The 144,179-nt window shown below is 39.4% G+C and overlaps 4 protein-coding genes across 7 annotated transcripts; 1 reads left to right on the forward strand and 3 right to left on the reverse strand.

Annotated features, from left to right (window-relative positions):
- Positions 1-391: 391 nt before the first annotated feature.
- eng (endoglin) lies at positions 392-42,956 on the reverse strand. Of its 2 annotated transcripts, none has more exons than XM_085463846.1 (14): positions 42,874-42,956; positions 41,736-41,887; positions 24,627-24,769; positions 17,063-17,176; positions 11,752-11,941; positions 9,371-9,539; positions 9,184-9,289; positions 8,820-9,021; positions 8,255-8,406; positions 7,726-7,956; positions 7,505-7,571; positions 2,602-2,709; positions 2,458-2,505; positions 392-2,382 (listed from the first exon to the last, which is right to left on the reverse strand). In XM_085463846.1, exons 2-14 carry the CDS (start codon positions 41,794-41,796, stop codon positions 2,261-2,263), a joined length of 1,713 nt encoding a protein of 570 aa, XP_085319972.1. In that variant the 5' UTR covers positions 41,797-41,887; positions 42,874-42,956; the 3' UTR covers positions 392-2,260. The 2 variants fall into 2 exon arrangements, with proteins under 2 accessions (XP_085319972.1, XP_085319971.1); XM_085463845.1 differs by having other exon boundaries at positions 41,736-41,909.
- Positions 42,957-50,729: 7,773 nt separating this feature from the next.
- On the reverse strand, positions 50,730-56,506 carry ak1 (adenylate kinase 1). 2 transcript variants are annotated; one of them, XM_085463851.1, is made up of 7 exons: positions 56,393-56,506; positions 53,144-53,178; positions 52,490-52,525; positions 52,220-52,383; positions 51,911-52,027; positions 51,629-51,820; positions 50,730-51,528 (listed from the first exon to the last, which is right to left on the reverse strand). In XM_085463851.1, the coding sequence occupies exons 2-7, from the start codon at positions 53,148-53,150 to the stop codon at positions 51,463-51,465; spliced, it is 582 nt and encodes a 193-aa protein (XP_085319977.1). In that variant the 5' UTR covers positions 53,151-53,178; positions 56,393-56,506; the 3' UTR covers positions 50,730-51,462. The 2 variants fall into 2 exon arrangements, with proteins under 2 accessions (XP_085319977.1, XP_085319976.1); XM_085463850.1 differs by lacking the exons at positions 53,144-53,178; positions 56,393-56,506 and adding an exon at positions 52,627-52,739.
- Positions 56,507-57,180: 674 nt separating this feature from the next.
- On the reverse strand, positions 57,181-83,802 carry gpsm1b (G protein signaling modulator 1b). Of its 2 annotated transcripts, none has more exons than XM_085463847.1 (14): positions 83,580-83,802; positions 72,313-72,534; positions 70,708-70,843; positions 70,454-70,596; positions 69,225-69,348; positions 67,124-67,239; positions 66,742-66,897; positions 66,545-66,653; positions 66,338-66,452; positions 64,894-64,964; positions 64,630-64,800; positions 59,629-59,791; positions 59,256-59,461; positions 57,181-59,132 (listed from the first exon to the last, which is right to left on the reverse strand). In XM_085463847.1, the coding sequence occupies exons 1-14, from the start codon at positions 83,639-83,641 to the stop codon at positions 58,932-58,934; spliced, it is 1,995 nt and encodes a 664-aa protein (XP_085319973.1). In that variant the 5' UTR covers positions 83,642-83,802; the 3' UTR covers positions 57,181-58,931. The 2 variants fall into 2 exon arrangements, with proteins under 2 accessions (XP_085319973.1, XP_085319974.1); XM_085463848.1 differs by lacking the exon at positions 83,580-83,802 and adding an exon at positions 73,701-74,307.
- A 20,901-nt stretch (positions 83,803-104,703) lies between these two features.
- On the forward strand, positions 104,704-112,603 carry lhx3 (LIM homeobox 3). Its single transcript, XM_085465234.1, has 6 exons — positions 104,704-104,800; positions 106,840-107,011; positions 107,138-107,340; positions 108,796-108,947; positions 110,069-110,240; positions 111,331-112,603. Exons 1-6 carry the CDS (start codon positions 104,704-104,706, stop codon positions 111,753-111,755), a joined length of 1,221 nt encoding a protein of 406 aa, XP_085321360.1. The 3' UTR covers positions 111,756-112,603.
- Positions 112,604-144,179: the final 31,576 nt, after the last annotated feature.

Genomic DNA, 144,179 nt, shown 5'->3' on the forward strand with positions numbered 1-144,179 from the left:
TACTACTTGTGTTGATGCAATGTACTGTAAATGCTAAATTACCGGTATTTATTTGCTTACCTACCCCAGAGTTGATGTGCGATGGCAATATTTTAGAGGTAAAAGAGTGGCAATAAAATACTAAACTCATTTACATTTGTACATTCAAATAAAAAAGTGGGTTCACGGATCAACCGTCACTTTACAGTTGTAGACACCCCCCCCCCCCCCCCCCCTTAACATCCCCATCATGCAAATATGCAGCATAAGTCTAACATTAGCCAGGCAGTGGCTGATGCAGCCTATTAAATGTGGAAAGCAGAAGTTAATATTGATAACCACAAACTAATTTCTTGCAAATGACAGCTTCCATATCTTCACACAGGTCATGTGACAAATGAAAAAAAAAATAAAGATTTGAATTTTTATAATAGTATGCATGGAGCTGAATTCAAATTTTGATACATAAACATACATTCAGAATATGGTCGTACAGTACAGTTGCAATTGCAACTGCAGAGTCACAATGGGCTGTGTTCAGAGCTGATTTAAGTAGGCCGTTAAAGTTAAAAAGTTAAAGGTCAAAGGATAAGTGGGGGGAGCTGTTTTCAGGGGCAAATTTACATACACGTAGGCACATTCGAGCACAGCCATCTCATTTAAAGCAAACATTTGCCTTAGACTGGATTCTTTTTTTTTTCACATTAAAAAAACAAAACATTTAATGTATTACATTAGCACTTATATTTATTATTTTAAAAAATGATCACCTTTTCATTGAGCCTGTACTTCCCACCTAAAGCAAGGTCATGGCATGGGTAACAATAGCTGTTTTTTTTCTTTAATGCAAAATCTCTGATGCATTCGTGATCCACAGCATCAGTTTAATGACAAAAGCCCTTTCACACCCTGTGCACTCATCTCCAATCAAAAAATAGTGCAGAAAATTACTGCCTACATTTTGAATCAAATGACACTGAATATAAGAAGGTCAGCTGGTCTTCATGTCAAGTATTCAAATGTAAGTACAATATACTGTTAACACTATAAACAGTGCGCTTAATTCTACTGGGTGATGATTACACCACCCTGAAAACACCAAAATGTAATTTAAAAATGTTGTTGTGAAAAAAGTACAGCAAATTGTCAGGCCGTGGTGATAGACGTGGTGATTGATGACTCTCATTAGAACGGATATTGTAGTGTTTTAGAACTAACGCCTAATTACAGCCATACTATTCAGTTCTGAATACAGCCATACGTCTCTACATGTGACACTTTGGACAACTAAAGGTACTGACGTCTTAATGATTCAGTATTAATTGCAACCTGTGAGCCATAAATGATAACTTTGATTGTACTTCTTGAGCAATTAGTAAATATATCTTCCAAAACACATTAGTACAGCAGCTTTGATTCATCTATTAATAGCAGGAAAATGGCACCATAACTTTGTTTCATAGGCTACATATGACCGAAACAGTCATTTTAAGATTCACCTAAAGTGACACAGAATTTATAAAAAAAGAAAGAAAGAAAGAAAATGAAATTCACTACAGATATCTAAGTTTAAACTTAGGTCTAGACTAAATAATAAGAGGTAGCTGTTAATCATTAACCTTAAACTTTATTTAAGAAAAATAGCCACTGAAATAAGCATTTTGTTGACTTGTCTGAGATCCAAACACGTTGATCTTTTCAGTCCGCAAAATGCTGCTGACTAGACTGACCTAGCAAACAGCCCCTCATATTTTTGTAGCTTGATGTGAGCGCACAACAGCTTTTCATCTGTTTAAAGTATGTCTTTTGACTGGTTTTGTCTCCTGTCTGACTATTATTGTGCTGCCATCACACAAGCACATATTCATTGGAAGGAATGCAGTGAATTTCCTGTTAGCTCTTGTGGGGATATGGTTTGTTTTTCCTGTTGCTGCAAGCCAATTTATTTTTTTTCTTTTGCCCTCTTTAACTTCCTGTCTTAGAGCTTGACTTTACAGAGAAGTAGCAGAGGTGAACGTCAGAAGCCATTGATTAAACTTTGGTTACCATCGCTTAGCCCTCCCCACCGCCAATTACAAGCTCCCAGATCACATCCGTTTCAGAGGTGTTATGCCAAAGATATGTGTTGTGCTTTTTAAAGGAGAATCTAAAGAAGTAGGAATGTAACAAATGCTTTTGAGGCACCGATTTAAAAAAAAAAGAAGAAGAAGAAGAAGCACAAAACCCGTATAGGTAAATTTGAAGGAGGATGGTGGCCCTGCTGGGTGAAAATACCACATTCTCAAGCCATGCTGCTGGTAGGTGTGCTCTGGGTGCTTCCAATGCTAGCATTGGCACTGCTGTTCTCAGAGGGGGATGGGTTGGTAGAAACAGGTTGTCGCTTTGCTCCTGAGCAAGGACATCCTGTGGAAAGGAAAAACAAGCCAATAAGAACCTGCTAAAAATAAAAAAGAATTATTAAAAAATAAGAGTCCTTACCAGGAATATTGACTACAGTTGAATTCATCTCCAGTCCAGTTGGGTACCCTGAATTAAGGAGAATAGGACAATTTCAAATTCAGACATACGTCAATTCAGATCTATTCTGGAGTCCAAACATTCTGTCCTCACTCATCAATTTACCTGTTTTGATTTTGATAAACCACAGCGCTCCAACAAGTAACACCCCAATCAGGAACCCTCCAAAGGCAATACCCAGAACTCCAGACAGGCCGTTAATGCATGGTCGGGCTGAAAAGCAGACATGCAAAAACAATGTATGCAAGCTTAAATTTAAAAAAAAAAAAGAAAGAAAAAGATTTACTACAACTGCTACAACTACAATTACGTTCAATCGAACACGATTTAAAAAAATTTTGGAAACCCAAAATCCTCCTTTTATATTGTAATGCAGCTTGAATATAATATATAATATAATAATAAAATATAATAATTTCTCCAAAGAACCACTGAAAAGTCCTATTTGTTGTGCTCCAGCAGGATTACACTGGACAATCAATCAAAAGCATGTGATATACAACAATTTATATGGTGGCATAAAATACATGTTCTTCTTACAAGCTATGGTGTGTCCTTTTAATAACATTGCATCTTCACATTGTAAAGGTTTGGTAGTACACAGACAGAATTGTTTCCTCTATACCAAATAAAATCAGTCATGCAATAGGTTCATTATATAATGCACACAAGTAGAATATGTAGATTAGATTATCTCTATTACAACACAAACACAGATTCTATCTATTCACTCTAACCAAAACCAAAATCACATAGCCACATAGCAAGTGTTTTCTTTTCAGGAAGACCAATGTACTTGGTATTTTTTATGTAACTGAACTTAACTCTGCACACAGAGATTTTTTGACCACTTTAACTGATTTTCCATCTGAAAATATGTTCTTAATTTGGGTTTGTCCTAAATCTGCACTGTGAATCACGATGACTACAATGTAATCTTCTTAGTTCAATAAAGAATTCACCCCAACTAACCCATGTGTGTCCTTAGAGAGCATCTCTATTATATGTTCTAGTGAGCTGCTGTTCGTACATTTATGTGTGATGCTTAAAAGTTACTATTCCATATCCTCTGTAATAGAAAAAAACTAGTTAAAGTTTATGAACTCCCTGAAATGAGAGGCTAGTTCTGTAAAGTACACAGTTATAATTTACATCTCTATGAAACCATCAAATTTCAAACCCATAATCTGACAGACATTCAATACACTGGACATTTTTCCATGACTTGCCAATAGTTCATGCCTCAACATAAAGTACTATATTAACAATAATAATCGTGCCATCTATATCCAAAACAGCCTCTGTGTTTCAAAATTAAGTGCTACTTAACCTTAATGCACGCCAGAGTCGCTCCACATTGGACTTAATGATAATTGCCATAATTCTTTCCATCCACTCCTGAAGCTGGCAGACTATCTATGCATCTACTAAAACACCTTCTGGAAATCAATAGAGCTTACATACAGTGCTGTTTATCACCTCCCAAAACTACAGCCAATGTTTTGGGTGAGTCAGAATTTTTTTTAAAGAAAATTGAATTTGTCCTGTTCCAATGTAGCCATACGAACTTTGATTAATAACCAACTTTGCAATTTCTAAAGTTTTCTGAGCATGCCATGAGCTGGCTTCCACTGCACAAGAGACTTTTTGGCTAACAAAATATATTAAATAACCTATAACCCAATACTTTCCCTCAAAGCAGCTCTGAATGAATATGTACCGGGGCACATCAGACGTCCAGCATACTTGGAAAATGAAAATCTTTCTGTACACTACCACAATGGATTTTTAAACTTAAAAAAAAATCAATTAAATTTAAATGTGATTGAAGAGAAGATTTTCTGCTTTCATTCAAAGGGGTTTAACAAAAGTATTGCATTGACTGTGTGAATCCATCCATTCTCTTATGCTTATCAGGGTTGCACAAGCCTATCCCTGCAACCAGAAGGCGAAAGGCACACAGAAAGACCCCAGCCAGATGGTGAAGTCCAGCTCGGGACATTCTTGTGGTGAGGCAAAAAGTGCTAACCTCGTATTAAAGCCATTCTGTACATTTTTGCTCACTCTCTGGTCTCACCTGGCCTGCTTGTCAGTTAATTGTCCAATGAATTAAAAATGAATGAATTACAATACAGACGGTTTACAATAAGGTGCAAAGTACTGGTTGCACTCAAGGTTAGACTTTGCCAGAAAACATCAAAAAGACCCTGCAGAGTTCTGGGGGGGGGGGGGGGGGGATTCGTTGGACAGATGAAGCTAAGATTAACTTGTACAAAACTGATGGGAAGAGAAATTTATGGAGAAGGCGAGAGAGAGAGCTCATGATCTGAACCGCATCATCTGTCAAAAACTGTGGAGGCCGTGCTATTGCATCTACAGCCGTCAGTGAAACTGGGTCTGCTGATAGCAGTTCTAAATTCTGAATTGTGTCGTGCTGTACTCAGATTCACTCAAGCCCCGCAAAACTGATCAGATGGCACTTCACAGTGCAAATGGATGATGACCTAAAACACAAAGTGAAAGCAAGAGTTTCTCCGAGCAAAGAAACGGAATATTCTTCAACCCAGCAGAGCGTGGTCTTTAGTTATTAAATACCAAACTGAAGGCAGACCGACAAACACGGAGCAACTGAAGGTGGCTGCAGTAAAGCCTAATGGATCATCTCAAGGGTGGAAATATCTTGAGTGTTTGATTTAAAATCCACTGTGGTAGTTTATAGAGGCAAAATGACAAAAAATATCATTACCCACAAATCAACCAGACTGTACATATTGTAACAGCCTAGCAATTTTTTTCTCTAGTTTTAGTGGGCTGGCAAAGCTAGAAATTAACAGCCTTGAGAAAGACATCTTTTCAAAAAGGCTGCACAGCAGATCACTGACAGTTCTTCCCTTCTCTCAAACATCACAGTAAACTCTAACTCTCATTTGAAGATGGGAAAATAAACAGATGTTCTTAAATGTATTAAAATTTCCAATGACAAACAATGTTAAAAACTTATTGCTTAGATCTAAACTTTGATTTGTTCAGTATCCATCTGACTGGCCTGAATTAACTGTCAAATTGTTTACAGAATTTGCACCAAAATCAATATCTGGGAATGTAGTGAAGCTTTTCAAGGCTGCAAATAAACAACCTTGTCCCAAACCATGTGAGCTGTTAGAAGTCCCCACAAGAGCAGAGGCAGTATGTTATGTGTTATCTATCAAGAAAACCACTGCGTAAATACCGGCTTTCCCTCCTTCCCCTCTACTGCTGCCTGTGGAGATTTTCCCACAAGTATCCAGAGCAGTAGGAGGAAACTAATCATCACCTTTCCATGAGTTTCTCACCTGCCTTCTGCTGCCTTCTGCCTCTGGGTTGAACATGCTAAGCACTAATGCACAAAACATAAAACCTCATCAGAACATAACCAGAAAGCAGGAGCTTGCTTTGCAAAAACGTAATCCTACTTAACACAGTATGGTCATTTGACTAATATCTGTGTGAAGCTGAATCGTGTCTGCATAAAGTCGTCATAAGGCCAAGACACATTTAACTCTAAATTAATGCAGAAATTCTCAGTGGGTGTGTGTGTGTTTATGTGTGTCATTTCACATATAATGTGAACCAGAGCACTGACACAGTGACATCTTGTGGGCATTTGGGCTGACTGCATTCCAGGCAGTCAACCCAGTTTGTTGATTTCACAGCGAAGGACATTCCTAAATGAGTGAAAAACATCACAGCAACCTAAGTAGGTTTTCCCTGGAGACGTTTTTTTCTATTATCAATTGGTGTGCTAGTTTGTATAAGTGAGACTTTGACAGCAAAGCTGAATAAACAAGAGGAGGAAGCAGAAGCTTCAGCGCAGGTGGAGAGGAGGAGAGAGACAGCATGCCTGCGCTCAGACTCCCTGTAGCCCTCTGTATGAAAACTACCAAACAGGAAAGATTGCTGAATGGAGTTCATAGTCCTGCCCAGTGAAGGCTTGCAGCAGACTGCAGTCTGCTAGTGCAGCTAGTATACAATAACCCTTGTATGTCTGACACTGGCTAATGAAGTGAACAGACGTACCAAACAAGTGTGTTACTTTCAAGTTAGATCTCTCAATTTACCCTGGTCTCCAAAAAAAATAGACATTTCTTTAAACCATATAAGTCAAAGAAATGCAGAGAGAATCAAGGAAGAGGACAACCAGGACACAGGGAAGCATGGATGAGTAGTTTAGGCAGCTTCCCCTGCAATACTGACATAAAAACCTTTATCTTTCTTCTCTAAAAGGACAGGAAGCATAAAGGCAGCTTAAGGCATGAACAAACAAATTACAAGTTTTACAAAGACACTTCATGTGTCCTTCCATTTAATCAGCTTCTGCTTCCTTGTGTCTTCTTGTTTAGAAATTGATTCATCTGAAATTTCCTAGAAATTAATCATAACGTGTGGTGACGGTACTTTCTTTCAAGAAAGACATCTTTTCTTGTTTGAGTCAACTGTGTTGATTGATCTGACAATAGCACAAAGCTCAGTGCCTATGTTAGGACAGCAGCGCAGTCAAACCCCTTGGAAACACAAAGGACTTCACCCCCCTCCCCCGAGGGTCATTATTTTTGATTGTGGCCACAAGGTCAGTCTGCAGACCTTCCTAAAGGACGAGGGCCTGCCCCACAACCCCTTACGTGCCTCACTGCATATCCACTGTTATGACAACAGCCTGTGCAGCATTTGTTTTGCACTGAAAGCAATAATAGGAATGAAAATTATTGCAGCAAGCAACAACACTCTGACCAAGCACCAGACTAGCAATTAAGTCCTGAAGGCATAAAAGGTAATTTAAAAGTTTTGGTATTTCTGCTTAGAGTTTGGAGAGTTTATTCTTAGAGAGTTAAATATAAAACATTCATCTGTCAAAAATTAATTTTAAACTCAAGGGGACATTGGGACTTTTTTTTGCAACTTTATTTTTTATTCATTTAATGAAATAAAAAAAAATAATTCATCCACATGTTGGAGTTTAAACTGAACTCACTTGGGGTTTCTGGGCATGGTTGGGTAAATTCCAAATTCCTGCTGGCTTTTCCTCCATATGCACATTGCTAGGGAAGAAGCAGAAACACAGCTCACCCAAAAGTGTCCATAGGTTTGTCATACAGGCAGATTTTCTGAATTCAGAGCGACTGAGTTAAACACATTAAAACTGTAAAGTGTTGTGTTGATGTGAAACATTAAAAGTGGTTGATAAATCCTTACCTCAGTATAACAAAAGCTGACATCACATTCCATGTCCCATGTGGTGGATGAAAGCTCCTGAAGCTGCTCTATGGAGAAGGCGAATCGAGCTCTGTTAGGACAAGAATTTGAGGGGCAGTCCACTGGAAAGAAGGGCAAGTTTTTCTCTGCAAGGCACGAGCCTTTGGATCGCAAAATACATTTGGTCACCTTCCAAGTCAAGACTAGACTCCCTAAAGTGTTTCCAGAAATCTGCAGAGAACAGAAAAGAATTCAAAACAAAGATGATAAGTTCAATGTGCATTAGAGGATGAAGGACAATCTGATATGTTAAACAGTAAGCCTTTTTGTTGCATCGTAAAATATTTATATTTAGATAGAAAAAAATCCTATTTAATTCAGTTTGCGGACTGCAGTTAACTAAAAGCAGTAACTGTGTGATGGGTGTCATCCCTGTAATAATTAAAAAAAGACCACAAAGACAAAAACATTGCCTATCACTTATTTAAGCAGTGAATAAATGCAGTTAAAAAGGTAAAGAGAGTTTTACCTCTGCAAAAATTCTCTTGTCGGTCTGGATTTTGGTGTTAAAGTCTATGGGCGTCTGATAGTCTGCAGAGGTGTACAGCATTATCACCATGGGGATTTGAGTGGGGGAATTTGTCGCAACAGGATTGCCTGGCGCCGGAACGCTTGGTGCAACTGAGCGAGAAATTAAATTAAAATAGGTCAACAAATTTTTTTTGCATGAAACAACTGTATCACTGTTGATGTTCTTGGATTCTTTCTGAAAAACAAGAGTAGCTCTGTTACTGAGAACTTAAATGACCATTCAAATTACAGCATAGTAAAATATATATATATATATATATATATATATATATATATATATATATATATATATATATATATACATATATATACACACCAAATGCAAGAATGTTAATATTTAATTTGTTATTGCTGTCATTATCCTACTGATACAGTACAGTCTCTGGGTTTGGTAACATGTATTTTTTGGGGAGGTTATTGTATTTTGCAATACTCAGTCTATTCTATTTTTGCTAAAGCTTCCAACATAAAACAAGAAGAATGCTTTCATTTTATTGTCTTACCTGTTGGGCTCTCGTTTTTCTTTAGAACCAGTGAAATCCTCGATTCTTTTAATTTCAATTCAGTATAGCTGGCAAAAGTAGGGACTTTAAAATGGTACAAAGCCATCCTTTGCACATCTGATGCAGTATCACTAGTCAGTGTCAACGCAGGGGGTATTTTGTGCGAGGCTGAGGCATGATTCAGCGTTATTTCATTGTTAGACTGAAGAAAATGAGGACAGGTTAAGATAAATCAGTAACAATGTAGAGGTAGACATGATAACTTAAATACCTGAAGTCTTTTTGATCTTAATAAATAATATCTCACACATGGTGCATGCCATAAATACTTCTTGAAGTTTGAGACTTTAATATGTATGCTTACAGCAAACGAAGTGTGTTGTGGATTGATGAAGGTCCACATGGTGCCCTGAGGACCCCTCATGAACACGCGGGTCTGCTTCTTTGCACGCACGTGCAGGGATACATTGCTGCAATAAAAAATGAAATGTCACAAGAAAGATTTTACCAGTAAATATAGCTAAAAAAAAGCATTTTATATTAAGGTTTACCGAATGCTGGAATTCTCTGCGATGTTTATAATATGAAGCTCAGTTTCAGGACTTGAGGCCTGCTGCTGTGGGAAGCAAAATGTGATTGGATTTGATTGAATCTTCATGAAATGCTTCTCCAGGAGATCTTCAATTTCAAGTGTACAGATTGGAGAGCCTGGCTTGGTTCCTGTAAAACCATAAAACAATTACTTTCTATCATCGGTCGTCCAATGGTTCAAGAAAGACACTGATGAGCTAATCTCTAACCAAGGACTAACCTGCTTTGGGAGGAACATTAACACCTATCATTTACTGCTGTTAAACATACTCCAGCAGCAGTTTTGAAGATACACACAGGTGGTTCAAAGGTGTAACTTGCTACAGTGCTCCAAAAGTTTTAGAACACTATGGCTGAATTGTGGGTTGAAATACATTTCACGTTTCCCACAGCTCCTGACACCGCATCATCACACTAATGGGCAAGCGGTGTGTGCCAAGAATACTTAATGTGTGTTTGGAACCAAAACACATGGGGAAAAATGGCTCATTCTATAGGACAGGGTTGCTTTTCCCCACACTTTTATTAAATGCTACAAATTATTGCAATCTGTGACCAAGTCAAATTCAAGCTGGCTGCCATTGCTCCATTTGCACAGAGGATTGGAGCAGTCTTCTTCTAATTACTTAAAATCTTGTCTGTAGCTCTTCTAACTATAATTCAAAAGTAGCTTCATTATCATTGCTTAACACTTGTCTTCTGCAAAAGCAATAGCATGACATGAATTTGAAATCACATTTCAAATTTGACATTGACGAATCCCGAAGGACATGCACACATTTTCTACTCTTGCTACTCGGCGAGCCCGCGTCTCAGCAACATATTGTTGTGTGTCATTGCACAGACTTTTCAAACACCTACAACAAGGCCTACGCAAATGCACCTAACACCCCAATGCAGGCAAGGCCAAATGATACAACAAAATAGAAATGTAAAATGTTCCACTGCTTGAGTAATTATCATGCCCTTGTGAAGCATGACTCAGTTACAACATTAGCTAAAACTAAGCAGGCTGAAAACATCCTTTTGCTTACAATTTAAATACGGCATTTTCAATGAGAGAAAGCACTGCTTGAAAGGGAAGCTGAGCTCCCTCGTACTGTAACACATTACATGTTGGAAATCACAGAGAAGGACATTGAATCATGAAGACAGATTCAAACATAAATCCTTAAAAATACTCAAAATTATAATAGGAATGGAGCACAAGCAGCCGTCGCTATTTCAGCCCCACCACTGTTCACTTCTTTTTAAATCCATCTAAGAGCTCTGTGTTGGCTCAGACTGCCTTAAGGAGGCTTTGCTAGGAAATAATTGTGCTTGCACTGAGCATCCTGCTGCTATTGCTGATGGCAGTAACATCCCATAATATTCCTAATGTCCAGCTTTTAGTCATCCGTGAATGTTCACTTTGAATCTGTGTTGTTTTGTGCTTCCATCTTCAGCATCAATGGTCACTTCTCAATTGCTTCTCTTTCCAAATGTTCTGCCATATGTAATGACATCTTGTCAGCACTAAAAAAATATGTTGATTAGTCCTCAACACTTTAGCCAAGCTCAAGATTTTCTCAGACTACTTAAGATTTTAACATGTTGTGCTTGTTGCATACAGCTTTATAGAAAAAAAACAAAATAAAATGTTTTTAAAAAATCTGTCGCAGCTGTTTGTTTTGCTTTTAATTCCTCTGGCTTGTCCACCTACAAATGTGTATGAAAAGCATTGGAAATCAGTGCACAGATGACATTCAGTAATAGAAAACTTGCCTATGAAAATGTTCGACTCAAAACAGCTTTTTGGTGCACACATTGCTTTTTGCAGTTATTTCATCAGAAAGTGTTTTTATGCATACTTCAGATAAAAGAAGGTTAGTGATGAATGCTCTCTATAGAGCACCAGAAACAGCACCGCATCCAGCCTTGATTACTATAATGCAGACTCTCTCCTGAGTTATGTAAGCTGGAGCTGCATGATGTGCTGACTGTAATTACTTTGTTCTCTTCAGCATCCAAACATGCTGTTTTAGACCAAACACAGATGCAGATAGCATATCCTAAATACAAAAAACCCACACAGTTTCAAAGTTCATTCAAAACACAATTTTAGAGACAGATAAGAAACCTTTTTGCTGTTCTTCTGTGATCTGATGTATCTATATCTCTATATATATATCTATATATCTATATATAGATATATATATATATGGGAGAGAGAGAGAGATCTTCATCTTTATTTCATAATGTGTGTATGGCACATTTCCATGCCTTACAAGTAAATGGATGGTTTAGAAGATGATTGTAATAAAAATTAACCCAAAATCACCTTTACACAAATGTCTCTCACCTTGTGTTCCTGTTGATGTGATATGATCCACATTACTAAGAGTAGTGAATGAAGTCACACCCCCAAACGTCTCTGTTGCCCATTTGATCAGCTCCTCCTCTTCGGAGGGTAAACCTTGTATCAAATGGAAATTTCTCTGAAAACTTGGTTCCTTGGCATTGTGTAGTGTAATTGTGGAGTTTTGGTTTGTCTGGAGAGAAAAGGCAAAAAACAAATTCATTACCTTCATTTAATGCAATTTTCAGAAAGCACAGAGCAAAATCAGGTCCTAAAAGGCATGTCCACTACCCGTTGCTATGATTACACAGAACTGTATGAGTCAGCTTTGCCTGTATTTTTATTTACCTCTTGTCTGCTTAGAATTAGTTAGATCAAACATATTTGGCCATCAATCTCATTATACTTTTTCTTACCCTCCACACCCAACTTTCCCCCTATTCTCCTAGCAGGGCCCTGTTAAAAAGAAATGTTTATTATGGTTAAGTGTCCACGAGGCCAGTTGCACAACCCTGTTGGAGCCAAGGTCTTTCCTTTGCTTCCTGTGTGGGGCCAGGAAATGGGACCTTTTTTAGCTTTGTGCGTCACCACGGTCGGCTGGAATCTGGCTCCATACAAGGTATAAATATATACATCCATCCCAACGACTAGACACTGCTGTTTCCTCGTCTGGGCCAATGGGAAATAATGGAGTTTATATTATGTTTTGCATGAATAAGAAAGTAGGGGAAGGCTTTAGGAATAGGGATTGCTAAGATTGTTAAGAGTAGGCTTTCATAACCTTGATATGTAAAAATGTGCTCAATAAATAACAATTAAAAAAAGAAACCATGGGCTCCAGGTTTATTTTGGGCTCAATCTTTAATGAATTTCTATCTAGGCTGAATTGTTCTTCTCTACTTGAGAGCTCCAAGAGCTGAAGAAGAAAAAAAGCACTGCACCTCTTCAGTGCATTCAGTGCCACACAATGAATGGAGAACAGCTAATTTTGAAGAAATAGGTTATAATCAGATTTTTTTGCATCCAAGTCTGTGATTGGCTGGCTTTGTGGCACAAATATAACGGTGCACAGAAAGAGTTGAAAATTTCGAGAGCGCAAGCAGCACATTGCAAGCAAGCGCTAATGCAAAAACTGAGCGACAGGGGCTGCTATTGTGTGTGTGTGTGGATAATAGCAAACACTGAAATACATTTTTGCACGCAGCAATGAATTTTGTTCACTCAAATTTAGCTTTTCTTTGCTCGAAATAAATTTCTCCTCAAAATGCAACACTTGCACCTGCAAACTTTTTTTTACGTGCGCTCAAATTGTTTTTACTTGCGCTCAGAATAGTGGCACAAAAATAACGCCATACACATGATTCACATTATACCGTGATATGGATTTTAGGCCATATCGCCCAGCCCTAATTGAAATAACATTTTCTTTTATTTGGCCAGTGATGTCATTGGATTGGTATAACCTATTTCTTCAAAATTAGCTGTTCTCCATTCATTGTGTGGCACTGAATGCACTGAAGAGGTGCAGTGCTTTTTTTCTTCTTTAGCTCTTGGAGCTCTCAAGTAGAGAAGAACAACTCAGCCTAGATAGAAATTCATTAAAGATTGAGCCCAAAATAAACCTGGAGCCCATGGTTTCTTTTTTTAATTGTTATTTATTGAGCACATTTTTACATATCAAGGTTATAAAACTTTTTTTACATGCGCTCAGAATAGTGGCACAAAAATAACGCCATACATGTGCAGTAACGATATATACCACGATATATTATTTTCTTCTGTATAACGTATTTTACACAATATAAGGCACACTTAAAATCCTTTAATTTTCTCAAAAATCGACAGTGTCCCTTATCTATGAATTCTGGTTGTGCTTATTGACCTCGAACCAATTTTACGTAGCACACAGCGCGCAGTAATCTGTCAAAAAATGTTTTAGTACGACTTTGGTAAGCTATGAAGGCGCACTGCTTGATGGATTGTTGGAGCATTACGGCTAATGTAGTCAGGAGCCTCGCGGAGTAATCTGGGTCTAAAACGTCAGCTTCAGGTCCCAAAGTCAAACGAACACTATGGCATCACTGAGAGTTAAAAACTGTCTAAATTCTTTCATCTTTAATAAAATGATCAGCGTTGCTGCTTTACCAGGTGTAACAATTAAGTTTAACATCCAGGGATCCATGAAAACAGAATTTATTAAATTCAACAGAGTTAAAAGTTAGCAGGAAGTTAGCTCACTAGTTTCTACCTAAACATGGTATAGCATGTTCTGACTGAGAGATTTCTGACAAAATTTTAATGTACAGCTCTGCTATCGCTTCCAACATAAATGAAGACAGCAGTGACTTTTGTAGGGTTACTGAAGTTGGACTAGGTGGTATATAATGATGTCCTACGTGATCGCTAGTGACACAGCTATATTAGCATAACATTAGCACAGTGAAGCTGAATGACGAACTTTTTTCCACTCGATAAAAGTTAAGGTGAGGGTTTCTGGTGGTTAGGGACAAATGCAATTGCATGGAAGGGTGTTGTAAACGGACCAAACTTCAGTCAGGAGAACAACTGAGATAATCCATCCACAATACGAGGTTAGTCATTAATATACTGCAACAACATGGTAATAGAGCATCTGTGAGAGAATTCGGCATTAATGAATTAATGGTACAGATGTGGAGGAAGCGCAGTTTTTGGCTTTCCCCATATTCCAAAAGTGCTTAATCTCTTTGCTATTACTGTGGCACGGCATAATTTGCAGATGATGTTGTTTGCAGCCGCTGCAATGTTTTCGACCAAAACAGGCACAGCTTGATGACACCATCAATATGCGCTATCGCGGTAGAGCGGTGTAGTCAAAATCTCTACCTTTGGCCAAATTTATATCATTTCTACCGTATACCGTTTATACCGCCCACCCCTAATTTCAATTTCAGATTAACTTTTTGCCTTGCTCTGAATATTTCAGTTAGCTGTATCTGAAGTTTTACATTGAAGTTTTAAATGAACACTCTAAAATTAACAGCTCTTATGCGTTTTGGGCGGTCATCAGTGTTTCTTTAACTGTTCAGCACATTACTACAACTACCATGCCAATTGGTCCTTCAACTAGAGGTGAACACATTCAACAGATGTTTGGCATAACATAGCATCTGACCAAAATAAGCTTTTGCGTCACAAGGAAAGGGGGGGGTGGTTGGTGAAAGCCGAGGAAGCCTGAGGGAGTCATCAGTCTTTCTACATAAATATTTGATTGACGTGCGATCAAAAATAGCGTGAAGGGAAACGACAGAAATAAAAGGAGGCAAGTTAGTCACGACAGACAGGGAAGGCCTCAAAGGCAGGATGGAAAGAAAAAAGGAAATAACAATGGCAATAATTTTAATGACCACAGCGGAATTTAACTCACATTAGTATCAGTAATATCAGTTTGTTATTGCGAATTCTTCCAGTAATGATCAAGGAACCTTCCTTTTGAAATAAATGAGCCTTTCTGTTTGCTGAGGATTACAGGAATTTCTTCTTCTACTACCCATCAGTTACTCCATGCAATAATTGTATAGTGTCATGTCAGAAGCTGGGCATTCCTCCATAAAATGTTATCAGTTTGTATAAGTATTTTAATTATGTTAAGTTTGTTACAAATTGTTTGAAATCTGGTGGAGAGAGAAAAAAAGAAGCTTTTTCAACTAACAAGCTGTCACGTAAGATCGTTAAAAAATGCTGCAAGACGTTACAGATAAAACGCTGCTGTCGCCACATGTTTTCGGGTCAGCTATGGGAGGTCAACAAGAGCTGTGACACTGAGCCAAGCTGTCAAGCTGGTGACGTACTTTCTCAGATGCTGACCAGATGCTGATTCTCTTACAATGCAATCTGCAGTAAAGCGCTATTATCCCCCAGTGATATGGCTCATCCCACAAAAACATCCTGCAGTCACAGGCAATGTTGTCTAGGCTCTCGACAGGACATGATACAGGATGTGCTATCACACTGCTGTCAGCATATCAGTAATTGGTGACATTCCTCCAAACATTTCATTGTTTTTCAAGCGTATCATGGCTTCTTAAATCCGACAAATACAAAACACTAACTTCACGAAAAGGACAGTGAGATTTAGCTTTTTTCTTTCTTCCTTTTTTTTGTTTGTTTTTAAAATCCAATGTTAATTGTTCTCAAGACAAAAACAGTGACACAATCCAGGCGAAAAAATGTTTTAAACTAGATTGGCAAAGTTTGTGGAAAGAAATAAAGACGATTAAATGTTCAGTGTAATTCTATCTCCCGAGGATGTTTCAAATCTAAATTCAGTTTACTCTAAGGTAGGAAAAACACCTCCATCCTTCCTTTGGGAGCACAAAGTGTTACAATCATTGTGTAGTTGTACAGTGCTGCACTGTGACTTTAAAAACCAAATACTTTCTATAGCCCTCAACAGCATCAGATGCCTAATGGTTTTAATATTGATTTAATCACAGTTATTACAATTTCTCATGAGGATAAGGGTCCTTATGTACAGATACTGCAACATTTTTCATTTAGCAATGAGGAGCTTCATCAATAACATATTTAGAAATAATAGCCTAGTTAGAGGCAATCTCATTTATTTGCCCATCTCAGTGCTATTTAAATCCTGGTTTATGTTTTTAATTACCACTGTAGCATTTTTCCCTGACATTATCACTTAAGCACACAATGGAATAAAAGTTTCAAGTTCTTCCTGGGTTCAGTCCACAAACATAATCTAAGAACAGTGTATAAAAGTCAGAATCTCCGGTTTCATTGGAACATTAATTTTATGGCCAGTGCCATCAGCATCAGCCTTCCTCGATACTCTCTAAAACTTCTCTTACGATTTTATAGTGTGGAGGGTAAAAGACACAAAATACAAAACTGCTTGCTCTTTTGTAACATTTCACTACAGAGGGGCCACTGGGGAATCAACACTGCAAAATCAACATAGTTTACTGTCTCTCCAAACAGACTCACAGAGCTGCACAGCTGTGTCAGCTTGACTGTGTGTGAAAACAGCTGGCGATAGACAAGCACATCTGGAGACATGTGAAAATCATGCATTACGGATAAAACTAACTACTTGTAGTGGCATCCCCACAACCTGATCTTTTTTTATGATTAGTTAGTGACTCTTTAACAACCTTATGTTACAGCTGAGGCAGTATGTGTAATCAGGGTTAAATAAAAGTGGGCCAAAGGTGGCATTTTATTTCCAGGTTCAGTCCCAAATGTGCATTCAAAAGAAAAGCAAAAAACTGCATGTGCGCACGGTAGTACAGAAAAACAAAGATGCATTACTTACATACAAGTGAACCTCGCTGTTGAGATAGCATAAACCATAAGCTGTTTCTGCAGATGTGAGGATAAGGTGCATTGGCTTTGCATCAGTCAAGTTAATTTGAAATATGACATTTTCCTGAAAGGAAAAAAAACACAAATTATTACAAGAATAAAAATAGAAAATCACACAATGCAGCTGTTATATCTACTCATATAAGTTCAGACTGAAGTTTTAAACGCAGCGTCTATTTTTACAGTGGAAAGTCTGCTTTACATATGAAAGCTAACAACTTTCCAAATAGTTTGCAGGTTCAGAAAGTGTTGCAGGCAAATGATGTCTGAAGGTGGTATACATCTCCAGGTGGAAGATTGGGACTGATACGAAAGACAAAGCAATCAAGTGTTATAAATATTCAGTCCCAATGTTTAGCCATATGGGAACTACTGCACTGTCTATTAGAAGTTTTCTGGAAAGCCTTCCACGTTGTGTATGTGCCACGTAATACAGAAATAAAATCAAAACATTAAAATGTTTGAGAAGCACTTCAAGCAATGCTTCTGGCTCGCATTGTATAATTTTTGATTGTGTTATCATAGAGCAGAATGAAAAAAGAAAGGAAAACAGAATACATAGCAGCTATGCTACATCATTTTTGGGGGGATGAATTAATGTAGACAATGAAAAATATCCTGTAATGAAATGACAAGAATTAACCTTTAGCACAGGCAAAATTGAAACGTAGCATTTTCCTGAAATTCAAACATTATTACACTGGCTTAAGATGAAAAACATCACAAATGCGATTTAAGCATTTTCTAACCTGTGACATGAAGAATGAAAAGTTCTGAAACTTCAGAGAGCAAATAAAAAGACCAACATTATTATGGTCATTTTGCACTGAATCACAATTCAACACTGCTCAAACTTTGAAGGTCTTGGGTAGAGCTGCTCACCAATTTGCAACCTTCCCTATCTGTCATTAAATTAATAGGCCTCAAGTTGACAGAGGAGGGAGATATTTTACTTGCAGCACACAAAAATAGTTCCAACCCCAATTTAATACCGCACAACTTTGATTTAATTTCCATGCTGGAGGAAATCTCAGCAGGGGGGACGTGACTATTCCTTATTTTCGCAACCATGAGATGTCAACACGTGGATCGCTCCAGACACACGTGCAACCACTCATTTGAAGAGAGTCAAAAACAGGCAAGAAGAAAACAGTCTTCAAATGCCTGCTTTTGAGCTGACGCTGATATTTATGAGGTAATGTAGCTTGGTTCTATTATTACATTTCTATGCAATGCAAGGGAGGAGACATAAAAAACATGTAAAGCTATAAAATTAATTATTTACCAGATGTGCAATTAGATGCATTTGTGTAATGTATACTCTGTGTCTTGGTTGCATTAAAACTATCCCTAAAGGTGTAGTCAGAATTACTTATGTACAGTCTTATTATTAATTTATCTACTTCGTTTCATTCACAACCTGCTGCCTTAACAATGGCTAACCTTGATGGTTGTTATGAGGCATATTACATATAAAACACCATTAACATAATTCAACACATAATGTAATATCCAATTAACTATATTTTAACCACAGTAACATAATGGTGATGTGATTTGCTAATCACCACCCCAGTCACACTATGAATCAGCCTTAATTACTATGCTTCGCATATGCGTTTGGCAAAGCTGGTGCTGCAGAGATTTATGGATGTAAGTGGTGGTGAGTAAACCTTTTGAATGTGGAATAATAAGTCTGGGTTTAAAGACTTTTTATTTTTTCGACAGACTTAATTCCAATGAATCCCAGGTCTTTTTACTTCCGCAAGAGACCCAAGATAATTAGGTTTAGAAAAGTGAAAGAGTCATGGATTTGTAATCAGCTCAATTTTATGACTCAGTGCATTAGAAATGAACAACAGCTTTAAAAAAGAAGAAGAAGAAGGGGGGAAAAACTTGGAAGTATTGCTCCAATGTGAGGCTTTTATGGGAGGTTAACATTCACAACTTTTTCTTGACACCAAATGCTTTATTCTGTTATATTGTGTGTATTTGAAGGCAGATTGTTTTCAGACAGAACCTGTTAGTGAGACAATGAGCTTGCTGGGGAAACAGTAAGACGCCCTCATATCAAATTCATTTACTTGATACCTGATGTTGCCAGAGTGTGATCCAAGAGAATTGTGATGAGCTCAGGTTGAAGCTATGGAAATTTTCAGGCGCATACAGAGCAGAGCAAATTAAGTCTAAGGAGACCATGGACAAATTGCCTATAAACCAAACACAGATGAATTTCAAAGACAGCCTTGCACGCTGAGTGCTATGGACAGAAGGATCACTGATATACACACACAGTGAGACACAAGCTTTAACCGGTGTCTAGTACATGCAGGCTTGTGCTTAATGACTTCTGCATCTTATAAATGGTTTCAGTCCCCAGTTTGAAAGGAAAAATGTCTAAAAGGGGTGACTGCAGTCCCAGGTGAAGATACAGTGGAATTTATCTGAATAGATCACTGGTTAGGACTACTTATAAAAGAAACATGTTCGCTACAGGCAGAGGGTTTGGCATGAAAATAATAACTTACCACAAGAACCTGGAACACAGTGTCTAAAGCTGTTAGATATCCAAGTACTCAAATGCTGCTCTGCCCATCATAATAGCATCACACTCACTTTGAATGTAAAGATAGACCCAGTTCTACAAGTTGGGGAATTTAAAATTCCTGTGATAGCCCACAGGAAACTCAGATATCAGTGAATAAGACAGGGGCTATAAGATCAAATCACAGGCCGAAAAAAAATCCTGCAAAGGGTGTTGAAAAATAATTGGCTAACATATTAGCATACCGTATAATGCTAGTTGTCTGCAACAGTGCAGAAGGTGGCCATAAAATATGAGCTACTGCTGTATATGATTTCCATGTGTCAGTCTCTATAAATGCATAACATGTGCAATACTGTGTGAATGTGGCAAGGTGAGCCACAGGAAATCACATTTTTGATTCCATCTTCTGTGCACGGTATATATTATTAAATTTTAAAAAAAAGAAAAAGAATACAGCTAGATTGCCCTGAAGACAGACTAACCTTGGAGAGGTCTGAGGTTCTTTTGTAACATTTAGTTTGTGCCTCACTTGTTGTGTTGCATGTGCGTAGAGCAAATGAATGAACGGCATTTCCTCCTGACTTCATTGTGCTTCATACAGAGATAACTCTCGGCGGTGTTTTCCTTAAATACCCCTTTCTAATGAGCTTTCTGTCTAACTTCCCTTCATCCTTTTGTGACTTTCTTTCTTTCCTTTTGAACTCTGACCCTGATCACTCACCTTTGCTGCTTTTGTTCCTGTGCTTTCAAGATACAATTGTTTTCCTTTTCAGGTTTTTTTTCTTTTCTTCAGAGCATTTTTTGAAGGGCCTTTGCTGATGCAGTTTCCAGTTATTCTTTTGACTCTCTCCCTTGGCTTGAATTGGCTCTCTTGGTCTCGTCTCGGCCTTGTGCCAAGAGCCTGACTATCCAAGCCTCTGTGTGACATCAATGAGTCCTGTACAAGCGGCTCCTCCCAGTGAATTCTCTCTGACTGTGTACCCCCTTGATGCTCCCTCTATAATTCTCTGTGGGGTCAAACTGTGACAGTCAACTGTTCCTGGCAGGTTGTAAATCAGTATGAAAATAAAGGAATGGGGAAGAAGGTGATAAGACAATTTGGAGGACAAAGAAAAGAGGATCCAAGAGCAAACCTCCCTTTTGACTGGACAGTCTGGCATAAGATGAATATGTTCCCCTTTCTTTTTGTTTACAAGAACAGTTTTTTTTATATAAACAGACAGCCAAAAGCAGATAAGGGGTATGTGTTAAGAGGTCACATGTCCACTTTTTTCTGGCTTTTTGATATGATAAAACGTCCACTCGTGGTCCCATCAAGAGACCAGGATATGCCAATTATGCACAGTGTTGAGTGGATCACACAGATCGCAGACCAAATTCCTTTTGTGAACTCTCACCAGTCTCAAACAGAGTTCACCTTTTTTTAAAATCAGAGAGCTTGCGCCATTCTTTCCACAAACTACACTTAGAACTTTTCGCAATTAACTTTTCTTCCTCTCCCACAGAACATAATGTGCCTAATTTTACTCTTCGGGCCTAATAAAAAGACCGAGAACCATTTCCTTTCTAATATGCTTTAAATCTGTTTTGTCATCAAACTGCATTTTCTTCTGATTTACAGTGATTTACATTAAATGAGACTAAAGACCTGACGACATTTGCAGCAGTAACTGTGTCTTTGAGACAAAGACAATGATGTGCTTGCACAATGTTAGCAGCATTACTCGAAGCAAAGAAAGGCACAAAACCATATGTGAGGTAACCAAGCTTCATTCTTAAGGACGCTTGTGTTAATGATTCTTTGTATATCATAACATTTTCCAGTGGAAATCAAATTGAATCAGTTTAGCTTGCTGGTAAACGTTTCTGCTAAAGGATGACAGGATTCTCAATGGCTTTCCTGGGAGAGGTTAAAGGAAAGGACCTTGAGGCTTTTATTAATTCTGGAGCTGATGGATGGGCAGGCAGGGATTGTATTTCACCATCCTGTGACAATGTCTTAGCGAGGCTGCACACATCTGCTTTTCCATTCTCATAATCTCTGCCAGATGACGGCGAAAAACCAATACAGTGAAAAATAAAACGGGATGATCAATAAATAGCATTTGCTTAACAGAAGTTGTGCAAAAATACTACATAGTCTAAGTGAAAACAAACAGCAGAAGCAAGCAAACAAACAAAGGACACTGATAAAGAAATGACTAATGCGAGCTGACCGACAATGTTGGACAGTGAAAAATGGAGTCTGGCCGAACAATAACAACATATAGATTAGAACTTTTCTAGAATTACTTTTCACTGACATTCCCTGAAGCAAAAAGTTTGAAAATCAAAACATCCCAATACCCTATCAGCAATTACTGCATATGTTTGTTTAGCTGGAAAATGAATTCTTTAAACACAGACCAAAATTGAACAATGTGGCTTTTAAAAGGGGTTGAAAAAAGCTGCGTTTCTGTCACATCTGGCATCTGTTAATGGTTAGCTAGTTATCAGGCTGATAAAGTTGGGAAAGGAGTGTGTTTATGTTTTGTAATCTGGGAAGATGTTTAAAAGCTTATTTATTCAGAGTCAGGGAAAGTCTGCGCACAATGATGACCAAATACGGTAAAATGTGCATTTTTTTAAAAACATACCAGATACACTATTATCTTTAGCCTTAAGTGTCTCTCATAAAATGCCAGGTTCCACACATTGATCCCCCATAGGACCTTTTTAGCCTACAGTTTTGTTTTCATGCCTGACACACATCAGCAGTAAGATCCCAGATCACATGACAGATTTTCCAACCTACAAAAGCTGTTCCTTATCAAGACTTTACATAAGACAGGTAGCAGTGCATCTTTGCTAACTCAAGGTGTATAGGATAAAGGTCTAATCATCTCTTAGTTTACTCAGAAATGGATCACTGTATTTCAAACTGTGGAAATAAACGTTTGCCTGTTTGTTTTTCGACTACAAGCGGACTTTGTGGATTATGTTCAACTGCACTAAGACACGCGTACGGCCCGACTACCAGCTAGTGCTTCCGCGGTAATACAAGGTCTTTACATCTCTGCGTTACAACGACATTATGAGTTGTCACAGAAGGAAAGCCGCAGGTTTGACAACTAAACAATAACATCCATCCATTTTAAGGCAAGGCACTGTGAACACGTATGCACATTACCCAAGTTCTAAAGGAGCTCAGCCATCATTAATTCATACAATTACACCTGTTCTTTTTCTAATTTGAATACTAAAATATATCCTTTCCCATCCAGCTGAAAATGTGCCTTTAAAAGGAATAAAACTCTTTTGAAGCTGCACTTATTTACCTCACCACAGCATAATGTCTGATACAGTAAAGCACACAGACTGTTTTACATTTTTTTTAAAAAGGAATACTTTAACATATTTCCTTCATAATTAAGTCATTATGTATTTTCTTTTTATTCACAGGTCATTAATATACATAAAGAAGAGGAGTGTTTAATGGTCTATGCAGTGCTTTTAACACTGTTATTCATTAATTTGAACACATTAAACTGAATAAAATCATATCTGTCAAACTATATCAAGTGTGTAAATTATATGCTCCATCCTATGCCAGTTTTATTTCTTGCGAAATTAATGACCTCACTCTGTGTGGGACGGTGTCAAACGATATGTTCGAACACTGAGGTGTTTTTTTGGATGCTTCACTTGGTTAGAAGAACATGCTCAAATGTAGCATTGATATTTTTAGAAATGAATAAGGAACATTCATCGTTCGCGCTGGTCTCTGAAAGCCCCCGTCACAACATCGAAAAGCCCAAAAAGTTATAGACAAGAAGTAAAAACTGCATAATTACTGTGACATAATCAGTAAAGTGCTGAACTCTGAGAATTAATTTTTGTCAAGGTACTGAGAAATAACTGCACTGCCATCATTATAAGCTTTGTAAATCTTGCTGAAGCCTATTGATTAGAAACTAAAGGTCAACTGCTAACAATGAGGGCTTCGTCCCTAAAACAAGCTCTGCCGTTACACAATCTTCCATTTACTTCAAGGCCAAAAATTGCAACAAGCTGTCTGATATTTTGCCAGTTACACCAAGGTTTAGAGATGGCGCAAGAAAGGGAAAGGAGGGTGTTTGCTGGTGCTTTTGATGAGTGTAGTTCTGCATATTGTGGAGATTGGTTGAACTGGTGATTACTCACATACTGTATAAAAGGGGTTTTGATTTTGTGCAAGTTTTAGTTGAAGTATTTATTTTGAATTTTGGACTGTTGATTGCAAAAGTTCTTGTGGTGTTTTGTTTCTATCTACGATTGAATTTAGCTGTTAGCTCTAATACAGCTGAAATCATACGTCATAGAAAATATCATGCAAAAAAAAATGATATATTTAAAGTTAAATGTGCATAATCACAGTGCATGCTTCTTTTTACTGGGTATGGTCAGTTTTTAAAACTGACTCAGCTTTAATACTGTCCCACATTGCATAACATCTGATAACTCTATAAATAAGTAAATGAGCATCATTAAACTCAGTGTAATGATAGTTCAGTGGAATGAAACATTTCATTTTAGGAATGCTGTGAACTGTGAGGTGAACATAGGTGCAGAGCTTTCTCCTTTTCAGCATGACAGCACCTGACATACTGTTCCATCAGCTAAGAAGTATGATGAATGAGCAGACGATAACGTATCCCTGTCGCACAGGGGAATTTGGGATTAAATGACAACTAAACCGTGCTTGACAGATGGCAGCAGTTTAATTGTGAAACATTTGAACTTTCTACATTGTGATGTTTACCTAAAGTTTTATTTGAATTTTACCACTACTTTTCAGGTTATTACTTCTTTCCATAAAAATAATAAAGTTCAGACGAGCTCGGTGTACAACACTCTCAGTCAAACTGGATTTTTTTTAACTTGATGACAATTTTTACAGATTATTATATCTAACTTAGATAGACTCAAATAACTTTGACATGCTTACCGGGTTATTAAAGTTCAGCTTAAAGATGTGGACCTCTGCCTTGTCCTCTCCGACAAAACTGGTCCAACAGCCAATCTCATTCACGATCCACGGACTGCCTTTCTCACCTTTTGAAGTCACCGGGGTGCATGTCTGACTTGTGGCTGAAAGAAATGAAGTAAGAATAGTTAAATATGAACAGCAGCATGTTTTTAAGTTGCAGTAAATAATTTATTGCTTACAACCAGAGATGGGCAGCAACGCGTTACTTGTAACTATTGCAAAAACGGTAATTAGATTACCGTTACTTCCCGTAGGACCGCTGCGTTACTAAAACCGTGATTTTTTGCGAGAATGTCTCATGACAGTGACATAAGCAAGTGCGACGTTTGTGACAACAGCTGTGTGCAGATCAACAATGGATCATATATCGAGGGGAGAGAGTATGAGTGTGCAGCGTTTAAAGCGTGGAAGTACTGACCTTCCCATATGGAAAAGATATATATAAATCTTATAAAGTTTGTATCTGTCTTGTGTGAAACTTGTATGAAAAGCATATAAGAGTGAAAACAGATATAAGATCCCTTGAAAAATTATATAATGAAACTTGTATGTTTTGGATACTTACTAAAACAATGTATGAAAGTAATGAGAAAGTGGCCACTTTCATGAGTAAATCATGTAAGCCTTATATGATTTACTCATGAAAGTGGCCACTTTCATGAGTAATCACATATAAGTTTTTACTATTTCTTTTCCATATGGGTTACTTTAAGTTTGATTCCATAAAAAGTGACAAAAACATTAGCGTCCATTGTGCGTGGGAAGAAAACTTCTTGTTACAGCGGAAAAAAAAACCCCTAAACTTCCAAGCAAGCACCGAGTGCGCTACGACATAACGGGAAATTCACAGAGAAACTCGCGGATTCTTCAACTGACCGCGGCACACCTGCACCAGGGTAAACCTCCGCCTACCCCACTCCTGCTTTACAGGTCAAAATAGAGCAAAAGGACCGCTAGTCTTTGATTTTATTTATTTTCTGCTGTGTTTTACTTGCATCTATTTGAAAGAGTGAGTGTAAACACAAAAAAAATTTTGCTTGATGCATGAAGTTAAAAGATTAAAACTAATAAAACCAGTTTTAAAAAGAGATTTTTCCATTTGATTACATTTTGTATGATGGATTATGTAGAAAAAGTAGAATTGGGCTGAAAGATCTATCGCTTTATCACCTCTTCAGGTTGTAAATCGTGTTTTTAAAAAGAAACTAAGTAACTAAGTAATTAATTACTTTTGAAAATAAGTAATCAGTAAAGTAACGGGATTACTTTTTGGGGGAAGTAATCAGTAATTAGTTACTGATTACTTTTTTCAAGTAACTTGACCAACACTGCTCACAACCTTAATATGAAACTCCCTGTATTCTCTAGTCTCATATCTTATTGCAAGAATTTGAATCCATCTGTAACAATCCTGTCATATTTTGACATAACAGGAGAAAAGCCAAAAGAAAACCTTCATGTGTGAAAGCCAAAACGCTATTATTTAAAAGAAAGATAAACCCAGCAATGTTACAGATTTCTTGTCAGAACAGGGCTAAATTTGTTATTAATCATTTTGAAAGCTTTCCCCTGGTCGCAGAGAATGGATGTTAAATGTGTGGGTAGGACTACATTGTTTAAAAACAGATCCGCTGGTTCACGTTTATCAGACGTGTCAGGACACGGGGCTGCAGTCATTCATCACCGTGCTCACTTTGCTCCCTGCTAGAAGACTGCTGTTTAACCTGAGGATCCAAGTCTTGGGAGGCTGAATTAATCCAGCCAAGGGTGTATGATCACTGGTGAGGGTGGGTATAAATGCCTGGTATTTGACCTGGACTGTGTATGCGTGTCTGTGTGCCAGAGATCTATTGTGCTAGACTAGAATGAATATGTGTGCACGCATGCTTATTCTAACCTGTATAAAGTTGCCAGGGACAAAATATTCTCCAACAAACTTCCTCTTTCCTCAAGAAAAAAGGTCAGAGGCTTTTTCCAGCTCAATTAGAGATCGCTTTCCTTGCCCATCGCTCACCGTTCGCTGACTATAGATGATAGAGTTTAAGTGGGTTATTCTAGAAGTTTTCTGGCACTAGTCACAGCCACATCATGGCTGACACAGTCACTAGTTTGGATTTACTCCTTACAGAGTCTTCCTTAGCCCACCTGCACATGGAATGAGCTTTCATTAAATCAGTCAGAACTGATCTACACTCAAAAATAAGATAAGCATATCCATTGTGTGATGAATATACGCAACATATGCCGAAACATCCACTATTCATGCCTCAATCACCCTCAAAGCAGCTGGCACCGAAGCACATAAGTAAGCGAGCGTGGTATCATGACAGAAGCGACGAATTTACTAAGCAAATGCTGCATAACACTGCGCTCCACTGGCTTTTATGATGCATTTGGTCTGTTTACCTAGCAGGCCACAATTCATCACAGAGGAGCTCTGGAGTGAGGCAAGCGAGACAGAGACAGGAGAATAGGGTGGAAGGGGTTAATGGATACATTACGAGGATTGGAAAGCTAACCGGATGTGCCTTATTTAGAAGTGGCACTAATCAGCGGCCTTGTTTGAGGCAATGTCATCACTGCTGGTGGGCGAGAGTGGCCAGAGATTGTGATAAAAATGGGACAGAAATGGATGAATGCAACAAACAACGGCAAGATAGTGGGAGCAAGAGCATGTTACATAATCAGCTCTTTGTCTCCTTTAATGGGCTGGTTTTTTGTGTTTTTTCTTTCTTTTTTTTTGGGGGGGGGGGGGGGGGGGTATTCAATTGGTAAATTCACATGTTTTTTTTCTCCTCACATTACCTGTGACCTAAGATATCCCTGATGAAAATAGGCTGCTTTTAATTTAAACTCAGTTACATCATTGTTATCGCATCACTTTTGTGCACTGTGGAGGTGATGCATCTTTTTATGTTCCACGTGGTGTTTTTTTCCCTCTTAGATTGTGGAACAAGTCGTCTTATTATTCCATGAAGTTAGGAACATATTTGGCACAAATTGAGGGACTTGGAAGGCCTGTATCATTTGTAAATCGTCATCTTCGCTGTTCCTCAGTCTGCTCAGCATCAAACTAAAAGTTTTCCTGAAAATCCAGATGGGGAACCATCCATACTTTGCGTTCTCTTTTTTTCCCCTCTGCCTCTCACCCCAGAGGTCAAGGCTGGCTTCCTGTTATTCTGCTCTTCTGTGGTAATGTTTGTTGCTCAATAACCACAACCCTAAAGTTATTTCTCTCTTGTTCTGCTGTCATAGAGTCAACGGCCCATGACTGTTGCCCAAGAGCTCTGGGTATAAATCACACTGACCACACAAGAATGTGCGTGTATGTTTGCGTGCTTGTGCATGCTTGTGTCACCAGCCTCCTTTTTTTATGAGTCACCATCGGATATGAAGAACAGTCATTTTGCCCTCTTGCCCCCGGAAATGCCAATGGCCTCGCTAAGCGGTCTGCTGGTAAATGAGGTATAGAAGAACTATTTCATTCGCTGTCCTCTTTATCTACTTATATCAGTCGCCTCCATTTTCCATTCCATGAGAAGACGTGTTTATGGATGCTGCTGATTTTCTATTTAGATGTTAGGTATCAGGGGTAGATATAAATAGAAAACATAATTGAAGACAGAAAATACCCCCGATTCATGAAATAAGATTTGATCTTAAAGCCTTCTTTAATCTTTATTCCTTTCCTTTTCAGTAGTTGTATATGTCATGTCTGTTATTTTATAGACCTAAACAGGCTACTTAGAAATCCATCTCTTATGAAAACAGACGTGAAGACAGTTTTATTCAACGGGAGACCGATGAAACCCAATCGTAGCAAACCGATCGAAAGCTTATAAAATAAAACCAAGTCTGTAGTCAAAATCAATAATTGTCAATTTGCTGTTTGTAAAAGAGACTTTGGACAAGGTTCATATTTGCGGATTAAGCCGATATCTGTGACTGATGAAAACCATACTGCATGACACACTTGTCTGAGGGGGGGGTCCATCTGGTCCCTTTGCGTGTCCAGGTTCTATCTGCTCTTGCTTTCTTAACCTTCAGGGCATTCTACCAGAGGATGGGAGACGGACTCAGAAAATGACAGACATCCGTTTTCCACATGTTCAATTGTGCATGGGACCATTAATCCAGCATCAACACTGTGCCCATTTTAGGAAATCTGAGGATCAGCTTGACATCAACTATGTTCTGCTTCATAGCTCTACTTTATTTATTTATTTGTTAGCAATTATGCATACAAATATTGAACTCAATGAGTAGAGTGCAGTCTATCAGATTTGAAGTACTGTGTGAAAGTCCTGACCCACCCCTCATTTACTTAACACCCATCTATGAATTGTTCAAACTTCAAAAAGGGACAATCTTGAGGGATGAACCAGCGTTGTGGTCACACATAACAGACAACTTATCAAAGAACCAACTTTAAATTGTATTTTTAGGCCCTTTGTTAGTATCAGCGTGTTGCAAAAACACTTCTTTAGTTACAAAAATTGACAGAGACAACACAACTTTACACAGGACCTGCATCTGGGCCCTTAGTTGATCCATTTACTGTTCACTGGAGCCTCATCAGAAATGGTGTCAGTGGAAGGCTGACTGTCAAGCAGCCATTCTTAAAGAAGTGAAATGGTCAGAAAAGGCTGATGAATGCCAAATTACACAAGAACTGGACTGAAAATCAGTGGCAACAGTTCTTATAGAGTGATGAATTGATATTTTAAAATTCTGGTTCAAATCATCATCCATATGTATGGAGGAGGTCAGGAAAGAGGTACAACAGTGAGTGTCTCTGAAACACAGTGAAGGTGCTGTCATTGTTTGGCGCTTCATTCTGCCAGTGGTGTTGGGCATCTTGTTAAAACTGACTGAATTACAAACACAGAAAAATGACGCTAGATTGACCATGCAATGCCAGCTGGAAACCACACGACTGACAATGTATGCATTTTTCATCATGGCCTGAAAAACACACTAGCAATGCAGCAAAATGATACCTGAATAGAACAGCACACAATGGAACAGTATCAGTCGTGCACTGATCTCCCCAGAGCCCTGACCTCAACATTATTTAAGCAGTGTGGGATCATCTTGACGGAGAACAGAATAAAAGGCAGCCAACATTCAAAGAAGACCTCTGAGTGTCCTTCAAGAAGCCTGCAGAAGTACCCTTGAAGACAGAAGAAATGGCAATAAAGCTTGACTTTATTCAGTTCAGATTTTCTTGAAAAATAAAAGCTGTCTTAGAAAATATAGATTTCCAAGCTTATTAGGATTGTACTAACTATGTTTTTGCCATATATACTGTATTCCCATTTAAGTCTGCACAAGTTTCAATACATTGCTGCACCTATTTCCCATGTTCCTGTAAAAATATAAAGTAATGAAGTGTGGCTCAAGACCTTTGCACAGCGCTGTAGCTACTAGCTAATCCCTAAGCAGGTAACAATATCAAATGCACATGTTTTGACAAAACCCACCTTCTCATCTCACCACAAACACATACACACCATAAAACACATATACAAATAGTTCCCTATTCCATCCCCAGGCTACCCCTGCAGTGTAAAACACTGCATAGATATCAAGACGAGATAATACAGGGATAAAAATATCTGATTAATGTGAACAACACTGGTACTCAAGTGCTCATTCAATAAATGGCCATACTTTATTATGCTTAGCTCAGCAAGCTACATTTTATTTTGTCACGCTTGTTTTACACTTAGTTTCAGTTAGCAGTGAGGTCAGGTCGGGTTCTTTATGTAAAAATGTTATCATGCTAATGCTAGCATTTTACGAAAGTATCACCTGACTGAGTCAGAAAGTAAGCCTCGCAAAACAGAGCACAGATTTGTCTGGTCTAGACCTCAGGATGAGAAATGTGTGACATCTTATTTTTTTATGTATTAATTACATTATGCTAATTTTAATATTTTTAGACTGCAGCTTGACTGACCAGCAACACCCCACTAAACACATTATCCACGTGTGCACCAAAGTGTTCTTCCACATTGTTTCCAGATTTAAATTAAAACACTTTGGAAAAATGTAATTAATACGAGATGCCAACCTGAACCTCTCAAATGAAGTATCACTGTCCAGGAGGGAGCCACATAATTATGAAGAGTGCAGTGTAGCTGAACTGAGGCCAGAGGCTGTGCTTGGAGACTTGGAGGTGATTTATCATTATTAAGATCAAAGGTACCCTACACATTGCTGATATCCTAACTTGATCTGTGTTCAAACTCAAATCTGTTCCTTTTACATTTGTGTAAAATTTGTTGTAACACGTTCATGGGAAGCAAATCTTCTCTACAAAAATTTAAAACATATACTGTCTAGTCAACACACAATATGCTACCAGCGTCAAGTAAGTGTTTGTGAATCCACAAAAGAACAAGCTGAGTGTTCCCAAGGTTATCAAGTTATTACAAATGCTAGGAAATAGTATAATACGGGCACCTGTGCACTGGCGCTAGCATTTGATAGGCTGAATGGGGATATGTGGAACTCTGTGCTTTCGGTACTACCAGTACTATAACGTAACACCTCTCTATAATGTATTTGACCTTTTTTTTATAAGAATATGTTAGGTAATCATTACTTATGTGCACACAGTGCATTTCAGTATACCTCTCTTGCTCACATCACAAATCCTAGAAATTATTCACTATGGCTCCAGACTGTCTATAACTGCCAGGAGAAGCACATATATGCAAAAAGTAAAGTTCACTTTTCAGTCAGCTTCTCATTTTGAATATATTCTAGGGTGTCAGCATGTCATTGGTCAGCAAAAATAAAAAGGACTAAAGCTGACTCCGGTAATGGGAGCAATAACATTAAAGAAGACTAGAAGCCTGTGAACAGCAAATACAACATCTCTTTTATGGGAAAGCACCCTTGATGTAATGAACCCCAGAGAAATCGTGCTTGGTATATTCAAACAGTTTTGGTTTTGCAGAGACTGATGTTGCACATAGTCAGCACACACAAATAATTATTTAGTTGCATTATTCGCCACAAACATGCGCGATTTGGGTAGTTTTACGTGATGTTTTAAGGCGTTCTTAAAGATCTCAAAAGCCCAGGACTGTTTGTGCGTTTCGTTAACTTGAAGCAACCCCACCGTGCAGAATGCTGACAGCCACCAGCGAGTCCTTGAATTTAAAAAGTTCCATCACACCCTAACTAAATGCTGATTTTGATTCAAAGCACTGAGTACTTGCTGTTCAATAACTTGCTGCCTTTTCATTCACCTCAGGAAAGCAAGCAGGCAGGCTTGATTTCATGCCCGATCTTTCACGCACACCCTCATTGTGAGTCTCTGTGGAAAAATGGAGCTACTTGCCTGGAGTGTATGCAAAACGAAGGCTTGCAAAACTTGCAGTAGGATGGTTTAAAAGCGAGAGAGAAAGAGAAAGAGAGGAAGGAGAGAGGAAAGGGAGAAAAAAAACAGGAGGGGGAAACCCTGACAGCAAACAACATCAAGACCAGCTGTCTCCCATGGTCCCTTGGGGTCAAGTAAACTGTTTGTGTCCAGGGTCGGGCGACAGAGTCGTGACGGGGAATGTGGAGGGAGGGTCAGCAGTCCTACCCTAGTTAGTCAGAGAGGGAAAGGGGAGCTTCAAGGCTAGCTCAAGTTTCTCTCTTGATTCCACACACACACACACACACACACACACCTATTGTCCTGGCGCTTCCGCGACTGCAGATTGAGGCCTGACCATCCACAGGAAGGTAAACAAGCTCTTATCAGTGCTCTGCAGGGGCCTGCACTGTCCCCTGGCCTCTCACCCCTGCGTACTACACAGTACACACTCCGTGCAACACACAAGCTTCCTGACCATCTCACCTCCCTCTTCTAAGTCTGATATTTTATCCAAAAAAGAAAAAAAAAAATGCTGATTAGTCTTGTTAGCTGGATAGCAAGTCCTCGAAGTCCTGCTTCCACTATTTGCTGGGGCAGGAATTACGGATGTGATAGCGGGTCTGGAGACAGCCTGTCTTCACACTAGCTCTGTTTACACCTCTGGGAGCCATTCGTCCATCGTCTCATCATTGTCGTAAACCAGTGGCGATGTTCACCACACACACACACGCAACCTTATACCCTGTCTGTTGCTAATATTTAGCCACTACTGCTGATTAGCTCAGTGACACACGTAAAAAGCATAATTTTTATGTCGATGCTCGCATTTTCTCTCGGTAATGTATTATACTGCAGATGGTTAACGGGTAAAGTGTTTCTTTTCTATCCACTTGTTTCCTTAGATTTCTCTCCTCTACACCAAAAGAGCACTGGCAAAACACAATTAATCATCTAAGTGTTAATTGGTGGATAGACAGACTAATTTAGCAAGTTTCATGCTAACTGCGTGCAACCAAAACAGGCTGAAGCGTTGAGAGATTCATTGCACAGTAGCTGCTCCTAATCATTCAAGATTGATGTAGCTTTGCACAACATATGCTTCGTGTAGAACCAATAGAGATTAGCCTGTTTTTCTTGACTGAGTTTTGCCAGTAAATATTAATACTTTCCAACATGAAGACTGCATATTAATGAAGGCTCTGATATTTTCTTAAGATATTCTAAGTGAGGGAGGGTCAAGGGTACGATTCATGATCTATGGATTGAGAGCCACCATAGTGCACTATACGGGACCGGAGAGGCTCTCAAACTGGAAGTGATATTCTGCAAACACAAAATGAATAGTGTCTTTTTATTTCCATGAAGAGATATTTAAATATATGTGGTCACACAAACGACTTCAGTGGGCCTCAAAGGGTTTTGAATCATCTCAAAAAGAGATCTATGAGACAGCTTCAAGTTTTGTGATTTCATTTCACTGTTTAACTAATGGAAGTGTCTGGACTCCGGCACTTGTTATTTGACAAGTGTAACTTTATTCCCTGCAGCAGGAAAAAGATTATTAAGTACCCCAAGTTTGACTGTTGGATTTGTTGTAGTAACACTGTATGAGCAGATTAAAATAATCTGTCAGATGTCTCAAAGCTTTCTCTTCGAGTCACATATTCTGCTTTCTGACATATCACAGAAATACAAGCAAATGAAATATCGAGCGTCCAAATCCAGCGAGGGCTCTCTCATCACATCAAACACACACACGCTAGGAAAAAACACACGCACAGCCAGACATCACAGAGAAATTTCAGCTCTTTAAATACAGATTGACTGGTTTGGCACCTGAATCAACAGGAAAACTACCCACCCAGTGCTTGAATCAAGAGGCCCTGCCATTTTAAAGCACTCGACTGCACATTGTGCACCATTAGAAATCAGTATATCGTGTACTGAGAAAGCCCATATTTCCTGTTTAGGAAAGCACCGTGTACAAGTAAATTGTACGCTAACATCTAAAATACATGTGAGCTAAAGATTCCACAGTTTATGTTTGCTGAAAGTTAATTCAAACCAAAAGGTTTCCGAGCAACAGCTCTATACTCGCGCTGTAACGTGACACAAAATATTTGAAAGCTTTTCAACTGAGCATATTTTTGTCAAGCTGTTCTGTCAAGAAATTTTGAACTCTGACCTGCAAAAGCATTAATTAAAGATACCCGTCTAAGATTTTGCTAAGCAAGGACAGACCACATAACCCTACTGTGAGTTGGCACCTCTGACTTGAAGTCATAGGGTGAGTCAGATGACCCGCCAGTAGTTCATCCACTAAATCAGGGGTGCCCAATCCCGGTCCTCGAGAGCTACCGTCCTGCAGCTTTTAGATGCATCCTTGTTCCCACACACCTGAATCAAATGAATGGCTTGTTATCAGGCCTTTGCCAAACATGATGGCATGCTGAAGAGATCAAACCATTTGATTCAGCTGTGTTGGAGTAGGGATGCATCTAAAAGCTGCAGGATAGTAGCTCTCGAGGACCGGGATTGGGCACCCCTGCACTAAATCAAGTAATACTATGCAGGTGCATTTCCTGCATTTGTGCAGACCAAGGGTGACTGTGGCAGACAGACCACAAGATAAGAATACATAACACCATGCCTTATCTTCACAGACAGCAGGCATGTTGACATGGGTACAAGTGGTCGCCATGCTGACTGGGCATTTATCTCGCCCAGCACTAATGAGGCATTCAGTGCTCATACAGCTCCATAATGAAAAACATTGGACCAGAGGGCATGAGACCTTGCAGTCACATAATAATGATGTTCAGGACACGGCTAAGTGCCGGTATCTTAAATATATATGATGATGCTGCACTCAGGTTTCAGTAGTGAAGGAAACTTGCAGAGCCATTAAGAAGAAGATGGTTTCATTTATATAATATAAGGGCGAGATACAGCACAGCTGCAGCATGAACCGTGTTTCACATTTTTGGTTTGTTTGTGTTTTGAAACAGTGTGCAGTTTTTTCTTGTCCAGTGATACATTTAGCCCTGATATGAATTTCAAATAACATCATTCAAATTTTTGACAACTGATTTTTGTTATTAGAGGTCAGCACATGGGTGCAGTGGTTTGGCCATGGATCTAAATAGTTGTCTTTATGTGTTAGCCTTGCAACAGGCTGGCAACCTGTCCAGGATGTACCCTGCCTCTCACTCTATGATAGCTGGTGCAGGCTCCAGGCCCCGCCCCTGCTGCAACCATAAATTGGATCAACAGAAAAAGGCGGATGGAATTTCATTAGGTTTTTGTATAATTTCTGTCAATAAAAATTGAAGACCTTATTGATTTCTTTTTTATCTAATTTCTCAATTTTTCATTTTTATATCTCCTAAGGATCTTTGTGTAAGGTTACCATGGCTACAAGAGTCATTCTCATCTGTGGCGAGGTTAATGCAGGAGGCTGAGATTCCATGTCCATCTCCTCTGCAGTGTTCCAAAAATACTTTTCTCAGTAAACATTATCATTTACAAATTCTGTTTAAGCAGAGCCGCTCTTCTCTGTCCATCCTGCTCATCCTGCTGTAGCATTATTGCCGCAGCTACTTGTTCTCTTTAATGATGAGCTGCTGCTATTCAGAAGATCATTGATTCACTTCTTTACTTTAAAAAAAAGCTCTTTCTGGCTTTGCCTGGTAAAGAGAGCCAAATCTTTTGAAAGCACAGACAAAACCTCTCTGAAATTAACATTAACACTGCATCACCTGTGTTTCATAAACGGTGTCAGATTAAACCTGGGACAGGAAACATGTTTTGGGCATCATTTGATGAAAAAAAAAAATCCATAATAACCTTGGGGGCAACATATTGTAATTCAGGTGGTCTGAGATGGAAGTAAAAAAGCTTTAGCCAATCACAGCTGTGTTCAGTCCATATTAGAGGTCTCATCTATAAAAGAGCGCTAAAGATCAATACTAGAAGTACATCAGCACGAAAGCCAATAATGGCCGCACACAAAAAAAGTGAGATTTATAAAACACGTGAACACACACCTGGATCGCATGTTCCTTTTATAAATCCGATCCCACCTGGAAATGTGTCCGTGTTTGTATCCTGCCTTCTAAATACCCATATTCAACCATACACTGGGAAACACTGAGCAGAATTTAAACCGAGACCTCATATAGCTTTTATCTTTTATCGACAGAAACACTAATAAAAGAGATTTTTTTTGGGGGGGGGGGTCAGTGGATATGTTTGCTAATGAAAAGTTGCACTATTTAATTCCAAAGACTCCAAACCGTAAAGTGTTCTTCGGTTCATCGTGAATACTTTAATTACGTTTTTATTTGTTAAATCGTTTTTTTTTTAAGAAAAAAAAACTCTAAAACATATCTTTATAGTTTTAATCTCGACATACTGAGTTTATCCAGCTTCCTCACACGCAGCCTTTTCGCTTTGATCATGAAAAAAATTACTTGTCAATATTTTTCATCCTGCTTTTTCTTTGATGAAATTAACACTAGTTTTCTCAAAGACAAAGTAAGAATGGGGAGATAACACAAAAAACTGTGGACTCCCTTGTTGAGATCGCACAGATACCATCGCGTGTACGCCACACTGCACGCCAAAGCCGTCCAGTCAAGTGCCGGGACATGGTGTTAGTGAGGCTTCCCCACAATGCTTTCTGTATTCAAACAGAGGAAAAGCGAGGCAGTCAGAAATGGATTGTTATTTGGGAGGGGCATAACACTGAAGGAGATTGAAATCAGTCTCAGGCAGCGACAAGCGGTCGCGTCTCCCTGCCACCCAGTCTGACTGCAGGCAGAGCTGGCTCACTGCAGTAAAACAGGGGAAGTTGACTGTTTTGACTCTCAAAGCCATTTTTAACATGACGTGTTTTTTTCTTTTTTGTTTTTTTTTCTACTTCAGCATGCTTTCTGAGAAGTCTCAGTCATCTCTTTCAATTTCTTATAATCTTTTTAAGTCCCTGACATCCCCTTTCTGTAAACGAACACATTCCTCTTTTGGTTTCAGAAGTTTTCTTCCCTCGTCTTTCTCTTTGATGTCATTATTTTGTGTAATTAATAGTTTTGCATTTTCACTTATCACTACTTGAAATTCCCCTCCTCTATATCTCTTAATGTTTATCCGTTTTGCATTTTTCTTATCTTTCTTTTTTTTAATCCACTATTTACTTCTCCCCCCAAAATCTTTCTTCTGAACCACTTATCTTCTCTTTGACAGTCACATAAATTTGATCCCCACTCCCTCACTGTCTCCATGAATCAGCCTTTATGAATTCTGTTATCTCTGTTTGTGTTTCTGTCTGTCCGCCTGTCTCTCTCTTTCCCTCTTTAAGATTAATTTTCAGACAGCTTGTCGTCCTTCTCCAGTGGTTCGCTAATCACTTTTGTACTTTTCCTTTAGCCCGTGGCGGGAGGCTCGGGGGTAAGCAAAAGTGCAGCAGGAGGTCTGGCAGTTAACATCACGATGTCTGTCTCCCACTGGGAAAGCTGTTGCAGCAGGGGGCATATTCAACACGATTTTCCTGCCAGGAAATGCCGGACTCACAGTGGATAAAAATCACTAAATACAAAGACTTCAGTCAGACGCAAAGATAACTGTTTATGCGTCCAACTGCCACGGTCGGCTTAAGTGGTAACGCTTATTGTAATAATAATAATAATCTGAAAATTGTCTTCAAAGGAGGTGGCATGCAGCTACCTCCCATATAATAAGCGGCTAGCCAGACGCAATCTGCAGCGACGCTTGGATAGCAAAACTACATACATGCTAAAATGTCTAGATCTAAAAGGCCAGCAGGGGCACTCCGCTGATTGTATACACAAAGATCCGTTCATTTGTAACAGCCTGAAAGCTAGTTGCATAATGTCCTCTGTATCCTGGAGGGGCTTTTTTCAAGTCAGGCAAATTAACCCCGATGACATCATGAGGGTTATCGCAGTTTGTGCTTAGAAAGTTAAGATTAATGAGAGAGTTATAAGAGAAAGTGGGGGCGTTTACGAAAGTAGACTTCTTAACAAGACAGGGAGGCACCAGTTGTGGTGCCAGAGAAACAAAGGCGTCTTCGGTCTTCAGTGTTTCAACTCTCCGTCACACTATTTTTGAACAGTGAGCCAGTGCAAATTTAACGTGACACAACATAAGCACTGGCTTACATCAGTAAAAGTCATCCTACTTACACATCCACACGGAGAAGGTGGCGCGTTACCTTCACATAATGCCTCAAAACAATGCAATTGCAAGAAAACCTGACACAGTAGCTGCACTTCACACTCGAAAGAGTCAAAAACTACACAAAAAAAGAGTCAAAAGGAAAACCTAAAGAGAGTTAGACAACTGAGGGGAAACTGCATGTTTATTAGACGTATCACAGTGTCTATATGAGCTTGACACAAGCAAATGCCACAGTTAAAACGGATTCAGACACATCGCGGCTTCAGAGGCGCTCAGAGATAAACCTGTAGCTTGGACCATGTAAGACCTTCAAAACAAACAGCAACATTTTGAACACAATTGACCTCACAGGGAGACAGTGTAGTGAAACTAAGACCAGCGTGATGTTGTCTGTTTCACTGGAGCCTGACAGAAGCTCGTCCAGAGAATATGGATGAGCTGCAAACAAGAAAGAGAGAGGCCTGACTGATCCCAACACAGAGAGAATTTTAATAATCATGCAGTAACATGAAAGAACGGATGATCGTTTCACTGGAAGACATAGGCAGAGGGTGACTTTACAGATAATCCAGAGCTAAAGAAAACACGGCCTCCGAACCAAATTTATCCGTGTTTGTCAAATTGCAGGGTAAGTACAAAAGTCATGTCTGGGTTTTTAAGAAAGGAAGCCAGCAAGTCAGCGTAAGAGCTAAGGAACTGGAGTCTGGTGGGCTTAACAAGATGACTGCAGTTTTACTGATTTACCCAGGGACTGCTGCGAGGCATCCACCTTATTATCATCTATAGAGTCTCTAAATTTGGCCGGGTTAGTTAGATAGTGTCATTTTAATGAAAGACACTGTCTGTACTATTGTAATAGGAAGAATATTTCAGTCCTTTGGTCTCAGACAACCCAACAGTGAATTGATAAGCGTGCAGGAACATTAAGGAAAAAGCCCTAGCCTCCAAGTTTTTTTTACTGCTAACGCTTTAACGTTAATAATCTGTCCAAAGTTAAATGAACACATGACAGAAGACCAAGGGAAGCTCCAAGGAGCAATTAAGTTTCCAATTTCAGGAAATTAGGTGCACACGTTAAGTATATGACTCTTAGAATTAAGGGTACAAACATAATCCTCTGGGTTTTACTGGGTCATTTTGCAAGATTGTGCATCTGTAGTAGCTCAGAGTGCGTAATATACCAATAAGATCTATACATGAAGTATAAGGCTTGCTTTAACTTTGAGCTTAACAACTGTTTGAAATTCAAACCCTGCTTTAAACGTCACACGAGGATTTCATGAGTCTGATTTCAAGGAGCTGACAGGGGGTCAAACATATGGAAAGCTTAAATAAAGCTAAAGCAAGACTGACCTGAAGCAAAACACAATATGCCATTTCTTGCAGTTGGGTAAGGGCTTCATGGGATTTGTGGCAGGCTGCGGGCTATTTTTGATTTACTTTTTTCTGTTTACCTCTTCTTCTCAGTTGCCTTCACATCGTGTCTTCTCCAACAGTGATTTGAAGTTTACTTGGATTCGATTAAACACGCAGACATCGAATCACAGTGGATGTTTCCAAATTTGTACGGAATATATACTCATATATCTATTTATGTATCTATCACCTGTCTGGAAATATGATTTTACGGCGCTGGGTACAGCATGTCACACCTGAGGATTGTGCTTGATTTACTTAAGAACGCATTATTAATCCCAGAAGACTATATAAGAGAAAATGGTTAAATAATATGACAGTACTGGGCTACATAATAAAGAAATAAACTTAAAGCAGAAACGATGTACAGAGAATCAGAGTGCTTTGTCGCCTGAAAATAGTGGCACAGCTCCCTCTGGGTCTTCTTCTAAAGCTGCTGCAGCAGATGCAAAGAAAAGGAGGGAAAAAAAGGAAAATTTGCAGAGCCTCATTCAAGAAAGAAAAAAATAATAGCAAATACAGAACTATGTGTCACAGAGGCAATTAGGACTGAGCAAAACAGCTCCTCACAGACTACACCAGCAGACAGCGAGACTGATCCCCTGCGGTGGATGCTACATAAGGTCAGCTCTCCATAGGTCTGCCAGTTGGCCAAAAAATACCTCTGTATTTCTGCCACCAGCACCCCTGCTGAGAGGGTGTTTAGCACTTGTGGCAATATTGTGATTTGTCATACAGCAGGTCAGCACTGAAGCCAAATTCAGTGAATAGGCTTGTTTTTCTGGCGCATAACTTTAACAGTGATGTATGCTTGCCTCGGCTACTTTGCTTTATTTAAAGAGCAAGCTGAAAATGTCACTTTATTTTTTCTACTGTATGTTTATGGGGCTGGAGTGTGGAAAAGGTTATTTGGCACTTAAGTGTTTTGTTAGGTTTTCGTTTTTGTTTTTTTGTTTTTTGCATATGTAAGTATATGGCACTGAAAAATGCAAGCACCATTTAACTGACAGTTAATTTTAAAGCTTTATTAAATAACACCAGGGCGTGTTATGCGTTCTTTTATGACATTTCGAGTGAGGAAATGTGTGTTTTACATTTACAGTCAGCTATTAAATTGAGGCTCGTAGCTTTTAACACTTGACAATTCAGAACAACCAGACTGGGATAAAAGGTTTCCCTAAAGCTAATAATAAAAGACTGATCATTTCTTGTTTTTAAAAGTGAAACATTTTCATATTCAGATTAGCATATCTCTTATTTGGAGGGGGGGAAAGATGACTGTAACAAAAAAATGTGCACTTTAATCCATTTTTACCTGCTAATGTTTTAACATGAAATATATAACATTTTTTTTACCTTATTAAAAAAACACCTAAACTGTGGCCACCTCAAATGCCATGCTGCTGTGGGGAAGTGTGACGCAAACACCCTGAAGCATCACTGGAGGTAAGAGAGCGAAGCTGGATTAAGGCCTATGGAGATAGGGGGGGTTTCTGATCCTTTTGCTACCTCGCAGGGATTACAGGTTTGAATTCGATATGAGCAGCCACATGCAGCCAAGGCAGGGAATGGCAGAGCGGACAACAGAGGAAGATCACATAAAATCTATGTAGCATCCGCATGCCGTCTTGTTACCTGAATCTGGACAATCTTTAAAGAAAATATTTTTTAGCACTAAAAAAAAAATAATGAAAAACTAGACAAACAAATGCTTTGGCTGACTTGGAACAACACTTGCTCCCTTGTTACCAGTATAATTCTTCATTTGATTTGTAAAATTCAACCATAATTCAAGAGTTTTGTTCTTTTTTGCATGTAATTTTTTCATCTTCAGACTGATTTCCATCTAAAAAAAAATACATTATTGTCAGAGCACGAGACAGGAGACGATCTTGAACTTTAGGCCAGAAACAGTCCCTGGAGGTTTTTTCTAAAGCTAGTGTCTGCTGACTAGGATGATAATGTTTTCCTTTTTCCCAATTTAATAAAATCAAGCTGCAGAAAGAAAGAAAAAAAGAAAGAACGGAAACTAACTTCAGATCTGAACTGCTAAAATGCTCAATAACAGCAGGCAGACTTACCAAAGGCTGTAGTAGCGATGATGCACAGAAAAAGGGCAAACCGTGTCACGCAATCCTCCATCTCTGCTGCTGAAGTTTAAGGTGTTGGGAGAAAGCTGAATCTCAGTCTCTGGCGTGTGAAGACACTCGGGCGGAGGTTGAAGCGTGCTTGTCTGGTGGCAGAGCAGCAAAAGACTGTGACAGAGGAAGAGCAGAACAATTCCAGTCTTAAAAAGGTGGAAAGGTCAGAAAGTAAGAAGCTGGGGAAATGGTGAGGAGAGGAGGAGACGTGATGGCTGATAAGGCTCTGACTAACTGCCAATTTCCAGCATGTCCCTCTGAGAGTCAGCGTGCGATGTCAAACCAAGTCTCCACATGTGTGTAATGGACAGCTTATGCCACGAGTTTGGTCTCTGCTCTTGAGCAACCACGATTATGGTGATTATTATTTATTATTAACATGATTATTGTAATGCTATTATTGGTGGAGACAGCTGCTTACATTTCTTCCTCATCGCATCATGTTTCTGCCCGTCTTCCTGGCACACAATGAGGGTCTGAACCTAGAGGTTATCTGGTGGTCACTATGCTTCTGGCCGACGGTTTCAGGAAGCACCACGGCACCGTTTTCTTTAAATAATACCACAATGCCAGCATCAGATAAGAAGGAGACTGCTCCTGTTATATGATTCATATAGAGTAAAAGGAAGAGCCTGTGTAAACTGTTTATGGAGTTCCAAATGGAAAACAAAATGTCTCGTTAATTCGTTATTTCCCGCAACATCTTGCCGTAAGAGAGAAAACGACTTACCCATGGACTAACGTGCTTTTTGAAATCCACAGATGTGCATATTAGTAAAGTAATAAGCGCGGATTTTATCAGGCACTGCGTTAATACAGAAAGTAGTTTGACTTTAACACACGCACGCCTCCCATTTCTGCCTCCCATAATTCCGTGTTTTCGCAATTCTAACATTTGGCATCTTCACAGCGTTATTTGACCAAAACATGCGCATTAAATTGTTTTTAAACGGACATGAAGCTGGATTTCTTTAGAATCTAGACACAGACATTTCCCAACAAACTTTCAGGAAATGAATCACAGATCACAGAGAGTTACAAAGATGAAGTAGAGAAAGTTATAAACAGCAAAACTTACTTTTTATGTAGGTGTCTATCTCGAACAAAGTAGGTTTATAATCCACGGGTGGGGATGTGGTGCTTTGAGCAATGTAACGATGCCTGGACTTTCCAAACTTTTTTGTGCTGTCTGGGCGGAGCGAATTTACTTCAGCAGCCCTCCCAGTCTAATAAGCACTCCCACCGTCATACTATTGTCATTCCGTGGAGTTTTTGAGTAATAAGACTTTACTATTGAAACCAACTGTGACAACGCACGGGGCGAAATTATTGTATTTAAAACGTATCTAGTGCTGGGCATGCTTAGATAAGAAAGGAAAACATGCCTTATACATGTGTTGATGAATGATGATCATATTGTTGAAAGAAAAGAAAAACTCCTATGACACATAGTAGCTGTACTTTCCAAAATGGGCTTGGACTTTCAGGAGAAGGATGAATAACATAGGCCATGTTTTATAGCAAAGGATATGAACCTCCTGGAATCAGCTCCACAAGCCTTAGCTGTTTTATCTGGCACAAACAACGATCATCTACACTCACCTGCCAGTTAAAGCAAACATCTAGTCTAACAAACACATGGCAACAACCCAGCCCAGTTAAGTGTGCCCAGTGTGGTCAAGTTAACCTGCTGGAGTTCCAAGTGAGTGTCAGACTGGGGAAGAAAGAGGATTTAAGAGACTGTGAATATGGCAATACCTGTCTGAGAACTTTAGATGTACAACCATCTCAGCTTTACAGAAAAATGTCTGATGAAGAGAAAATATCTAGTTGCCTGGACAAAAATCCCTTGTTTTTGCCAGAGGTCAGAGGAGAGAAGCTAGCCTTCGTCGAGCTGATAGGAAGGCAATAACACCTTAAATAAGCACTCACTACAACTAAAGTGTGTAGAAGATTGTCTCTTAGTCAACACAGTACGTTAAACCTTGAAGCGGATGGGCAACAGCAAGAGAAGAACATGATTCCAAGGCTCATATGGGCCCAACAAAACAGAACTGTGTAGAAGAAAGTCATTGCCTGGTCCGATGAAAAACAAAATCTAATACAGCATTTTTGGATTACTGTGGGAGATTCACATTATGGATGTGCAGCCATTAAATCTGCAGCAACTCTGTGATGTTGTCATGTAAATATAGAGCAAAATCTCAGAGTAATCATTCCAACACTTTGCAGAATCATTAGCACGGAGAATTAAGACAGTTCTTAATGTAAAAGTGGGCCCAGCCCAATATTAGCAAACTGTACCTAATGGAGTGTCTGGTGAGTGTATATTAGAAGCATCCACTCATTCTGGTCACCAGTGCGTTGTTAGACCTTTTCTTAATATATTAGGTTTGTTGTGATGAAAAGCAAGATTGATCAGGCTCAGCGGTGTCATGAAAACCAGTGCAACAAAAGCATTTACCGTAATTACAAAACTGCTGCTGCGAGCAAATTTACTGAGCTGTGACTTAAGCAGAATACTAGTGCCTGCAGTCAGTGGTGAAACAGATTAAAGCAGTATTCCCAGAGATACGGCTAGATGTCTTTCTGTTCCACACTTGTCCAAATCAGAATCAGAATACTTTATTAATCCCGAAGGAAATGTGATGTGTTTGGAGAAGACCAAATGGCACATATGCCACACAACAGAGCACAGGTGTTACCAAATATATATCAACAAGAAGGTGTTTCAACAATTACTGTCACATTTGGTTTCTCATCTTTCAGTGAGACAAGAAGGTCCAGATGTCCGCTCATCTTATGCACATATATACAAAGTCCAAGCTGCCCAGAGCTGACGGCACACTAAATTGTTGCTCATTTTGAGTTATGCACGTTCATTTCTATTTCCAGTCACACGCCTATTCATGTACAGTATTGTCCCCAGACCGACACAGAATTGTGTAATATGGAAGTAAGTTTTTGTATGCCTCGGGGAAGCATAATCGGTGTCATTACAGTGCTATTATGGAAATTACACACCTATTATCAGGTAAAGGTCAGTGCTGTGTTTAATGGTCTATACTTAGGAAACCGATGCATAATTTAAAGATATTAGCAGGTCCATTTTAGTTAAAATTATTTACCAGGTGTCACTAAAGGTGCTTTTCCTATGTACACCATTTTCTACTAATATCCCCACAATGCAGTAAATGCCAATAATTACCATATCGCACAAAGGTCATGCATTTTATGACTCCCGTTTGTGGTGGTGATGGTGTAAAGTAGCACATGGACACTATAGATTATTTAAAGTGTATTAAGATGGGATTGTTTTGGACTAGGATCCAAGAAGTCAGACACTAAGTTTGACAGCTATATAGTAAGCAAGGTCAGTGTCACCTGCAAGCAGTTACAACAAGACAGTTGTCAAGTTTCAGTATACAGAATACATTTTCACCAATGAGGGGGAAAATGCAATCTGTTGTCAGTTGAGTGCCTTTTATATCTAACAGTTAGGAGCAAATTCACAAGTGAAGTGCTACAGGGGAGGATGGCACAAGGAGACAGAAGTAAAAGACCAAAACATTTTAAAAAGGAGAGAAACCATATTCACAATTTAACAGAAAAATGGTATTTATGTATTAATTTGAAGTTCATCACTGGGCCACACCAGCTTCCCTCTGCTCCCTTCAGCAAAGCAGAGACTTAAGTGATACTTATAATCTCATTTAAATCATGATTTATTCACTAAATTTGTTCCCACACCACATTTTGTCACATTTTACATTAACTAATATGCAATTTTTTTTCATGGCTGGCTTTTCAATGCCAGCAAAGTGGATATGAGACATCATTAAAGTTATTCTTACATTCATAACCTGCAAATACGAAGATTGAGCAATGCAGAATTGAGACTAAAAAATACGGCTCAAAAACTCAAGGAAACATTTAAAAAATGTTCATTTTTTTTAATTGTACATACATAAATTAATTACTTATTTAACATTTCAAAAATATTTTGTTATTTGCAATTATGTGTAGGAACACCTTGTAATTTTTTTTTAATAAAAACAAAATAGTGTGACATTTTTACGAGCTGCTTACTTTAAAAACCAAAACTGGGGGGAAAAAAAGTTTGATTTTTCTTTGAACTGTGTTTATATTTGGCTACATCAGCCTCACAAAGAAAGAGTGAGAGTTCTGAAGAGTAGACACAACATCCTTTTTGCACTGAACAGACTCGGAGGAGTCATCATCGTATCAAATCAACAATGCAACAAAAGCGTTCACAGTAATCACAAAAGTCCAGTAGCAAACACTTGCACAAGTGTTTTGTGGCTTTCTTTCATTTTCTCTCTCCCTAATGATTTACATGTGCAATATAGGAATGTAAAAGAAATACTTAACTGCCTAAGTCACTCTGAACTTACCTCCGTGTACACAGTTTAGTGGACACGTTTAATGAAGGCAGCACATGTCTCTAAGTCTGGTTAGTATTTTGTGTATGGACTCTGTAAAATGACCACATTCCTTCAGGCGGAATGAACAAAGAAGTGCACATGGGATGTGACACGAAACAGAGACGACTGCGTGCTACTTGTGTCCATTGATGCTCAAACAACTGCAGTGCTCTCGTACTGAGGCGTATATCACACTTTGCATTTGCTTCAGGTATTTAAGTCCCTCTGAAGCTAAAGGACAGTAGCCCTCTGCTTCAATGGCATTCCTTTTTTATTGGAGCCAGCCCCCAACTCTCCACCCCCACCCATGCGTCCTTTTTCAATAACAGGAAACAATCGGCCGTCGTCTTTCATCACAAGTTGACGTTGGTTCCCGCACGGTGCCACTGGGTCTCTGTGGTGGTGCCAGCCAGCCCGTGCTATGCAGTCCACAGAAAAGTAGAAGGAGAATGAGGACTATGAGCCAGCTTACTTATTTCCTTATCGTACTCCGAGGGGGGATCTGACACATGGCCTTCCACTGGTAATTTCACAGACTGATACCAGATGAACAGAAGTCTGTCCGTTTTACAAAGCAATTGAACCTACACCCACAATCCCCTATGCTGTTTAATTGGCAAGACCTTCATTATAGAAAAGTCCCATTTGCAAAATCATATCTCACCTTTAAAAGTAATCCAAGGCTTTTGTTAGAGTGCGTTTATCTTTGAGTTAAATGAGAGGCCCTGGTAACAGTCTGTGACAGTCTGAAAGCAGGCAGGTCATTTTCTAAGCAAGTTGACCCCCCCTCCTCCTCCTCCTCCAACCCCCCCCCCCCCCCCCCCCAAAAAAAAAAAACAACCTCTGTATACATAAGTTACTGGTAGCTGGAATGGCTCCCATGAGATCATGAGATACCCGATGTCTGGAATAAACAAAGCCCAACAAGCCTTTCCTTAGAATTTCTAGCTGACGTTAGATTCTGCTGTGCAAATAAGTGAACGCAGTTATACATCATGTGCACCTTTTTTTCAGATCGTCCTTTCTGCCTTGGCTGAAATCTCACACATGGACTGTTTCATTTGAAACTTGCCTTTTAACCAGGTTTTAAAGCAAATAAATTTGTGCATGCAAGGCCATTCACTTACTGTTTAAAAAACCTCCACAGGGGGGCACTGAAGAAAAAAAATCAAATCCTACATAGGCTATGAAGAAATAAGTGCTCAGATCTTCCCTGCTTGTTGTTCGTTGTGCAGGTGTTGGACTTGGAACATTGCATAAAATCTATTAGTGAAAAAAGAGTGTAAAGATGTGCAAATCATTTTTGACTTAGTAGTGAATTAGACTTCCAAGCAATGGAAGGTGAGGGAGGAAAAATGTTGTTGAGTTCAAAAAGGAGTGAAGAACTAAGTAAAACTACAAAGAAGGTATTTGGTGTATCCTCTGGATGGAAGAAAGAAGGCAATGACACATGGTGGTGGAAAGAGGGAGTACAGGCAAGTATTTGAAGGAAGAGGCTGGCAAAGAAAAAGGGGAAGAAGTAGTAAAGGAGTACTTAAAGTCTAGTTGTATATTAAAGAGAGAGGTGGCAAAGCCTTATAGGACTTGCATCAATTGGCTAGGCAGAGAGTGTGTGCTGGAAAGGATGTGCAGCAAGTTAGGGCAATTAAGGACAGAGACGCAAATGTACTAATGTGTGAAGAGAGCGTGATGAGAAGGTGGATGGAGTCATTTAAGGAGCTAAAGAATGAAAAGAAAAGGGAGAGAAGAGGACAGAAGGAGGACAGTGAAACTTTAGATGAAAATGGTAAATGTTAAATGGCCTGTATTTATATAGCGCTTTACTTAGTCCCTAAGGACCCCAAAGCGCTTTACACTACATTCAGTCATCCACCCATTCACACACACATTCACACACTGGTGATGGAAAGCTACATTGTAGCCACAGCTGCCCTGGGGCGCACTGACAGAGGCGAGATGACCCCTAAAAGGAAGCCAAAACAAGACTAAATCAATTAAACATCTACTGATCAAACTTGCAAATGTATCATCTGTAATATGTTACTTTGAATTTTATATTAACAACACTCCCTATGCCGCTTTGATAAAGCTGCGATATGGAAAACACTGGAAAACCTGTCTTTCACTCATAATTACAGAAAGAGTTTACCACTCAGTGACAGGCTATGTGAGCAAATACTTGAACAATTTAAAAATGATGCTTTTCAACATATAAATGCAAAGAATTTGGGGGTTATTTTCTATTCATACTGCATAGTAGGTGATGTATCTTCATACTGTAAATAACACATATCATTAAATAATCCAGAGAATCTAAAGCAGCCTTTAACTGCAAGGGGCAACACCAGAAAAAGAAAATGCACATCACAACACTAAAAAGCACTGACAGTGAACATTCATCATCAGTTCAGCAAATGCAGCTCATGCAATAAAAAAAAAATATACAAAAATGCCACAACTTTCATTGAGCCCGAGCTCATTAAAGATAGTCTCAGTCAAAGTGAAGAACTGTCTCTTGGTCCAACCAATCCAAGTAATGTACACCAAGCCTGTGGTTTGAGGAGGCAAGAGAATTTCTAGCTTGTTAAGAGCTGAACCTACACCCACATTAAATATATATGTGTGTGTGTGTGTGTGTGTGTGTGTGTGTGTGTGTGTGTGTGTGTGTGTGTGTGTGTGTGTGTGTGTGTGTGTGTGTGTGTTTTAAAATAAATATGAAGTCATGTCAGCTTGGATGTCACCGGGATTAACAAGGTCCAGATGTTGAGGAATCAGGATGCCCTGATGAGAAGTGGGCTACTGGAACAAGAAGGCATCAGTGGGCAAGAGATGAAATTTTTATATATGAATGTTTTTGAAGAATCATGTGCAGAGAATGCCAAACTATAATCTGCACACTCATCAGAATTCTTCCATAGCAAAAGAGTCTAGGTGCAAATGTGGCCTGTCTGCAATGCAGGCCTGCTACCTTTTTAAAATATTTGCCACAATAGCAAATGAAAAATGTAATGAATGGTCTCTTCTTTTATACATTAATTTTTTACACAACATCACACGGTGTTGTGTAAAAAAAAAAAGTCTGGAGCCAATCTTTATTTTGTTATATTCTTGCTTTCAAAGAGCTAGATATATAATTCTTGAAGTGTAACAACAAGATGATTCCCCAAATCCTATTAACTTAAGATTTGGCATATCTGCTGTGCAGTAGTCCTTAAAAAATCTTAAGGACACTGATGATCGACATCCAAAAGTCATGCCCTTAAAGGCCTGGGCCTTTAGCTGATCCATCTACTGTTTACCAAAGCCTCAAATCATCATCCATAAATTAAAGGTCAGGAGAGAGATACGGTAAGTGTCAACAACCCTCTGCAGAATGCGGTGGAGGCTTTATCGTGGGTTTCTGGTTGCATTCCAGCCAGTAGTTTAGTTGATCTTGTTAAAATTGATGGAAATATGAACGCATAAAAGTGCCATCAGAGTTTGAGCCCCTGTGTAATACAATCTGATTGTCAAAAATTTCAATTTTCATCATACCAATGATAGCAAACACTCAGAAACAGCTCAGACTTTAACATTATTGAAGCAGTGTGGGATCAACAAAAGTAAGCCAACATCCAAAGAAGAGCTTTGAATGCCCTTCAAGAAGCCCAGACTACTTAAATAAACCAAAAGCACCAAATAACAGAGCAAGAAATAAAGGGGGACTCAAAACATTTGCTCTGTATTGTATATATTTTTTAGTAAATCAGAATAGGTTAGCTTGGTTGCAGATCCCAAACTTGCAGGGCTGTAGGTAAGTAGACACGCGCACACACTTAGGGTTGCTATCACCCCCGTCTCCCTCTCACCTCTCTCCCCCATGCGCCTCTGTCTTTCTTTCTCTGCTGTACGTGATAAATTCCACTGCGACCTCTGGTCATTCCCTTTGTTTTCTACCTTTATTAAGTAAGACCAGCATTCCTAGCATTCAGGCCGCATCCTCAATGGCTTCATGAAAGCGCATAGAGACGCCGTCTCCTGATTGACTTTCCAATGGACACATCCTGTGCACCTTTCAGAGGTTGTTTTCCTCTTCCTTGTCCCTGCAGCACACGGTCATGATCAGAGCTCTCCTTTGAGAGTAGTCCGGATACCTGCCGCAGTGTTTGCTTGGCCAGCTGGAAATGTGTGTTTGTGTGTGCGAGAGAGAGGAAGATGAGAGGCAAGTGAAGACCAGGTGGTCACCAAGGTCTTAAGGGAAAACTTTATAACAGGAGAGGACTGGCTCACAGCTTTCTGCATCCTGTTGTGTCTACAAGCTTCAGCAACACCACCATTTCCCCTTTTGAACTCGTAAGCCTGGTCAAAGTCCCCTTTTTAGGTGCGCTTGTTGTTGTCCAGGATTCCTCACAATATGACTTTTATATTGTTTTATACACTGTAAAGAAGACAGTATGTTTTTTAAGTATTACTACAGACTGCAGGGCAATGGTAACACAATCACCAGTAATAACTCAAATTGTTTTTTATTATAGGCTATTTTAATCTTTCATTTTTACATATACCACATTATAGAAATACATGTAACATGTGTATATCTTAATGAAAAAATAGAAAAGAAATTGAACCTTTTTGTGCTTTAAATGTAACGGTAAATAGATTAACAGAAATGACCGTGTGAAGTTAAAAGCGGTCAGCAACTGTAATTTAAAAGCTCCATCAACGAACATGAAAATGAAGTTCCACCAGTTTGTCCACAGTGATCTCTGCAGTTATTTAATGGCACAATGTATAAAGAAGTCATTAACTCTTGGTTCTAATACGGCAGCACTTAAGAGGAGAAAAAAGGGGGAGTGTAAAGTGCGTGTTTGACCAAGTGTAGGCCTTAAAGGTTAGAAGGTGGTTAATATTTCTTGTATACAGCACCTCTGAGTTGTAGACAGGCCTGCATCCATATCTGTAAATGTTAAGTATAGAATGGAAACAAGACTTATACGTTGTACATATAGAGATATTTTTTAAAGTTGCTTCACACAGAATCATTTCTGTGTAACTTTAAAACTTTAGGTTCTTATTGCTGGATTAGGATTAAAGTTAAGACATCTTTGAGACTGATGGCCAAATGAGTTGAAAGTGTATTGTTTCTCTTTTGATTTGGCTTTTTTTGTTTGTTTTTTTAGTTTGTTTTTTTGAAATTTGAAAATAAACAATCAGACACAGGCCCATCTAGTTATGCTGCTTTACTACAGAGCATCAATAGCCTTGGAGACTTGGCCGAAGACATCATCCACTGGCAGCTCTGAGTCAACCTGGGCAAAATAAGATGACAATGGATGCGTTAGAATATATGTTGACGTTTCACGTGAGATTCAAATGTTGTTTTTCCGCTGTCGCAGCAGTCGCACACACCTTCCTGACAATACCACGGCTCTCATAAAAGGCAATCACTGGCTCGGTTGCTTTGTAATACAGGTCCAGGCGCTTCTTGATGGTCTCCTCGTTGTCATCAGAGCGGCCGCTGGTCTCACCGCGTTTCAAAAGCCTCTTGGCCATAGTCTCTGCTTTTGCGTCGACGTACAGCAGCAAGCAGGGTTTGCCGATCTGGGATCAAAGACAGTTTGTTCATTTAAGCTTCCGTCTTTCTTTCTTTCTTTTTTAAATCATTGCTGCAAAGATGAATTAAGCCCATACCTTCTTCTCAAACTCCTCCCCCTGCTTCACCTCACGGGGATAGCCATCAATAAGGAAACCCTTGGAGACATCAGCCTTGGCAATCATGGCTTCCTTAATCATGTCTAAGACTGTGTCCTGCAGGTAGCCCCAAAACATTATGATCAATCTTCACTATGATATGGCACTGACAAAAAAAGGTGTCTTAGAAGAGCTGACACTTGTATTTTGTCTTTTCATTTAGTATTGGACAAAAAAAACATGAAACCTTTTGTTTTCTTTTAAATTATGCATACTCGCAATTATTTCAGTTATAGTGCCCTCTCTTACCAAAGGTACCAGCTCTCCCTTCTGCATGATGGCCTGGAGATGCTTGCCCCTCTCAGAGCCAGAAGCCACCTCAGCACGGAGCAGATCCCCAGATGACAGGTGAGTGTAGCCGTACTTTGCCACTATCTTCTCACACTGGGTGCCCTTTCCAGAGCCAGGCCCACCTTTAAAAGAAGATTAAACAAAAAAAAAAACAGTCATGTGGCATGAAGGCAAATAAAAGCTAAATGCGCTACTGCTAAAGTGCTAAGAGCGGCTCAGGGTACTTACCCACAACAAAAATGATCTTGGCATCTTTGAGCTTGTCTGAAATGAGCAGGCACAGACAAAGTTATACATGCGTGAATCGGGAGGTTTTTCTTGACAGCAAAAGTTCAAATCACAAGGAAAACGTTTTTGTAACAAACCGTCTGGATAGTCGGATGTGGAGGAAAGACGCGCACATGATGAAGAAGAAAACACGTCCATTTTTAACTGCTGCAACAGGCTGTTTAGACTGAGCTTGTTTATGTCTAGCTTAGTGCTATTGCTTAAGTAGTGTTGGCATGGCAACTGTTGTTATCCCTTGTTTTGTTGCCAAGTGTTCCCAGGCACTTATAACAAAGTCTGAATTGCAAATCTAGCCAATAAGGCCATTTCCATTTGTTCTTAATCATATTCTGCGATCGTGTCTGGGTTTTTCATTAAATGCAATATCACGACAAAGAATCCGAGCGCAATATTTTTAAAATGTACATATTAAAACCTTCCCTGTGTTATCCAAACTGTCCAAAAGAGGGCAGTAGAGTCCATGGAAACGCAACCGTCTGTCTGCTTTCCTTTACTCCATTAGATTAATAATAAACACACAAATGAACACGTTCCACCTCATTATCATCAATAAAGAGACATTTATAATAATACTTGAACAGGTGTATTAATTACCTGCCATTGTGTTACGTCTGAGTGTTTTCGGTCAACTAAAAGAGAGAAAAGGACACAGAAAAGTGAATATATTCACAGAAGATACATACAGCAAGCAAGGTCAAGCAAGGCATAGATTTATAGGTAGCCCTTTAATGTATAAATCAATAACTTTGGATTATGTATGCATGATCACCTTAATTACTGTGCCAGATTTAGGCTATAATCACCATAACAGGGTCGTTTTCACCTCTACATATTCTTTAAGCAATACAGGACAGTTTTGTGTGCTCAAAAGATCAAATTGCTCTATTTAAAATAGTTTTTTTGTTTCATTTCATTTCATTTTAGAATAATTCCCAGCATAAAATTGAAAATAATTTTGATATTTCAGTATTTATAATTAAAAGTTTAACAGAATTCATATGAAATCTTTAAGGAATTGACACAAAAGCAGAGAAAATTTTGGAGTAGATGTCATAACAATTTTATATTTTACACAATATTCCAACTTTTGGGGGGAAATTGGTTTTGGTAAAGCTGGCAATATTACTATTCCTGGTAAAGTCACAACAGTTTGTTTGTGTGTGTGTTTTGTATAGTATAATGTAGGAAAAGCCAGTTTTCTGGTGTGTCATTGAGAGTACAGTGTACTGAGCACGACTGAGCAGACACAACAGCACACAGCATGCTGTTAATGGCAACCCTGCTTTTCTTTCCTATAGTGTTAAAGCTGGTATGAGCATATTTTGATTCACAAAACCTTTGGCGTAATAAAATACCTTTTAGTGTTGTATTAATAGACCTGGGCATATCTAAAAAAGACAATAGCCAGTTTGTTTCCTGTTTACACGTCCGTTTTAGCTGACTCAAAGACAGAAGTCTGAAGAATGAGGAAGAAGGCTGGGTTGCTGGCATAAATAGGCACGTTCAAGTAGCTGCATGTCCGTCTGAACATACAGTTGAAAAACAAAATACTTTAAAGCAGTGCCAGTCAAAAATATGCCCACACACTCTGTCAAAGTTGTCATGTATTGTTTCCTAAATTAAATGGATTTCTCTCACACAGCTGCTGTGCACTGAGGTGAGTTTTTGCACTACTTGTGTGCCTTTGGAGTTATGCATACAGCACTTTTTGGCTATTGTGCTTGTTACTATGTTACACACATGAAACAAATTGGCTAGCTATAGTCTTAAAGTAACTTAAGAAGCTGCTTGTATGTCAAATTAAATGTGTGTCAAAAGGCAAGAGAGTACTTCTCAGGTTACTTGGTGCCTCCAAGTGCCTTGGCATTGGCACTAAAAAGGAAAGGACACACTGTACACCAGAAAAAAAACATTATATGGTGACAAATATCTTCATAGGTGCAGTGTTGGACATTTTGAGTGTAATCGTGGACCGTGTATTTAAATGAACAACTAAAAAACAGTATTTTAGGATTTATTATTTAATAGGAGTTAAATATTCCTCAAGGATCTCCAGGAACTGTTTTACTGTGGCAAGATTTTATTAGAATGCATTAAAAGAACCACACCTCGAGGAGTAGCATTAAATTAATTGAAACAAACCTGACCTGGTGACATTGCAGCAGTTTGCATTTTATCTAGCCCTTGCAATTCAAATAGTACAGTTTGCATAGTGCCAGGTTGCAAAATACGCTTGCAGAACAGTGCGATATGAGTCATTTTATGGCTAAACTGCCAGACAGAAAAAGCAAGATATACATTAAAGTATACTTAATCTGAAGGAAACTTGTACATTCCTAAACCTAGTGTGTGCTTCTTGGTTTGCATTAAAAGTTTGTCAGCTTGTTCTCTGATTCTCACTTGTACTACGCCTCAGTGCTCCCTGCCGTTGCTTCTCAGGTGTCCAGTTGTATGTCAGCAGCCATTAACCCTGTGGTCTGGGTAAATGTCACTCGGAGGCTGACATCTGAGTCAGCACAGAACCTGTTTTGGGAGTCTCTGTGTGGCCTATTATGGTGCCACCTTCTGTGTCCTGACACATCATATGTGTACTAACTCCTGATTGCACAACTCCTAGGTGTGGGCATGGCATTTAACACTGTCTGCAATTATGGAAGGGAAACTACATACTACATTTCCTCGGGAGAGTCTTAACAGAGACTTGGTGTCTAAATTGTCCCTTATATAATCCTGCAATATGAAAATTCAATTCAGTCCAATCAAGTGCTGAAATTATTTAGAGAACCTGATATAGTAGTGGTGGTCTATTCATATATGCAGTTTTGGATTTTTTTAATTCTATCTTTACAGATCCTACAATCACCATTACATCCATCCTAAGGAAGATGGGACAGTCCATCTTGCCTGCACCACCCTCATGTCTAATTACCGTTTTTAAACATGCGGCCCTGCTAAAAAAAGACTCAAGCCGATGTGCAGCTGTTAAAGGTTATCTGTCAAGCATTCCTAAAAAGCCCATGGAGATGAAGCTCTGACTGACCGCCCCTGAAAGCAAAACACAGAAAGCGATGATCTAACAGCACATTCTCCCTGTAAATCGTTTGGTTACCAGGGTGCTCTGCGGTTTTAATTGAGAGCGCTGTCCCTTTAAGGGAAATCAGGGGACCCTTTGACGTCAGTGCGGTGGGAGATATTCCGTGTTGTTTGTGGAAGGATGGAGCATGAGACATTCAATTGTTTGCTGTGGGTGTTATTAATGTGTCTGTGCTCCAAATTGCACGTAAAAACAGGAATCAATAGCACTCAGCCCTCATCAGCTGCTAATGATCCTCGCGGGCTCTGAAAGCTTTGCAGCGGACTTTAATGGCTACGCGGGGTTGCATGAAAATGCCCTTTTAAATGGCTGCAGGTTCAGGAGAATGTTGACACGGTATCAAAGTAGAAGAAACCAGAGAAGGAAAAGTCAAAGCAAAACAAGCAAATACAATCAGTGCTAATTATAGTTTTGGGGATAATTATGATGTAATGCCTTAAGTAACATCACTGTGAATGACAGACGAGCCCTGCATGCCTTTACACTGCAAAGAAATCCATGATTGGCTCCTTTGGCACATAAAGAAAAAAAGAAATGTCAACCATTTTAAAGTGTGACTAAACGGTCCCATGACAGTTCCCATAAGAACCTCTGCCTCTGTCATTCCCACTCTCCATCCCGTCAAACAGCCCTGCCCACTTTGTCTCTCCGATATTCCTCTATTTGTCTCCCTCTCTGACAAGCCCAGCCCTGTTCAGAGGCGTTTCCTGCCTGTTTTCCTCTATAGAGCCTTTGTCCTCTGTACTGACCTCTCTTTCGCGTTGTGGCTTTAGATCTCAGCGCAAGGGGCTGCTGTCCCTGGATCCCCGTGTGCGTGTGACTGCACAGTTCCTGCTGCACGCCAGCCCTCCCTCTCCGCTTCTATGCCTTTTTATAGCTCGCCTGAGCCTGCTCAAGTTTGCATTGCATTCTGGGTAGGAGGGAGGAAAGAAGGGATGATGGACAGGAGGAAGTGGGGAAAGCGGAGTGGCATGGTCTGACAGCTGCACATCAACACACCCCCTTAGTAAATTAAAATCTTGTGGTCAGTGTGTCTTTGCAAGTTTGGGGGATATCTGATGAGAAGAAGAGGACATGTGACATGCAAAAATGCTCAGTGTTTGAGGAAGTTTGATTAAGTGATATGTAACCATTAAAAAACACAGATGCATTATAATGGTGCTTTTTAACCGAATATTGAATCTAATTATTATATAATAGAATTGCAGTGCTTTGTAATTACACTATGCAGATTAAAACAGCTGTAATTACACCGCAGGTTTATCCGATGTGATGCAGGGAGTGGTGTAAATGCAAATAAGAAACTTTATGTTTGTTATATTTAATTCTTCACATTCCTACCCAGTCTTAGTTGAGCAACCATATTTGAGTGGGCCAACAGAGTCCGATTAGCTTTTTGTGAAATGTTCCACAAAAGATTACAGCTTGAGAAATCCAATCCATTCAAATGATTGCAAGGTTCATACAGCACAGAGGTGTACGTGTAAGCAAAGAGGAACTAATGCATGCAAGCTTTTTTTTAAAAACAAGTCCAAACTAAACATCTCAAACATTTTATTAAAAGCATGAGGGGACATATTCATGCCCTTAAAAGGAACATAAATACAAAATATCTTTATATATACAAATTATGGCAAAGACAAATCGAAGCGTACCGTGTAGTGTCTAAAAAAATGTTAATTCACAAAAAATGAAGAGAATTTTTTTAATCTTAGCTCCCAATGTGTTGTTTATCAAAGAGAGATGGACCAAACATAAAGCACTGTGGTACATGATCCATCCTGATTCACAATTCAGTATGTTTAAGGTTCATGTAAGCACTGAGGTACTACTTTTGATTAAAAAAAATTAAAAAATAAAGCAAGCCACTGGGTAAGGTCAAATATGTTCGGTGCCATGATGCAGTCACTTTGTACAATAAATATTTTCAAGCCTTTAGCGAAAAAACCAAGAAGAAAAGTTTGTAAGAAACAGGAAAGTGCACCAGGCCGTACCTGGATTTAATGGTGCAATTTAAAGTTTACCAAACAATATATCATGGTAACAATTAGGGTACAGGTTAGCATAACTTTGTTTGCAGAATTTGTGCAGAACAGAATGTAGGTATAATATAAACCTTCAAATATTCTAGAAGAGGGGAAGCCTGTTTTCCCCGACAGACTGCACTCTTCATTTCACAGAGGTAATACTACATTTTGGCCACCGAGAGGCAACATATAGTAGCAACACAGAGTTAGCATTGCTCACCGTGTTAGAATTTTCAAAATATGACACACGTGTCTCATTTCTTATTTAATATATTTGCTTCTAAGTCTATTTAAGTAACAATAAAGGCAGTAAGTAGCAGTAGTCCATTATCAGAATTTTTTGAACACACAGGGCAGCAGATAGCACCACTTTAAAAGCCAAGCAGAAACATAAACTGGAGATTAAATATCACACCATCGTACTTTTGAGCCTGTGAAATGTTGCAGATTTTGTTTTGTTTTTTTGCTCAGTAACATTAGCACAGCATGTGAGATGCACTTTTTAAAGGCATAGATTCGCATAAATTGCATTTTCGTGGGAAACCAGACTTAAATCAGTGTTTTAATTTAACCAAATATAATCGCTTCGTGTGGATTGAGTGCAGTTACCAATAATGGAGAAGTTCAAATTGACCAAAGCATTTTTTGTCATAACACTGGGGGATAGGGTTTGTAATACTGTAAATAACAGCACATTTCTATGAGCAGTGGGGACCACGAAAATCGAATGATAAAAGCAGCATTGAGCACTTCAGATATATCTGTCTCAAATTTTCATTATCAGGTATGTTTTTAAGATTCTAAGATTCTCTAATGTCAACACTGTTTCTATAAATAAGTCTTTGTGACTTCCACTGTAGCTATCTATATTAAATGTCCATATTATACAATGTGCTTCTAGAAGAAACACATCTGACACCCGTGAATACAATCTTGAGTCAGATTCTTTTTTTTTTAATGCTGATTAAGGCATTAGATTAAATATATATTTAATATTTGTAATCATGTCACCCCCACACTTTCATTTTCCTCCTCTCTGCATCACTGAGGTTAAATTCTGCCTGTTTGCCATTATATTTACACACATTTAACATAATACACTGAGCAACATTTAACAGGGCAACATCTATTGCACATTGAATTTGTCTTGTTATTAAAAAGCTTGTTAGTTCACCCTTTAGTACTGTCCTTAAATGTTGGCTCATCCTTTCCTTTTTTCCTGCTTCCATTTTCTTTGACATGAAGCTTTATTCACCAAATCCTAGCTGGAAAATCCGCTAGCTGGCTCGGGACTTGGGGACGGAGGGCTTTCCTGGTCATCTGTGGGCAGCTGGACGCGCTGCTCGTCCATACGCTTGGCCTGCACCCTCTGGATCAGACTGAAGAAGTCTTCATCAGGCACCGTAGGGGCATGGGGGCCCGCTTCTGGTGGGGAGCACCGCTGATCGTCAATTCTAGATGACTAGAACCAGAAAGAGCGCATACAGATTATTTAATATAGGATTCACATTTGCTAAAGAGGCAACCTACATAAACAATACAACAACCACATTTCAAATTTATGTGTGTGCTAATGTGTCATTACCTGGCACTTAATAAGCATGTTGAAGAAGTCATCACTGGGCTCTTGATGATCTCCCTCTCCCACCAGGTGACCCAGGTTGTTATGAGTAATCCTCAGGCCCGGGAGGTTACCAACATTAACGCGTTGGTCATCAAGACGTCGACTCTGAGAGCTGGCGATCAAATCAAACAGCTCCTCTGTCTGGGGGGAAGTGGTAATTGCAGGATCTAAAGAAAAAGGGGGGCGGAGATATCCCAGTGAGTGCAAATGATCTGGTAGATCCCAAACCTTTGCAGGGATGAGCTTTCAGCAAGAACAGAGATGCCATAAAGAAAGCAGTTAATCCTAAGATAGGACACAAAAGACATAAAAGGCATATGCTGTTGTCACAAACCTATCATCTCACTCAGGGATGACATGGAGGTTGCGGCGCCTTCTCTGTTGTCTCCATTCTGTGGCTCATCGAGGTGGCAGCGCTGGTCATCCATGCGGCTGCTCTGGAATTTGCTGAGGAGGTCAAAGAAGCAGTCTTCAGCAGAGGGGTCACGGCCCAGCTTCTGCAACGAAAACAACAAATCTCTCACTTTAAGCACAAAGAGCGTCTGTCTTATCTGCCGAGTGCCTGGTTTCTCATTTTCTTATTTTTTGCTGCTCTGTCTGAAAAGATACTTCCTGAAAGTGAGGCAACTAAAGTATTTCAAGCGCACTTGATTATGATGAACTGCTCGTACATTAAAAAAACATTATGTGCAGGTGACTTAATTAAGCTCAATGCCATTAGGAGTTGCATAATGAGGATTTTCAAGATAGCCAGCTCGCGGAGGTGAAAAATAATCTGATTAACTCACAAGGGATGGCACTTCTGAAGAGACTACCTTGACCTACATACGGAATGTGATACAAGCACATAAAATGAGTATCAGCTGCAGCAAGTCATATGGCCCAATGACCATCAACTAGTAAAATCAGATGGAAATCTTTTAAAAAAAATGTAGCAGCTGCCACAGAATTATTGAACTGTTAAACATCATTTTGTGTATCAGATCTAGTCAATGGGTTAGTCACATCGACTGAATGCCATTTTTGTGTTACACTGACTTCCCTGGAATCAGTCCTCCAGCAACAGCTTTCTGCTGTTTATTCTGAGATAACACCAAGAGGTTCTCTCGCTCATATCCTGCTGAATGATGCTTTTTTTTCCTTTTAATTAAACACAGCCAGAGTCTTGATAATACACACAAGTTTGCAAGTGAAGTGGATAATTTATGTGTGAAACAAATACCCCGTGCTAGCAAAGCAGATGTGGAATTTATTATGTTTGAACAATGCTGCTAAATATTGTGGCAGTCGGGCTACAATATCATACCTCTGAAACAAAAGCTTATCTGCCAGACCGGATGGCAGCAGATGAAATGAGATGTTAACACCATCTCAAATTAAAATTAAGCTGCTGATCCAGCGATCATCTGATGGAAAACTGCTAACAAACCAACTTTCACGCAACACATCACAAAGTGCTAGACTGAAAAGAGAAACAACTTTCAGCTGCATATTTCACAAAATATTAAACTACAATCGTGCAAAAGGGTGGTGGGCTGCACTTCGAAATAAACATTTGTGCATAAATGATCACACTTGCTGCATTAACTCTCTAGACCCTCTAGAGCTAGGAAAATATGTGCTATATAATACTGTACATTTGTCAGAATAATATTGAAAAACTTGTTACCGGCCAGTAATTTTGAATTTAATCTATTTAAGTTTATAAATTACAGCCTAATAGCAATTCTTTTTTTCTTTTTCAAAAGTTTGGCTTTTCATATCTCAACATTGAACAATCGACAACATTCGCTGCATTATATTTGTGACACAAAAGTGCCAGAGCAGGTTAACTTGGGTCAATGGCACTAAAATCAACACAAGCTGATGGGGTCTTCCTTATAAAAGTTTTCTGGTTGCATTCCTCTCCCACGCGCAGCAAATATAATAGACTTGTTCCAAATAATCTGTTTTGAACACCTTCAACACCGACTACTGAACAGAGCTCAAATCACTTTGCCTTACAGCAATATGTGAAGTAGGTCAGCAGACACCAGATTTCATGCATCTCTATTCTAAGAATCACGTGTTTTTCAACTTCTGCATTGAAAAAGTCAAACTGTTGTTTAAAATACACAAAAAGTTGTACTATAGATCATAAAGAAACGTCTTTTTTTCCCAACTCTGCGGTATTTGCTCAGTGAAAACAGCAAAATATCTTTACATGCAGTGCAAGACAAACACACTAACTGCAAATAAAGGCACGCTTCGGTATCAAACGTGAAAAGAAAGTGAATACTCCCCGCTAAACCTTAGCGGGAAGCCGTTTTTCCAAGTTACAAGACAAAAAGTGAGACAACTTACCAGCAGCACTTCTTTGTCCTCTATCTACCCTTCTGTCTCATGTCTTTATGAGCTCTCTTTCTGTCTAGCGCTGTCCGCACGTCTGGCTCACACCTCCTTCTCCCCTACTTTCACCCACCCCTTTACATCACTCTCTGCTTTCCTACTACCTACCTCTAATTTCCTTGCATTCTCCTCTTCCAGAGTTTTTTTAATCTCTACCAACCACTGCCGCCTCCTCTCTCTCTCTCTCCCTCTGTGTCTATCTTACTCTCTCTGTGCAGCTCTCCAGCAGGCCATTTTTATCCTGTTCACTCACTGTTCACTCACAGTGTTCACTCACTGTGGGAAAATAACTCATTATGGAGAGCTGGGGGGGGGTTGACCCTATGGGGAGAGTAGAGCTTCTCTGATCAAGGTCACATTATCAGCTAAGAGGGAGGTCTGGTATGGACAAAGGGGAAGAGGGGGAGGCAGCAGGGGTAGAAAGATGGGTGGAGGAGTACAGTTATGAGTGAACTGCATGCGAGCACCCATTTCCATCAGAAGTCAACTACTCTCAGATGGCAAAAAACACCAATATCTTCACTTACTTCTTACAAACTCACATGACTGGGCTCTATAAACACACACCCAATGTGACTTAAAGCAGTTTCCTCTCTGTCTCTATGTGGATGCTGTCGTTTGCTTCTCTGTATAGGCCAACTAATCAAGTAGGCCATATGGAAAGAACAAGAGAGAAAGGAACACGTGATGATGGTGAGAGAGGAAGAGAATAGACAGTAAAGATATGTGTGTGCTTGCAGAGAGAGACTGGGAGTACTGTCAGACCGGGACAGTGAATGATAAAAGGAAGTTCTTCCTAAAGTATAGATAGGTGACAAAATGAAAGAAGGACCTGAATCACTGACCCCCAAAGCGAGGGGGATCTGGTGACTTTGATATGCTTTGGTGGGCCTTTTGCTTGATGGTTTAGGTCTACTTCCCCCCTTAGAAGGAAGTGATTAACTTTTTTCTATGATGAAATTTTTTAATCCTGATGGGAGAGGTTTCTTTCAGGGTTAACCTTCCCCTGTCTATAGAGTATGAAGAGGGAGGCCTTTGCCAGATTTCAACCAATGTAAGAAAAGCACTGCTTATTGAGTTCTGTGTCTTCTACATAACTTTTTCCCTGGTACATACAGCCTAAACTGCCTGTCAGTGCATTTATCTACTTTTTGCATGTTTCTGATTTTTAAAAACTAGAAGGACACAGACACTGCAGACATCCCCCACAGCGAGCACTCAGATCAAACATCATAATGATTTATTCATGAACAAAGCGTAACACCAATTAACATACACACCATGTACTTAAACCACAAAGGAGTAACACTAAACATCACTGAAATCCCAATTAGACCCAACACTCTCTCATAGTCTACACTGCTGGTGTGCATTGCATTCACCCTCTACCTAGGGCCCCTTTCTCAGGAGTTTTTCTACTAATATGTCATTGCAAACCATCTGCTGGTTACTTAACAGGGAGGGAGTAAAGTTTGTCAGTCCTCAGTGGCCCATTAACAACCCGAGCCCCAAGCATGGAGCTTGGCATGCCTGTTCACAAGCTACTGGTGAGGCTAAATTTGTGAAACAGTTTCCATTCAAGTGTCATTAAAACTTGGCCGGTACTTTTTGGGTAATCCCGACCCTATCAAGCAGGCGCAGTTGACACAAGCAACGAGTCGTCTGGTAATATTAAAAACTAAGCACGATGCAGCTTTTTCAACCGACTCGAGAGCTAAAGTTAGCTTATCTGCCTAGATACACTCGCTATGGCAAAATCAAATGTCAAACTGCATGCTGCAGATGTAGCATGGAAAAAAAGGAGAAACACGAAATGCTTAGCAACCGAAGCAGAGGACTTTATCCCCTATGGTTTCATCAAAAATCAGCCATTAACTTGTAGCAAAAACAAAGAAAAGTCGTAACATCTGCAGCTCACAGATACACAAATGGTCTTAAACGGTCTTAATGCTAGATTTGAAAATAGGTATGACTCAAGATCACCCACATTTACTTCTGTACTTCTATTTCTACTTCGCTGTGATAAACTGTTATTCCTAAAGCCCTGTAATTTTCACTCTTTTTTTTTCCCGCATGTCACATTACTAATAACAACAATTAGCAATGCCACAGAAACAAGGCATGATTAGGTGCTGTGGTGAGTCAGACAGAACAGCTGTGGGGGGAAAAACACATCCATTAAGAATCTAGTTTATATTATTAACAGAGAAGTCACTTTTACACTGCAGAAGACATCGTTTACCAAAGTTATTTGAAATTAATGTATTTTCTCCCTCATTTTTCGCTTTAAAGCAGAAGCTACAATGAACAGAAAAGATAAGAAAGCGAAGTTAAGTGAAACATTCACCATCTCACAGTCATCTCGCGCTTTCTACAAAATTATCTCCACCTTTACTCAAATGCACTGTAAGAGATTGCACTGAGGCTCAGGTGTATCTTAGAAATATGAAGCTGGTGAAATGAACGCTCATCAGTCCATGTACAGTAAATGAGTGTCTGTGTTATACTGTAACAGAAATATCTACATTTTCTTGTTATTTCAAATGAGTCCATAAACAGAAATGTCTACTATGCTTATAAAGCTTTTGTGTACAGTTTAAACAAACTGTTATTCAAGTGCTGGTAAAATCCTATAAGAAAAATCCTTGACATTTTAGGCTTCTTGAAACTGTAAAGCTTGAAATTAAATTTTAAGTTTTTTGTTTGCTGTTATCAGCAAAAAAAAAAGAGGGGGGAGGGGTTAAAAACAAAAAGAGACACAGGAACACACCTATACTTTAAGAATTTTCACTTGTATTCCATGAAATGGAGCTGGAATAACTACTGTTTAATTTTTGATACTTGTTGAAGATCAGGTTACGAGTGCAGTGACGAGGCAATAAGGATATGATGTGAGGTCGGGAGTCAATAAGTATTTAATAAAAACAGCAACATTGAGGCCACTTACTGGCACTGGAGGTGGAACTTGCACAGTGATGTCATCAGTGTCCACGGGTGAGTCAAACCACAGCCTTTCCTCTGATGACTGGCTGTCAGAACAGCCTTTTCTTTTGCTAGGCTGCGACAGGTGACTCTTAGATCTCCTCGGTATACTTTCCAAGTCTTGGTTCTCACCATTCTGCATGAACAGAGCATGCTGTTAGAGGTGGATCACAATGTAGGCACATTTTCCTACAGTGGTTTAGAGACATGTTCAAATAATGGAAATCACCTTATCTGAAGAGTATTTCCACAGTTCTACACTGTCCATGCTGTTTCTCTTGGTGAATTTGGGTCTTGCTCCTACAGGACAAAAAAACCCCCCAAATATTTAATATTGCAATTTTGGGTTTTGATCACTTAAGACAGTCTTGAATCCCATTTATGAGCCGATTTAAGCTTGCAAGCTGCCCTTTGTTTATCTTTTATTTTCGCAGTAGGCTGTAATCTCGGCTGTGGTCCCATGATGTTCGGTGTGGATATGAGGCTTAGGCCGACCACTAGGCAAGCAAAGTGAATAAGAGTCTGTTTGCCAGCTCTGCTCCAGAGGGAAATGTAGGACATGGGTGTGAATTTCTGCCTGGAGGATAGTTTATGAAAGCAAATATCACAGAGAAGCCAGGCAAACTGTTCAGATATTACAGTTTCTACTCACTTTATTATACAAGGCTCTGATGTCTATGTGAGCTGGTGGACCATTTGAGGGGACTCAATAAAACATTGTTGTTACTCGAGGCCTGATATGGCTTACGGACAACCCATCCTCCTGGACCACAGAGTGAAACAAGTATCGTTATCCTACCTCATAAATATGCACACACCACTTGTTTTCTGTCACATTTAGCCTCAGTGCAGATTTAACACACCGTCCCACGTGGAGTTTGTTTTGCATTTATAATTTTGTGCACACATAAAACATTGTAGTTAGCTTGCTCAGGCCCACACATACCACACAGAACTTGTGCAGTATGTGTGGGCCTAATCGGATGAGAAAAGCCTTTAACTGCACATTTACTAACTACTTCAACAAAGTTCAGAATGATTCTTGTTTTTACAAGATTGTTTTTGATTATATATATGTAGTGCTTAACCATGACCTGTCATAATAACAACAAAACAGAAATATTTTAGAAATCTGAAAAAAAAAAAAAAAATTCACGTTACATATCAGCGATAAGCAGTTTTATTTGGGGAGAAGCGATAGAGTAAATGCAGGAGAAAGGTCCTGTGTTCTGGATTGGTGCATTTATCTGTGAGAGAAGTTAGTATATGCACATACTTTGAAAAGAAGAAGCACCGTCTTCACACAATTGAGCAAAACAAGGAAGTTAATACTGAGCGTAAACAACAGCATGCTAACAAGCTACATGATACAGTTTGTGCTCTGACATATTCCAGACACACACTTTGTTGCAAGAGATCATCTCTGTGGGACCTTTGCTTGAAAGTACCTGACCAAACTAATCAACAATTATATTTTTTAATATTTCTGAGCTATTTCTGTTTTGGGATCTTGTATTCATGTTACCATAGCAGGTTGTTTTTCATGCTTTATCTACTGTGACGATAATTTCCCAACTTTCGACATCAATAAAGTATATCCTAAACACAAAGTCCAGCATGACCACATTACCTTTCATGTAAAAAAAGCAAAAAAATAATAATTTCAGTGCTACCTTGCATCTCAAACTCTGAACTTGAGGGTGAAAGGTCGCTCTCAGTGACCCCCAGGGCCTCCATCAGCTGATCCACGTTCATCCTGGCTGTCAGTTCACCATTTCTGTCTCCAATCTGCGGATGAAATCAGGGACAAAGAGACAAAAAAAAATTACATAAAATGCAAGCGGCCTTTTTATATTGTTGCGCTTGTAAAGCTTTCTCACTTCTTTAGAGATTTCCAGGTGCTTTCTGGCATAGTAAAGCGCTTGTTTGTGGTTCCCTAAAGACACATATGCATTTCCCAGACTCCAACATGCACGGCCCTCTCCAACCCTATGAAAAAGTGAACGCACAACATTAAAAAAAAACCTGTTCCTGTGGTCATTTGTTTGGTTTTCTTTCAATTGTTTTTAAACAATACCTATCTGTTAGCTCCTGCGCTATGTACAGGTGCTTGAGGTGATAGTCTATGGCCCTCTCATACTGCTGTAAAAGAGTGTAAGTGTTGCCCAGGCTGTAACACGCTTGAGCCTCCATCACCTGATCCCTCAGCTGCCTGGACAGTTGCAGAGTTTTCCTATAGGAAGGAAAATAATGGGATAAATAAGGGTTGGGAAAAAATGAAGAAAATAGAGGCTAACAAAGGAATGCGAGAAACAGGGTACATGAATAAGAATGATGATTAAACAGCTACATAGCTATTTCACTACATGTACTTAAGCATTCATGAGATATTCTAAGTGGTTAAAATTGTTTCATTTCTCCTTCAATCCACTAGATGTCAGACTGCACTCTTTCCTCACCTGTAGTACTCTGTGGCTGTGTTGAACTGTCCCAGGAATATCAGGGCATTGCCTAAGTTACTGTAAGCTCGCCGTTCAGCTGCTTTGTCCCCGAATTCTTTGGCAATGGATAATCGCTGTAAATGATGACAGCAACAAGTTCACAAATCAAGACTTTTAATTTCAATTGTTAACTTTAATGACAACAAGTTAAATCCTCCTTTCACTTTGCTTTACTTAGGTGCATTTGTTTTACTTGGTGCTCAGGCAGAGAGATTTTTCACAAGTTCATATTGGAAGCTCTGTAGGAAACCTTATTTCATAAGCAGAGGTGATGCTGCAGCAGCGGTGCATCAAATCAGCTCCTCTGATTCTCTCCATAGGAAACCTCTCCTCTGCAGCATACTGATAGATTTGTAACAGGGAAGGAAGGGGAGAAATCAGTTTCCCACTTGTGGAAAAACTTGGTTTTCAATAGAAAAATGGAGGGTGGAAGCCGGAAGCCATGCTTCCCGCTGATTCACCAAGAAACCAATTTTGTCCTTTTTCTGTATGAGTAGCCATCAATCTCTGCAAACTGTCCGCTAGGGCAGCTTTAGATAGATACCAAAGCACTGAAACACACACTTTTACACCACATTTACCTTGGTAAGACCAGCAAAAACATCTCTCAGGAACACCATCTGCTTCACTGACTGAAATTAAATGAACTGTACTCTACTCTGACTGAACTTAGAAGCTAAACGCTCAAGTCATGCAAATGTTTCTGATCTTATCTCAACACCAAAGCAAATTCGGTGCGGGCCACCTGTTTACTTCTCAGGTGCATTTAACAGATAAAGGAGGCTAAAATAAAGAAAATGTAGTTTCACTCAGTGCTGCAGTTCAAACATCCAGGATGTCAAGGCCACAACAGTAAGGACACAGGCCACCAAAACCACACCAGACAAGGCAAAACATATGTAAAACATTAGGTTCATCTTTTACATGATGTTGTGAAACAAATTTGGAAAATGAAAGAGCTTCATTCAAATCTTTTGGGGTTTTTTTTTTTTGCTCAGCCAGATGCAAATAACATTTGTTCATTAATTCATTTTATTTCTGTCTGAAAATACTGCAAAAATACTGCAAAACAAGCAATATTTTCCAAAAGCAAAGGGAAACAAGAAAAGAACAACTTTATCTCTGCAAAAAGGGCACATAATATAAACAAACGTATATGCAACTACGCTTTATTCCTTTTAGAATGATTATTTATCTATTTACAGTACTGTGCAAAAGTTTTAGGCAGGTGTGAAAAAATGCTATAAACAAAGAATGCTTTCAGAAATATAAATAATTGTTTATTGGCCCCAAATGTACTCTGCAGCAGGACAACAACCCCAAACACACAGCCAAAGTCATTAAAAACTATCTTCAGCGTAAAGAACAAGAAGTACTGGAAGTGATGATATGGCTCCCACAGCGCCCTGACCTCAACATCATCGAGTATGTCTGGGATTACATGATTAAGATCTATGGTTAGTTCTCCAAGATGTTTGGAATAACCTACCAGCCGAGATCTTTCAAAAACTGTGTGCAAGTGTACCTACAAGAATTGATGCTGTTTTGAAGGCAAAGTGTGGCCACACCGAGTATTGATTTGATTTAGATTTGGTGATTGATGAAAATAAATGATTAACACTTCCATTTTTGAAAGCATTCTTTGTTTACAGCATTTTGGTTTTGCACAGCACTGTATTCCATTCCACTTTGTAGGTCAAGTATGGAACTACGAGTGAGCAGCACATTATCTAAAAAGAAATGGGATTTATAAATTCTTTGACTTGGTGTAATAACGCGATTCTTGTAAACATTTTTATTGAAATATGTTTTATTGAGTTTCCTTACTTAATTTACAATCTATTAATACACCTAAGAACTTCAACATCATTCACCCAAACATGATATGTATGTATCACACATGTATTATATGATGGGAGGCCACGGCTGCTGAACAGCTGCACAGTGAATGGTCCAAGCTGGAAAACTGCTCATATGAAATCATTATGGCTGATACCTCCCACCTCTGCATTACAGCAGTGCGATCTTGAAACTTGTGGATGAAATGTGGATTTCTTACCTGACGGTGGAACTTTATAGCCTCCACAAAGTTACCCAGCAGGTAGTGGGTGTTGCCCAAGTTCCCGTAGGCCCTCCCCTGAGCAGCTCGGTCGCCAAGCTCTTTGACCAAACACAGGTTCATCCTACACATCCAGGCACACGCATTTAGTTGTTATTGGTTGTTGAACTTTTTTTTTGCATTCCCATTTTTATGTGTAATCAACAGAATTGAGTCTACTATGCGAGGTATGACATGAGACAACAGCTAATTAATTGATGTTGATATAAAGCAATTACTACATTCATTATAGTTAGAAAGAAACCAAAAAAGTGAAATATTAATTCTTTTTTTTTTCCAAATGGGCTCTTTAAGTTACCCAGGAAGATGAGCTATGTTGCACACACTTCTATCTGTAAAATAGTGTTTTTTCAGTGTACCCTTTTTCTTATGTATTGGCCATATTTTCAGAAACACCAAATTGGCACTAACTGCATTTGGTTTCTTTTTAATGTCATTTACAGCCTGCCCGTGAACATTTCAGCCCATAATTTATAAAGAAATAAGATGATGTGTTGCAATATACTCAGTGTGTTGTACTTCTTGTGTTGAAAGACAACACTTCCTTTATCAAAGTTCAACTGAAGACTTTATGCTGTAAAACCTGCATTACAATAAGTTTAGGCCAGTTTAGCCCCAATTCAACCCTCTCAACATGTGGAGGAGAAACCGGGTCAAGGACCTCATCATGTTTACCTGATTGGCACACATTATTTAACTTATTTGCTCTTATCTTGGCATATTATTGACAAAGATCTTGGTAAAATAACAGCAGGAGAGTAGAAATTAAAATATTTGATAGTATGGTGAAAATAAAATGAAACCTTCATTATCACAGTGGTGGTACCAAGACTGTATTAAAACAGATTTAAAAAATCTTTTCAAAGTCACCCTCACCCCAGTCATAAAGACGGTAGCACAGTGAGGGCTGTGACGGTTGCTTTTAATCATCAGGGACTCAAAAGTAAATTCAGTGTTACACACATGTACACTGTTATTCTGTTTAAAATGAGAAAGCAGCCAAACCAACTCTCGGCCACTACTTGACAAAAAAGGGAATTGACAATATTCAAAAATCATCAATAGTACCACAAAACGCAGCAACATTCGTATGTCAGAGCTACTGACTACTGTGACTCTGGTAGCTGTTCTATACATTCATTTGCTCTACAGGCATAAAACATACTTACTCGTAAAATCCAGTAGCCCTTTGCAGTGTGTCTCTGACATCAGGAGGCAGGTCCCCTGGTTCCTGGGTGCAGCCCCATAACTGCTGTTTGCCCTTTGCGTGAAACACGTTCCCCATGTTATACAGTGCTCTGGCCTCTCCAACCTTCAGGACAGTGAAGAAACACAGGCTGCCACTATCTTTTTCCGAGATGATTTTCATATTTCTGTTTGTGTTGGTTTGTTTGGATATCCAAATATATGTACATAATCTTACCTTATCGCCCTGCTCTTGAGAAATGTCCAGGTGTCTTTGGCAGCAGACAGCGGCCTCATCGAAACGCCCTAATACTTTTAAAGTGTTACCGAGGTTGCCGCTGGCCTTTCCTTCTCCAATTCGGTCTCCTATTGTTCTGTGGAGGAAAGACATCTTTGGTGATTAGTGGCAGAGTTAAAGACCAAGTTATTGCTCGGAGATCTTGCACCATTAGAATCAAAATCACTGCTTTTTTGAGACCCCACTAGTTAAACATTTAGATCAATCAGTGATCTACACAGCTTTTATTTTAAAAATAAATAAATAAAATAAAAAATACACAATAAGCTTGGTGTACCACAAACTAAATATCACTGCAATTAATATCTACAACAGACCGTATTTGATTACTGTCATCTGGTGAAGAAAACAAAGTGAATCAAGGAAATCAAATGTCACTTTAAGGTTGTGGTTTTGGTCACCGTTTCTGTTTTCCAAGACTGTTTTTTCTGGACCTAAAATGACCATCCACATCAAGGAATTTGTAAGATATTCAGTCATATTGCTGCTATATTACATTTATTCAACAACGGGCTATTGAACATAACTGATTTCCTTTATTTGTTATACATGTAAAGTTATACACAACCCTAGAGAGTCACTGACAATGCATTATAAAGCATAACAAGCACTAAATAAAGCACCATGTCCACTAATTACTTTAGGCTTAATCATGCATCGCTGAATCGGAACTTGTCAACATGATTAGTTCCTCTCTGGTTGCTATGGCCTACTTTCTCTTCATGCTGGAAGTGAGAAATAATTTCCCCATTGTGTCGTTCTCCTTTTTTCACTTTCACACTTTGAAACTGAGCAACTAAAAGATGGTATGCACTAAGTGCTTGCAGTTACTATATGCTCTTATGAACCTGCTACTGCCACATTGTTTCATTATGTTATTGTCCTCTAGCAGGCAGCCCAGATGACCCACAGGAAGCCACGAGTTATCCATTTAGCTAATGAATAACCATTAAAATATTGCAACAACAGTTGCCTACTTCCGAGGACCAAGCCCCAGTGGCCCTGGTGAGACTGTAATGTAACAAGGTAAATCTCCCTAGGGTTCTTAATCAGTTCCCTGCAGGAGTACCAGCTGCACTAACTGCAGGAGACCAGATTACTCACAAGATAAATATCCAGTTGGTATTTGTCAACTGTTACTACGTAAAAGTCTCCTCCCTTTTTTTTAAATTTCTTTGTCTGAAATTCATGAAGGTTTCCATGCATCAAATCATCTAAAGAAAAAAGGGTGGAAAAGGCTGTTTTCCTTTTGAACTGTGTGTACATCAAATAACAGAACATAGCATATGATTCCTGCATACTGGTGCACAGTCCTCTTATATGTCCGTGTGATGGATGCAGTACGCATGCAGGGTTTATTGATCTGTGTATAAGTTCCCTTATCGTAAAGATGCAGTTCTTCTCAGCTAAAGATTTCAAATGTGAAGTTTATTAACCATTTACAGTGCAGCAAACAGATTGTTGAATAAGACTCCCGAGCAGCTCAAAACAAGCAGCACAAAGCTGAGGTGAATGTTTTACTCATAGCTTGTGCACATTGCTCACCTTGCTAAGGTAAGGTCATGTCTGTGGTATTCCAGGGCTTTGCCATACTCCTTAAGGTAGAAGTATGCATTGCCCAGCTGGCTGTAGATGGCACTGAGGGTCTTCAGGTCTTCTGTGCCGACCTTTACGGCTGCTTCGAAAAACGCTGTTCCCCCTTTGAAGTCCCCAGCCTTGCATAGCCGCTCTCCTTCCAAGGCCAATTCTAAGCACGAGGCCTCCATCCTGCAAGATACACGCATACAATAAAGTCATGAAACTAATGAAATAAAAACATTAGCCCGATCACAGATTAGGACATACAGTAAACATGGATACCATTACAGTCGCAGTGAAATATACTTTCACAGAGACGCAGTATCGCCATGACAACAAGGTCTGTAATAAATTCTGTGGACTGTTGCCTTAGTAACTGAGTTTGAGCTCGATGACGAACACCTTGAAAAGGTGATACACTTTTAACTGCTTAAATCAGTTAACAGCCTGATGTTCGAAGACGTGCCGTTCTCTTGCATGTTCTGAGATTTTTATGAGGATATGAAACAAAATAAGACGGAGACAGAGTGTCCCACCCACACCAGAGAGAAAACATTTGAAAAACAATATGGTTCTCTACTGACTGCAATCTGAGACAATGTCATCCATCCACTTCCTTAACTGCTTATCTACTTCAGGGCTCCGGCAGCTTAAAGCCTACCCCAGCTGTCTCTGATGAGAGCAGGGGTACACGCTGGATAGGATGCCAGACCTCTGCAGGGTTAATGCATGAAGTCTATGAAAATCTGGTATTTCTGAACAGCTAAGGGGGTTAATATTTTGCCCTATGTTGCACTCCATGCCTTGAAGTTAACAAAACTATGTTTCAGAGATTGAAGTTGGCTGCTGAGCTAAAATACAGCAAAGCATCTGTGGTGTCCAGTCAGAACTCACTGTAAGCATACAACAAGGCTTCATGAGTGAGCTATATCCAGAAGTATACACCCTAAATGCATTGCATAATCCAGGATAAACAAGACCAGACAGTTTAGTAGTAACACTAAATTCCAGATAAAGTACTAGAATGTAGAGATAAGCAAGGATTATCCTTGCATCTAATCAAAAGGCTTTGCAAAAGGCTCCATTCAAAAGGTAAAGAGTCGTACCATTTGCAGTTTTCTGCATTACAGCTTATTTATTGTCAAATCGAAGACGCGAATGCATCGTCATTTTTGAGGCAAAAAGGATTTACTTTGACGTGAACAGTCATTTAAAGCAGCTAATATTACACTATCTTCTAGTCAGATTTCATAACATTGCCCTAATATGGAATGTATGTGTTCACCAAGGTCATTTTGGTTTGTAAAAACTTGACGGGTTACTTTTGAGTTTTGTTTTGTTTTTTTTTACAGTACCTGTGTTTTTGCTTGGTCCTTGTTTTGTCCACATACACCTGGAGCTCCAGAGATAAAGGCTTTAGCATAGCTTGAGGTCGGGGTCCACAGTGGACAAGTCTACACACGGCTCTCTCTGCTCCAGTCAGAGGACAAGGCTCAGATGCCATGATGGTATTGTTAAGTAAAACTAACTTTATCAGAAAACTCTTAAATGAACTCTGTAGAGTTCATTTAAGTACTATGCTTACAACTAAGAATTCCTCTCACACTTTAACAAACTGCGGTCTTATAAAGTTTATATTTCCCAGCTTCAATAAAAACCACCATATCAGCAACATTACAACAAACCTGGACACACTCCAATTGTAAATTCTAACCACAGTCCAAAGCCAGCCGAGAAAAATGTGTGCTATTCAAGTCCTCAAGATCGCTCCAAAACTACACAGTGAAGCAACCTGCAGACAAAACAGTCCAGAGGGAATTTGAGATCATTCCACACGAACGTTGAGCTCCAAAACAAGTGAATTTCTAAGACGTCACAAGTTTACAAGTTTATGTTTTATTAATCCAGATGATTTTAATCAAGTTAAGATATCCATTGTTGTTATGTAATTCAGTTCCCGCTACTCCCAACAGAAAATTGTGCTCATCTCTAATCCTCTTCAACTTCTCCTCAAGTCTGACCCGGAGACCAGTTGTTCTATCAGGTTTTAAAAGAACAGGGGAGCATGATGACAGACCATTCTGGGCAAGAGTAGAGGAACAGTCAATGATTACAAAGTGAATACCTTATATCTAAGCTTGACCATTGCCCCAATGAGAGGCAGAGAGAAAGGATGAGAGAGACAGGGATGGCTAATCCAATGCCCTGCACCTCCTCAGTAGAGACAATACAGCACAGTGAGTGGCCTAAACAAATCCAACTACATGCTGACACTAGCATAAACATTATTAGGTCACCAACCGAGACAGATGACACTGTGAGTAAATAAGACCTAAGGGACGTATTAAGTAAACTTATTTTCACTAATAAGGAAACACATGTTGCTTTTCTGTTTTTAATCTTTAGATTAATTTTATTTTAAAGCTATAAAAAACACTTCCTGCATGAAAATCTTGCCACTATGACACACATGTCCAACTGCTTTCAAAGCACAGAAAGCACAACTACATTAACAAGTGCCCTACTTAACCAAGACAATGTCACAGGGGCAGCAAGCAAAATACAAGCTAAACAAGGGATTTACAAGAGATCTCTTCACTACAGCGTTGTTTTCCCCTTTTATTAAATATCAGTCTATACAGTAACATGGAAATATACATAGGAATTTACATTTAAGCGGGTTTTTTCCCTATTTTTGCCGTCTACATGTATATAATAAATACTATTTTTGCCTTTTATGGCAAAATAACATGATAAATTGAATGCAAATAAATTACGTATTAATATTAATTCTCAGTGCACAATGTAATAAAGAGAATTCAATGATTTTGATTAGTTTCCCAGAAATCTTGCTTTCAGTATGCAATTCCTCCTGCAACTGGATACAAACTTTCATTGGAAAATGTAAACAGGAAGAAAATGATTATTTCATTTTTCATAGCTGAAGTGGAGGGCAGTGGAACAACCACTATAACTGTATAAACTATATTAGGAAAAAGGAAGGTGAAGAGAAGAATGAGTAGAAACCAAAATTAAAGCATGAATTTACACCAAAAGAGTGTTTATTCAGTGGAGCTCTGCGGCTGAAGATCTTTCAAAAGCTGGTGGCATTATTTTTACAAGATCCTTATAGAACTCAACCCACTACAAGGGATTGGAAGTTCAGGATTGTCGGATATATATATAGTTTGCAACCATAAGTCTTGTTCTCTTAAGGTAGACTGTGTATTTTGCTCGTGCCTGCTAGGAGGTGGCTCACTAGAAAGTACCCATTGTGAAATTAGATACTACTTTACAAACAGGAGAAACATGCAAAGCCAACCATCGAAGAGTCTTGGAACGTGCAATACTGAATTGCAACAAAGTCATCAGTGGTCTAAAAATACAAATACTAACAGGGTGGCACAATGATGCAGTGGTTAGCACTGTCACCAGTCCATTTCTATTACCCAGTCTTGTTTAGAAATTAAGGTTTTGTGTGAAAACCTCGATGACATCGAAAAATCAAAAATGCATTAAATTAGCAAACTACTAACAATTAAATTGTGAAGTATTGTTGGTTGAGGTTCCACAGCTCTTTGTCTTTCAGCTAACATTAACAAATTTTGCTGTTGTTGCAGAAAAACATGCTGCTAGAGCAAAAGCGGGACTCTCATCACCTTTTTGTATGGCTGACAATAACAAACAAAAGTCCAGTCTCTGGAATGTGGATAATCTAGTTCCCACCGTAGATAACAGTCCTTGAAAGTGTATAACGTTATCTTCCTGGCATACATAAAACAGCTACTTCTTCAACAGTGGAGGAAAACTTGCCAGCTCTGTAGTCCTTGCGCCCTAAAATGAATTTTGCACTAGCCATAGCTAAACAACTTGCTTAAAGACAGACCAGCATCAGAATGTGCCAAGGCTACCCTTCAGTGCAAACAGGAAGGTGGAGCAGAGCCTAACAGCCATAGCCAGAGGGATGAAAGGCATAAGGTTGGTGCATATACAAAAGAATACAGAGGCGATTTACTTAAAGCTGATCAGTTATATCAGCGGCATGTCAAACTCACTTTGACTCAGTGTGAACACCCACCCTCCCGTCAACATTTCTATAGTAGATAGGATCTGTAGAGATAATGAAAATACAGGTGAAAGTAGGGCTGGGCCATATCACACCGTTCACGGTAATACCGGTATACTGTTAGGCAATGATAAGAAAATGAAATATTGCGATAGAATATGGGTAAAACGCGCATGTGCAGTGCCTTTGTTTTTATATGCACATGGTGGAAAAAGCGAATGACAAGGGCGAAAGCGGATTGTTGAATGAAACAGATGAACCAGAATTGGTTCGTAAAAATGCTGCAACTTCAGTGGTGTGGAACTAGTTTGGCTTTCGTCCGTCAGATACACACAAAAGCACAATTTTTGGTAAAGCATGGAAGCGGGCCGTCGCTATTACCATGTTTTTCAGAAAATAAGGCACACTTAAAATCAATCTTTTGATTTTCTGAAAAATCGACAGTGCCCCTTATAATCCGGTGTGCCTTGTGTATGAATCCTGGTTGTGCTTACTAACCTTGAACCGACTTTATGTGGTACACAGTGCTCGAAAATCTGTCAAAAGATGTTTTAGTACAACTTTGACAAGCTACGAAGGAGCACCGCTTGATGGATTGTCGGAGCATTATGGCTACCATAGTCGGGAGCATCACGGAGTAATATGTACTGTGCTTCAACATAATATTACCGTATTGTGTGTGTATAACCTCTTAAGTTTTGTGGATATTATACATGTTATGCTGAGGATATCTCAGCCTGTTTCCACTGGAAATGTCTTTCAGTTAAACTGTCAGCAAGGAATTTGCATAAAAAAAAAAAAAAACAGCTGCTTGTTTCAGTGAAAATACACTGAGGGTTTTTTGCACTAATAAAGTTGCGGAGTTATGGTCTCGAGTCAATTATATCTCGGTTATATCATTATCGCAAATTTTTAAATATATATTGCGATAAATATTTTTGGCCATATTGCCCTGCTCTACTGGTGTGCATGGTCTGAGGAAGTTCTGGTGAACATTTGTTAATAACTTTGTAATGAGACAAATATTTGCGCATTTAATCACAGAGTGTTGACAAATTCATGTAAGAAGATATTGATGTAGCACAGATTTGTGCATTAAATGTTTGAATGGACTGCTTATGCAGGGATTTGTGCATATAGAGTGTTTGTAAATAATGCTAAGAGTAGGTGGGAGGCACCAGCCAAAATGTTGATCTACCCAATCGTCAGTGCTATTGTGGTTGGATGAGAATTCAATTTATGGCTGGAAGTCACAGATGTGCAAGAATATGAGAAGAAAAACAAAAAGACAGCAAGTCTGGTCAAAGACGGTGACGGGGGCCTCAGTTTGTTAAAACACAGCCGAACAATGAAGGCTTGCATTGTAAAACTGTGGCTGTGGAAAAGGGTGTTGCCTTAATAATGCCTCGCAATATTTTTAAAAGCTTGAGCAAAATCCAAACTCTGCAGTTGTAAAGTTGGAAGTCAACACATCCTCACTCACTTTAATCAAAGTCTGCAAACTAAACTTCAAGAGGCAGCCTGCGGGCTGACTCACACACAAAAAATAAAGAATAGAGGGGGGAAAAGTTGAAGCAAACAAAGAGCAAAATTTCATGGCAGGATTTCCACAAAGTGACATTCATTCTTGCCATCGTTGCGGTCGGAGTAAGAAGAATTTGTGCCAAACAGTCGGCCATTCTCTCCTCTTATTACCCCCTCTAATTGTTCTGTTTGGGAGACACTCATCTCATAATAGCCTGCTTGTGGTCTAACAGAGACAAACTCCCAGCGCTGTTACCATGGCATCAAGGAGTACATGTAGCACACTGGGCAGGTTTCAAGAGTAAGTAAGAGAGGCAGAAGTGAGGTTAGAGTGCAACAATGTCAGTGGAAAACAATATAATGCTAACAATAAATATTTGTCAAATAATTAGATATAACCTATATAAATGTGAAATAATGCTTCATCATTAGGCTAAAGTGTAAATGCAAGTTTAAAAAAGCTCAGAAGACAAAGACGGGGAGTAAAGATGAGACATCCAAATGTTTACGTTGGTGGAGGTTTATGGAAAGGTGACCTTCAACACATAAACTGGTCATGGCTACACAATGCCTACAAAGACGGGGACAATGCGCAGTAGCTCAGATGTTAAGCTTGAGTTGTAAGTCTAGACTAAATGTACACTGTAGGTGCACTGGAGCAGCACGCATTACGCCATAGCCTGAGCTGTAGCTTTATGTGCAGCTCCCCCGGAAATGTAAGTATACACAACTATCACAGTACTGTAACAACTATTACTGGTCCACTTGGAATTTACGATTTAAACAGAGCATATTGATTTGTGCAAAGATACAGCCTCTGTGCAACAAAATGTAACTAGGGCTGCCACAAACGATTATTTTGATAGTCGACTAGTCACAGATTATTTTTGCGATTAGTCGACTAATCAGATCATCATCCATTGGACATAAAACTACAGCTTGCTGCACCAGCAGCATCTGCTCTTATAGAACTATCATTAGCTTACAGCTTTAAGTGTTCAAGGTATGTGCTAACTAAAAATAAAGACAAGATGATAGTTCATTAAATTTTAATGAAATTTGCAGATTGTTTCGGTGAAGTTTAATAAACTCCTTGCTATCTAAAATATAACGGGACACCGGAGTAAATTCTCGAGCATCTCACACTTCTGATAATCAGTTGTCTGCTTGACGTTTATTCAGCTGTGTAAAAACTATAACTTTAATCTCAGCCAAACCGATTTACTCAGGAACAAATAAAATACTAAAAAAAAAAAGCCAAAGAATAACATTGTTAAGTTATCTAAGTGACTTATATATCATGTTTAACCTGAGTAGCGAAAGACAGCGGTGGGTTTGAAAACGATTTGCCAGGAGTCCGGTGTTCTCACGGCTCTAGTGAGCCTAGCTCCCGGCTCGCTATCGAGCTAGTGGGTAACAGACGTCTCTGAAAATGTCGGAGCGCTTTTGAAAATATGTGGTGTCCTGATAAACTGAGCAGATATTTGAGGCTTACACAGCTACATTCTCGCCTGAAAATATGTTAAACATTTATTTTGTGACCCAGAAAGAATAATAAGAGTAATATTAAAACTAACTAGCTGCCGCCATTGTTGTAAACTGAGCTGGGCCGCGCTATGAATTCTGGGACACAGCTGCTTCTTCTTCGGGGTTTAACGGCAGCTGGCATCCTTGTACATGCTGTGCTGCCATCTTCTGTTTCAGTCCGTTATTACACTCTTAAATCCTACTACTTATTCCTGCGTCTTTTGGGATCTTACAAAGCTTCAAACGACGCGTCGACTATTAAATCAGTCGTCGACGATTTTGATAGTCGACGTAATCGTGACTAGTCGACTAATCGTGGCAGCCCTAAATGTAACAGTAACAGACTGTAATAAATCCTCCTGTCCATTAAAAACAATCAAATTAGGATGTGTTATCGTTGTTTGTCTCACTGGACTCATGCTTTTGGCTTGCAAACTTGATGCTTTTTAGTAATCGTAACTGGCATTCAGTTTAAACAGGCAAGGCTTGTTGATTCGGAGATCAGATTGAACTTTTTCCTAATAGTGTGACCTGGAGGTGTGGATCGAATGGGAGGGAGAGCCTTCAGTTTTCAGGTCCCTCTTCTGTGGAACCAGCTTCCAGTTTGGATTCAGGAGACAGACACCATCTCTACTTTCAAGATTAGGCTTAAAACTTTCCTTTTTGCTAAAGCATATAGTTAGGGCTGGACCAGGTGACCCTGAATCCTCCCTTAGTTATGTTGCAATAGACATAGGCTGCTGGGGGATTCCCATGATGCATTGAGTTTTTCCTTTCCAGTCACCTTTCTCACTCACTATGTATTAACAGACCTCTCTGCATTGAATCATATCTGTTATTAATCTCTGTCTCTCTTCCACAGCATGTCTTTTATCCTGTCTTCCTTCTCTCACCCCAACCGGTCGCAGCAGATGGTCGCCCCTCCCTGAGCCTGGTTCTGCCGGAGGTTTCTTCCTGTTAAAAGGGAGTTTTTCCTTCCCACTGTTGCCAAAGTGCTTGCTCATAGGGGGTCATATGATTGTTGGGTTTCTCTCTGTATCTATGAAGCGCCTTGAGGCGACTTATGTTGTGATTTGGCGCTATATAAATAAAATTGAATTGAATTGAATTGATTGTACCTACAGTAGCTTGCATTCACAATAGCTGTTATGCTGCAAATAAGCTCTACCAACCTTTGCATAGACTCGCCTGGTTCTGACATCTTCTTCCTTTTCCTCGTTGCACAATATTCAGTAAAAGCAAGCGTTGAACATTTACTACTAGCTCTAAATCCAACAAGGTCACCCTCACTTTCAGACACCACTGTTTCATGACCACATTAAAAAAAACCTCAGTGGCCAAATCGAGTGTAATGTTACTTCAGGTAATCGCTCAGCAGATCAGCTGACCTCAGTGTCTGCTCACAGCTGATAGCGCAGCTGATTCACTTCTGTACATTCAAAGCATGCCCACCTCCAAGCTGTGTCTGACTTCATCAGTGTCACATCTGCTGTCTTCGATCACGTGTTGGCTTTTGCTGCTGCTCTCCTGGTACAGAGCAGAGTCCGGAGGACATTTAAATAGCTATTCAACACTCATACCTGAGATTCTTATCAGGCATGTAGTTGGGAAAGCAGTAAACCCATTAGGGTACACGCTGCTTCGGAGTAGTATTTAATTACAACTGGTATGTGACATCTCAACCAATTAATGGCCAGCAATCAAATTTACTTGGATTATATTTCATCATTAAAATCAGTTATACTTTTGTTTTAGCTGATTTAATTCAATTCATGGATTCTTATTTCATTTTTAAAGGCCTATACGTCCAACACTGTGAATCTTGGTTAAGCTAAGAAACTGTGCACTCAGTAATCCAGCCATAATTACAGAGTGCCATGGCTAGTTGTCAGGGAAACCAAAGAGAAACTCTCTAGGAATGCTTTCCTTCCTCAGTGCATGTCACTTTCAGTTAAAGCTAGACTCTCTCCTTCTCTCCTTTGTCTAAGTCTCTTGTGAAGCTGCATTTTTACTCTCTGCATGTTCTGTTTTCTAGAGCCAGGTTGAATAGTGCTACTTACACACACACACACACTGTAGGCCATACGAAGGGAACCAAGTGCTGCAGGGGCTATGAAAACAAAGCAATGAACACGGCAATGATGTTAGTCAATCTAAGATGAATTTCAGTTAGTAACTACTGTCATTACTGACAGAAAGACAGGCTAGATTTAAAGATTTCAGAGTAAATCCCTTTCTCTAGCTTGCTTTTTTACGACACAAAGTCACAATTTTATAGTCAAATCATTTGTTACACGGCAACAGGTGCTGAGTCAGACATTTGTAATTTAAGTATTAGTAAACGTTTCAGTTTTCAGTCGCAAAAATCTAGTATAGGTTCAGGGAAAATACCATTACATGAAGTTTATGGAAAAACAACAGTACTATTTCCAAAGCTTACAAAACCGCAGCAAATAGTTGTTTTTGAGGGTTTAATTCAAAGTGCTTTGGTACTGAAAAAGAGCTTGTGTAAGTCTTGTCTTATTATTTTTAGATTTATTTATTGAATTAATGCTAATTATGTTTTGTGGCTTTTTTGTTGTTGTTTTTTTCTTTCTTTTTTAAAGATATAAAGATTGTTTTGTTCTCCTCAATCATCACACACACACAAACACACACACACACACAAGTGGACAAATAGGCTTTAAAATACTAATCTCTATAGCCGGACACGTTCTCATTTTAGGAAGAAAACAAAAGGATTTTACAGGATGGGTCAGTTGACAAATAAATCCTAAACATAACGTCCCCTTTGTGCTTGCCTAAGCTTTTTGGAGTTTAAAGATAATACACACACACACACCAAACCGTCATGTACAAAGGTCATGTGTTGAGTTAAATAGAGGAAAACCTATCACAGCTCTAATAGCAGTCCTACCCACCCCATGTGTGTGTGTATGAATCTTGTGTTTATGTTGGCAGAGCATATGATAACCTTGCAGGGTTTGTGAATGTCACTCCTGCAGCTTGACAAGAGTAAGTAAGTTTAATTGTTGTTTTCTTAAAGTATCTAACATAATCACTTAAGATATATATTACATATCCCTTAAAGCCACTGGAATAAGGTATCAACTTAGAGTATACAAGCATGATTTGACTTTATATATAAACATGCCTGCTCCCTCACCCCAGCTCTCTGGGCAATGTTACCATAAATGTGTTTAATGTAGGATACTTCTGATATTCACAGTGATTAATGATAGTTTTGTCCAATGCATGACACTGGACAAAATGTCAAAATTATGTGATAAGTGGTGCTGAATCACACCGTCAGCTAGCTGACCAGATGATGAGACATCACATTTCTCATAAGCAAATGGATCATCTGAGATGAAATAGAGATGATTAATCATAAATCACAAACAACATAACATATGCTCAAGTTTTGTCAAACTTAACTAAAGTTCGGTAACACTGTCATTATTGAGTTCTTCATCATGCAAAAAACTAATAAATACTCTCACTGCCTGGCCATGGAGGACACAGTCAAATGTTATGCTAATTAAGAGGCAAATGGTGCAAGTATACATATTTCTGATGATCATCAAAGATGATTAAAAGAAACTACAAATGAAACTGAACGAGGCTGTGACATTTGTATCTAAACACTGGGTTTTAACTAGCAACGCTCTGAGAGCCAGTCTGTGTGCATTTGGGTTTAGGTCCATCACCCTTCAAGGTGAAGTTCAGCACACACACCGCACCTTAAAAACCATGCGCGCTGTCAGCTTGTGCACCCTTTAGCCAGTCTCCCCTTGTTACACCGCGTCTGCATCTTATGAGGCTCCTCTCAGTCTGTACATTCCAGCCACAGCCGCTCAGTGACCCGAGCCAGGAATGAGGCTTGGAGCTGGGCTCTGGCTGCAGCTGTGGCTGGGTCTTGAGCTCTTTAAATCTGTGAAAGCTTGCTGGTCAAGCTCCCCCTGCCCAGTTCCTCCTTAGTAAGCAAAGCTGTGAGCTGGCAGCCCTTGCTATTCTCTCTCTCAATCGTCTTACTTGTCTCTTTTTCGGCATTCAAGGACGTGCTACGGAGCTGACCCCCCTTATGATATACCGATGTACTTCCGAGGCTTCCTACCTTGAGTGCAGCCTCTTGCTGGCCAGATCCTGGTCCACACCGTTAGTAGCCGAATGAGCCATAACCTGGCTTGCTCGCGCCCGTTATGAGGGCCCTTCCCTGTATGCTCCAGAGGCAGCTAGCTCTTGTTTCTTGAGACCACCCTCCCTCTCGTTCTTCCCCCACTGTCCCCGTATCTCCCACTCTTCTTTCCTCATTCACCACAATAATGGCAGCAGCCGAGGAAGTGAGGTATTCTGCAAATACACCAGAAAAATATCCAAGCCCCGCCCCCTGAAATGACGTCACGTAGCTGCTCGAGGTGTCGCCGGTGAGAAAGGACTAATTTCACATTTAAAAAAATAAATAATTAAATAATAAATATTATATTAACAGTACTTTTGTTAAATTATTTCCCCACCCATAAAAAGACCTAAATGTACCAAATTTTCTCTAGGCTGTTAGGGCAGCGGAAAGTTAATAGTCTTTCCTCAATCCCTGTACGACAGTTAATAACAAAAAAAAGAATTTAAGTACAAAAATAAGCCGCACACTCTCAAGTTCGCAGACACATATGCCCACCACGGATGAGTAGTCATCCCTGTTATACAGCCATACTTTTTTCCAAGTACCCTGAAAGCAGGCATGCATGCACAGTTCATCGCGGTCAAGCGGTGTCTTGGGGATGACGCGTAAATATGGGCGTGTCCTAATGTCTCCCAGAGATTTGCAGATCTGCGTCTACGTGTTTTAAATGTGTACTGTCAGCAGGGGGCAGTGTCAGCCGGCTCACAATGTTTGTGTTGCTCTTTGCTTTAAATCAGTCTTTGCAGTGAGAAAGGCAGGAGTCGCCTAACAAACTTATTGAACGCCAAAAGTGCCAATGTGTCATAAATAAAACTAGCATGTGTCCTCATTTAACTACAGTAGGAAATAAATAATTAATAATTTACAAAATACGTAATTAAATAGGTACACGTACCATTTACTTATTAAAGTATAAATTAATTTCATTTAAAAACCATTTTGATTATTTTTACTATTTGATTTCATGGTTCCTGTGCTGCAGCGCATCATGAAATATTTTAACTGTCACTGCATCTCATTAACAGATCCAAACATCTCATTGGTTACCTTGTACACAGCAAGTCAAGACAATTTAATCCCAGATAATGGACTGATGCAGTGTCACAGTCAGTTGAATTGGTGGTAGTATAACCCTGGAACAGCTAGGTATCCCAGCAATTTGAAGAAAATCACCAATGGCAATGGTTGTGAAAAGTGCTCCAAACTGTAAGTAAAATTTTGACACACTGTTGTTTTTCTGTCACCAACTATACTTTCGAGATTTTTTTAAGCAGGAATGTAGTGGTGTGTTGCACTTGTTTATAACAGTTGATTTTCAGTTAAAAATATCATTAAAGCCAGGAGGTTTCAACTAGGAGGATCTTTACCCGTTCAAGGATTGTTCCACAAGTCAGACTTGTTTCATGTGGACACTACCACAACTTTTATGAGCACAACACAATTTATGTGTAACAAAGGGCCAGAGGGTGTCCATTTCCAGTGATTTTTTTTTATCCTGTGGGGATCCACAAGCCATGATCTACAGCCCACCCTGTGATCCTTGCAGTAAAAATAAAAGCAAATGGGATGAGAATTAGTTCCTCTATATCTGAATCCATAGATTTTAGCCTGAAAAGGGTGGAGTGCCCACATTATGTTATGCCACATCACATGGAGGGTTTTCAGTAATTTGGAGTGTTGTTCATGACTGAGTGAAAAGTGGAGCAGGAGACTTAGAGCATCTTGGGAAACCTGAGGACAATGGCCAGCAAGTTCATCTCTGCACCCTACTGATACCAGGATAAGAAAGTGGGTGGAAGAGTGGATGGATGGCTGGATGTATTTGGTTCTCCTTCATCTGTATCACTAAATATGACTGAGGAAACCATTAAAGGCAGCAGGCCCAGACAAGGTGTGTCCTAGGATGCTAAAGGCGTGTGCTGCTGAACTTGGGGAGCCGCTACAACGAGTCTTCAACCTCAGTCTGCGACTGGGGAGAGTGCCCGCCCTATGGAAGACATCCTGCATCGTCCCGGTCCCCAAAAAGAACCGGCCCAATGAGCTGAATGACTTCCGACCGGTGGCACTGACGTCACATCTTATGAAGACTCTAGAGCGGCTCTTCCTCAACCTCCTCCGACCACAGGTACAACATGCCCAGGACCCACTACAGTTTGCATACAAGGCGGGTGTCGGAGTGGAGGATGCCATCCTGTACCTCCTACACAGAGCCCACTCACACCTGGATGGGGGAAAAGGCACGGTCAGGATCCTGTTTCTTGACTTTTCCAGTGCCTTTAATACCATCCAGCCCTGTATGCTTCAAGAAAAACTGAACAGGATGGAGGTGGACCCCTGCCTGGTGGCTTGGATCTCCGACTACCTCACCGACAGACCACAGTACGTCAGGCTGAAGGACATCACGTCTGACACAGTGGTCAGCAGCACAGGAGCACCACAGGGAACTGTGCTGTCCCCTCTTCTCTTCACCCTGTACACCTCTGACTTCTGCTACAACTCTGAATTATGCCACATTCAGAAGTTTGCAGACGACACAGCCATCATGGGGTGTATCTGGGATGATCAGGAAGAGGAGTACAGAAGTCTGGTGAGGAACTTTGTCGCATGGAGTCACACAAACCACCTGCAACTCAACACCTCAAAGACTAAGGAACTGGTTGTGGACTTCGGGAGGTCTAGAGCAGGTCCACTGCCGGTTCAGATAGAGGGGGAGGAGGTGGAGGTGGTCAACAAGTACAAGTACCTCGGGCTGTGGGTGGACAATAAACTGGACTGGTCATGCAACACAGAGTACCTGTATAAAAAAGCCCAAAGCCGACTGTACTTCCTCGGGAGGCTGAGGTCTTTTAACATCTGCAGGAAGCTCCTGAGGATGTTTTACCAGTCGGTGGTTGCTGGAGTACTTTTCTATGCTGTGGTGTGCTGGGGGAGCAGCACAGCAAAGAAGGACTCATCCAGGCTGGAGAAACTGATCAGGAGGGCTAGCTCTGTGGTCGGCATGAAGCTGGACACTCTGGTGACAGTGGCAGAGAAAAGGACATTAAAGAAACTGATGGACATTATGGACAATGCCAGGCATCCTCTGCACACGGCCATTAACAACCAGAAGAGTCTGTTCAGTGACAGGTTGCTTCTCCCAAAGACAAGAACTAACAGACTTAAAAACTCCTTTGTCCCACACGCCATCAGACTGTTTAACTCCTCTCTGGAGGGGAGAGGGAGGGGAAACAGGAGGACAAAGGAGGGAACAACTAAGCTGTAGTGCCTCTTCACCTCACTGTGCAATACCTTTTGTGCAATACTTTTGTAAATAGTCAACGGTGCAATAGACTCAATACTTGAAATGTGCAATTCACTTGTATTTTTATTTTTATTCCTATTTATTCTATTTATCCCCTTTGTATATTTTATTTATATTGTCTCTGTATTTATATATATGTGTGTGTGTATAACTCTGTAACTTCTGTCGGTGCTGTGCTTTTTTGGAAATCGAATTTCCCAGAGGAACCCACCCGAGGGATTAATAAAGTTCTATCTTATCTTATCTTATCTTATCTAAATGTATTGCTGGTATGATGCCCTTTTTTTCAGAAAACACAGAATAATGAAAACAACGCAAAGAATACCTGCTAATTCTGCAAATACCCTCATGTTCCACAAAATATGTGTTCTGAATATGGGGGGGGGAGTCATTTTTTACAGGAAATAAGAAGTATTAGATTAAATTAAACTGATCCACACAATACTCGTGCAGAAGACCGGGAGGTTGTTTTTCTGTGCTTGATGGGAACTAACAATAGCAGCGTACATACATCTGTTAAATTACTTTGCTGTCAATGTCACAGATATAAAATATGATTGTTTTTCTCTTTTTATATGTGACCGTGTAGGTAAGAGCCGTATGGTTTTCATGCCAATCTTCCAAGTGCTAATAACACACTTGTACACTGGTGTTGCATAAGGTGTTCTGTTAAGCAGCTTAGAACAGTAAAATATTAGTTTAGTCTTGTCTAATGTATTTTGAATTTTAAAAGCAAATCCCTCAACACTGCAAGCTTTTGTTATAAATTTGATTCGTATCAAATATACAAAGATCCCTGCAAAAAAAAACCTAAACCTTACCATAGGAGGGCAGCATTGTACTGGTGAAAGACAAGCAGGAATAAAGCTGGATTTATATCCCAAGGAAAACCAAGAATGCATGCAATTAAACAACAACAAAAAACAGTGATCTTTAACATGGCTGAAGATATTTCAGCATAGTTAGACAGTTACTCTATATAATAAATATACTGCTGGCACAATAACACAGACGGATATTCAGTAGTCAGTCTGTGATGTGGTTTTTTTTTTCCAATATTAAACTAATTTTGTATGTGATTAAGTCTGCGTGTGTAAACAATTTGCTTTGTAATATACAAGCTATGCAAGATAATATCATATTATTCACTTAGCTGTCTTATCGAGGGATTTTCTTTCATTTCCTTTTGAACACAGCCCTACAGCTGTTGTGCTGTGATGTTTACAGTGCTGTTATTTGGTTGGTGTGCACCCCTCAAAGATCTTCTATTATATTAATACACCAAGAGGAATATTACAATTATAGGAAGATTTAGAAACTCTATGTGAAAATAACAGCAGCATACAGAGTGTAGACATCTGTGCACATCCAGTCCTCTTCATCCATCATGAAAAGAAAAGCGTTTCTGACCACCAGAATAAATGTTAAGATGTCAGATATCTTAAATAATTTCAATCATCAGAGATTACAGATTTTTTGCTGAATCTATAAAGCAAGTGTAAAAAAAAAAAAAAGAATACACTGACAAATCCTACATTTTTTATATAAAGTATATTATATTGTTTTAAATGATTAATCTGCTATTTGATTATTTCTGTCTTATTTCATTTTACTCGTTTGATGAAAATTGTTTTAATACTTTTTTTGCGATCATATGGTGATGCGGTGTCATCATGCAATTAATATTATGACTTTCTATGAATAAATTCACACATTTTGCCCAGTGTCATCTCAGTTTTAGATCAAAAGATTTTGTTATTCTAAATTTCTGCTTTGCCAAACTAAGAGCGATAAAATGATTCTGGGGAACAAAGGAAAAGCCACTAATCTTCAGAGTGTGCTTTATTTGTTTGTGTTTGATATTATGGCGGTGGGAACCACTTATTTTAATGAATTGCCATTTGACTGTTCAGATAATAATAAGCTCCCCATGGAAGCTATTTTAATTTCCATTTTCTCACCACTCAAAAAACATGTTTTCTTCTGTTCTCACTTGTTTTACATTTTTGGTGTGTTTTTGCTTTAATCCTCAGTTGGATCTCATCCATGGGCCACCCATGCAATAGCTCATTACAGACAAAAAGGAGCAACAGAATCACAATGAGATTGAGGTAAGCTGATTTTTAGATTTAAAGGGAGCAACTTAAATTTGTTTCTCTTTAGTAAGGCAGCCAAACAAATAACAAACCAAACCGTATGCCTGTACATATTAGGTTATCTCTGTCCTGCTCATTTTCCATTGTTGTAGGATCAGGTTGTGAATCTGTACCAAAAGGACATGAAGTCGTTACCAGTCACATGATTTGCAGATGATATTGCCTGGTGGATCAAAATCTGATGCTACATGTGTTCTGTGTTCATAATTCTGTCAATTTTAACAAGATCCTGAACATCACCGGCTCTACTGTGTTTTGCAGATGACTGTAGACTCTCACTGTTGTATCTCTCTCCTGACCTTCATGCATATCGATGACTATTTGAACCAAATAACCAAACCAAACCAAAATTTACACAGTATTGGACCTGCTATTAGTCCAGATGTTGTGTAATTTGGGCACACCTCAACCTTTCCTCCCTGTTTTCCCTGCTTAAGAATGGCTTCTTGACAGCCATCTTTTCACTGAGACCATTCCTGATGAGGCTCCAGGGAACAGTAGATGAATCACCTGATTTTTGCTGGATGTTTTCCTTTTTCTTTAGGGGCATTATTTTCAGATACCGCTTTCATATTTTCAGCTCAGCTATAGATATTTTTTTAGGTCTGCTACTTCTTCCTTGTTATCTTTTGTCATGTGCGTGTTCATTTTTAAGAACACACTGCACACGATACAGAGAAATGCCAAGTTTTCCACTAATAGCTCTTTGGGAATGGCCTTGTTTGTGTAAAAATGCTATTTCATGCCTGTCACACTATGTCATCTTTTACATTTAGATTCAACTGAAGAAATGGCAACAAATGACATGTTTTTTGTGTAAAGATACAATTTAAAATTAGTTTGCTGTATTTTATGTGTAGACACAGCATTGGTTCATCCTTTGAGTCACTTCATGGCAGTGCCAAAGATCCAGAATGAGGTACCTTTGTTGGGATAGCCATTGTGAAAAGCTTTTTTCATCCGTCCATCAATTAAAGGAGAAAAGTAAGTGGTCTAGATGGACACCTTTGGACATTCTAAGTTTAGTTTAATATCACCCTCTAACAGATACAAATGCTAGATACAAGTCGCTATAGGTACACATGCTAGTGGTCCAGACATAGGAGCAGTGCTGTCACAGGAATATGCAGGGAGCATGCCATTGCTCACAGTGGTAGGGCTCTGGATAAACAAGAAAGAACAAGATGTAAAAATGTGAGATTGGAAGATATATTCATGCAGTGTGTGATTTTGTGCCGTGTAGGGTGTCATATCGAAAATAAATAAAAACTGTGATATCCAGCTCTCTCTGTACCCTTTCATATGATACATTACTCAATATGGTTTCTTGAAATTTTGTTCAAGGTCACCTTTGATCTTGGGTGCTAACAATGATTGTCAAGGTCAAATGCTTAGCCAACCTAGGTACTCGTGTCCCGCAAGGCATACTAAATAGTTGTGAGGTTTTAAGACTGTCCATAATTGAGGGTTTTTTAAAAACATTTAGTGTAACCTTGACCTTGACTCAATTTTCACTGAAATTAACAGCTGTTATTGGCATCTACCATCACACAAAATTTGAAAATAATATCTTCACAACTGTGGATGCTAAACTGCTAACAAACAGACAGACAGACAAACAAACAAACAGAAATGATTACATAATCCCTCCCTTCAAGGGGCAAAAAATGCTGCCACCAAGAAGGAGCTTCTGTTCATATTCACTAATACAGATACTTATTCTAGGCTGTCTGCATTTCTGTGAGCTATCTCAGCTACCATGATGGAAAGAAAAGTGGGCGAATTTTCAGTGCCATCCAATGCAGGTGCAACTTGGAGTTAGTGTCTTGCCCAAACACAACACATTCGCTTAGTACATTACAGTAAATTGCCTATTTTCTACCAAGTTTGGTTCTAGTGATAAAGCATTATTTTAATAAAACTGTGTGAGGAAGGATAAATGAGAAGGATAAAACAATTTACATAATGTGAAAATCTGACATAATCTCTTGAAATCAGCCTGGGAACTTAAAGAAGATGAAGTAAAGGAGGGGGGAAGGATGTAAGAAATGGGAAAAGTGATGGATAAGCCTTTAAATAATACTCAAAATCAAGCTCGTCTTGTCTCTTAGCTCCATTCTTAAACCTCTTTGAACACCAAGACAATTCTTTAGTCTCCACCGAACCTGATATTGAAGAATACACCGATAAGCCTCTCTATTTCATACGTGATTTCTGTAAAATCATGAAATCATCAACTGTATCTTGACAATACCGTTTATAGATAATGTATGCATGAAGGGTGGCAACTGTTATTTACATAGTTTGATATTTACTCATTTGCTTTATTTGAAGTTGCAGCATGTGGTCAACTGGTATAAGGCATGCACACACGGCCAATACCACTGCTTAGATTTCGAACACATCTGAGTAAATTTACTCCAAAGAGCCAAGGGGTGGCAGCGTTGTTCATTCCTCTCAGGTCTGAGTTTACTCAGTTATTATGGTAGAAACTGCAAACCACATTAAACTGTAGTCATGATATGTTAAAACAATAATCACGCTTTTGTGCATAAGTCTCCATCGGTGTTCTTCCAGGTTTCCTGTGCCTAATAAAAAGGAATCACATTTGTTTACTGGCATGCAGCTTGAGGATAGTGACAGCTAAATGATTAGCTTCCATGCATTTGCCATATATTTGATTTACATGAACAAAGAAGTGCATATTTCACAGAACATTAAATGTTTATTTTATTGCCATCACTTAAATCATATTTAAATTTGCAAATCCCAGTGTCACTGGCCACAAGTGGAATAAAATAGCAAAAAGCCACATATACAAGTTTTGAAAAAAAAAAAAAAAGATAAGATAGAACTTTATTAATCCCTCAGGTGGGTTCCTCTGGGAAATTCGGTTTCCAAAAAGCACAGCACCGACAGAAGTTACAATTACAGAATGTTATATATATACACACACACACACACACACACACACACACACTTATATAAATACAGAGACAGATATAAATAAAATATACGAAGGGGATAAATAGAATAAATAGGAATAAAAATAAAAATACAAGTGAATTACACATTTCAAGTATTGAGGTCTTGCACCATTGACTTTTTACAGATGTCACAAATCTACTTTTTTAGGGGACTTTGAGGTATTGTATTGACCTCTATGCATGTGTTTAAGTCAATAATAACCTGAATAACAAAGAATAATTGTCCAAGGCAGACATGTCAGTATTTACACCTACTGTCTATGTGGACAGCGTCGCTTGCATGCAGGATATGATCTGGAACACTATTGATTTGTGTAAACAGTTAATACTGAGCCCCTCCTGTTCTGCTAAGAATAAGACCCAGTAAGCTGTACACAGAAAGTCATCATCTAATCAGCTGAAACAGAATATGGAGATGATTCAATTTGGATGATTGAAACACTGAAATCTGACTGTTGAAGAACATAAAAGAAGTCGAAGAAGTCTAATGATTCAGGTTAGCATCTGGGTGTGTCTGTGTGTCAGCTTGTCACATATGTGTCTATATAGTACTGTATACCAGCTTATACACCATCAGTCCATGTATCCGTCTGTGTGCATGTGCCAACGTATGTGTCATTCATGCCTGTCTGTCGGGACGCGTGATAATACTGAGCCTCGTGAAGCCGCTTGCCTCTCTGTTGTGGCTCCTTGTTCTTGGCCTACTTTGGGAGAGGTGAATTGAGGGCAACTCGAGTCTATGGGTAAGGGGATTAGGTCTCCAAACACGCTCCTCTGCAGTTTGGGATTTTGCCTCGATGCCAGACACTTAAAGTCTGCCAGGGATTAAGATAAAGAGAGAAGTAAGAGCTGTGTGTTTTCAGCAACAAAAAAGCAAGAGCAGGGGCGGGTGGTGATGGTTAATAAAAAGAATAAGAAGTATGGTGGTGATATGATCTAATGCATAATGCAGCATTTGTTGACCTATTTGCCTTCAGCGCGTGCCATGATGTCGGTCAGCATGTTTCCAAGGTATGAGACATAATAGTGGAGAAGCTGTTCTTTTCATTTCATTTCCTTTGTATCGGTGGATGATCTCTGCTTAATTCAGTAGTTTAATTAGGAAATGGCTGAGATCCTTGCTTTAAAGTCTTCCCATTTCCTGATGTAGTTAACAAAAGAACTACATTGAATTGGCAGATCAGCATGAAGTATTAAGAATCTTCTCAAGAAGAACCATCTGACATGAAGGCCAAGATCACTCAGCGGCTGTATTTGCCACTTTGGTCCACTGACCGACTTAAATTTTAAATCTTCCAGTAAAATAGAACATCGTCTGCATAAATGCACATTTTTACAAAGGTTTCCTGAAAAAACATGATATTCACAAAGAATCTTAAGCGTATCAGCAGAACCACCTAAAAATATATAAAGTCCTCAACTAACAGATTTTTTTTTTCCTTTATTTTTCCGGACTGGAAACAAAGTGGCACATCCTCTGAATTATTCATCAGATTGAACTAATAAGAGCATCAGGTTTGGGTATTAGTGTTCCTGAACCTCTTATTTGGCTTTTGGGAGACTTTACAGGAGTCTGCCTTTTCCTTTGTCTTGACAGAGTAGGGGGGATTGTTCCACCCCTCCACCCCGCGTCTGGAGGCTCCTCATGGGTAAGAGGAGGCTGCTGCTCCATCATGTTTCTCCAAGAAAGTGGGTCATGAGTCTGAGACTGTAGGATTACCGAACATCATGCAGGCGTGTGCCGGGGCCCTTATCCGTAATGTTTAGACCACAAGCACCTACCCCACCCCCTCCCTTCAGTGGAAAAGAAAGACAAAAAAAGAAAAACACATTATGTCCTCCACTCACAAGAGGTATACAAACATCCATCTTTAACCATTAGTTTGTTAGTCAGAGGCAACTCTGAATTCAGTTTCAAATCCTCTGTCATATGAAGAAACACACAAGCAGTGGTTGAGGAAAGAGTGGCAAATCATGTGTCATTTGAACAGTTCGTTTAATTGGTTCTCATTTACTCATTTACTGTGTCCCTACAAGCTCAGTAATAATAGCAACTAATAGTGCAGAGACATAATGATAAATGCTAGCTTTAAAATGGCTGACCCATGCAATACTAATGGCAGGATGGCTGTCTGGTATGCTCTGAAATGGAGTATAATTAATCAGCAAATAAACTACTAATAATAAATACATTCGTTTTGCAGTAGAGTGATTACGAGCATCATCCAAGGTCGCTGTTGCCTCGTATAGCCACTAATCACTGTTTCACTCTCTACTTTCCATCTAGTTATTGCAATATAAAAGGATAAGACAGTGATAGAGTGAGGAGATTTAATAAGTGGTACTCTATTCACGTTTATAAGGATGTGGTTCAGGTGTTGTATCAGCTGGTTCCATCCTCAGCTTCTCCTGTCCCTGCACAAAATACCAAATCTCAGTCACACATACATCACACACATGATATATTTGATGTTCTGATAGAAAAAAAGAAGAATCTACCAACAGGACCCTTGGATTATAGATGGTATGCTTGGCAGCAAGGATGCTTCTTTTGATCAAAACATATCAATATGCATAGTTTGGATCTCCCATCTGGGCTAACAAACCTGATTAGATGGGCATAACCTGCCCTTTTAAAGCTTAGATAACTGGTAAGCTCTTTAAAACTTCTGATTTCCTCTCAAAAAATGCCACCTACAAACCAGATAGATCCCTGAGGCAGGTCAACATCTGGAATGAAGCGCAAGGTCAAGCTTCGGCTCTGCTTGAAAGGTTTGACCTCTGACTTCGTAGGCATTATGTCTGCCTCTGGGGTGGCTTATCATTGCTCTACAATGCTTATGTTTCCCATCTTGGACAAAGACAGCTAAAACACAATGTAACCAGTCAGGACCCCCAGACAGTGCATCCGCACTGAGTAACAGAATCCCCTGTATAAATGGACAGACAGTTGTTGGCCTTTATTGTCTGAGCATGAAACTAGGGACACATGTTGGGTGGTAAAAGTGTCAGAGCCTGACTGGAGTGCCATTGTACCGCTTTCCAGTGGTAGCATTCAAGCATTGTTCCCTGTGTTGTTCGTCATTAGCATATCAATATTCAAAGGGGTTGATTGGCGGCACTGGCAGGCTTTTTAGCGCAGCATAGACCCTCACACACAAATAATGAAACCTGCATTCAGTTCTTAAGGGCCAGCTGTTGAGTTAACCATATAAATGAATGATCACAATCAATCAAAACATAGAGCTTTAAAGCACTTGTCATTTTTTCCCCCAAAGATCATTTTAAATTCTTTGCAGTACACATGTAACACTCCTTCTCTTTGGCATATAACAAAGGGCTAAATGGTGTCACCCATCTTGCCCCACACCACCCTTCAAGCATACACCCCCCCAAACTCAACTCAAGCCAGCTGACCTCAAGACTGGCAGGCCAGTGGACAGTTAGCCTTGTGCAGCATTGTGTGTGTGCGTGTTTGTGTATGTTTGAGCAGCAAAGCCACCAGAGAGTGTCGGTTAGTCGCCGGGCTGAGCAGAAAAGCGGTTGGGCAGTTTAGCCAGCTGCTAGGGGAACGACCCTCAGCTCGCCTGGTCAGTGAAACCTTGCCAGATGGAGCCATTTCAAAACAATGAGAGTTCCTGGCTGTGGTTGAAAAATAGAGGATGGTTGCTCAGAGGGCACAGAAAGTGTAACTTTAACTAAATTATTATTTTCAGTATGTTTAGATGCTCTTAGGGTCTACTCAGTCAATCGGAAACTTTTTGGGTTATTCGCTGTAAAGGCTTACTTTTCAATTTCCGGTTTGATTCTGCTGCCTTCCCTGACATCATCCTGCTAATCTTTTATCTTTCTCTCTCTTTTTCTATACCCCTCACACACATTTGGACTCTTCCTACTTCTTTCCAAACAGCAACAGGCTGGGGTGTCTTGGGACTACTTCGCATAGGAGTAACCAAGCCTGGGTAATGAGGCGTGTGATTGGTCTCCTCCCTCCAGGACAAGGCCAGTCTTTGGAGGACATGATCGATCATGACAGGAGCACAATGGCAGACTGGTGTCAGAGGGGTGGCATTGGTGCACACGGACCCCCTGCAGCAACACTCAGCCCCCCAACTCAGCTGTGCATAAGTAGTTATACAAATAGACACAAGGAAGGAAAACAGAGTAACGTTTCTGGATGTATGCAAAGATGTAAAATTGAATAAAGGATCATAGAAGCATTGTGTGCTGCAATAAGGGCATCTGAGAATATTTTGGATCCTCTTTAAACTCAAAAGTTTCAAAAAATATCAGAGAAATCCTTAAAAGCCTTTTGTCAGCATATGGTAGAAGACTAAAGAGACTTATTTTTAAAATATTAAGTTCTTTGTACCTCTATTTTTTTAAGTTAGAATAAGGACTTTATCAATTTTCGTGGTGTTGAAAACTACTCAGAATTTTATTGTTACAAATATATGGAAAATATTTGACAGCTTGTTTCTATCACTATAAAAAGGCATTTCTGTGATATCGTTTAAGGATTGTTAACTTCAAATCTTACTGGAGTTATAAATGACCGAGGGAAGAATTCTGCTAAGTGAAGTTTACAACTACGTTTATTGGCTGAAATGTAATCAACTCTGCTCTGTGAATGTGGTCTTTGTTACTGTTTGTTTGTTTGCTTGTGCATGTAAACATACTGGAAGCTTTAGCAATCACCGAAATCCACGGAAAGTGCAAATTTTAGTCACAACAACCCATTATGCATCAGTTCCACATGTCCCTGATTATGTTCATCTTTGCTTTTTGACTGCCTTCTCACTTTCATGCTCAATTAAATAGTCATCCATGTTTCTTTTGTTTTCTGTCTTTTACAGAAAAGCTACTAGACAGGGTTCTTCCAAGATGGGTTTCAAATACTACCGGCTGAACCGAAGATGCACTTCTACAGCCTGGAGCACACAAGTTGGCTGAATGAATGTAATGTGACTTCAGAGTGAGGAAGGGAAAGAAGTGAAAAATACTGCTGTAAGTCTGTGAATTGATTTGATTTTAAAACATTATTTAAAGAGAAAACCTAAAACAAAACTACAAACAGGAGTTTTTTTGTTACTTGATGAACTTGAATGAATTCTCCTAACATTGCCTTTAATTCATCCATATCTATTTGATGCATATAACCATAGATACACCGTGCCCCACCCTCCGAGCCCTTTTCAGTTCTTTCACTTCTTCACTTCTATTTAGTACATGGTGATTTACCAGGCCCGGGACCAACCACCAGTCCCCTTCGAGGCCTTCCCCAAACCGCAGCTCTGTGTTTAGTTGCTCCTACAGTTTCTTCTCCTCCTGCTTACATAGACAGTTTTATTTTTTTGCTGGAGATCTTCACACATTTATTCCTAGTGTTTATCCCCCCCCTTTTCTTCGTACTTCTTCTCCAGTTGATGTTCCTGTTACAGTTTTTCTCGATTGGTTTGGCTCATTTCTTGAAACTGAGATGACATTCTCAAAATAACATGGACAAATCTCCAAACCACCTTGCAATTGTTCACAACAGAATGTCATTTTTCATTGGTTTTATCAAATTGCAAATGCTTTAGTACATGTCTCAGGTGACTCTGTGCTTCTTTTCAAATGATTATGTACAAGTAGCTACAGTTAGCACAATGAGCCCACATTTAGCACATTTTCCAAATAAATAGATCTTGGCGATCTAAACTGATTTGTTGATTTTTCAGTGAAATGGTTACTCACTCCAAAACATATCAGCATGGTTTCATTGTGTAAGTCATCATATGCACAATTGTCTGTTCAACTGTCAAAATTAGTCAAAGATATAATACCATGAAAGAATAGCTTGGAACATTTGATAAAGTTATGACAGTACTTGACAATCAATCAGGTGAAATTAGAACTAACGAAGGAGCAGTTTCCCACATCTCAGATGACCAATCAAGCAGGTTTTTTAGATACCTGACAGGTGTTGTCTATGATTATGACTGCTGCCAAAAGTATATAGACAGAGCTTGGCCTGGGGCCAGTTTCATTTGCAGTGTGAACATGGAAGCACCTCGCCAAGTACAACAGCAACTTCCTGCTCGAGGAAGAGGAGGAAGAAGAAGAGGAAGAGGAGGAGTGAGAATGCGTGGAGGAATAGGGGGAAGAGGCTGAGGAGCACGGAGGCACCATGATGTCCCAGATGAAATCCGGGCCACCCTTATTGACCACGTTATAAACCATCGCCTCACAATGGCAGAGGCAGGTCGCCGAGTGCTGCCTAATGTGCCTCGGTCCACAGTCTCCTCCATCATCCAAACCTTTCGCAGGGAAAACAGGTACAGAACTATGCTATTGAACTATTCAGTGTTGGTGTGTGTGTAGGCCTAGAGTACTGTAATTATTTGTGTTTTTTTTGTTTTTTGTTTGTGTTTATAACTGTTCACATTTACAGAATCCTGTATATGTTTTCTTTTCACAGTATGTTCTCTAATGTTAACATTTCTTTGTACGAATGACAATGTTGACAGTTTCCTTGAGTATGAGTGGTTTATTGGAGGCTGATTTTACTGTAAAATCTTTTAGTTTTATTCATAGTGGTATTCTGTTGCTGGACCTGTGCCTCAGTGACATAACGTCTAAGCATTTTGACTTGCAGTGCTTAAACAATGCCAAAGGTATAATGCATTTTGGGGGCATTGACTATTTATATGGGAAGGATATTTAGTTTTGACACATGGATAAACTCTTTTGGGAGAGATATGAGCTTTTGCAGGGGATCCATGGTGTTGTGCTAAACCATCCAGGTTATTTTGACAAAAGCACTAAATGAATGCACATGTGCCAAGGCACTTGAGAAGGATCTGTGCTATTTTGACTGTACTGGCCTTTTATATGGAAAAGGAATCTGCTTTTGAAGCATGGACGAAGAGTTTGGGGAAAGATATTTGATTTTGCTAGTGAGCTATAATGTCGGGCAGAACTGTAAGACTGTTTGGCCAAATGACCTTATGGTTTTGAGAATGTCATCTCAGTTTCAAGAAATGAGCCAAGCCAATCGAGAAAAACTGTAATAAATGTGGTTCATCCTTTCTTCATTTCTGGAGATGCAGCAGTGTCACCACTCCAGTGAGGAGGGCCAGCATATTCTCTCTGTCTTTGGTAGACTCTTCCCTGAGACCCTGCCAAGAAATGATGCAATAAATGTTTGTTACTGTGATAAAATATTATACACAGCAAAACAAAAGAAAGAGATGCAACAAAATTTACTCCATGTAACAAACAGGCTTGATCTCTGTTTAACTTTACAGCATACTAAAATCATATACATAGTTTGATTAAAATTAAAATTCCATTTTCTATTTTTTGAGTAGTTGAGTAGTAATAGCAGTACTAGTAGGACAAGCAAAATTTACAAATTCAGTGATGCTTCTGTCTAATTCAGAAGTAAGTAAGAGGTAAAGGATTCCTAGTTCCCCTGGAGCTCTCTTTTACAGCTGTCTTTCTGTAGATGCTAAACTTACTCGACATCCATGATCACAAATTAATCAAAATAGTCTAGTTTTATATCAGAAAGTGCACTTTTTCCCTTCTATATCCATTAAGGGCTTAGTACAAATTACATTAAGTTTAAAACAGCACAAACTGATGCATATAAATATGTTGTGACTTGGTGATAATGTGATACAACATACAGCAGAATCTTCATGTTTATGATTAGTTCGCATCTAAAGTGTCAGCTCTTCAACTCTGTGTCTTCTTTTTATTATTAGTAGTAGTAGTATCATTATTATTATTATTATCATCCTTATTCAGGGAAACAAGCTCTGATAGATAGATAGATAGATAGATAGATAGATAGATAGATAGATAGATAGATAGATAGATAGATAGATAGATAGATAGATAGATAGATAGATAGATAGATAGATAGATAGATAGATAGATAGATAGATAGATAGATAGATAGATAGATAGATAGATAGATAGATAGATAGATAGATAGATAGATAGTGGAGGAGCGAGGTGGGTTTTCCACCACTCCAACTGGAATCATTTTAGAGAAAAGAATTCAAGTATAAGTGAAGTTGATTTTCTATTACGTTTGAAACCTAACAGATCTGAGTATAAATTTGTGTCCTTCACCAAAACACTCGCTTGTTCAGAAAAGTGCCTCCACTTGAAGGACAACAGAGGTTTCATGTGAAGCACCCTGTGTGTGCTTTGAAGTAGCCCTCATTTGTGTGGCACTTGTGAGATGATAAAAAAAATAATAATAATAAAGTTCTCATAGGTGTAAAAGGCAGAGTCTTATATGGAATCATTAGGAGCTGATTGCAGCTGCTTTCTTAAGTAGGACCCAGGTGTATTACACTTTACCAATTTTCTGTGATGACACTTGAGGTTTCACAGCAGCCAAACAAACAGGGAAAAGAGCCTCGGCATCTTTTGGATAATCATCATAATACTCGTGTGAGGGAGCTGAGGATAGAATAACACAAAAAGACTGGCAGAGAAAAGAAAGTGCCCATGGAAAAAGCTGTAGTGACACAAATTTAGATATGGATTTCTAATCGCTCATGAGTGCTTCACATTCCTCCAAAAATAGAGAATTTGTGCACTTATAGTATACGGAAATAATAGAATTGTAGAATTAATAGGGATATTAATCAATTATTAATTGTTCCTAACCCAGATCTGTTTTATATCCTATGTGATAAATATGTAATTACATAATTTTATAATGCAGAACACAATCAGAGAAGACAGCTGATGAGAGCAAAAGGAAAGCAGCCCTGTTGTTGTGCTTCTGGTTTAAGCTCCTTTGATGCTGCACTGGCTTTAGGAGCCTAGTTACTGCGTTCAGCTCCTTCCAGATTTACAGTTCTCCCTTAATCTGTACAGGGATCCGTGCAGCCTTGTTGACCAGAGATTACTGCCCACAAAACAACAAAAAGTCACCCATGAAAACAAGCATCCAGCAGGCATGTTTTGAGCTTAATGTCATGCAATAATAAATGTGAGTGTTTATAGGAGGTTATAGAGGAGATGTGGCGATGCTCAGTTATGATGAATGTGAGAGGGGTGGGGGTGGGGGGGAACTTGTTGATTTCTTTGGATGTTTTGATGTGTGGACTAATTGCCTCAAGTGGACTAATGAACAGCGTAGTGAATCTAATTGGCTTACACCACTCATGGGGCTGGGGTGCTGGGCGAGGAAAATTGAATCAAAGCTGTAGGAAATTGCTCAGTGTAGTTATGTCTCATATGGTGCTAATGGGACCAGTTCACAGTCACGAGACCAGCCAAAAAAATTCATTTTAGCGATGCCCCTTTTTACCACTTTACACTGGAGGAGAAAAACAGCTTATTAAAACATGTTGAATTATTTTATGTATTGTTTTCTGTTTTTAGGCGATTGATGTTTATTTCAGTAAACTAGTCCCAGAAGGAAAAATGTGTTTAATTCAAGCATTATTTTTTTTAAAGTGAGTTTACTTTAATAAACTTACATAATGGCATCTTCATTCCATCTATCTAATGCAGTGCCGGTCTATTTTTAATCAAATAAAATGGAGAAGAGCACTGCCCAATTGCCCCATTGTGCGCCTTGAAAGAGAGGCACGTGCAACACAACATAGATAAGGAGAGGGAGAGAGAGGGAGAGAGAGGGGGAGGGCAAGTGTGCGTGCGCGCGTGTGTGAGCGCGCTTAAAGATAGCCTCTGGGGCTATCTGAGCGGCACACACCCCTCGAGCCTGTTTAGGGAAACTCCCCTTTCAGCACCCTGGACAGAGGCAGCGCTGACCGCTGATTATTTCAGCTGAAGTAGGTTTTGCAAGGTGCAGGCTCACTTTCCCACTTCTCATTTCAATGGTATCGACACAACGTTCAAGATCAACTTGATGAATATTCAAAGTTTCAATTCCTGCTGGCTGTCGAACGGGAAAAGGTCCACGGAAGTTCTTTTTAACTTTTTGCCGAAATTCATCCAGAGTTGAACAAACCTCAGCTTCATCTCCAGAGGATAAGTCTCCAGGACAGTGCGGGGTTTTGAATCCACATTCTCAGTGTCGCGTTAGAGGTTTTGTTGTTGTTGCTGCTGAATCACAGACGTGAGTCTTCGTTTTGGATCATCTTCAAAATGCTGCTTGAACACCCGGGATCAAGCTGTCAAAACACCGGGAATTTCTCCCGGTACAATTCTGGCCAAGGTAAGAAAACAGCCTGCCTGTTTTTACAACTGATGCAAATTACGCAAAGGGTTTGGAGAAACACAGCTATCAAATACAGTTTAATTGGGCGCCGTGGGTCCGTGAATTCGTCACGATCCTGTCCGGCACAGCAGGACTGAAAATTAATTTAAGTGATCTGTAACAAGCATGAAACAGTCGCTGTAACGCTAAATATATAAATAGGTGCAAACCTGTGTAAATAAAAAAAATTAAATAAAAAAACCTAACATAAATAAGGCATTTATGTTACTGCACTAAAAAAAAAGTTGCACGAAGACTGCTGGGCAACCCACGGTGGTGCATATAGACTGTTTAGAGACGCCTGTTCTGCACTGCGTGTGGGAGACGTTATGAATCCGTAATGAGTCTTCATTGTTGGAGACTCACAGGAACAGATGTTATGCGCGTGTTGTCATTTCACACCGCCCGTGCTCATGGCGCAGGAAGCGGATATGGGGACAGCACTGGGCCCGCTGTGGCAATAACAGCCTCTGTGAGGACGCACGACAGACTGCCAGTAGGAAAGAAGTCGCTCCCACCAGCGGACCCAGCAACACGACACATGCTCAACAGGTGTCCCACCTGCCCTGACAGGTGGGACACCTGAGGCCGCTACTGGGGGCTGGTTATGGGGGGGAAAAATGGAATTTAGGCTTTGAATTGTTAGTAGATTGTAGTCTAGAAATGTTATTTAGTGTCCAGAAAAGTCTCATGTTCGATGCTTCTTCATTTCGCTAGATTCTGGAACAATTTTGTAGCATTAGTCACTTATGTTATCTGAAATAAAGAATCATTCAAATCTTAAAATATTTTTCAATCCGATTTCCGCCACATGTTTCAACAGATTTAAACATTTGTATTTTGATTTTTTTTTTTTTTTTTTTAAATACATGTTTTATCAACGTTGCAACCTTTTTCCTAACCGACTTGCCACTTCTCTGATAAGATAACCTTTATTAGTCATTTTATGGCTTTGTTGCCACATTACTGTCGGCTCACCCCCTCAAAAGTGAGCGATCAATATGACATAAATATTATTACAAAGCTGAAAAGTAAGAGGGGCACACATGAACCCCACACCTTTCTCCAAAACGTCGTTCATATACTTCTGAAATACAGGCAAATGGGACATTGATTTTAGATTCATCAGCGGGTCCTGGCGGTTGTGGCACTACCCGAGATTTCCCCAGGCGCTCTTTTGTGCCAAAGATCAGTGTCAATAAAATTCATTGGGGTGCTGGCCCGATCAACATGTTATTGAACAGCCAATCTCTCCCCTGAATAAACACTTGTCTTCAAGCAGACACTCAACATGACATGGAGATTGCGTATGCGTGCTCAGTTATGCATGTGTTCGTGAGTTAGTAAGATATTTACAATGAATGTAAAAATCTGACCGAGCGGAGGAATGCAAAAAGAAAGCACTCATGAAATCATACAATTTACTCTATTATTATTATTATTATTATTATTATGAAATAGATGGAATTGCTTTAGTTAAAAGTTATTATTCTCTCTTTTACGCATGCATTGGAATCTGAATTAAGGCGTATACTTAGTCGTGTGGCAGTTTTAATCACAGTAATTTTTTTTTTTTAGGAGAACATGAACCAATAAATACATAAATAAATAATTTACATTACAAAATGTAATTAATTGGAAGAAACACAAAAAACTTACTAAAAAAATAAAAGCTGAGACTTAGTATACTTACCTTTTCTAGGCACGCTCCGCTATGGTCGTTGTATGTGATCAGGTTGCACATGCAGGGGGTTTTTTTTTTGTATGTTTTCTTTTTTGCAGTTGTAGCATCTGAAATAGTTAAATCATTACAATTACCCAGTGAAAAAAAGTTTCCAGGTGTTTCAGTATTTACGATATTTTTATGCCTAAAACAAAACTTTAAGCGTTTAAAGAAGACATATCAAACGTTATTGCCACAATATTGTGTTGTATGATTATTTTTTCATGAAAACATATATGACTATCTATCATATAGACAAATAGATTTCAGTTCAATAAAAATAAGTGCTTTTTTTCGATCTTTTCTCTTCATGTTTGTAAAGTAATAGGCTACAACATTATAGTGCCTCACTGAGCACAGAAGAGCTATTAGCTTCTCCCCTAACCTCCTGTTTATTCGGATCCGGGGTAAGGTACTCAGTAGGTGATGTTAATCCATCTCCCTGTCGCCTAGGAAACGGCGCAGCGTAATACAGCCCTGGCTTCAGCACGGGGAAGCATAAAAGCGAGCTCTCCTGGACTCTCGCGCGTTTGTGTTTCAATCCCGGGCTCCTGCAAGCTCGAATTTGACAACACGTCCGGTGTGAGTGTGTGTATGTGTGTTTGGATAGACACAAGCAAAGCAGGTTTGATTTAATGTAAGTGTTAATCATGAGCAATGGATGGACATGCTGAGCTCAACTCTCCAAAAGAGGCACCAAATAACGCGGAGATGCTGTTCGCTCTGCTGGCTCACAGCGAGGAGTTGCAAAAAGGTAACCAAGGCAAAATATAATCACATTGTTCGTTTTGCACATACGTGTGTGTGTGTGTGTGTGTGTGTGTGTGTGTGTGTGTGTGTGTGTGTGTGTGTGTGTGTGTGTGTGTGTGTGTGTGTGGCATGTGTTCACACACACCTTTTAAAAAGGCCGTCATATACGGCCACGGGACTTGCACGGGGATTGCTGTCTGTTGAGCGTGCGCTATCATAACTGGTGATGTTCCACAGCTGCAGTCTTTTATTTTGGAAAATAAAACCTTCCAGGACTGACAGCGTGTCATTTCGTGTTGCTCCACATTTCTGCAGGAGCAATCGTAAGCACCGGGTTTTAACTTTTGATCTGCCTGAACTGTCTTTCAAATTTCGTTTGATGCTCTGTGTGGAGGTTAAATCCGGTTTAACTCAGATTTATCCACCGTTCGAATCTCTAATTATGTTTTCTATATTTTGCAGTCAGAAATAAACTGGGCATTTTTTTCTTGTAAACATTCACAAGTTGTTGTTTTTGTTTTTAAATGCGCGAACATGGTTATATATTTATGACCGTTCATTTTGATCAGTTATCAGATTGCTGACGTGATGCGTGTAATTTCAGCTGGGATGTTCGTGTATCATTTTAGTATTTTGAAGTGGGCCCTCCAAGGTGAGCAAATTGCTTGGACACCATGTTGGTGTGTGCCGTGAGACTACAGGCCGCAGCTTTCTAGTTTTACAGAGCTCTCTGAATTAATGATGACCTGGATACACCTGTTCTTGATGTGGCTGCCACCGCACTTGTGCACAGCTTGCTGGTGATACCAGAAGAAATGGTTCGTTCATATTTTATGAGCAGCCCGCAACAGAACAATAGGAATGCGATTCCTTGCACGGATGGAATATGAAGTGGTTGAGCTTCTTTTAATTAATAATAAAGAGGACTCGTAAGGTTTTACCTGCCATTGTAGCTGTCCTTATTTTGCCTTTGTGCAGTTTTAATGCTAAACGCTTAAAGCGTCTCTAAAATCTATTCATTTTATAGCTTCATAAGTGGGAAGTACACTGAAGGAACATTATAAAAAATACTTTAAAATGTAGTGTCAGGTCATGTGAGGCCTCTCTTTTATCCGGGGAGTCAAACATGGGAAATTTACAGGCAAACCAGCAATCGCTGTTAGCGTGTATGCACATCTCAATCCATGCACATTTTCTTCAGTTTTAGTGTGTTTTACCTTAAACGAATGAATGTTGTTACAAACTGTCGACGTGTGCCTCACAAAGCAGTTTAAAAACATTCATATTTAGCCGATTTCTTATCATTTTATAGCTTATAACACATCACTTTTAATGTAATCGTTGATTATTCAGTTTTTAAATGTGCCTAATTGTTCGGTTTCAAATGCGATTTTACTACTTAATGCATGAAAAATTATAGTCTCATTTTTCCTTTTTCCGTGACTTCTATGAATTTTTTTTTTTTCAAAAGTGAACAAGACAAAGAGGGCGTCTGTAAAACGCCAACAATTAATCCTCGTAATTACCAAATGAATTGTCCAATTAAATTTTAGCTTACAACTAATAACTGACTTCAATTTTATGTTATTTCATACGACAACAAAATAAATAATACATATATAAAATCAATGATTGCCAGTGTTTTTAGGCCTAGATCATAAGCATGAACAGGACATAAATGATGCTATTAAAAAAAATGTGCCAATACTTTTAAAAAACACGCACACACACAAATAGATGAAAGGGCTAAAAAGCGAAGAATGGGTCAGGTGAAATGAAAAATCTAATTACTATCATTATATTTACAGTGTTTTGACCCTCCCGCTCTTTATTTTATCTATAAAGCGGGACGTTTTCTTATTGGGAGTCTTGCATAATTAAACAGTTGTGTCCATTAGGAGATAATTATTCAGAGTCTCTTTAAACACAATGAGCATGCCCGGCTGTCATTTTGCGCACCGATTCCCTTCGTGATTTTTTTCCTTTCATTTCTCGTCTCGTTTAACAGACTAAAATGCTGTGATTCCATCTTGTCTCCCGCAGAAATCCCAATGTGTGCAGGCTGCAATCAACACATCGTCGATCGCTTTATTCTCAAAGTGCTTGATCGCCACTGGCACAGCAAGTGCCTGAAGTGCAGCGACTGCCAGGCACAACTGGCGGACAAGTGCTTCACCAGGGGTGACAGTGTCTACTGCAAAGACGATTTCTTCAAGTGAGCAGCTTTCAGAAAATAAACCAGTGCTAAATAAGACATTGATTATTAATTATTTCTTTTCAATTTCCATTTATGGCTTGCTGGATGAGATGTATACTGATGGCAACCTTCTGTTTCCAAAAGGAGATTCGGGACCAAATGCGCAGCATGTCAGCAGGGGATTCCGCCCACACAGGTGGTGAGGAGGGCGCAGGACTTCGTCTACCACCTGCACTGCTTTGCCTGCATTGTATGCAAGCGGCAACTTGCGACAGGTGACGAGTACTATTTGATGGAGGACAGCAGGCTGGTCTGCAAGGCCGACTACGAGACCGCCAAGCAGAGAGGTGAGCTGCAGATATGTAACAGATCGGGAAACGGTCGGCAAATCAGTTGGTCAGACTCCAGGCTCCGGCATGTTGTACTTTGTGTGTCTGCTTGTTTTAAGCAACCTGCCATGACAGACGTCATCCTTAAACTTTGACCCACCTGCGCTAATTGCATCATTGCCTCCAAACCGATCGATACTAAACTGCATAAAGCGCAGGTCAGGAGGATTACATCTGCACTCTGCACTTGAAAGGATCAGCTTTCAATAACTCTTATTATAGTGGGCGGAGAGACTCAATAAGAGAGAGATGCATGTATGTCTGACCGTGAGAGAAGAATACACGTGTATGAGTTTGTGCGGGCTTCAGGATTATTTACAGCACGGAAATGATATACAGTGGCGTCAGGAATTGTTCTCCACTACAGTCATTGCAATATATACATGTCTGCATGGATGAATTTTACATTGCAAATGCTGCAAATTGACATTCCACTTATTATTTTTTGTAGGAATAGTTTCTAACGTTTATTCATGTGTATAAATATAAAATAATTCCCTTACATGATAGTTTTTGATTTTAAAAAAGTCCATAATTAAAATTAAACATGCTTCAAGACCACTAAAGCTGTTTCAGAGTAAAAGTTTGCAATTATAGCTGTTAAAAAAACATTGCTTTAACCGTGGCATATAGTGGGGCACTGATTAATTTGAGCTTTAGTGTTAGATGCAGTGTTTATACTGGTTTGAAATGAACAGCTGACTTGTAGTCATTGAAATGATATGAGGTGGCGCAGGCCAACAGCCTAAAACACGTTCACCAGATACTCTGTTTTGTATCAGTGCTCTGCTTTACCTCATATTACTGAGAGTCCCAGCAGGCTCATTCGTGATAGGGCAGAGTGGGCATGGCCGATTTTTATCTCCCCATCTGTTTGTTTGAATTTACTGTGCTGATTTATGCAGTGAGTGAACACAAGTTTTCACCAAAAACACACACGTTTATTTTACTAATGACAGGGTGCAATTACTTGGGCAGCATCCATTTGGATGATGGCTTTGTATTTTGCTGTGCTGGCAAACAGATGTGCAGACATGATGCAGTTATGCACAGGGATCCAGATTTAGGGTTTATGAGCTGAAGGGAATTTATCTATTTATGTAAAATTAGGAGACAGGATGTTATGCAGGTTATGTGCTGTTGGTTGCTGTAATAAGTACGTATATTTTTTGTAATGTTGGCAACTGAGGATGTCTGTACAGAATTAGCTGGATGGACTAGACTGGAGCTTATTTCTTTATAGCAAATTGATTGACAGCTGTTGTACAGTTAAAAATATTGAATTTGTCTTTAAATATTTTTGCACATTTACAAATATTAGTAACAAATATTGTTACTTTTTCAGATCCACATAGAATCTCAAAAAAACGCCTGCCCAGTGCTGACACTGTATGTTGTCCATCTGTCTTTCAGAGGCCGATTCTACAGCAAAAAGGCCACGAACGACCATCACTGCGAAACAGTTAGAGACACTGAAGAACGCTTACAATAACTCTCCAAAACCAGCCCGCCATGTGCGGGAGCAGCTGTCATCAGAGACGGGTCTGGATATGCGGGTTGTGCAGGTAGAGTACATTATTATCCATTAAAGGCTATTCCATTAGTGTCCTGACTTCATTATCAAGGGACAATTGTAGCTGACCTGGCACAAGTGTACTGTACGAACAAGTGCATATATGTGTGGGTGCCTGCTGGGTGGCGTGGGGGGCGGATTTACGGCTAGATGGAGTAAAATGAAGTCCGACTGAACGTCAGCACTGTTTAAGTGCAAGCTCGTTAACAATGCTAAGAGGGCCCCTCGCATATTGTCTGCTGCTGAAGAGCCCCCTCCTGGTTGCTGGGTGGTGGTCATATATATTGTTTTATTTGCAAGGACAAAAGTAGAGACAGAAGCCACTAAAATGCTCCTCATTATTCAGTGAAAGCGAAGGGGTGAAGAGGGTTCACTCAGGGTGGAATATCATTAACAAGAATGTAAAACTGCTTTCTGTGCTCGTGACTGAAATGAATACATTTTGTGTGCAAGATAAAATGAATGAGAAAAAAGAAGTTTTTGCATTTAGTATCAGACTTCACAGACACCAGAAGGCAGTGAGATTACAGACAAATTAAGACTACCGGCTGCACATATACTGCTGTCTGTAAGCCAGAGTTTGAGCGGATCAAAAGCAAAGCCACAAAATTTCAAATATTAGAAGTCACCGGCGAGATAACCTGTCTGCTCTAAGTTGAGGACGACTTGTAGCTGTCATGAAGTTAATTAAATGCATGATAAATCTGATGCTGGGGACACTAGCAGTAACACCAAAAAGGATTACTGTTCGGTGTCACTGCTCAAGTCTCTCACCTGAGCTGAAGTGGGTGTGAAGTGGTGTCCGGACAGTCTCTGAACATTAATTTTGCTTTAATGCTTTAAAGCATAGTATGTGCATCACGTAAGGAGCTGAGGACATCAGATGTAGGAGACTTTGACTTCTTTAGAAGTCATAACGATGAAAAAAAAAGTGGCTACTTGTTCAAAGTCTTTTACACTGAGAAAATTAAATAAATGATAGAAACAAAACAAGCTGAAAATGATTTAATTAGTTTAATCAGTCAGACACTGTATTTGTATCTAATGATTTATCATGAAGTATCGCAACTTTGACTAAAAACAATTTCTTCTTCTTCTTTTTTAACCCTGCAGGTGTGGTTTCAGAACAGGCGAGCTAAAGAAAAAAGGCTGAAGAAAGATGCCGGGCGCCAAAGATGGGGGCAGTACTTTCGCAATATGAAGAGGTCACGGGGTAGCTCCAAATCTGACAAGGACAGCATCCAGGAGGAGGGCATGGACAGTGATGCAGAGGTGTCCTTCACAGGTAGCGTCAACAATGCAATAACTGAGAGAAGAGACAGCTTCTTTTAAATGTGCCCTAAGAAAAGCACAACTTCTACTACTAACATAAAGATGGCTCCTTCACTTTAAGTGTAACTGCCATAAAGGTGAGCCAGCATGCTCACAATTAAATTCATTACATGCACTTGTTGCCTTCCTACTATGATATGTTTTCACATGAGCAAGTATGTAAAGAGTAATATTTATAATAAAGCAGGGAAACTGAATAGACCCATCATTATTGTTGAACTGTGGAATATTGATAGGCAGTGGAAAGTGATGACCGGCTCAAATGAATTTTTCCTCATATGAGATTGACGAGCTTTTTACACAATGGCACCAGATCTACCACTCCAGCTACATTTAGCTGACTCCTTTAAAAAGAAGTTGAACACATTTCTGTTTAACTTGGCTTTCTTTTGCAAATGCTATTTACAAAAAAACCAGATGATAAAATAAAATAGTATTTTTATCATCATTTTTTTTATTATTATTTTGCTCTGCTTTGTGACTATGTGTCTTACTTGCTTACTTAGAGCAAAAATCTGCTTTCCTTTCACGTTTCGATACATGAAGCTGTGACGATATTCAAATAAGAATATAGTGTCTGATATTCCAGGCACATCACAAAGTGCTGCAGTAAAATTTCGTCTTGCAGAAAGTACTTTGTTGACTGGATGTTTATGATGAATTGTTGTAACTGGAGAACAAACACATTAGCTAACTGGAAGCTGGCAGCCCAAGCTGCTCTGATAACCTCCCTAAGCCACTTATGGTTTTTGCTGAGGTGTGACATACAGCATATTCTCTCGTTTCATATTTTTCTCTGGGTTTAGTATATTATTATATTCAAGGAAGGGTTAATAATTAGTTCACCAAGCTAACAATGTGAGGAAGTTACTTGAATCAGGAAAATGGGTTTGCGAAGTCTCATTTGTGCAGCTTTACTTGACTTGAACACACTGCATCAGCTCTATTGAAGTTCATTTTTTGCAAACATTTCTGCTATTTTTTATTACTCTTGTAATCTTAATTATCTTAATTATTCCTTTATCTTTATCCTTGTTTGACAGATGAACCACCAATGTCAGAGCTTGGCCACACTAACGGCATTTACAGCAGCCTGAGCGAGTCCTCTCCAGCTATGGGAGGCCGCCAAGCGGGCAACTCTTTCCCCCTTGAGCACGGCGTCCTCCCTTCTCAAGACCAGTTCCACGACATGCGCTCCAACAGCCCCTACAGCCTTCCTCAGTCACCGGGGTCACTTCAGGCACTACCAAGACACCAGCCTCTCATCTCCAACCTGGTCTACCCTGATTCTGCCCTATCTATCATGGCCCAAGGCAGCGGTCCTGGGATCAACCCTGCTGTGAGGGTTTCCATGGGGGCAGCTAACGGCCCCAGCTCAGACCTCTCTACCGGCAGCAGCGGCGGATACCCAGATTTTCCAGCCAGTCCTGCCTCCTGGTTAGATGAAGTGGACCATGGGCAGTTTTGATTGGTCAACAATAACAAGTTTGAGCTTTTTTTCTGCATTTTTTGTGTCTTCTGTTGGATTTTAAGAGTTGGAAAATAGTCTCACAGGGCTGTGATTGTGTAAGGAAAGGAAGCAGATTGCTGTCCCTGGATCACATCAATAGCTGACTGACAGGTTCATTCGGAGTGTGTTATCTGAATGAAAGTAAGGAAGACAATGCTCCTCATTTTAAGGACTTGGCCTAACAATTATCCTTCAGTAGTAATACTGTATGCAAAGTAAGGAGTTTTTCAAAAATTCTCCATTTTCAGACACCACTATAAGCTCTTTAAGAACAATATAGAGACCACACACACACTCAGAAAGTTTAGACATCAACCTTTTGTTTGCTTTACCAACTCTCCCTCTCCGCCCACTGCTCTTTGTTAACTAAAGTGTAGTAGGTGCAGAACTCAGTTCAACATTCAAAGTCTTTAAATGTCTGGTTGTTGCCAAATGTCTATATATATAATGGTTTATCATTGTGGAGACTTTATTTTTATACAAACCCCTTCTTGGACATGAATAAGAACCCGCATATGAGGACTTTGTACATTCTTGAACAGGGATATAGGCAAAAATTGTAGATGTTGTCTTAAATGGTACCTAGGGATCCAATTACTTCTATGCATTTGTGTGTTCTCAGATGTAACTTGTTCGTTTCATTCTACCAGAAACCACCCCAAGGAAGAACTGTAGTACCCGGGGTCTGATGTATATGTTTGTTTATGTGGGAAAAAACCTGTTTTATGTCTTATTTATTCTGTCTGGTAATGATGATGATGATGATGATGATGATGATTCCTAATTAAATGGCAGGACTTTAATAAATTTGTCACCTAAATCAAAATGGGATTCAGTCCTTTTTGGTTGCTGTACAAAGCAGTGCATCATACCTTATGTAATGAGCGCTCATAAAAGTAATTGAGTAAAGTATTCGAAGCGGTTATTCAGAAAACTGAAGATGAAATTTTATTGTTACATTTTAGGTTATTTTTAGCACTTGAAAAATTATTGTTAAAACAGGGAAACAAGAACCAACGAACAAGGCAGTCACCCTTTATTCGTCTTACCTGCAGCATTTTTTATCTTACATCTCTATAGTACATATCGCCACACTGACTGTGAAACCAGAGCAAGCCTGCAGTTCTGCCTGTGTCTGCAAATTGAGTATCTGGCTAACTACCAACACTGTATCAGGGGTTCAACAGCTCTTTAGTGAAGAAATTTGATGCAGTCAACCCATCAATTCAGAGATTACTGGGTCTTGTTTGCCCAAATGTCCCTATGGGAAAGGAATCTCCAATCCATTATCCAAGAAGGGATCAAGTGCCCCTTGTGAATTTCCTCATTTGTTTAGTTATTCAAAGTCAGATTCAATTAAATAGATTAAACAGTAAATGTGTGCGTGCATGCGAGTGTATATGTGTGCGGTTCTTTGTTGACGTGTTTCCTTCTATAAGGGCTTGTGATACATACGCATGGAAACACCTTTGCATCATACAAGTTTTAAATCTTTATGCTTTCTGTAGTTTTTTTTTAATGGGTGCTTTCTTTTTGTATTGATATTTGTGCTCACCATCCATAAGCCATTTTGCTTTACCTGTTTCAATTTCACTTCAAGCATCCTAAATATGTAAATCAATAAACCGCGATGGAAGCAATATACTTATGGACACCTTTGAAAACTTTTTTTTCTTTTTTTTCCATTTTATGCTACATCATGTAGTTTCGCTTAAAATATTGTTTTTCGCTACACTAAAGGATCCAGTGAAAAAGGTTAAATTACCAAGCAGAATGTAAAATATTTGCAATCTGTCCATTTTTGGATAATGCGTTTAAAGGAAATACTGCTGCATTCAGAGAGACTGAATCCGAGTCTTGTGCATGGTTGTGCGTTTTTGTATGCAGATTTGTAAAATTTGACATGCACGAGGACAACAGCCAGCTGTCCTCATACCCTTCTTTTGTTTTGAAGTGTAACCTCCAACTTCCTCTGCCACTAATGGCTGCCTGATCTGCTCCTCGGGTTCCAACAACAAGGGAAGGAACACCAGAGCTGAATCCTTCCAGCTGAGAGGCAGGTATCATTGTTGCATCCCAGGTGTGTAACCTGACCCAGAGAGTGTTTGGTGAAAAGAGAGTAAGGGGGTGAGAGTGAACAGTCAAAGGCTCGGTCAGTTTACTGGGTTGTTTGCATTTGGGTTAGAAAGGCTTATTTGTTGCTTTCCTTTGCTTAAAGGAAAGGCGCAGTAACGTGGCACCTGTGCTATAGCTTCATGCATTTACACTCTAAGAAGTTCTTTGGATTTCTCGGCCCCATCACATTTTAACATTTTCACCCTTTCTTTTACCTTCACTTCTCATTACTAATGCGAAAACGCATTAGTGTGGCCGTAGCCTGTCACTCTGCAGGTGTGAGATTTTGATGACCATAGGGTGAACTCCTCTAAGCAAATAACTGGGATTATGTCACCCCACTCTTTCAGATTGAGTTGGAAATCCACTATTTTCTGAGTGAAAAATTAGATTAGGGTCGTTTATACAATTTGTCAAATGGGTTGTACAGACTTGCTACGGAAAGCATATTCAACAACTTAAGTTGAATGAAGAGCGTAACGCGTAAGTAAATGGTGGGAAAATTCAGAGGAAATAGAAGTAGGTGGGGAAAAGTGTAACGTGATATATGGAGTGTACATTTGTATTTGTACAAGGTTGCACGCAATTTAAGGAAGAATACGACTGAGACAGAAAGAACAAGAATTAATTAACAAAATTAATTAGGAAAACCAAACTTTACTTAATTGTGTGAATCAGTAGGATTGTTGTTGTATTGTACACAATTAAAAGCAGTTGAAGATTGCATGATTCTTGACTCATGCACAGGATTTCTATAAAAAGCAGTAACATGTGTGCAAAAAAAAAAAAAAGAAGAACAAAATAGGGAGGGGAATAAAAGCATCTTAACCCACTTTTATAACAGTTAAAATTTCATCATAAATAACAAATTATTTTATTTCAAAGTATGCACACAATATAAATAATCAGCATTTTTAAAAGGTTCTTCTTAAATGTTTAAATTTTTAAGATGAGCATCCAATGAGAAGTTAAATGCCCCTCTCATTTCTGTCTGCTGTTGCATATGAAGCTAAACAGGACACAACTAGTCCAGCATAAAGAATGAAAACCAAAGGAAACAGTGCAGTTGGTTTAAAAACATCTGCTATTCACTGCATCTAAAGCTTATTATTGCAGTGTTATGTATGTTTTTTTGTTTTAGGGTTTTTCCATCATCATACAAAAAAATGTAAAAACATCAAATTATTGTTTGATGTGGATTTCCTTTTAACCAGTTTCCCCTGCTTACAGCCTTTATACTATGCTATGTTAGCCAACTTCAGTTTATGAGACTGTCAATGATACTTCAGTCTTTTCTTCTAATTTCTGATATTACAGCAAACAAATCCTCTAATAACGTATATTTTTATCATGTCTGTAAAATAAAATTTATAAAACCAAGACTTAAGTTAATTCTGTAACATACATTGTAACGTAATGCACATTATAATTGTTATTTTCATATCATGGTTTTTTCAGTGCTTTACAGAACTTTTTTTTTTCAGTTACAATGAGTTATAATTACACTTACAAATGAAATTTAGATACCTTTTTATGACTGCCAGCTCACAGTCATAAACAAGGAAAAAAATTATTTAACAACAGATCAAAAAAATTATTTGTGTGTTGCTCTAAAGCACTGCAACCACACCTCCGCTTACCGGAGTAAATATCAACAAACTAGCCTCTTTTTTTCTTTTTCTTTTCATTCACCATTTAGTTTATTAAATTGTTCACAACATTCTTATAATGGAAATTGTTTTTTAAAATGAGAACATCACACTTGGCTAGTATAAGAAATCATCAGTGAGTGAACTTTTTTTTTTATATTAACTGCAGTGGGAAACAGGAAAAAACAAACAAACAAAAATGTTGGATATAGTATCATATAATATGAAAACCATTTGCGATTGGATGAGCCATGTTTCTCCCAATCTTGGACATTTTTATTTATTTTATCTCAAATCAAATAAATATAATAAACAAAGTGGGGCATTTTTTTTCACCAAGGATTGTTAATTGGAGGAAGAAATAAATTCATAAATATAATACGTTCTTTCTTGAAGCCACCAGTGTTGGCAGCGTAACACTCGTAAAATATAAATTACAAGGTGTAGAATATGAAATCCTGATGAGGTTTAAGGCTGCCCATCACTTTGTGGTTACTGTTAAACTGTTGCTTTTAACAGTCCTTTCTGTAAAGGACTCTAAGCCTGGCTGAACGCCTGTTGTCTCTCATATACGGCCTCACACACACACACACACACACACACACACACACACACACACACACACACACACACACACACACACATGCACACAGGCCCCCCAGCCCCATGTCAGATGGTGCTGAGTAAATCAGGGCTGACAATAACACCTCCCCTGGGTCCCACACATCACAACTACAATTCAGACCTAATGGAGCAGCAACGGAGGGCTGGCTGCTTAGTGTGTGTGTGTGTATGCATGCCAGAGGCAGTGTGCTCTTTTTCATTTTGGGATCTCAGGGGGGCATAGGGGATTATCTGTGGTACAGATATCAATCAATTAAGGCAATGTGTTAATTGAATAAGGTCCTGCAGTGGGCGGGCCTTTTTAGTTTTGAGGAGGAAAAAGTGCTGGGAAATAAATGGCAGGTATGGAGTGAAATTAAAAATGAATTTTGTTTTCAAAATAATATTTTTTTAGCTATATTTGTCAAATTAAAATATGCACTATCCCCAAATAACAGGCACACAAAAGAACTTTGTGTTTGACTGGATAGTACAAAAAAATAGAAAGTGTCTCCATGATGGCAGACACACACACACAAGCAAACAAACTGCAAGCACAGCAGGGACCAGCATGATACTTTTGTTTATACTGCAGATTAATGGCACCAGCAGCAGCATTAGAGCAATGTAACTAATCAACACAGTCATTAGCGTCTGTTTTCTTTGACAACTTTAATCAAATCCATCACTGCTCCACCTCCCCATTACCCGCAAGCTGCGTAATTATTTCTTCATTTTATTATTAGACAGGAATGCAATATCTAGTAATCTGTCTGCAATGGCTGACTGAAATGCATTCAGGAGCGTTCATATTAGAAATGTATTGGCTAATGTATCACTCGGCTCTTCCTCTCAGTGCTGGCATATAGGTATTTGTCATCTTTAATGCAATCATCAAAGCACTTCATACAGGCATTAACCCGGGAGCGTGTGCATGAGACACATACTGATTTTCATGTGTTGTGTTTGTTAACGCATCATCCTTCACGGCGGTTTTACAGCTGCATATGAATGCAGTGATATTTAACATCAACCAATAAAAGGCCATCTCGTTTCAGAACAGAATCACAGGTCGGTCTTTTTGTTTATCAGTATTAAGTATTAAGTTGCAGCTCAGAGTGGACCAAAAAAGTCAGAATTAATAAGAAATAGTTGAAGTATTTAAAAACGACAAACAAACTGTTTGTGATTTATGGAAAAAATAAATAATTATCAAACGTACATGGATGGAATTAATTTTCTGTGCATCAGCTGTGTAATCATTTCAGCATTAATTGTTTTCCTGAGTAATAAATTTTCCATCTGCAAGTATCCCAGTCAGATTCCCCCAGTTCAACAGTGATAATTTAGCCCATGAAAAACTTTGTTTGCAAACTGGAAATAGTGATGCTTTAACCATATTTCTGCTGGCTTTTGCCTCATTAGTACTGTTGTCAGGATTCATAGCAGCACGTGCTTATATGATTATCACAGTGGGATAATCACCTTCTTTCTCATTAGGAGCCTTGGCTCTGCAAAGGGCATTCTCCGAGCCTTTTGGCTTCTATGAGGTGTTAACAGCTCCCTCGGGGAGGCTGTCTGGCTCTCGCATAACCCTCGACCTCCCCACCCACGAGTGCAACACGCACTAAAACCACTCAGACTCGCAGATGGTCGCTACACCAGCAGCCAGCCATCACACTTTTCAATTATTGCTTCGCCCGCGAAAGGCCATTGCTCAGCTGTCACCTCTTAGTGGCACTGCAGATAGGAGAGAAGCCAGCCAGGGATGGGAGACATACAATTCCTGCATCCAGAACATGGAAAGCCCAGAGATGACAGAAAAACAGCCGCAACGTGTCTACAACAGCCATGACAGTACAGTACATCAGTACAGATGTTTTTAGAGTCTGCTCACTCGCTGTATAAGGTGACAAATCACTTAATATAATTGTTGATTTTGAAGCCAGCATTTAAAGTGGCAAATGAAAGAGAGGGTAGCTGAACCACTTAAGTCTTACACAGTTTTAGTTGCCTGCATGAAAAGAAGGGAGGGGTGAAGAGACAAGGAGGGCAAGCCCTGAATGTTTGCTCTTTAGTGTTTTAATATTGAGCTGCAGGGGGGGATGGAAAGAGATTAAGAACATCATGATTTGTTTTACCAAAAATTTAAATATACACTTGTGCGTTTCAAACAGAAATGAGTTTCTTGTCTTAAAGCTACGGCCAGGAGATGGCTCCTCGGTCCTGGAAAAGTTTCTGCCTGGTTCTATCTGAAGAATATAAAGATTTTATATTATGTATTTGATTCATATATCAGTCAAAGTATAAAAGATATTTAAAGAAATACTGCAACATGTAATTCCCAATTACACTCTTTATGTGTTTATACATATGGAAAGCTATTCTACAGAAACAGCTTGACCCTGCTGCAAACATACACACAAACACAGTATATGAGGCAAAAACAGAAGTCTGTGAACTTCGAACAAGCCTGAAAGTATTTGGTATAACCACCTTTAATCTTCAGGAATAATTCTCCAGGCTTTTTGAAGGACATTCAAAGCTCTTCTATACATGTCGGCTTCTTTTTTTTTCTTTTTGTTCTCTGTCAAAAAGGTTCCCACGGTGCTTCAATAATGTTGAGGTATGAGTACTGGGGAGGCCAGTCCCTGACTGATAGTGTTCAGGTATGAGTTTTTCTATTCAGGTATGCCTTTACTCCATTCACAGTGTGTTTGTGCAAAAATGAAGCCAAATCCTTTCCACTGGGTACCGCATGGTGGATCAAAATCCAATTTATAATTTCATCATACACGTACAGACTGATGATGATTTGAACCAAATATTTAAAATCTGGATGCATTGCTCCATAAGACCTGTTGCCACTGTTTTTTCAGTTCTTGAGAAATTTGACATACCTCAGCCTTTTCTCCCCGTTCCTCTCCTCAGGAATAGCTTGTTGACAGCCACCCTTCCACTAAGATCATTTCTGATGATGCTTAACGTAGATGGATGAAGGGCCAGATGCATCTCTCAGGTCCCGTGTCAGGTCATGTCATCTGTTAAATGTCGACAGCACAAATTCACCTTTTGAGTTCAATACCTTTTTTATGCTCGGATGATTCACTGGTTAGTTTTAAGTGTCTTACCAAACAAAAAATTGCGCCAGACCACTTTCAAAAAGCTTTAAAAGTTTGTCTCCTTGGAAAAGAATTGAAGGGTGGCTCAAGACTTTTGCACAATATTCTAGTTTATACTCTGATTTCGAGACAGCCTCCTGTTTTGTTAATCTCTCATTTTTTCCTGCAGCATGAATAAAACTTAATTCCTTCATTATTATCGTCTACAGACAGACTGGTCTTGACCAGTCAGTTCCTTTAATGTCACTGCAGTTGACAGTTGCAGAGTGAATAAAGAGCGAATTTGCTAAATCGATGTTATTTTTCTCACTTTTTTAGAGAATTTCTAATCCTAACTATAACTAAGAGTCACCTAACTCACCATGCCCATTTATGTTAAGTGTTGCATCAGGTAATCACTGTGGCCAGAATTGCAATGCAGGAGTCGCGTCTTCCCTCATTAAGCCTAACTGCTTAGAAATATTCATCACATGATAGAGCAATAACAGGTTGTTCATAATCATTCTAGCAAAAAGAAATCCTGTTTAGTGGTGGTTTTACACATTAGAGGTAAGGTTCTCTTTTTTATTTCTAATATCATATAGCATACATGTTTTAACCATCTGAAAATTGTACTTATTGCGTGCCAAGGTTTCTAGTTGAGCACGTCTCCAGCTATGCTATTTGTCTTTCCCAGAGGGAAGAAGTAATCCCACTTGAGCCTGGCGACCCCCTCCAAGGTCGCTGCCATCATTCGCCCAATAGTCAATCCAGGTTGGAACATTTGTTTCAGCTCCTGTCTCTCTCTCTCTCTCTCTCTCTCTCTCAGCCCTTGGCTGTTCTTTTTTTTCATAATTCATGTCAACGGATCTCTGGAGAGATGAGTGAGGGTGGTGTGTGCTGGGGTGGGGGGTGGGGGGGTGGCGCGGGGTGATGGTGGGTGGGTGGAGAGGACAAGGGGGTGGAGAGGGCATACACTTAATCCTTGGGTCAAGATGTATTTATTGAAGATTAATAACCGAGCAGCAATCTCATCATGCTCTCGATGATTTTATAATTTGGTTTCTGGGGGTAGGGAGGGAGGGAGGGAGGGAGGGAGGGGAGAGATCAGGGACAAAGACAAGAGGGAGAACTATTGTTAATACAGGAGCAGGATACAGTATGGTGTACAACTCTTCATGCCGTCCTTTCTGAAACATCTAGGTTTTTGTTTTACAGGGTGAAAGTTGGAAAGTAATGAAAAGCATGGTGAGGGATGTGCGCTGTAGACACTACGGAAGAGTATACGTGCAAGGAGCTTTAATGTTGTTATATATTGTCTTATAATGTTACATTAACCACCTTCACCGATTGCAGATTTTACCGCATCTATAATGTCGATGTTGGGAGGACTTAGATTATTATACATATGAACATTGTATGTGCTATAATGGCATTAAAGAAGACTATAAAAGTTTTGGGTTTGTGGTGTTTTAGCTATAAGGTTTTGTTTGTTTGTTTGTTTTGTCAATGTATGATTTCATTAGACTCATTAACATTTATTAAAACTGGAAATTCAAATGCTCAAAGTAATTAGGCACATTAAGTATTGCAACCTCCTGCCGGTTATAGAAATGATTGCAGGTTTAAGGCGCCATCTGCTACAGCCATCTTTTATATACAGTCTGTTGTTTTCTTTTTTTATTATTATTATTTTGGGGGTTGTGTTTTATAATTTAAATTCAGATTATAGCAGACACACTGATGGCTGTTAGCTGATCACCCCTTCACGGTCATTCTCTTGGCCGAATTCAGACTGTTTCCAGCAAGCTATATTTAGGTAGCTCTCCGTAAATCCTGTTCTCAGTACTTGCACTGGTGCTCTGTGATTTCACAATGGTCATCATGTTGAGGAAAGATCGCCTTCTTTTTCAAACTCAACCCAGTTTCAAATGAAGGATCTTCAGGCATGATGAGAGCTGGGTCGCTGGCTACAACCAAGCAGTTTTTACTTCCTGGGGAAAAATCCAGGAAGTAAGATGATGAGCCAGATTGGCTCACGCTCATCATTTGTTCATAATGTCTTGAGTTGTGGGTTGGAGAAAATTCAGAAGAACTGACTGAGATCGTGCTACATAGGACTTTTATTACATTTATTATTTTAGCTGCACCAACATAATCTTAACTTTCTATATTTACTGGGACTGAAAAATATAATAATATTATGACCGACTTTTAAACACATTGAAGGTGATTGAGCACATGCAGTAGAGGCACAAGGGGATGCATGTTATGAAGGGGTCTATGGCAGCCATGCTGAAACTGGTATAGAGGTGCATGAGAAGATGTTGAAAATGAGATTAGAAAAATTTGAAACAGTAAAATTCCCTAATTTTAGAGGATCATTCCTGTAACCTTTTGATAAAATACTTTGTAGTGTTTCGTATGCAGGTGTTTTGGGAAAGCTAGTGTGTTGCATCTGCAAATGGTAAGTTATTATGTTGAGTTCAGTTAAGTTGCCCAAGTTGTTATATTAACCTAAATGTTAAAATAATTGTGACAACATGAGTGCAGTGGGTTGCTGAATTGTTGATGAATACTGCAGTTTCATAGAAAACAAATAAACAATGAGATAGATAATTGTATTATTTATTTTGGGTAAGTGATAGCTGCTCAAATATTGAAATTACAGTCCTACCCTGTTATATAGGTGACATTGCTATTAGTTACACTATAAATACACACAAGTCAAAAAGTACATCTAGCACAAAATCCAAACACTTATGTTTTGGAGATAATTGTTTATTTATGATTCATCAGCTTAGTCAAATAAAAACAGCTTTATTTTTTAGGTTCTGTCAACTTATTTAGATTTAGAGTAAATTATGGGAATATATATATAATTTATTTTTATTTTTTTTAATCTAGTCTAAAAACATTACCTTTGAATATTGCATATGCAGAGTTGCAGTATTCATCTCATTCAGCTAATGGATTTGTTGCCAATGTGGAGCAGAGACCGCAGAAGACTGGGAGGTAAAGGGGCTGAGGAAAAGACACCTTTCATCACCAAGCAACAGGGAAAAATGGTGGAAAGATAAATTTCAGCCGAGGGTAAGGGTTCAAAGTTCAAGGAGCAGTCTTCCAAGCAAATTTATTTATACCACTAATAATAATGAGTGGATTGAATAGATTGTTTGTCCCTGACCTTGGTCATCAGGAAACCTTATGCCACTATATCAAAGCGGACAGGCACACACGTCTGTGCAGTGTGACGGCTGCCACCAAGGTAGGGTGTAGGGAAGGAAGGAAAGGGAGATGGAAGGAGAAAAGTATGTAGAGCAGCGAGATGAGAGGTGAAAGGGCATCTTCTTTGCATTTTGCATAGAATAAGAAGGATGCCTAAGGATGTCTGAAGGACACTTGCTTGTGTTTGTTTGTCTATATTCACATTTGCATAGACTTCTACGACGGTTTTATACATCAGTTTAAAAAAAAGTGAAAATACAAAAAGCACTTTCTTAAATCTATACACCAGTATGTAGTATATAAAACTTAAAACTCTGGTTTCATTATTTAAAAAATTATATTTGGTTTGTTTTGGTCAATCTTTGGCCAGGATATGGATGAATTTTTATAGGAAATGGTTTTAGTGATTTTAGTCATGGGTTTTTTTGCATATCAGCTGAAAAACTAAAAATCTTCTTGTAAAAACACGTTAAATGAAATAAATAAATAATGCTCATTGTGCAGTTGATGCCGGCATCAACCCGCCAAGCTTTCCCATCAAATAAACCAAGTCATCACAAAATGACGTACTCAAAAATCTCTTCGGCAGTGCATCCCTCTAGAGAGAAGGCCATCGGTTGAATCTTGAGCGTTACCCATCAAACAGCCATCCCCTGCTACATTAAATGTATTTAGATCTTTCAAAGTGCTCCCCCTTGAGTCCATCACTTCTTTAAATGACTTAAGGAGCAAAAAAAGGCAGGAGGGGGGAGAGGCCGGGGTGAACAGGAGAAAAGGGATCTTGGGGATTTACTGTGACAAAATGCCAGGGTCAGGCAGGATGTGTGGCAATAGTATTGATCAGCGAGGCATGCAACGCACACACAGCCTAAACCCTGACCCTTAAATAGCAAATGAATCTCAATCCAATAGACTGAAGTGTCTGGTACAGGTTACACACACAGTAAGAGACGCATAAAACACACACACACCCCACAAATATTTATGTACAAATACACTCTTGGTCTCACTGTCACACAGCGCACTAACCCGGCAACCTCGATCAATACCAGCAGACCATGATTTCCACATTATAGATTGGCTTTTTATTAATAAAAGAAAAGGTTCGGATCTGATGTTTGTGCTGTGGGTTTTGTCCTTAGGCAAGCTGCTGACATTCAATTTCAATTTTCAATTTCAATTTTATTTCTATAGCACATTTAAAAGTCACAGGTACAACAAAGTGCTTCACAGACATTGAGATGGTATTTTTAAATGCCATAATGAAACATAAAGGGGACAAAAGCAGAGTGGTTTTTTCTAAAGATGCAAAATGAGCAGGTTTTAACAAACACTTTAATCTAACAATGCAAGAAGGGGTTAAACTGCTGTTTTCCCTTCATACTCTAATTCCACTAATTGAATAAAAGACCCGCGTGTGAGAAGCAGAATAGCATAACGAGATAATAACATGCACCCACAGGGGCAGGCATGATAAACACACACTGGTAAATTCTGAAGGATTCATTAATCGAACTCATCTACACACAAGTTTTCCTCATTTTTATTAATGGCCTTACAAAAGCTTGAATTTCATGCAGCTTTCTTGAAAGCACATTCTTCTTTTGCATTTGCATCTTTGCTTCACTGTGACGTTCTGTACATGACAAATAAAAACAAATACAGAGGATTAAACACAGAAAACGCATGTATGCGGTGTATGAAATCATTATTACAGTAAACACAGCCATGTTAAACGAGACTAAAAATATGTCATTCTACAAAACACACAACACTCTGATTGCATGCAGTTCTTGGCATTTCGAAATGGTATTATTAAATCCCATAACAAAACGTACTTAACGAAATAAACCACATTTCTAATCTTCACTTATGTTTCTCAGACGGTTTATCACAGCTGAGGTCATACCACATATTTCACATTACTTAGAGTATTAGAAATTATTGGTGTTTGACCTTTATGTTTTGGCCTCATATGTAAATGGGGCGCAAGGCAAAACCCTCCAAACAAAACCCTGCTTGGATTATTCTAATGCCAATGAAAAGCTCTCCTCTTTATTTAATGCCTCTGTCCACTTTGCATTTCCGAGATCTTGATGCTGACACACATTCACCCTCGACCCTGTAAAGTATGCGCAGGCGGGCGCAAACAAACATACGGCGTTGCTAATAATCACTTCTTCTTCTAATCCTAAACCTCATCCACACGTCCACTTGCGTGCAGACACACACACACACACATCCCGCTCTCCAACAAACAAAAAACCCTTTTACGTAATGAAATTACACAGAGCCATACGTTACATCATAGGCGAGAGTTATGGGTACGTTTTACATAAAATTCACATCTGGGGTTTTGTCCGGGATGCATGTGTGCATACGGATTTACATTTTAGAGGGTATTAAATAAATGAGCAGTGTGCAGTAAAGAACGGGTGGGGAAAAAAGGAGAAGGGGAAAAAAATTAAAAAGCAACCCAATTTCCAGTTCTTTCATCTCAAATCCAGACAGCCATAAATAACATGAACACACGCACACTTTCTCTTTTAAAGACTTACACACCAACATAGAAACACACACACACGTGCAAGAGGAAAGAAATCAAAGACGCATCTGTCTGGTGTGTGTTGACTGTCTCCTTTTATTAATGACATGCATTTGTATTTTTTAGCTAAAATTATTTGCACATTTTTTGGCCCACAGGAGTTGAACTAAAATTAAAGAAATATTTAAAAGACTTTAAATTTGAAGACCTCACTGTCTATAAGTATTACACTTTCCACACTAGCCTCTCCATTCATCCAGGGGCATGATCACCAGGGGGGCACAGCCCAGGCCCTTCTTAATCCAACATGGCTCGCCAGATTCCAACAAGTAAATCTCATATTTCTAAACACAGGATTATTCTTTTTCTTTTATTACTGCTGAAGCTGAAGGAGAGTTTTGGGTTAGGGGGGTGAGGCCGAACTGATGGGATTACCAGAAAAGCCAGCGGACTTAAATTTGGAAGGGAGGGAATAGTAATAACAATAATAAAAAAATATATATACGCGTTCATTAAGATGATGACTGTATGAAAAATCTGAACAAAAGAAAGATCAAAAATAGTGATGGAAGGTAAAAGTAGGTCTGGCACAATAATAATCCAAAGATAAGCTCAAAAGCAGTTCAGCGGCGACACAGAAGACAGCACCCACCAATGATTACACACACAGAGAGTGCAGATTTTGCACACACACATGTATGTCTCCAGCACTGGACTGTGCATATCAGCTGAACCAAAGGAGGAAGGGGGGAGAATCCGACAAGTACACAAACACGGGCGCCCAGTTAAACCACTGCTCCAGATAACCTTGTCAATGTGCAGCCCTCTGCCATTGCTCCATGCATATATTTTCCCCATGTTCACACCTTTATGGGTATAATAACAGCACCGTGCATCGCAGTTACCGTGTTAAGAACAGCAACAAGGGGACAGAGAGGGAGATAGACTGCAAAGATCGAGGGTTGCGGCCGCCCGCAACCCTCGATCGAAGGAGATAAAAATGACCTTGCTGGGAATAACAACAGCAGCCCTTAATGTGTTGCATTACAAGATATGTGATAAAACACTTTTATGTGGGGGGCTGTAAATGCTGTGGTCTCATCACACATGGTGCCCACTCAGTGGCCCATCTTGTGCTTCTGTGTGTATGTGAGTGTGCGTTTGTGTGTGTTGGACTGGAGAGGGGTTGGTGTCCAGTGCCAGAGCCAGTTATCCTAAGCGTGGGGGCAGCAGCACTAACTAATTGCCTTTTTTCTCACCTTGGTTGTGGATATTTTGGGGGGGTGTTTTTTGTAAATAATGTTATTTCCTTATGCAAACCATGCTGCCACATACTAGTCTGTGTGCTTTATATTGAAGGTTTCATGACAACAATGGGCTTTTAAAATTAGCTTAAGGAGGGTTTGTTATGTTGTTGTGTTCTTTCCTTTTTCTTTTCAGGACTGTGCGTGGAGAGCTGATGAGAAACAAAAAAGAATGTGCACTCAGCGCCACCCCCTAATGGATGAGTGACGGAACAACAGCGCCCATGGATTTGGCATAGACTGGAGGCTGTTTGGACAATTTAGTTATTCAGTGGGCGGATAAATTGAGGCAACAAAAATTAGATCAGATTATCACAATACACTGTTGGAGACACCATAGAGCACCTTTTTAGATTTACCCAACGCACCAAAACCTAAAGATATCAAATCTGCTGTCACAAAAGATAAAGAATGAAAACAAACTGGACCAAAATAAAAGGTTGATGACTTAGAAATCGTTTTATGATTAACTCATTTCGAACTTTTTTACCTCTTAACTAAAACAATCTGTTATATATTTGGTGTATTAGATCTTTCTCTAAATCTTTCTTTGCAAATAATCATACATTGCTCCTGCAGTTTTTGTGTTTTTCTCTTCTTTAGAAAATGCAGACTCAAAAGCTTCCCCCATCATAACAATTAAGTACACTTCTATGTGGTTGGTGTTTAATTTTTGCAGTTACTGGTATATCTTCTTATGTTCATGTGCAGATTAGTGATTATCTTTATTAACATTAATGATTTTGTTTGATGCCTCCTGGCCATATCAATAAATCTCTTCCATCAACAGGATGTTAAAATTCAAACAAGTTTTCCTTTGGTACTTCCTTTCTGATACACCAGACACTTCGCTTGAGCTGTCTGAGCTTGCAATTGTTATTTCTCTATTTTTATTTCTCCTTTGCAACATATATTGGATTGTCATTTACTTTATACTTTTAGTCTTTGAAAAAGAAGTCTATACTGCTTCTCACCGTGTTCTTCTTGTCTGGGAGTCTTTCCTTTTATTTTTTTCTTGAGCATTCACCTTTTCCCCCCGTTTGTGGAGCCTGACACCCCTTCCAGCCCTCATATCCAGGTAGTGGAGATGTTAGGCCAGGACTTATCGATCAGACTATAAATTATCCATGCATCACCTCTCCTCTCCTCATTGCGTGTCTCACAAGCCGTCCGAGGCCTTATAGAGAGAAAAAGAGAGGGGAGGGATGGGGAGTCAAGCGAGGAGGGAGAGAGAGTCTCCTGCAAATTGTTAATTAAATACGAATCAATCCTCTGCCATTTATCAGGACGCGCGTCCACTTCACCTTTAAGAGGGGGGCAGAGGAAAGTGTGGGAGGGTGGAGGGATAAGGAAAATCAATAAGGCAGACTGAGGGGAGGGATAAGTGTTTAATCCAACAATCAAACTATATCATGGCCATTATAGAGAGACAACTGGACATTATGGGGTGAACAGGGTGGGTTCGCAATCTTTCAACATCTTTTAGCCTGCTATGTTATGCTGGGCTGGGGCAGATAAAAGTACTTACAGTACATTTAGGCTTAAATGTTGTATTTTCATAAAACACTTTTTAAAGTTTATAGGCTAAAATCTCCAACCTAAACTGCTGAGCACATACAGAAAATAAGATTACAAGGCTTAGACCCAATAGTAAAGGACATGCTTGATGCAAGGCCTGAAATTGGTGGAAGGAGCTACCAGTCACATAATCACAGGTTCATCTTAGACGCAATGAATGCCAGATAACTGAGTTTATGATCATGCAGATTTAATTCAGAGAAATTTCATTAGGTAATTGTTAAAAAAGCACTATTACTAATACTTGTATATGAATACAAGCACTACTATTAGTGTGCATTCCTTCAGAACACGATCAGGAAGTGAAAACATAGGGATCTACCTGCTGTGGCGACCCCTTGTGGCAAGGAAGAGAAGCTTTAGCTTAAAATTTTAATGAGCACTAAAACACTGTGATTTTTACTTTCCACGATAATTAAATAATTAAATCTGATAAAAAAAAAATTCATTTAAAGGTTTAAATACATACCATAAAAGAATTACAGTAAACATATACACAGGTGTATGACTGTGTGTGTTTCGCTAAATAAGCACATAAGTGTAACTTACTGTGGAATTTGCGTCTGTGTTTGTATGTGCCATGTGCCCAGTGATGTGTTAATTACACACTGATTGTAAATCTGTACAGACTTTGAATACCAAGGCATCTAAACCCCCACAATCTGGAGAAGAGTGCTAAAGATAGCAGAGGCAGGAAAACATCCCTGATAGGGTTAGCACATTTACATCGACTAAATGTTTTAACACAGTAGGTCATTCTGTAGTTTAAAAAACAGCCAAGCAGACGAAAAGAATGTTATCAGTTTTTCTGCTTCTCTGTTCTGCCCCTTACACAGATGCCTATATCACTTTTGTCCAGGGAATGTGATGAAATGCTTATCCTTTGACGTAACAGCTAACATTAGCATGCTAACGCCCCAAAACTACAAGCTATGTAGGCGCAAAATACTGAAATATCAACATGCTCTTTCTGTATGTCTTCAGTTTACATTTGATTAGGCTTTGTTAGCCTTTCTAACCTTTTGTCATACTTACATGTTTGACTGGCACAAAGCTATTTTCTTAAGTACCGCTAAACCATAGTCAGCTTTCGCTTCTCCTCTCCTAAGAACCCTGGGAGCTTAACAGTCATCCAACATCTGTCTGGAGCCCAGGGAAAGGCAGAGGCCCAGATGTCAGAGAGATTGGTCTTATGGGAGTAGGCTTCTTGGCCCCTTCACTAGGCAGCCGAGTTAGTGAACTAGGATTAGAGTTATCTTGGAGCCAAAGATAGATGAACTCTAACCTCAGATTTAGGGTATATAAATATAAGTAAACCTCAGCTGTTCTGTGATTCTTTACATCACTGGATTAAAAAAAAAAAAAAGATGATATACATATGTTTTGTCCTTTTCTGATTTTCACAAATAAACTCTGTTTTCATGGTTTTCAGTGATTCATTACTGAAGGTAAGATGACCAAAAACGGATTTATATCATTCCTAATCTGGTGTCTTTCTCTCAAAAGATTTTAGAATAAATTCTTTAAAGCAATTTAAAAACTACTACTTTTAAAGCATGTTTTAGTGTGAAGCTTGTATCTCCCAATATCTGTCTGTCTTTTCCTTGTTTTTCCCCGGGTGGGTGGCAGAGCTCGTCCCAGGCTGCTTCTGTTCCGCCACCGTAATCCTCTCCACCGAAGCCTCGCCTCACTCCTAATCTGAGCCACAATCTCTCCTGCAGATGGTTCTCTCCTTAAGCACAGAAAAAGAAGTGAGCTCATCCCTATCTCTCCGGTTATTCCCCCGTTATCGCTCGACTCATCCCTTTCTCCCAACATTACACTCTCATTCCTCATCCTGAACACTTTTTTTTTTTTTTTACTAAATAACTACCAAGTTTAGAGCACTTTCAAACATTGCCCACCATCTGTTGGAATGTTTTGATTTGTTTTTAACATTTTTTTTTAATCCTTAAGAAATAAAAAATAAAGTCTTGTCCACACAGTATGTTGATATAGATTAAATTTCAATACTTTACTGACTACATCTTGTCATTATTATTATTTTTTATCTTTATTCTAAAATGTCACATTTGCAAACCACCTAAAGCAATTGCTTTAAGTCATATTTTAAGAAGTTTGTATTCAAGGATTCTGTATAGCATTGCTTTCCCAAACTCTGTGGTTCTTTTACCAACTCAATTAGAGAGTAATCTCTGTCTCTCTGGAGGACTTTTACTTTTTCTTTCATTCCCTCCCAGGAGCTGGAGCAATAGCTCACAACTGATAGCCCACTCTGATCGGTTGGTCTTAATGCTGAGCCAGGAGGGGCACAGCAAAAGAAAGGGGTAAAGGATGAGAGGTGTTGAACAATAAACTGAGGCAGGGTTTCTATGGCAACAAGGAAATGAAGGCCAGGTATGCAATGTGAGTGGAAAGCCAGGAAGCCGGGGCCGTGATCAGGTGCTGTCAGAATACTTGGAAACGAGGAGTGAAGCTCGGGGTGTTAGAAATGGATTGCAGGGCATGATTCACTGCAGAGGGAGAAGCCCAGAAGAACGAGAGAGAGAGAGAGACCAAAGAGGGTGGGGTGTGTGGCTGGGGGTGGGGTGGGCTTGGAGTGGAGTGGAGATGAGAGTTGCGGCACCATTTTTCACAGCAGACAAAAACATTTGCTGGGATATCAATTTGAAGCTGCAAAGCAGTCTTCCCCTCCTGCCCTGCCATCCATCATCTTTTCGTGCTAACCACCACTTGGGCACTCCACCCCACCTATACGCCGCCCCCCACCCACACACATGCACACTTAAACAGCCTTACCCTCCATCTACCAACAGAACACATTTCAGCACACTTTCTGCAAATTCAGGCAGTTGCACAAACCATGCATGTAGGAGCTTGGGGTGCATTTATGCGCAATACACATAAAAGTGTGACCCATAGATGCTGCATGAAAAGAAAATGCAAACTAGAGTAAAAACACAGCACCTTGCTGTAGCTGGGGCTGAAAAGGCGGAGCTGGGCGGCTGCTACAGCGGCCGTCTCTCCTAGTCTTCTCCCATTAACACCAGTAGGGGAAACCCCACCCTCTGGCTGCCCCCTTATTGGCACCTTTGCCTGCACCCCATCACTCATCTCCCAGCCATCATCCATCACCCATTGCGATCAATAGGAGGCCACGCATTCATCAGTCCCTGGGTGCTGATGGGAAAGAGGAGAGTCGGCGGGGGGAGGGGGAGGGGGTGCAGTGAGAGAGCACATGGCATAAAGGAGAGGCGAGAATACACGAAAGTGAGGAAAAACTGAGGTAAAAAATGAGAAATAAAAGAGGAGGAGGAGGAGTCACGTAGGAGAAAATTTGAGAAAAGACAGGGGCAGACTGTTATAGCACCGAGACAGCAAGAGAATTCTGAGGCATCAACAGGAAAGACATGAACATGGTTGGGTGAATAAGATCTAAAAATATAGAGCCACGCTGAAACGTACAAATAAAAACGCCGTCTTGAGAAAAGATGAGAGTCAACACTGCCGCAGTGAAGGTTTGTTTAATATGGCACAGTCACATTTTCAGGTGGCAGTAATGAAGGCATCATAATGATGAGTGGCAGTCTTTGCTCTTTGAAGACTGCAGGAAAAAAATTAAAAAGATCCTCTGGGGCAAAGGCAGAAATATAACTTTAATTACGGGAAAGCAAGCACACAAACGTAAGCACACACTCATATGCAGAGCGGAGATGATGGTGCAATGTCACTGTCAGTCATTCGGCGGTTGTCACTTTCCGGCAAGGCTCTGCACTTTGTGCTGACAGCCCATAAGTTGTGCCGGCACACATGTTGGCTCAGCGGTCCCCACCCCTTCACCTCGGCTGAAGGTGGACCGGAATAGATCGCACTTTAAGATGATGGATGCTCCCTCTGCCCATAAAGGTTAGGGACGGGGCAATAAGTTACTGAGCACCGCATTCAGGGCGAGTCGTAGATGTGGCCAACAAATATACAGTAATTCTGATTGCTTGACAGCTGGGACATGAACTTGTGTGAATGCTGAACCACAGCATGGCATACTTAGGTATAAAATGTTAAAAGGAGGTTTCATTTTGCAATTCCCCGTGAGGATTCATTGATTGTATATTTCATTAGGCCTCTTTTTTTTTTAAGTTTGCTGCGTGAAGTAATTTTGGATGTCTGTTGGCATTTGCTTATTATTTGCAAATACAAATCAAACACTGCATAAGAAAAATATCAAGACGTTTCAACCAGAGCAGACACTTTCACTTCAACGCCAGGGGAGAGAATATGCTTATACCAACCACTACTTCTGCTCCATTTAGTCTTTAACATGGAAACCCAGCAGGGGTCAGGGAGAGTTGTGGGTTAGGTGACATGTCCAGAAGAAACGCCACGGCCACCAACCACCTGAAGACATTTAGTCCCCAGATCCCCTGTGTGTGTGTGTGTGTGTGTGCGTGCGTGTGCGTGCGTGTGTGTGTGTGTGCATGCGTCGAATGTCGCTCTCAGGTTTCGATCCCTAGGTCCCCATCTGCCGGATGCTCTCATTATTCAGGAGAGGCTAAACGCTCTTTGTACCAAGCTGACTGAGACAAAACCCCACCTGGGTAGGATAAGTCACAACAAGCTCTGAAGTGCACTATAGTTGCATGAAAACATACAAGGAGAAAGACCTAATTGTCATGTTGGTAAACAGCTCTGAAAATGTGGCTTCTGGAGGCAAAAAATGTGTAGCTCTAACCTTTAATCACAGAGAAAGAGCTGGAGTCTGAGAGTTTTTTTAAGTTGTCTACGCTCAGGAAACTAAAAGTACAAGCTGATAAAATAATAAAATGAGAAAATTGATGTTCTTTTCATATTACAATATCTTAATTAGAACAAAACAGTCCAAACAACAGCATGCTTAAAACATGCTTAAAAAAGAGAAAGCAGTTTTCACAAGACTTGATCCAGTCCTGCGAAAAATAGCGAAAAGAAAATCAAATGAATTAAGAAGGTACGTAGCAGCAAGAAGCTGTGAATCAAATGCACTTGATTAATAGATCATCAGCAAGTGTGAGCGCCTCTAAAGAAGCAGACGTTTTGGCAGTTTGCTGGCTGTAGTATATGTTAACACAATGCCAAAGTCTTCCAACGAGTGGTCATCCCAGCAAGGTCAGACTGTGTAATGCTCAGAGAAACTGCAAAAAAACCCAAACAGCTACATCTCACACTCTCCAGGCCTCAGTTAGCATAACAAATGCTAAAGTTCATGACAGAACAATTAGAAAAAGACTGATAAAGCGTGGTTTGTTTAGAAGCGGTGCCGGGATAAATTTTCTTCACTGTAAAAAGAACATGGCAGCAGAGCTTAGGTTTGCAATGTTACATCTGAACAAACCACAAGACTTCTGGAACAATTTCATTCGGACAGACAAGACCAAAGCAGAAATGCTTGGCCATTATCCACAGCACCGTGTTTGATGGAAACCAAACACCGCACATCAGCACAAAATCTCATACTAAATGCCAAGCACGGTGGTGGAGGGGTGATGCTTTGGGCTTGTTTTACAGCCATGTGACCTGGGTACCTTGCAGTCAATGAGTCAACCATTAACTTCTCTGTATACCAAAGTATTGTACAGTCAAACGTGGCCATATGTCCAGCAGCTAAAGCTTGGTCCAAATTGGACCATGTAACAGAACAATGAACCCAAGTGCAACTGCAAATCTACAACAGAGTAGTGTAAAAAGAATCCAGGTGTGGCAAGTCCAAATTTCAGCCTCAATAAAATGCTGTTGAGTGCCCTTAAGAGTGCTGTGCATAAATAAAACCTGCAAACTTCAGTGAACTTCACAATATAAAGTATTTTGAGGTGACTACAACTGTGATTTGACACTATGTGAGTAAAAATGAATTGAACTGAAGCAACATTGTTAAGAAGGGTGCTCCTGAGAGACTGTCATACAGAAATTGATTACTTCAAGTTAGGCTGAGGGTGGTTCCACAAGCTATTATAGCATCTTAGCACAGTTTTTAGATGCAACAAGTTGGTATTTTCTAGGATAAATAACTAAAACCTAATTGCATGCAAGCAGTTACAGACCTAATTAGCTATGAACGATGTGATTTAGAAGCCAAAGACCAAGAGATTTTCCCAAAGGAGTGGGTGAAGATTTTGGATTAGGGACTACCGTGACAGAATTACCAAGGTGTACTCATAATTTATAGGCTTAAAGGGCTTCAAAAAATTTACTAACCTGAAAACCTCAACATTTAACTTCTTCGTCTTTTTTTTATTACAACATATGGAGTATATCCCACCTTTCACTAAAGTCTTCAAGCCCCTAATAATCAGCATTGGATTTGTTTTAGCATATGAGGTTGCTGTGTGGCTTAAATGAAGTCTAGTCCAATACTGCATACAACTGGCTATCAACAGCTTAGCAAATTAACAAATTAACATAGAAGATGATGACTTCTCCGACTTTTTACTTTTAATTTCAGCTGCTTTCACGTGGGCCAAACAATTCAGAGGCTTAACCAAACCAAACTGGACGTCACATATGCTGTCAGACTGAAACAATCAGAAGATACTGAGAGCTGTGCAGGAGTCAGCTGCAAGATGAGTCAGGCTGCTGGGTGTACTGCTGGAGTCGTGCATGGACTGTTTGGTTTGGTTCCTCATGCTGTCCAGTTTAGTTGTCCATGATGGTGAGTAGCTATGGGCCTTTTTTTTTTGGGGGGGGGGGGGGGGGGGGGGGAGGGGGGGGGGGAATATTGAAATTATAAAAAGCTCAAAAATGTCCTAAAAGAGTGGTATACAGGAAACACAGAATTTGACAAATGTAATAAAGGGTCAGTGTGAATTCACTACAATTCAAACCACTGTCATCCACAATCAAGCCTAAATTTATTTACTAATAAATCATGTAGTTAAAAGCTGCTGTGAAGTGGAAATTCTCACAAATAAATGCTGCCTATTTTCCAGCATAACCACAAAATTCCACTTTACCTGCCTCATCTTTTTTCCTCCTCCTCTTCCTCCTGATGATGTTTACCGCAGGCACTTTACAGGCTATGTGTTTCTCTCCCCTAAATATTTTATTTTGAGCACATTCATTGTCTTTCGTTCACATGTACACACCTACACACATGCAGATTGCATGACCAAAGAGAGCGCACATGCACATGTGAAGGCACATACTTGTGTGTGCGCACTTGCACGTGTATCTTGCATTATCTTGTATGTGTTCCTGTGTAAATGGAGACCAGTTACAGATAATAGATGTCTGTGTTTAATATTGGAGGAGTTTGAGGTAACCGCAAACCTGCAAACCTGGGGTCACCGTGTTTGAGGCTGGACACCTGATCTGCAGCGCTGCTGAACAGCTATTGTAAAAACAGCAGACTTGGTGACTGATATCCTTAACCTGATTTTTGTTTCATTTATACTTTTTATGTCTGTGTGTGTTTTATTACCAGTGAGTACTGCTTTTACTATGTGTCAGAATTTATTCCTTAGCATATGCTAAGGAATAAAATGCAACGCTGTACCTGTCTTTCAATAAATGGCATACACGTTTCCCATAAATCCCATAAACACCAACTGACTTTATGAGTCAGCAACTAAAGAAATATGAGGTGCTGCTTACATCTGGAGCAAAAGATGGAGATGGGTGGGAGGTGTGGACAGCTAAGAAGAAAATAAGCAGTTCCAGCCAGGTTGAGGGATTAGTATACACATATAGTATAAACATCTATATTAACAAGCAGCTGCAGCATTTGATTTTTAATGCTAAGCTTATAAGAACGTAAAGGTGCCATAGTCCATACTTGCATGCATGTTTTTTATCTCACTAGATTTATTTTATGTTCATGTAGTTTTTACTCTAAACCTATATTATAAGTCTAACTGCAAACAGGAAACTGACCTTTAATAGTCAGTGAACCAGATATTTAAGAATGGGTGTAGACAACATGTAGATCAGACTTTGCAGTATTAGGTTGAGGTTAGCTTTGGGTTAGGTCACCTGGTTTCATGACCCTTAACTTTTTGACCCTGGCATCATGTCACTGGGAAAAAGGTGGAGGTATTTCTTTCTGATAGCCCAGGCTTTCTGGGTTTGGCCAGTTAAAGGAAGAGTGGTATCCGAGCTGGGGTACTTTTGTACTTGCTGTATCATTAATGGGCCGCAGATAAAGATACGCAGGACTCCTGGCACTTTGTTACAGGTTAGGAGACGGGCTTAGAAAACCGATGCGTTTATCTTGTCCTTTCTATCTAGGCTTCGTTTTGGTCCAATTCACATGTGGGCCTGGCAGTAACCGATACATCAGTGAAGTTAGAGATAGTTGTATGTTTTGTTTTGTTTCTTAAACCTATCTTAGAAAGCTCACACATAAAATATAATATTTCTTACTTACTGAGCCTGGTTTCAAAAATCCAGCACAAACACGCCATTTCAATGTCACATCTCATGCACTCGTATTTTTTCCACTGTGAAATGATTTGCGGCATAAATCTTCTTGCATTAAAATGTTTACACGAGCTGGTCAAGAGGCTTGACAAGGCAGCACAGTCCAAACGTAAATCAGCATAAGTGATCGGATAGATTTTTCTGCAGTAATGTATCGTAGCCTTGGTATGCACAATAACTCAAGCCAAGGGAGAAGGAGCAAGTGTATCCAGCACCCAGCCCTCTGTTTGCCAAGCCAATGTGGTTGGGTCATCAAATCGACAATGTGATTGACCCATCAATTGACCCCGATGACCTTTCAGGCCAATCAAGCTAATGGTGGCTAGTGGTCCGAGCATTACTTTACTAGTTTCCTTTCACTTGAACCATATATTTGTGAGTCTGTTTACACAAAAACATGCAAACACAGGCTGACATCCAGTCAGATCACACATCCTGGGTTTCTAACCCATCTCAGTTTGTCTGTATCGACACATCCCCAACTCAGGGGCTCTCATTAGTGCTGACCTTTTTCTCTTTGCAAGCCTGTTAAAATCAAGAAGCCTTATGGCAGTTTGCTTTATGGCCAAAGACTGTTCCTCTGATTTGAAATCATAATGTTTTTTGGTCTTTTTAACAATTCCCAGGCATATGGGTGTTTGTTCATATTAATCATAACAATAATAATGACTCCCCACATACAATCCAAGCTACCTCATCTGGATCGATATGTCCCTGTAGACTAAATCTCCATAAATCAATTATATAGTAAAATTCTTAGACTGGGTGTGTCCAAATTTGCTGACTGGAAGTGGGAGCTGTATTGATCTGATCCAGTATGTGGTCACTGTATCAGGTTTCCAATTATTTGATGTAATGATAGTGTATGGATTCTTAATTGACAACAGTGTGTACATCAGAGATGCCGATGTGTGGTGGACAGGCTTGTTGACTCAAGTAGGGTAACAAATGGAGACAGTTCTAAAGAGTCAGTATAGATGGCCTGTAGCAAGAGTTTAAAATGACTGTCACCTCTTCACCACCGCCATATGACTATTTCTGACACTTCTACTTTCCATTCTGGTGCCAGGAAAGCTTCATTGTTGAAGTGCGATCCCCACAGATTAAATAACAGCCATATAGCACACAGTAAACAGAGTTAAACAGCAGGCAAGGAGGAGGTAGGAGACATGTGGCAGTTATACTACAGTCAAACTAGGGAAAACTAAAGCAATTAATTTCTATTAGTTCTGTGATAAATTGACAGAAATTGCAAATCTGTTGCCATCTACATACTAAGAAATTCAAATATCTACATTAATTACTTAGATTAAGAGTCCAGACAGAACCTCATAATTTTGAAAAAGAAATTCACACGCAAATAGTGACGTAGAGGCAACTACGTCACTGTGGAGGAATTTCATAGTGATTTAACTGCAATATGACATAGCTTCTCAGCACCTCTGCATTTATATAGGAATCTAGCTAGAATACAACCAGCTGGAAATCAGTTGAGCTGAGTCCCCTCCTATAAAGGGGTATGTTGTGGATGATTTTTGTTCATCATTGCAGATTGATACAGCAGTGTGTTGAGGATGTGTCTGTTTATAAATTCAATGACAGGCATTTTGATTTTGTTTTATCTGGACATGCACTTCTTGATTTTTGTAATCTGTCATGTTGTGCCACTGCTAGAGCAGCTGGATTGAAGACACAAGTGCATGGCTGTGTTAGGTTTTACAGCCCTTTTAATGATGTATCATTAGAGAAGCTTAGAGATTCACAGAGAAAGATGTTACAACAGATTGAAAACACGAGACTTTATGGAAAAAACTTTGAAATACAAACACTCTGCAACGTAATCCTGTTTTAACTTTTTCCTTTCATATATCAGTCCTCAAGTGGTGGTATTGTCTTAGTGGCAACACCTATCATTTAGGGGAGTTCTGCAGCAGCTTCCACCTGAGAGCATAAATATAAGTCATTGCGTGATGACGTTAAGGCAGCACGCAAAAAGACCAGTGCGAAATGTATAATGGTGTCCTAACAGCCTTAACCTTAACCTCAGTCTGCAGCCATACAACTCTAAGCATGTGTTGCCTGAAAAAAAAAAAGCTGAAGATGGGTGTGGTAGACACACAGTGTGAAATCAAATCCAACCAGTTTTCTGGCTAATTTTAAAAATTTCGTTATTTCTTTCTTGTTTTAAACTGTTCTCCTGACTAAAAATCAATTATGACGTAAACAAAGGGACTCAACATATGCTCAAAATTACCAATCATTTATTTAAACCAGTCATTCTTATGTTATTTCTGCTTTGTCCACCTTCAGAAGCCAAGAGGGTTCACACAACCATTACAAGTCAACTGTTGGCTATAAAAATAGATACATTTCAGTAAAATAATGGCCATCACAAAATCATCAAGGATATTGTGGCGAATGTAAAAGCCTTGTGATAAGAAAAGCTCCCAGTTTAACTTGCTTTTAAGTAAAAGTAAAGTTCACCCTACATCAGCATCTCAGCCCTCACTGTCCATGCCAATCAATTCTGTCTCTCTCCCTCCCTCTCTCATATCAGCTGAAATGAACTGCACATCTTTTCCAAACAGAGCAATTTCTCTGCCATCTGTTCTCCAACATAAATCAGGGCTTGTTGATGTAAACCTCCTCCTTCCTCAAATTCTCCCAGTATGAAGTGAAGCGGGTCTAATCCCTCCAGTCTCCCCTGCTCTCTAAATCATCCATGCATATTTATGTCTGTGCATCACAAGCTAGATAGAAATGTCTCTATATGCTAAACACAAACCCCAAGGACGTGGTCTCATTGAAGGTTTGTGATGAGCGAGGACAAAAACAGATTTTTTTAAATAGATGTGTATGGTAGAAAACTGGTAATATAGTTTGATTTGTAATATGCAAAATTTCAACATTAAAACATCCTTTTTTTCACTTTGGCTCTTACAGTTATCCCGATGTTTCCAGAAATCTGTTCACACAGCAGCTGTTAGTTCACTCAGCATAACAACACTGGGCTACCACACCACTAAATTTATTTCATAATATCATCTAAACTAGCTGCTTATCTCATGACGAGATAACAGTTAACATCATGTTAGCTAACGATTCCTTTGTTTCAGCCATTTCATTAGAACTAGAGATGGACCGATCCGATATTACGTATCGGTATCGGTCCGATACTGACCTAAATTACTGGATCGGATATCGGAGAAAAATAAAAAATGTAATCCGATCCATTAAATATCACAAAAGCACCTCACAAAACTTGCACCACGCCGTAACTCGCCTCAGAACGTTAGCACGTCGGAGCAGTATGCCTCACGTGATAGAGCGGCTGTGGCATGCGGGACCTGTCGGTGGTCTGGATAGCATTTGGAGCTTCGCTAGCAACCCGGCATTTCATCTCCGACAAAGTTATCCCGAGAGAAGTAAAGCAAGTTTGTAAGTCCATCTCTGAATGTTTGTAAAGCATTCCTGCGTTAAGCTTAACAAACGATATATGGAGCGACTGCCTCTTCTTGCTGCTACTTCAATCATGAAACTGCTTAATGATCAGCTGATCGGCTTTTCTGCATTTTTTTTTCACACTGCATCAAATTAAGGTTGATTACGTCGATTAAGCATCATGAGGTGGAGCGTGAGGGGTGGTTCCCTATTTTTTATTTATTTATTTTTGTTGTTGCTGGGAGTTGGAACCCTATTAGTTAGGTTGCTTAATATTTACGCTAAGTACTCTTTAAAATACCAGAATAAGGAGGATGGTGTAGGTTTGAGTTTATTAGATTGATCAGTATTGTTGAACTATGAAATATTTTTTTTTGCATACAGGTATAACAGAATAGCTTTAGTGTAGTTGTTGTTTTAAACTTGAGTATGAACTTATACAAAATGCAGCAAGATATTTAAAAAAACAGTTTTGTTGATTAAAACACACTATATCGGATTCATATCGGTATCGGCAGATATCCAAATTTATGATATCGGTATCGGACATAAAAAAGTGGTATCGTGCCATCTCTAATTAGAACCAAATATTATTTATACTATACCTTGTACAGCTTGACTAAAACTTTAAAGCATTTGTGTATGTGAAATAGATTTTTTTCCTTCAATTAGACTCTCAGCTTGTGAATAAAGGCTGAATGTAGCCACAACAACCACTACACCAAGAATCCTTGATCCTACTTTTAGAGCAATGGCATCTAGTTATTTTAGAGTAAGAAGCATTGACAAAGTGTTGTTAACACAAAACCACAACAAGTATGCAAAATAGAAACAGTGGGAGGACAATCAAAACCATTTTTAGACTTGAGGATGCTAATTTATCAGCTAATGCTATCTTATTTGGTTAGCAAGATGCATCCACTGATAGCATGTTCATTACAAAGTTACAATATAAGAAAATGCAAGAATTATACTTATCAAAACTGTAAAACACACCTCCTTGTATGTGTTATTTGTATTTTCTAAAAGGTACCAACTTCACAAATATGGTGGAGTGGTCCAGACTACTTATCTGAATTAGCTGAGGTAATGCATGGGCTAGCAAACAGCTATTAGCTTAAAGTAGCCACCTAAAAAAACTACATGATTAATAATGCCAGTGTGTAGTGACTAGTGAGTTAAACTCTACTGTTATTACAAAGGTGGGAAATACTCATAGAGACAAAATCCATTTTTGTGCCAGTTGTAGACATGTTTATTGCTATTTAGAAAATGGATGCATGGATAATAACATGGACTCTGAACCTAGCCTTAGGTAGCTATTTAAGGAATTGCTGTTCTTTGCCCTTGCAGTCAGCTATATTTTTATCAGTTGTGGTGATCAACAACTCCTTCCTCATGGTACATTAGTTTTCATTCACGCTGTCATTTTTGTCCCAATAATTAATTAACACAGAAGCGATTCTACAATCTGATTCTCACTTTCCCTCCACACACACCTGACGTAACTTCTGGTGCTGTTTCACCATGCCCCCTGCAGGTCATCATACATGCAAGAGAGCCCTTTTTTTCTATGTCTGAGCCTCCTGACCCTCTCAGTCACCCATACAGATGTTTCCACATCCGCTCATAATCCAGCCTAGTACACACATGCCAAGGATTAACACCAGCCTGGACCAATCCAGCCACATGTGTCTGAGGACAGAGAGCAGGACAGGACAACAGAAAGGTGTCAAAGTTAAACAAAAACACTGCTTCTGACACATTAACTTTTTAGTGGTTGCGTTTTGGATGTTTGCTCCAGTGGTTACGAAACACAACTCACACAACTTTGAGATACAATAGTTCAAAGTAATATCTGGCCAAATAAATCTGTACCGCAACAGGAGCAGGTTTTAATGCTAACAGATGGTTTGACAGGATTATGAAAGACACAAAGGATGCATGCACTTAAGGGACACACATGCACAAGAGATGATGAAACACCGAACAGGCTTGTAGCTCCTTGCTTAATGGTAATAATTCATCTTTATATAGCAAAGCAACTTGGAAGCAGCCGTGTGACCCAGCTGCGTGTGTCATGTTTTATTTTAATTGGTTTAATTGGGTAGTTACTTTTCTCTCTCTCTCTCTCTCTCTCTCTCTCGCTGAAGCTTGGCATCCTGTACTGTCCTGGAAGTCGGTCGTTTGTTAGGGCCTTTTATCACATTTTCATTTATTACATTTATTTATTTATTTATTTATGATTTGCATTTTTCTAGAACTAAATGATTACTCAACATAAACACATCCTCAGACCAAGGAACAACTGCACACACATTTTGTCTATAATATGTGGCCAAACTTTCATCTGACAGGCCCAATAGATCTTTCTATAGAAGATCCAATGAGCTTCTTCATAACACAGCACAGTGCAAAAAAATGGCTTTGATTAAACTTTCACTAATTAAAGTCTTCCTCATCTTATAAGCCCGACTAATTGATTTAATTTGTCTTAGCCCAAACTATTGGCTGTGACCTCTACTTAGTTAATGAATTAATTGATTTAGACCAAGAAGTCAAAGAGGATTTTTGACATGTTGCCCCTTTAATCTTGCTTACTCTGGACACTCTTTGGGTCATAGAGGCAGTGTATTGGTGGAAGGTTTTGAGGGTGGGAGGTGGAGGGCGGATAGCTTCAGCTGTGGATTATTTTTTCCACTCCACCAGGATGCAATTACAGAGTAGATTGGGCCTTCTGCAGTTTGTCAGTGGATGAAGGAGCACCATCCCTCAGGTACTTGTAAACTTAGAGGGGGGGAAGCAGAGAATATTACCCCTGACTAACCTCCCTCGTGAAGAAGAGGCAGCGCTCTACCTCTTCTTCGTGGTTTGGAAGAGAAAAATATGAGTCAGTAACATTGCCATAATGCAGCAAACATACATTACAGAGGCTTTTGAATGTCCTAAATCAGTAGCATCTACTTTATTGACATCATTTTTCTTGGTAATGGTAAGATACATCGGAGCTTCCTCAGCACATGGGAAGTTATTAACCAGATGCGGGGGGAAGCCAACATCTGAACTTGGCACCATTTGGTGGGTGGCATTTGCAGCTGTAATGGCACTAAATGTACTAATTTATGAAAGAAGGCAATAACATAGGAGGTGGGTTTGTTCAGAAGAGCCTCGAGGAGGAAAAGAAGAGATAGCTAAGTGCCGTGCCCTTTAGTCAGCCATGCGAGGGGAAACCTGGAGAAATAGCTCCCTCCAGTGGTGGTAAATTAAAATGTTTTCCTTCTTCGGCTGAAATCCAAGCTGAAAAGTCTCATCCAACAAGGAATAAATGTTTCAGAAAATAAAAGCAAAGGAATGAAAAGTGTGACACACATTTATGTAAAATGATCAAAAAAGGTTTCCAAACTAAAACTCTGCTTGCTCTGTTTAGTTTGATTTGTAGTTTAAGTGACTGATATCAATTAAAAATAAATGTAAATTGCATAAGAGTGAATAAGATTTTGAGAGCTAGTGAATGTGTTTAAGATGCAGTATACTTGGTTTTCCACTAATGAAAGTTTTATTGTTTTCATATTTATCTTATTCTGCACTTTAGTTTTCACACGTGTCCCTTTCTACTGGGCCAGTATTATTTATACCCAAGAACAGGATATGTCTCTTTGCTTTCAAGACCTTTTTTTTTCTCTAAATGTTCACAATTTATCTTTTAACAAGAACCAGAGAACCAAAGCGCATTAAAAGTTTAAGTCTCAAGAGGAGTTAGGGAGAAAGATAGGCAGGAAAGTTTCTCACCAAGTGGAATCAGTCCAATAACCTGTGCTGCAGGTTTTGTCCCCAAAGAGATCCAAAGACCCATTTCAAAGCTTGGTAAAAAAAATAATAAAAATTTAAAAAAAAAAAGCGTGTACAGCTAAAGGCGAACTATTGGATACTTATATGACTGGGTTGTGATAAAATTGTCCATGAAGAAAAGTGTGGATTCAGCCTCTATCCCTAATGGGAATAACATGCAGATTTAAGGTTCACATTTCCAGGGGGTAACATTTTTTTTCTATTAAAAATGAGAATTATCCTTGTTTTTCACCTGAAGCTTGCACAGAAGTTGTCTCTCGCTAAGCCAAAGGTCACATTTATACATTAGCGCTAATGATTACATGAGCAAATGATGATGAAATGCAGCATTCAAAGCTTTGCTTCCAATAAGCGCAACGACCCTGAGCTTTTAAGAGCTCTTTAAGAGAAAACGTTCTTGGTAAATATCTCACTGAAGGAAGCAATATAGGCATCTGTAGAATACAACAATACTGTCTGCAACATATAGAATATGAGTGGGTTTAAAGGCTGCACTAACTTATCTATGCCCACACACAGTT

This window comes from Copadichromis virginalis, linkage group LG7 (assembly GCF_057382275.1).
Source record: "Copadichromis virginalis isolate Kocher_CV1m ecotype Utaka linkage group LG7, C_Virginalis_male_GT1.1, whole genome shotgun sequence".
Taxonomy (NCBI): Eukaryota; Metazoa; Chordata; class Actinopteri; order Cichliformes; family Cichlidae; genus Copadichromis; species Copadichromis virginalis.

Bases quoted from the DNA above. Each gene is read 5' to 3' on its own strand.
- ak1 (XM_085463850.1), bottom strand. From the start codon at position 52,687: ATGGACGTGTTTTCTTCTTCATCATGTGCGCGTCTTTCCTCCACATCC. The intron at 52,028-52,219 runs GTAAGAGAGGGC...GGCTACCTGCAG, and splicing joins AGGGAGAGCTGGTACCTTTG to GACACAGTCTTAGACATGAT. The intron at 51,529-51,628 runs GTGTGTGCGACT...TATTTTGCCCAG, and splicing joins GCCGTGGTATTGTCAGGAAG to GTTGACTCAGAGCTGCCAGT.
- eng (XM_085463846.1), bottom strand. From the start codon at position 41,796: ATGGAGGATTGCGTGACACGGTTTGCCCTTTTTCTGTGCATCATCGCT. The intron at 9,290-9,370 runs GTAAACCTTAAT...TTTTTATTGCAG, and splicing joins GCAGAGAATTCCAGCATTCG to CAATGTATCCCTGCACGTGC. The intron at 2,710-7,504 runs GTGAGTTCAGTT...TCTGCTTTTCAG, and splicing joins ACCATGCCCAGAAACCCCAA to CCCGACCATGCATTAACGGC.
- gpsm1b (XM_085463848.1), bottom strand. From the start codon at position 73,849: ATGGCATCTGAGCCTTGTCCTCTGACTGGAGCAGAGAGAGCCGTGTGT. The intron at 67,240-69,224 runs GTAAGAAATCCA...CATCATTTACAG, and splicing joins CTATAAAGTTCCACCGTCAG to CGATTATCCATTGCCAAAGA. The intron at 59,792-64,629 runs GTAAGTGGCCTC...TTTTCGTTGCAG, and splicing joins AAGTTCCACCTCCAGTGCCA to AAGCTGGGCCGTGACCCCTC.
- lhx3 (XM_085465234.1), top strand. From the start codon at position 104,704: ATGGATGGACATGCTGAGCTCAACTCTCCAAAAGAGGCACCAAATAAC. The intron at 107,341-108,795 runs GTGAGCTGCAGA...TCTGTCTTTCAG, and splicing joins CGAGACCGCCAAGCAGAGAG to AGGCCGATTCTACAGCAAAA. The intron at 110,241-111,330 runs GTAGCGTCAACA...CTTGTTTGACAG, and splicing joins TGCAGAGGTGTCCTTCACAG to ATGAACCACCAATGTCAGAG.